This window comes from Falco biarmicus, chromosome 3 (genome assembly GCF_023638135.1).
Source record: "Falco biarmicus isolate bFalBia1 chromosome 3, bFalBia1.pri, whole genome shotgun sequence".
In the NCBI taxonomy this organism is placed as follows: domain Eukaryota; kingdom Metazoa; phylum Chordata; class Aves; order Falconiformes; family Falconidae; genus Falco; species Falco biarmicus.
The window spans coordinates 98998249-99142427 of record NC_079290.1 but is presented as its reverse complement, the minus strand read 5'-3'; the positions used below and the strand labels follow the sequence as shown (position 1 = coordinate 99142427).

At 44.4% G+C, this 144179-nt stretch overlaps 1 protein-coding gene across 3 annotated transcripts; it reads right to left on the bottom strand.

The window, feature by feature from the left end:
• Nucleotides 1-47882: 47882 nt before the first annotated feature.
• RNF144B (ring finger protein 144B) lies at nt 47883-143539 on the bottom strand. Of its 3 annotated transcripts, none has more exons than XM_056331705.1 (8): nt 143520-143539; nt 85157-85345; nt 73253-73357; nt 64943-65003; nt 58843-59047; nt 57514-57658; nt 55308-55397; nt 47883-55111 (listed from the first exon to the last, which is right to left on the bottom strand). In XM_056331705.1, the coding sequence occupies exons 2-8, from the start codon at nt 85319-85321 to the stop codon at nt 54971-54973; spliced, it is 912 nt and encodes a 303-aa protein (XP_056187680.1). In that variant the 5' UTR covers nt 85322-85345; nt 143520-143539; the 3' UTR covers nt 47883-54970. The 3 variants fall into 3 exon arrangements, with proteins under 3 accessions (XP_056187680.1, XP_056187678.1, XP_056187679.1); XM_056331703.1 differs by lacking the exon at nt 143520-143539 and adding an exon at nt 102403-102751; XM_056331704.1 differs by lacking the exon at nt 143520-143539 and adding an exon at nt 102279-102413.
• Nucleotides 143540-144179: the final 640 nt, after the last annotated feature.

Below are 144179 nucleotides of genomic sequence, written 5' to 3'. Positions count from 1 at the left end.
GTGATGACAGCGCCGCAGGTTTGAAAGCCCTTCTGGGCTTTTAACCACCACCACCCCTAGGTACGTGGGATGAGCATCACCCTCATTTCCCGCCCTCGTGGGCAGCCCCACTGACACGGCCCAGTGGGAGGAACTGTTGACCTCCCCAACACCAACACCACCATCGGCCAAGCAGCAGCTGGGCAGAGTGGGCGTCCTCAGTGCCACACACCTCCCTGGACCCCACCACACAGCCAGCCGGCAGGAGCTGCCACAACAGCAGCCAAAAAGAGCCTGCTAGGAGCTGCTCAGCATTGTACAAACCCTACCAGACCAGCAGCACTGGTGTAATTCATCCCCTCAGCCCAGGGACAAGCCAGGCAAGCAAGTGTCTCCATCCAGAATAAACATCTATGAGGCTTGGGTGACCACTCCCTTCAATCCTACATCCACCCAGCGTGCCCACAGGGAGGCTTCTTCAACCTGATGCCAAACCAGAGCATTATGACTTTGTTCCAGTAGTTTGGCACAATTTCAGGATTCTCCCTTGATCCCCCAAGCCTTGTATCAATGTAAACTTCCCGCTGGGACTGAGAAGTGGGTGAAACAAGGTTCTGCAGCTTTCCCTTTGCATCGCTGCTCAGATGTAAATTGTTACACAGCAGGCAAGGCAGGAGAGCGGGCAGCCCCACACTTGCCCCAGGGGTGAGCAGGCAGTGCCAGGCGCCCCAGCAAACCCTGTAACAGGTACCTGCCCTCCTAAAGGGAACAACCGTGTTAGAGGGCTTGCAGCTCGCCATCAGCAGGCACCAGCAAGGCGAGAGCTGGCAAGACCCCCTCCTCCTCCTCCAGCCTTCATGACGGCTCTTTTCCTCACTTTTCTGCAAATTGACCAGCTCTCCAACCACATCGCAAAAGTTTCCTCCCAGGTACCCTGTGTGACTGTCCTCTCACTCAGTGCCTAGAAGAAAGTGTAACCTGACGTGGCAGCAACATGAACCAGCCCAGAGCATTTCATCTCAGCACAGACAGCCTCAGCAGCACTGTTACACACGAAGCACACTCACCCACACGTCAACAGTCACTTGCAGGTGACTGCTGCTGGGATGGCTTAAAAGCAATTCCAGGTTCAAGCCAGCTATAGTATATATTAAAGCTTGGAGGTGGAGTTTTCCTTTCTCATCACTTCAGAACATGACAGCCTTTATTAGACCAGACTAAACGATGTGGACAGTAGTTTACACTGACCTCAGTCAGAGGTTGCTCATTCAGCGGTACTAGAGATGTCAAAATTCAGCCAAGCAGCCATTTCTCCAGGATGACCCAGTTGCTTCAACAGCAACAACCATTTGGTAATATACTCATTTTTCCTCTCTCTCCCCACTGGCCCAATCCCCACTCCCACCGCCCATTCCAATGTCACTGGAAAATAATAATTCTTTATCTATTAAATAAAACAAACGATAGATTTGACTCACCCTCTTAAATAAACAGGCTTGAGCAAAGCTTATTTCTTTGGAAAATTCTCCCACGTCCTCTATGTCCAACCCTATCCTGCTGATGTACAACTTGGATTTTAATTCCTTAACTAAAGTGTTTGGCTTCTGCATTCCACTCAGAAGTTTAAGTAGAGACCTCATTTTATCTACTCTTACAGCTGCTTTCTTACAATTACATTAGCTATCTATTTATTTTCCTGCTTGGGGGAAAAAAAATAGCCAAACCAGGCAACTCAGCCTTATGTCTCCTAAAGTATATATGCACTTTTCTATAAAGCTCTGCAAATTCTACAAAGCTTCATCCCCTTCTCCTCTTAATAAGACTCATTTTAAAGGGCTCCAATATTCCCAAGGAAATGGTTCCGCCTTCTCTTACTGCACCAAAAAACACATTTCAAACATAAACAAGCTAGCAGCAACCATATCTTTGTTTGGCAAATGGAGTAGTCTCATCACTTAGTCCTGTTCATAGCAACACACAAAGGAGTACTCTGTAGCCAGGGGTAATAGCTGATCCCATAATCTGGCACTAACACTTAGAAAGATTAATTACCCTATTAAGATCTTAGACACTACTAAGAAAATCTTTGTATAAACCTTTTAACTCACAACAAATGCAGCATATTTGGTGCCATCAGTTTGTTGCACAATAAAGGTTCTCACCCTCCCACACTTGTTCAGTTTTGTCTCTGTCTCCCATACTATATAAACACATGCACACGTGCTCACACACACAGCACTTCTTTTTTTTTCTTTTTTTTCTTTTTTTTTTCTTTTTTTTCTCCTGTTTTCCCGATACAAAGGAATAAAGTACAAGTGTGTTTGGAGCAGATAAAGTAAAAACTCCTTCTGTCCCCAAATTGGCTACCTCAGAGATTAAGCAGCAAGAGCAGACGCTCGCTGATTCAAAGGCTGCTGCTGTGTCAGAAACCAGAGGCACCTAAGCAGATTCAGGTTGTAATCCCTACACAAATTATGTATCCAAAAATATGAGGAGGGTGAAATTATTAAAGCACCTTATCAAAGACAACTTCCAAAGTACATCACTCCTGATTAGCACCATCAGATGCCAATGCAAAATAACTCGTCACCTTGGCACGGCCTCCCGCTTCCACCCTATCTCACCCTGTCCTTGGCCACATCGTCACCAGCAAGAAAAGCTGCAATGGTGTGAACAGGCTTAAATAAAGTGAACGTGAGTCATCCAGCAATGTTTCAGATCCCCATTCTTGCCCCGGCTATCCATAAGGCGATTGCACGTGATTGAAGCCTGGCACAAGAGAGAAAACGCGTGCTTCAGCCTGCGGGGAAGGGGCTGGGGGCTCTCCCTGCTGCGGCAAGTGGGAGGATGCAGGGAATAACGCTGTACCTGCACCCCGCTCCCCTTATTGACATCTGGGGGCTGAGGACCAGACTTTCCACTTGGGAAACATTTAGGCCGCAAGTCAAAGATGTGGTTTGATATTTCACAGTCCTTTTCTGAGGGAGCGCTTCCAAAAAGAGCATTGTAAAATCTTTGATGCTTCTGCCTCGCAAATTAAATGGTAGGAGCACCTCCTAGCCTAGATCCTAAACGCAACGGGCATCAGCAGTAACTTCAGATTGCCAACGAACTATCCATACTAGAAAGATCACATCTGCTTTGATGCAGACCCTCTGAATGCTTGTTGCCTGAGCTTACTATTTTGATTTCAAAATATATCTGAAGAAGCTGACCTTGAGAACATACCAGAAATTAAAAAAAAAATAAAAAATAACCCAACCAAAAACATTCTCATCCTAAAACATATTTTTCTTATTGCTCATCATAGCTTTTCCTGATAATTTCTGGGCCCAAGTTTTGTCAAGGATGACTTCATCTGCCAGCAGCTGGCACGGGTGGGTGAGTGGCCATCCGTATGGTACACAGGGAACATCCGACACAGCCATGGTCCTTCTCCGGGATTTGTCTGAATGGCTTTTGTTATTCACATCAGGCAACAGCCACACAAGTAGCTGCTGCTTTGCAAATCGGACCCCAACACCCAAGCAGGCTCACCACGACTGCAGTGCTTTCCCCTTGAACACCCTCAGCAGGGTACAGCCCAGCCTCGCTATGCCATCACGGCGTTCATATAAGCAGTAACGGCACTATTTGCACGAGCCTGTGCTGAGGATGACCCATTTCTTCCTCCCTGACATCTGGTAGGTTTTGCGCGACTCAGTGGCCAGGACCGAGCGCAGTAACTCTAATAATCTTCTGCTGCCGCATCCAGGTCCCTCTCAGTGCCTTATGGCCCGCACTGCTCCTGCCGCAGCGATTATGGCAACAGCAGTTGTGCTGTAATTAGGATCCTCCTGGGCCAGGCAATCTGAGCGAGCAGCGGCGGCCAGCTGCTTCACTGCCAGCCACATCTTTTTGGCACACCCTCCTTTCGGGCACTCATCCCCTCCTGGAACCCATCCTCTCTTCCTGACCGCTGGCAATGCTCGGGAAGGCTTTTGCTGAAGAAAATTGCCTCCTTTTCACTATCGCCCACCCTGCCCAATGCTGCAGCCAGCCGAGCCTTTCCCCAAGGATGGGTGAGCCTGACAACCCGACAGCCCTGTGTCCCATCCCACGGGGACCTGCTGCTGCTTCAGCCCTTCTGTGTCCTTTTTTACTGCCAGAAGCCACATTTTGTACATAGCGGATGCACACATTTCTTTTAGTATCAAAAGATAAAGTGGCGGGGGGAAGATATGTTCAATATTGCTCCAACCTGTCCTTTTCCCTTCCTGATAATGACCCAGTTACAAGTGTGACCACCTCCAAGTCACACATTAAGAAGCTCTTATTATGGTTTCGCCTTTCAATTTTTTCCAGAGCTAGAGTCCTGCACTATCCGTGCTTCCTTTCATTAAGGAATGAAGGAGAAAAAAAGAAAAAAAAGTAAAAAAATGTGGAGTTTTTTCGTTTCCTACTGCTACCAACAATATATAATAGCCTGTACTTAGAGAAATGAATAAACAAGCAGACCAATCACAGACCCACACACGTGCTTTTTCACTTTTGATTTCTTACTGTCTCTGTTTTTCTCTGGGCTTGAGAGACAGAAAAGCCATGGTCATGTTCATTCTTGGTCAGGTATGCTTCTTTTTTTACTATGATGATTTATTTTAGGGGATACCACCACCCTTGCCTGCAGTGCTATTCAGCACAGTGCTATGACCATGGCCATCATAAGAAAATCCAGAACAGAGAAGCGCCCTTGGTTTTCTGGCAGAGCCAGCAGCTCACTGCTGGCTCCTTCTGCTCACTCCTGCCTACCTTCTTGCAGGGAGAGATGGATGGTCCCCTCAGCCTGCGAAGCCTAAACCACCACAGCTAGGCAGTGACTCTCCAGTGCAGAAAGCTAACTAGTTTCCATAATCCCAAGTCTAGGGGTAACTGGTATAGAGCTACCAGGTTTCATGAAACAGGTTCTGAAAACACGAAAATCATTCTGTACTTCCCATGGGAGCAAGATGACTTTACAGCTATGTTCCTATTCCTAGGTTGAAACTGTCATCATCTTTCTCTTAAAAGAATTTCAAAATTACTATGCTTTCAAACAGAAAAGAAGTGCCTATGGTGCACTGCTTCAAGAATACTCTTAAGTTTCTATCACCATTTTCTTTTGTTAAGTTGGGTGTTTTTCTTCATTAAATTAGCTTTTTAAATACATATCTTAGAGTGAGAACAGCCTTCCCTTAAGCTGCATTTTTTGGAATGGTTCGATTTGTTTAGCCACACTGAACAGCCACATCACAGATTATGCTAGGAGACACACAAGACCTGGCAGGTGTTTTGAAGGAGAGTATATTTGTGGAGATAACGTGCATATTGCCCCTCTGTTCAGAAGGGTGCGAGCACATGGTTGTAGGCGTTAGGCACGTACCTTCACCCTGTGGCGCATGTCAAGTCCTCTCAGCCCTTCACCCATAATTTAGTTACCAGAAGGGTGGGATGTGGCGGCTTCACCGCTGCACCTCAATCCTCCTTTCCACAAAAATCACCCCAGGGAGAAGGGCCAGAACTTGCTGGCAGCCCCGGAGATGGCTGCAGCCTTCCTTGCTCCTGCTGTACGGCTCCTTCGGTGGGTACCAGGGGCTAGGCAGACCTCCCCGGGCACAGCTCCCAGACCCTGCACGCAGCCACCTACCAGGATGCATACACCCCCTGGTCTGGTCCCGTCGAAGGAGAACAGCCCCCCTGCCACAGTTTCACCTCTTCCTCCCAAAAAGATGCCAGGAGAGCATCTGCTGCCCTGCCCGGAGCGGGTGGGTGGTCAGGCTGGAGGAGCGCAGGGGGGTGACAATTCCGTGTAGTTTCCCTCCCTCTAGCGATGGAAACCGAGATTGCGGATCACTGGTGCTGAACGAGGACAAGAGGCTGTGGGGAAATCCCCCAAAAAAGTCGGGCATCTCGCCTTACGCTGGAGGAACGGGATGACCCCTCAGCCCAGCTCCCAGACCCCAGCACCAGGAGACCACCACGTCCCAGGCTGGCAGCTCAGTAGCCCAGTTGTCCCATCCCCACTCGCGGAGAAACCCTCTCTGCCAAGGCTGAGGGGCAGGACTCCCAGCTTCGACCCAAGAGGTGTCCTAGCACATTTCCTTGCACAGACAAGGACCAAACAGGATAAGCAGGAACCGCTCTGGCACTCTCACTGCATTTTGCCTGGGTTTAATGATGGAGGGGCTCATAAAAGAGCATGTGTCTTCGCAACACCGCTTGGCAAGGCTTTTCAAATATTTACAAAATGTATTTGGTATCCCCTGCTAATAATAGCCCAATAGGTCCCCAGATAGAGCACAAGAGACTGAGGCACTCTTGTTCTGGTTGCTATTTCGCAGCCTTGCTTCACAATGCTGAAAGACTTCTCAGTTCTTGTAAAAGGGTAAGAGACAGGGAAACAGATTGCAGAGGTTCCCGAGGCTGTTATTTTAGGAAACACTGCTTCATCGGTGGAATTGCATGCTTTCTCCAGCCAGAGTTGTGTGAGGTCTCTGGTCCTTCCTTACTTTCATTCAACTTGTTGAAACAGAGAATAAAAACCTGTAGAAGCAAGCTTGCTGCAAAGCGTTCTTGGGCTTGCGCCTCTGTAGAGAAAATTAATAATTTTGACCACACCACGTTTCTGATACTCGATGTCGAAACCAAAAAAAACCACAACTTCAGAACTCTCTGTCCTTGGCAATGAGCTGTAAGACTACAGCCCACCTATGCAATGGGCAAAGCCAGAGCCTCGCCCTTTGCTATAGGGTCAATCCTAAACCACCTGGGGCTACTCCAAGGAGATGAAAGCAAAGCCATGTTTATCTCTTATGCTCTGGGCTGACAAGAGAGCCAGACCTCGTTGTGAGTGCTTCCCGACAAGGACCTATGGGAGAAACCATGTTTCCCACACCCTTCCTTTGGTCTCTGTCACACACACGGTCCCCAGGGGCCTGACGTTCCCACTACAGTAGGAAAAGGAAGTCCACAGCATAAACCCTTTACGAAATCTTTGTGGGAACAGGGACAATGGAGAGGGGTTACTTTGTATTGCCCATTCTTGCAACAGCCCAAACGCAGTCCCTGTGCAGGGCTCCTATCCCGTTCTACATCCTCCCCACCAAAAAGCCACAGCCCTGGCCCCTCTCTGGGGACCACCCAGCATCACATCTGGAGGTCCAGAGCCAGCACCTCAGCTAAGATGAGGTCCAGGGACAGACTGGTGCAGATGGATGGGGATGGTCACTCCTGCCTTCACCACACTGATGCCCTTGGGGTGGCTGGGGACAAAGGATCAACAAAACCCAAACTCCTGCCCTGACAGAGGTGGTCAGCCGAGTTTTCATTCCTTGTATTCATCTGCTAACGTTGGAGAGGGCCCAGGCCTGCCTCAGCTGCGGGTCTTGCCTGGTGCAACCCAGCAGTTACAGCCTGCAAATGATATCCAGGTCTCAGCTGTATGTTTCCACTCTTTAAGCATCACTCAAGTCCCATTCAATCTCAGTTTGACTCCAACGTGCAATTAAATGCTGTCCTAAGTGGAAAGTGGTGAACTGGGCTCAGAAACACAGTTTTCCCAAAGTAAGTTTTAGGAGCAGCAAACTGAAGAGATTTGCTGCCATCAGGCACCACCACCAAAACCAACCCTTCTGGGGCAGCAGGCTGGCAAGCAAGCTGGTCCCAGATCGAGCTGGTAGGAGGAAGTTTCTCCTTCAATGCATGTGTTTTTTGGGTCTTTTTGCCCCTTTTTTGGGTGGTTTTTTTTTTCTCTCCCCCATTCTCCTCCCCCTTCACAGTGGAGGGGGAATGAAGAAGCAGGAGTCACCAGTTGTAATTTGGTGCCAGACGCATTAACAGCAGCACTCAGCAAGTGGTGAGGGTGCTCTGTGGGGCACATCTGGGGCTCCAGGAAATCTGGAGTGGGGCCAGCCCTAAAGGAGTCACATCTCCCTCCTGTTTTCAAGAGCATCACAACAGGCACACCAAGGACACAAACATATTTTGCATGAGCGTCTTGCAGAGGATGGCAATGCAGCCCAAGCAAGCAGATTTGATGCATGTGGACATACATGCCCTTCTCTCAAAGATTTATGCACAGTCTTCATATCAGGCTCTAAAACTGGTATCCCAAAAACCAAAACAATGCTTTGTTACTCACAGTGCCCCACACAGCACAGGCTTCAGGAATTGCACAGAAACCCCTTGTAGATGCGTTTGTTGTCCCCTGCACTGCAGTGCTGCCCTGACTGAGCAGCGCTGGTGGGACAGAAATGTGTCAACTGGAAAACCTCTGAAGTGAAATACTCAATAGCCATGGGTTTATACCCTTCCCCAGCGCACAGCAAATGGCACACCAGGGAGAGTGAGGAGATTCTTCTAAATAAATCTAAAATCTCCCCTTAGCAGCCAAAAGACATGTTAACATTGAAACAATGAAAAAGCAGCAAGGATGAGTCCGCCAGTTAAGAGAAGAGACATATAACTGCAGTGGGATTTCTAAGAATAGCTTCATTTCTCATCTCCCTCAAGAATTCCTGTGAAGAGCTGGAAACACGGGGGATGAAGCTGGGCACATATAGATGTCCCAAGGATGCACTGAGGGACATGCCAGGGCAGTTTCTCCAGGAACATTCACTGCAGATGGGTGTTGAGTGCATCCACATTAGTCCAAGGATGTACCTGCACACAGAGTTCAAGGGTGTGGAGCAGGGTTGCATGAGCAGAGGGATGTATAGGGAGGCCTGAAGGCTCATCCCATCCCCAGTCACCCCCATCCTTCCCACCTAGGCCAGCACTGGCAGCCCCACACGCAATGTAGGGTCAGCTCTGACCATCAGCACTGTTAGTGCTCATGTTGACCGAGCTGGGCTTTGCTGGATTTGATTCACAAGCAGTGACATGCCATAAGCCCTGTTCCACCACATCCTACAATGACAACTGCTTACCTGGGGGTGTTCATGGCTCAGCCAGGTGGGCAGGTTCCTCTGCTTAACCTTTTTCATCCAGTTGGTCACCCTCAGCCTCATCCTACATCCTGGACTCCCAAAAGCTTCTGCTGGCAGCCTTCACCAGCTGGAAAACCTCATCCACTGGCATCCCTTAGGACCCCTGAGACCTACAGTATTAACCAGGAACAAAGCCAAAAACCTGTGCAAAGGGTGCATGTCTGAATCCAAACTGTATATGCCTCTAAACCAGCCAAACTGGGTCTCCAAGGGCACCGCCACAAAGCAAACCTGCCTGTGGCATCACAGGCTGCAAACCCTCAAGACCATGCTGGACCCACCACACTTTGATTCCTCTCATCTGAGCCATCGACAGCCTGTAGCAGCACAGGGCCACGTGCTTTGGGGTGACTCAACTTTCTCCATTCCCAAATCTAAAAGAAAACCTTGGAAGAGTGAAGGAACAGCCACATGCTCCATTTCAGCTCAGCTCTTCTGGAGGCAACAAGCGCACACGAGTGTGAAAGCAAATGCACGAGGAAGATAGGAGCTGCAAAACATACATGAATGTGTGTGGCACCTATTTATTTGATCTACGATGGTCAAAGCATCACCCAACACCACCATCACAGCAGCGTTTGACAGACCAAAAGCCGCTCCTGGTTACTGGATACAGTAATTTTCTGCACAGATACTGCAATTTGTCCTTCAGAAAACTTCGCAGCCCTGTCATGAATCTCTATGATTTACAGTACCTGCTGCTAGCTGGAGCTCACAGATGGAGCGCCTGTACTCCAGACTGACAATACGCAGCCAGTAACGCTGAGTGGGGATGTGTCACCTCTATAAAGGTTGAAAATAGGACAAAAATATCAGAGAACAGAATAAACTTCTGGGAGAGGCTATTTTAGTCTTCTAATCTGAATACTCAGGCTTAATTTGGTATTTTACACTGAGCCAATTAGACACCCACAAACTGACACAGGACTGGTTTGCTGCTGATGAGTGTTCTGGGTTTGTAATTCTGCTGTCACTACACTTAGTCACTTGCTATTTCATGGTCAACTTACGGGTATCTTTCCAGGGTGGGAAGCAAGAAAGGGAACATAATATCTTCAAGAAATATTAATTAGGTTACTTGCCATTTTCAAACATCAGAATTTTGAGTTATGTATCAAAATTAAACGGTTACCTTAGTACGCTAGGGAAACAGTGTGGGGAGGGGAGGAAGGAAATCACGTACACACACACGCTTTCCTGGTTGTTAGAAATAAGGCAATGTTTTTGTTATAATAACATCAGATCATCTAGGGAAAAAAACCACCAAAAACCAAACAAGTTAGTGTTTGGTTAACTGTGCTAATTAACCAGCCATAATTAGCCATTCAGCAAGGGCATAGGGTGCTCGGCAAGAAAGACACAACTGGGTATCGGTGGGAGTCTCTGCCACAGCAGTGCTGCGAGCCAGCGCTTCTCTGCTTGTGGCACAGTTTGGAAGGGACTGCATTCCTGTCTGTCATGAGCAGATCACTTACAAAGTGATAAGAAACATTTCTAAAGGAATGATGAAAAGTGTCAAAACATTTTAAGCGTTAAAAGCAACAAAAGATTTGATTCTGAGTTTTCCTCCTCTGCCCAGCCAGAACTATTGTCATCAAGTATGCCTGGATCTTCTCATAAGAATATTAATTTTTTTTGTCTTTTTCTCCTCTCTACTAAATTTAAAAATAAACCTATCAGTTTTTAAAATAATCCTGTAAATTCCAGACCTATGACATGTTTAATCAAGGAAACTGAGCCATCCTAGCAGCCAAAGCAACTTCGAGCAGACTTGATGAAATACTTTAGGGGATGTGGGCGCTACAGACATTAAGTGATGAAAAGCCTTCAGCAGCCTCTCATAGGTGCTACAGACTTAAGAAGGATGCACAAGATGATCCACGCATGCCATGCCTCTGCCCACTTTACACACTGCACACCACAGAAGATGCTAGAACAATCGCTGGTCCTACATCACCAGTGTGACCCCAGCCATAGCTTACTTTTAGCATTAATAACCTGACCGGTGGCGGGGACATCCTCAGCCCAGGTGGCTCAGGCCGTACAGGGGGACACCATGCCTGCTTGGCACGGCTCTGACGGGTCATGCTGCGTGCACGGGGAGCTGCAGGGCTTGACTTCTGGCACAGCACATCAGCGTGCACTGGCACAGACACCACAACCACTCAGCAATTCCAGGTTAAAAGAGATAACTTAAAAGCATAAAGAATGGTCTGGATAGATAGACCTTTATTCTGGCTTTATCAGAAGACATTTAATAAGCAAAACTACCAAGCCTGCAACAACACCTCACAGCAGTTGACCTCCAGCTTTCTGGCAAACACTACCTTCCCACAGGTCAGAGATTTTCCCAGTTGAGAGCACGAACCAGCCAAGTCTGCCCTGTGACAAACCTGATGTTGCCTCAAGAGCACGTTGCTGAGCTCTCGCTGAGGAAGCAAGTGGTGCTAATGCCACAGCTGGCTCCTGGGGCACTCTGGTCCCACAGGAGTTTGGAGGGGCAGCAAACAGCCACAATCTGATGGGCTGAGGAGAAGGTTCAGGGCATGGGAGGGGTCTCAGCTAAAAGGGGTCTTAGAAGAACTCCACACCCTCCAGAAAGCTTAGAAGAGCATGATTTTCCTAGGAAAAGGGCAGATTTTTGGTGACCTATTTCCAAAATATAAGAACCAGAAGTGAATTGTGTCATAATTTTGTTACCCTTACACCTTTTAGCTCTCATTTCTCCTCACACACTGATAACTCCCATCTAATTTATTTAAAAAAAAAAAAAAAAAAAAGGCAGCCTTGGAGCTAGCATCACATACTTCCAAGACAGGCAGAAGCTTTTTTTCAGGAGACCCACAGATCAGTCAAACACGGGACTAGTCATTTTGTGGCTCCCGTCAGAAGCCTTCTTGCCCTGAAAGCCTCCATTGTGCTCCCGCGGGCAGCGGCCAATGCAGACCGCCAGCATCTGATGAACCCGAAAGGATCGGTGGCTGGAAGGGGAGAGGGGACGAGAAGGGTGACCCTCCTAAATAACTTTTTCAAAGTGAGTCATCCTTTCACTGACAGCATTAACATCTCTGCTCCTGCCAGCTGGGCAGCTGCTCCGACCCTCCAAGCAGTGAGGGAATGTTTTGTTTCAGAGACAGAGAAAGGGGGGCATGAGGGGTGGGGGGGACACACAACCCTTCCGCGTGTATGTGTAATTGCCGTATGATTTCAGCTATTTTGACCTAATAAGAGTTACTGCATTAGTCACCAGCCTTGGTACAAACAGATGGGTTTGCAAGAATTTAAAACAGAAGGGGAAGGAAAGAAGAGAGATGATGGATGCCACAGACCCTGGGGTAAAAGGGCATCCTGGCCACGGGAGGTGGGAGGGTCCCAGGCAGTCTGACCCCACTCCGAGCAGCAGACCCACAGCACCCCGGGCTCACTCCGACCCGTGGCTTTCCGTACACTAAGGCACCAGGATAGCTCATCCTTCCTCCAAACAACCAGCCTCAACAGTTCCACTTGAGCTGGAAAAGTTTCTCATGCAAAAGAAAAAGCACAGCTGATGTTGTACCGATGGTTTCTTTAAAAACCTCAGTATTTTTGTCACATTACAGGATCACAGCTTTCAGTGTAAAGCTGCAGCACGAGTCAGTAAGGCTTGCTTGGGGCACAAACTCCCTGGTTTTGCTCAGGGAACACACTTGGTGCCTGGCTGAGCAGAAAAGGCACAGCAAGGCATCACAGCAGCCTTCCTAGCCTCTGAAGGCCCTAGATTAACCAAACGTGAGCCTCAGGTCCACAGGGTCAAGCCCACCAACGCTAGGAAAGAAGATTCAGTGCTTCAGGAGTGCTCTTCCTGCAGCCAATATTTACTTTTCCAAACTGGAGGCAGCAGGCTTTGCATTCATGCACAGAAATATGGGCAGGTCTCTACTAAAAATACTTCTTCACCTTCCCCCTTTCCTCCTCCCTACAGCATGCCCCGCTTTCCCTCCAGAAGCTGCCTTTTTGCACAGGTCTCTGCTGACCCCCCTGCCAGTGGACACACACACACACACACACATCTTTCCCGTGCACATGCCTGGCTCCAGCAACAAACCACCACCCCACCAAAAAAAAACCAAAAACAAAACACCGAAAAAACAACAAAAAAAAAACCCCAAAATCAAAAAACCACAACAGTCTTTCCTACCCAAGAGCTCCATCCAACTCCACAGGAAAACTCCCACTGGCTTCCACCCTGGCATATCAATTCTCACACTCCTCCTGTGAAGCCACTAACTTTCCCCATGCCATCCTTCTATACCTCTACTCACTCTTGCCCTCAGCATCATTCATGCAACTGGTGCAAGCAAAGCAGCATCCCACATACCTGCCCCACAGCACTTACCACAGCCCAGCCAGAGCCGCTCCTGCCCAGGTCTGAAGGTGCGGCATGACAGCATGGAAGAGCGCTCAGTTAAAGCACAAGAGGCACGTGGATCACAACATCAACTGTTTGTGAGACACCTCTTCCCAAAAACGTGGGAGCTGGGCACGCTGACATCAGCCCTGAACATCGAGCCTGAGCTCCAGCGTATGAGGAAAGGGAGGGCAAAACTTCTCGCGCTGAATTAGATACAGGTCTGAACTTCGGTGACAGTATCCCCACTCAATGAAAACTTGTAGGGACCTGCCCGAGCACGTACATTTTCATTTTGAAATAAAAAGAACAAATTTGGGAACATAAAGGTTTTAAATTGTTGATTGGAAGATTTGCATGTAGGCAGAGTATTGTTTTCTTCTCCTGGCTCCCTGGGTAGCAAAACAGAAAAATTATGTGTAATTAAAATGGAAACAGTATCAATTAGCTGTGATTCTCTGAGCTGTGGAAAGAGTAAACCAATGAGGAAAAACTGTTCTTGTCCTCTGGCAGCCTCTTCACATCAAGATTATTCTGAAGATATCTTAAATCCACTTAAGCATAAACTATACGAACAAAATTTAAGAGAAATCTGTGCAGGTGGAGGGTTATTTACTAGCCAGTGTAATACTTGATCAAACATATTCTGAGGAATTAACTTGATTGCCAGTACTTGAGCTCATTTCATTAACATTACATCCTTGTCTTCCTTGAGTTATGCCCCTGACGTTCAAAGTCTAATCTAGAAAGGGCCAAGCTTATCTCCTACCTCCATAGAAAATGCCCTTCGCATCAACACTTTTAGATACCTGTAAAAAAGGACACACACAAGAACAACAAAAGTTAACAAGTTGCTGTATCCAGTCACACAAAATCAGGAGCTTAAAAACAATAAAGGTAGACTCCACAAAGATGTTGCCTTGAAGTTCCTTTAAGCAGAAAACATACTGTTGCACAATAACAATCGTAATTCTGACATGAGTGTTTTATTCCTCTTACAAAAAAAAAAAAAAAAAAAAAAAAAAAGACAAATAAATAAACCAACCGCAAAACACATTTTGGTTTTGATACAGACTTATTTTCTCCTTCAAGATATTGCCAAGTCAGAAATTGCATCAGTTAAGTCTATTAAGGCACTGTAAAAACAGCTCACTTGTCATTATTTGAGTAGTATGCTGAGTGCACAGATCAGCAAATATTAACATTCCTGGTTTATAGTAGTGTTTCATCTGAGGACACAGTTGGATCTGAACTTGGTGTAGACAGATACTTCCAACAGCTCCCTTTCATGAGAAGAACTGCCGACATGCTCAAAGCGAAGGAGATCATTTAACGCACTGTGGTGTAAATAATACATCCCAACCCAGCCATTCCCTAAAACACCACCAGCACATTGTGCTTCCACCTTCTTCATGCATATTCTTTGGCTCAGCACCAAAGGGGCAGAAGTACATACAGAAAATATTTGACAAAAAAAAAATTAAGTAAATAATAAATTTTTAAAAAGTCACAATAGCACTGAGTCACTATTTGAAGCCATTTCATAGCACCACGAGCCCTGTGAAATAAGGAAAACTTCTCATGACAGGGATGGGTTGGGTTGGGTTGCCGGGCATTTTTTCTTGATAGCTTGATGTTAACTTAAAATGATTTCTCGTGAACAAACAAACAGCAACTTGCATTCTCCAAAACCTCTGGACTAGCCTTCTGCTGCCAACCTGGGGAATTTTGGCAGTACCAAGAGCATCCCTCAGAGCTGAGAGGGACAGTAACTGCATGGTCAAGAGGAGCCTCTGCTCTGCACCAAGGTGAGCGCCATACCACATGTCCTGCTCGTTCTCCACCACCACGTGCCCCTGCTGGCCTTCCTCCAAGCAGGGAACATGTCACCTCCATACCACCTGCCAGCACCCCTTCAAACTATTTGTCAAGTAGTTATTTGTGAATAATTCTTTTAGTGCTGACACATTTTATAACTTGGCTGCAGATAATTAACAAATAAGGGAAAAAAAATACAATCGCGCAGTAGAATAACTCATTGCTAATTATTCTCTTAGGTCTAAGAGAGCTTCTGACCTTCTCAATACGTTTCTTTTAGTTAAATGAGTACAAACAGATGCTGACCTTCATCAGAACAGCACTGATATATTTCCTGAGGAAACACGAATGAGAACGTGAAGACACGACCAAACGTATCCCAGCCAGTCACACGTTAGTCATCAGGAGCATTTTCCAAAGTGCTTACTAGGTTCTGATGGTTTGTATTTCGGAGGGGGCTGAGGGGCACATCATACCTCTGACAACTCGAGTACAATGGTCTTGGGGTTGAACAACCGAAAAACCCAAGGACGTAAGACAAGTGGGTGTTTCAGCTCATTTCAGCCTTTGTTTTGCACATGTTTTTTGTCAAGACAGCTTCTGGACCATCCTTACTCATCATTTGCATCAAGTTTTAAACTAGGGACAGCAAGAACTTCGGGTTGGAAATGTGACACCACACATCACAATTTAATGAGGCCTCTAGGGCGATGCGCAAGGCAGCCGCCTTCCCCTGCGTGTACACACACACTCACACAGTGAATCAGAACTTGAGAGCATCTTGCAAAGCACCCCAGGGCTTTATTTAAAGGGGGGGGGGGGGGGAAGGTGTGATTTGTCAAAGACACTATAGCTCCCTGGAAGGAACGAGATAGTCTTTCCCGAGTATTTGTGCTCATGCAGACTTAGAGATCCTTGTCAGGAGTGGAAAATGGAATCATTCTGTTTTTTAATCCAAAAGCTAGTCATTTTAATGGCAAGATTTCTACAAAATCATTTTTCTTGACCTGAAAGAGTACACACATACAGCCTCCACCAGATGTGAAAAGCAGTTAAGTCAGTATAGATGCTCCATTCAAGGCCCTCCTGAACAGAAATGCCAGCAGTACATAAAGACGGGCATTCATAGCATCCTCTTAGAGCAACTTCAGCCATCCAGCTTGGACATTATTCACAAACTCAGAAACCCAGGTTTCCTCTGCAGCCCCTGGAGCGAGGGGACCGACTGAGCACAGCTTGGGCTACCTGTGCCAGGCAGGGGCGGCTGAGCGAGGACCACTGCTCCCCACCGAGCACTTTTTGAGACATAGTGAGTGCCCTGTGTGTGACAGAACCCCTGCCATCCCAAATGCTGGATGATGGGTTTCCTTTCCCAGTTAACAGGGCTACCATCAGGTGATTAGGTACCTTAGAGAACACAACGGAAAATAAAATGACCAAAGGTACCCTCTTACATGGCTGCTGAGGTGATGGAAGAATCAGAATTACAATGATAAACTTTGCCTTTTAATTAAGGAGGAACTGATGAAAAAACTCTGAGCACAAATCCAGGTCCCAGTTTCCTTCAAAGGCTTCTCAAACCTGTATGCACTCCTCTACTCACCTACTCATTTGTACGGACTCAAAATTAAAAAGCTGCAAACACTGAGTAACTTTAGTCTAGCACAAAATTCATTAATTACAGAAAAAAGAATAAGCATCACCTTTCCATTTGCACAGCCCCACCTCTCTGCGGGCTCTGCACGTGGGGTACGTACATAACCTACAGGAGCTGCCTGGTCTTTCCAAGCACAGGTAAACCACTATGGTACTTGTAGCACCTTGTTATGGAGGTTAGTACCCAATCCTACATTTTACACAGAATCTGATACGTGGAAAGTAAGGGCTTTAACATCGGATTTATACTCCATATGTGACACTTGCCCAAGTGTTGATAGGAATAGCAGTCTCACAGACCACTTTATCCTACCTGTGCTGGTGTGCTGCACATCACCCACAAAGAGCTGGTGTTGAACCTTTCAAAAGTTCATCCAAGAGCCTACATCACTGTGGGTACATCCTGAACAAAGCGTTGGAAGGGCTGGAGGCATTGCCAAACCCCACAGCCCTGAGATGGCTGGAAATTCAATAGCTGAGAAACAACTGGGAAAAATAATTCAACATCTGGATGGCTAGAAAAGGCAATTCATGTCCTATACTGCAAAGGAAGGCCACAAAGCCTAAAGGTCTTCACTGCTCAGCCCCATGCAGCATTTTGACTCTGGGCAGTATGTAATCAGGGTATGTATACATAATCAGTATGTAAACCCCATCTCCAGGGTACGGATCCCCCATCCAGAGCTCTGCCCCTAAGGACAGCTCTGCTGACCAGGACATTTCACAGGAAAAAAAGAAAAAAAAATTAAGGGGAAAAAAAAGAAGGGGAAAAAAAAAGCAGTAAACAAACAAGAAAACAAGTCCTACCAGTTCCCCAAGCAAGGAAAAACCCTTCCTGGCACACAGGAGTGAAACTTGAGATCTGTTCTGCAGCCTAAGCCCCAACAGGGATCACAGCACTGTCACCCCAGCAGAAGAAACCCTTCTTTAAGATCCACAGAAAGAGCAACAACTGAGGGGATCTTTGCACCAAGAAGTGAGCCCACACACCACCTTACTGTTAGAAGCAAGCTGCATGCTTTGGGTGGGTTTTTCCTCCTCTTTTTAAAGCTGCAAGTGAAGCTCTCCTCTGCTGGGCTGCTCCTCTCTTCACACTGTTCCAATACCTGGAACACCATCTCTTATCAAGATGAAACTCACAGAGCCAACAGGGACCTGCCATCAGTTCTGCCACAGTAAACTGTTCGGGAAAAGGTGTCTACCTCTTCCACATACAGATACTTTCATGCAGCGATCAAGTTATCCCTCGGTTTCTGATACACTGAATGCACTAGCCACTTTAGGTCTCATCTCATAAGCAGATTTTCCAGCACCCTTACCATTTTGCCAGCCTTCCCTTGGATTTTCTTTGTACACCAGCACTGATTGTACTAATAGTTCACAGACTTTCAACATGAGCTTGACAGTTATAAATAGAAGAAGAAAAAAAAAAAAAAAAGAAAAAAAACCCACCAGGGAATATCTAGAAGATACAAGGTTAATTTCCCTAAAGGCATAATATTTATATGACTGTTTACCACTTCTGACAACAAAGTCCCTCTTAGCATAGGTACCAATTGTAATCTACTGTTCTCAGGTTATTAGTCAGCATGTGTCTGGATCAGCACATCTAGCTGGAATGGGATGTAAAAGGAATTGCAGAGACAGAGAAGATCCTAGATCACCTCAACAGCACAAGTGAGCACAGCACAGCGTATTTTGAGTGCCAGCCAGTGAGACCACACTGAGTTGAACCACGGGAGGAAAGGCTTGGAAATACTAAGCAAAACTCAGTGTGACTTGTACCTCAGCAAGTAAAGCATTTAAACTCTCAAGCTAAAGATGGAAAGGGGAAAAACCACAGGAAAAAAAAAAAGTCTTCTACTGAAAAAAAAAAAAAGTTTTCAGAAAATTGCAGTTTCTTTTGCTCACAATTTTTAGTAAAACTAAGAAGACACTCTACTACTCCATTATCACAAACCTAAAAACAAATCCAAAACTCCACTAAAAGCAATCACCTACCCAAGGCTTTTCCCAAAACTATTCTGCTTCCCCTAGTTGCCATGCAGAAAAGCCACCCCACAACACGCAGCCAGCAGCAATTGAGCTCCCCTCACAAATACCTGTCTTGCCCACCACAGAGTTTTGTGATGCTAAAATCATTAGTTTACAAATGGAAACAGCTGCAGGACTGAGGGAGTGGCAGAACTAACATTCCTCCACCCTCTTTTCTCCTTGCTTTCATCTTAGCACTTGCCATGTGCTTCATCTTTTGAGACTATTCATTTTTCTTTGACTTTAGAACCACGCTTGCCTTTGTCACCTTTAATGCTCTGTTTGTCTATTTTGTATTGTTTACAGAGCCAGCTTAAGATGCCTTGGGAGAGAAATCTACATTCCACTTTCATCTCCACCTAAACATTATCTGTTATCCCTGAGGAAAGCAAATTCAACTTTTGCAGTAAGAGCAGAGAGAACATGGGAGGAAGGAGTTTGGAAGAAGCTGGGTCTGACCAAACCTCACTTGTTCGTGAGGTTTGGGAGTGCAAACAAGAAATAAGGTCTGTGCCTGTGGCGGAAGATGCAAGTGGGGACCTGTGAGTAACTGATGGGTTTGGAGCTGGAAAGAGATCCAGGGGCTATGAGGGTCAGGCTGGTAGTGGGATACTGCCTTTCTGGAAAGCTTGCCATTTCTCCAGCCTCTGTGACTCCTCTCCTTGCTCCCATCCCTTTTATTCCTCTCCTTGATAAAAGTTCAAGGGGTACTTCAAAGTACTGGAAATCTCCTTGCTGTCGACCCCCTCACATGCTCCCACCTCCTCATGGCAGTGGCCAAGAGCTGGGCAAGCACAAGCCAAGGATGGGCTTCTCGTCTGGCAGGGGCAAGGCAGGCAGCGCTGAAGGCACTTCTCACGGACCATGAAGTCTGTGCACGGAGCCTGGATGCTGCATCTGCGGCAGCGAGAGCCCTGCGGAGCCAGGGAGGGAGGAGGGCAGGTACGGCCAGGCATGGAAGGACTGACGGGGAAGCAGCCGCACATCGCATGCTGGGTTCTGCTCTCTATTAATAGGGCAGCAGCTTCCTGCTCCCACAAGAGTCAGAGATGCTTTGAAGTAAAATCAGCTTTTCCGGAGACCGATCAAAATAGAAATTCCAAGCTGCCTAAATCTGCAATGGAAATTTCAATCAACACCAAGTTTTTAAATAAAATTTGGACTCTATTCTGGTTCAAAATGAATTGATTAAAGAAAGCAGATACACAAATTAGTCTTTTGGTCAGCTTTTGCTCTACATTAGCTCCAGTAAAAAGTTCCTGTAAAATGAGCGTTAACTCCCAGAGGTCCCAAGCCCTCACTTGTCTCCAGATACTGTCGAAGATACCAGCCATCAGCCCAGAGGAAATAAAGAACCACTAGAATATTCGTACAGGTAGAGACCCCCTTCTCCAGCTCCGGAAACTCCCAGTTGGCAAAATTCAGCCTCCCAAAGAGTTAACGTTCCATGGGTCAATAAAGCATGATTGATTCATAGATAACGTGGCGCTGCCTTTGGGAGAGGGAAGAAGCCATCTCGAGAGAGACAAGCGAGGCAATTGTTTGCTTTCTCTGGTGTTCACAGAGTGCCCTGCGGTAACCCTCGTGCTCTGAAATACTCATATTGGTTATTTCGAAGTTGGGTGCAGAGCTGTGCTTTCCCATGGCTGCCACTAATGACTTGCAGCTGTTGCTAATCTGTGCCTCTGATTTCCTTTGATTACTATGTGTATTGATGCCTGTGGTAAATAGGCATCTGCCAGGTGCCAGCACAATCAGGGGGAAAATATAAAAAGTTCCCTGTTTCAAATTCAATGTGACATTGTGCTTGTCGAGAGGCAGCCGTTTAACTATTTAAGGGGAACAGTTTCCTGGGCTCTTTGCTGGCCTCCTGGCTATGGAGTTGATTCTCGTGCATTTTGGTGACAGCAATCCCCCAGCTCCCTCTCCCAGCCCCAGCTGTAGGAAATAGCCACAGGGAGAAGCTGGTGGCTACGGGAGCCGTCCCAGCTGTGTGACAGCCCACAACAAGTGACTTTGGCTCTGCTAGCCCGGCAAGGGCTCTCTGCCTCAACTCATTCCCCTCGCCCAGGCGCAGCACCCCCGAGCCATGCAGGGACCCCTGCTCCCACGCCAGGACCTGGGCTGGCCACTGCCCCTTGCTCCTCGCCACACGCTGCTCCTGCTTCTAACCGTGCTAAAGGCAGTGGGGCACCTCTGCCCCCATCCCAGGGGAAAACCAGCAGGGCAGAGGCTCCCCACAGCTCATTAGGAAAATGTCTGAATTGCCAGCAGCCAAGGCTAGCATTACATTTTCCCAGAAGGAAGCACAAGACCCCAGAAGGGTCTCACAAGAAGAAACGTCCCTGGAAGTCTCCCCAGCAGGCTGCTGTAGGTGACCTGTTACGAGCGCTCGTGTTTTGCCTCAGCCCCAGAGCCCCTCCAAATAATTTCTCAGGGTGTTTCTCATTCCCCCCCTGTCGCAGCAGCCAGCTGAAGATACCACACAGCTGCTCCTCGCTTCCATCCATCATCCTTCTTCCTGGTAGCAGGTAATTATTTCCAGCTGTTAATTACCCAAGACCATCACACCTGACCCATATTGTTTGCCTTTCATTTGCACCTCATGTGTGGAAAAGAAATAAATAAAGGAAAGCCTCAGAAAGGCAGCAGTTATGTGCTAATGCTAGAGAAAGGAGCAACCTGCCCTCTCAAAAGCTGCTTTTGTGGTTCCCTCCATGCGCGTGGGTTGCTCTTCACTTACGTGCCAGGTTGCATTTCAGGGGCAGCAATGAGCTGAAGGCTCAGGCCTCCTAGAGCATGCGTAGGTGTTCACAGCACCGGTGCATCTTTGCTTCCCTGTCTGCTCAGCTTGCTTCCCCGTGTGCTGAGAACTGCCCTGGGCTCAGGAGGGTGGGGAACCTGTGGAGCACAGCAAAGGAGACAAGCCCCTGCCTCACAGCGGTGCTGGAGGAGAGTCCCAGAGAGCCACATTTGCTGCAGGCAAAGTGTTTTGGTTTAGGTTTGTTCTACTCCCTATTAGAAAGGAGGGAGAGCTCAGCTTGGGAGAGGCTGGTGATGTTGCACCTGAAAAGTCAGAGGGTAAGTGACTCCAACAAGAGTTACATTCTCTGGAGCAGAGTTGTAGCTGTATGCTGATATTTCAGACTTCCTTCCCACTGGGAAAAGAAGGCTGAGAATTTAAGTCACGTATCCAAATAGGCATGCACAATTTCTATAGCTAGAGCAACTCACCTTAGCTACCAAAAAAATTAAGAGTCAACGGATACATATCATCCTGTTTGATATTATCATTGAAGTTTTGTGGAAAGCACTAGATCTAACCCCTTAGAGATCATTGGAAGAGGAAAGTTGAGCATACCTACACTCATAAAACAAGGCAAATAAGATGTCTTAGAAACCAAATTGCTCTCTGTTAAAAGGGATAGGGCTGAGCTCTGTTTCAAAGAGCTAGGATGATGGAGTTGGAGACAAGCTAATCCAGGTGCAGAAGGAGAAAAGCCCTTCATAGGTGTGCCACAGTGCACAGCCCATGGAAGGGGTGGAGAATGGGGTTTTAAGTTAGGGAGCACACTGCAGGGGACTGGGATTTTGAATAAAGACACAGCCTCATAGTTGTCTGAGTCCTATGAAGTTCTGGGTAACACAGCCTTGTCCCTGGGAGGTGCAATCTGACCACAGAAGCAGCTGAACTCTATATCAGCCTTTTCTTCTAGTGCAATAACCTTGAAGACCTCAACTTCTGGCTTTGGTCATCATGTCATATTTAGCGGATGTAGAAAAAGCTGACCAATTTTGGTAATTGTCACTCAACAAGTGAGATCAAAAAGTCCTGTAATGACTATGACGCACATCCAAAGAGTTTTCTTTAGCTTCAAGACTGGGTGACTTTGTGCCTGGGGTAACACCAACCCTCAAGGCTTCATCCAAGGAAGACCTTGTGCTCTTCCCCTTTAAATGGACAAGGACACTCCAGCCTTCCCCTGGGCTGTAAAACAAGTGCCTCCACATTCCCAGCTCGGGGAAGGAAAGATGGACATTGGCAAAAAGCAGCAGAGTGCAGTTGGTGGTGCTTCCCAGTTAGCATGCTTCAGCTCACTGCAGAAAGTCACATATCCTCCCTCGGATGCGGCTGGGGACTCAGGGGGGGCAGGAAGGTTTTGCATTTCACCACTGAAGCTCCCAGAGGTTTTGCCAAGTACTTACTAAGTTATTCAGAAGGAAAACAAGAACCCGGCTGGGCTTCTCCTTTGTTTCGGTCCTGCTCTGGGCACAAGCACCTGAGCTGGCAGCTGCATCTCTCTAATAGCACAAGGGAGAAGGGACATTCACACCGTCATCCCTGCTGGCATATCCTGTTTCTGTAAGCTCGCATCTTGTAACTAGCCTAAGCTAGTCAGCGCTGTGTTTTTCAAGGAGAAGTAAAACATCTGAACTTTGGCATCGAAACCATCCGTTGCCTAGAACGTAACTGAGCCCTCCAGCTCGTCTTTCATTACAGTGAGATTTCCCAGGAGAAAATGCTCAGAGGACTGACAGCAAGGAGTTTTCTTAGGATTTACAGTCTCAGAGACCTGCGTTCTGCGGCATAAAAAAACCACACCCACACCACCCATCCCACTAGAAAGCTATTCACAGCCCCAAACCACCTTTGCTGGGAGCGTACTCCTGTTCCCAGCCTCCCCCAGGCAGCAGGGGAGGAGGGTGCCCGAGGACCAGCTGCATCCCAGAGGCAGCAAGCAGGCTCTCCCAGGTATCCCTTTCCATGCAGCAGCAGGGAGCACAGAGGATGGATGGAGCCCAAGCTCCAGCCCCAAGCATGGTGCCGATGCCAAGGAGAGGTACCCTGCCCCGGGGAAGGCATGCAGGGTCACTCCTCACAACGGAAAAGTGGGGCCCAGACCCAGATGCAAAGTCTGCCCCTGCTTTCCTAAATGGATTGCATGGCTACACCCTGTCCCCCGAGCATCACTCCATCCCCCAGGCACGCCGGGGTCCCAGTGACAGCAACAGCCCCTTTTACAGCTGCAGGCTCCACAAAATAATGGAGTAGGGCAAGTGCCCGGCAGCAGATGGATGCGCTGCTCGGCTTGCCACTCTAATCTCTTCCCACCATACCTAGGAACAGTTATAAAGATAAAAGAGAGGCTGAAAACTGTTATTGTATCAAAGCAGATCTGTGGTATCCAGATTTTGTGTGGTTCTATTGTATTCTCCTGTGCTGGCTCTCTATTTTTAAAATCTAAGCTAGGAAAAATAAATTACTCTCGACCTGAGCATGAAAAAGAGTTTTCTTTCATATTGGCATCTTAACTTTATCTGATAATGAAACCCAAGTAATTTCCTTGAGTTTCAGCTGCAGCAAGTAATGAAACAGTGAAATCTTTCTTTGCTGATTAACAGTATTAGGCTTCTAGGGAACTGAAGCAATTCTCAGGTCTCAGGGAACATTAGAAATTTGCAGGTAATCCTAACCTCATCCGTGTCCCCTCTGCCTCCCCAGCTTCCATCTCCCTCAATACGTTAGGGCAGCAGCACTGCAGCAGAACATAACTTCCCAAATCATTAAATTGATTTAAATCTCTCGACGGGGCAGGTGGGGGGGTTATGGGACTTGTGTTCTTTTTTTCTGGGGTTTCAAATCCTCAAGAGACACAAGTTCAACATTTTCTTCATATCCAGGAGAGGAGGCTTGCTTGCCCTCCCTCGGTATTTTTGGCTGCCTCATCTCATCCAAAGTATGTGGAAAGTCAATGAGTCAATGAGAGGCTTTCGGTTTCATCCACACAAAAGCACATCTGCCTACAAGGCTATAGCTGTGTTCAGGCTGTCTTATGAATCCACATCATTTTTAATTACATAAACACCACATCTTCCCTTACAAGTTTTCAGATACATCAGCACATACTCCAAGCCTTGAGACTTCTGTTTCACAGCGATTATCTACCCACGGAAAGTGGCTCGGCTAATCTCTGGTTTTCTCTTTGCAGCCAGGAGACCACAGGCAAAAGTGCTCACATTTTGAAAAGAAGTAAGAAGTGTCATAACTGAGACCAAATATGACAACAACCCATAGCTGTGTTACAGAAATAATAATCTAGAGTCTTTGTAAAAAAGCTTTTTGGAAAATAGTTAGCAATTTTTGTGCCCTATTGGATATAAGCATCTGATTTGCAAAGGATGCTGAATATCTGTTCTCTGGCAATAAGACACCTCTGCAAGTTCCAGAGACTAGGCACCAAAAAAAAAAAGGCACCCCATAGTTTACCAACCACTTTTTCAGTCTTGAGCCGATAGTGTAAGATGATGAAGCTGCAAGAAAACTTCCAGAAGGTTTTGTTTTATTTCCAAATGCTACATCATCCTTGCTGATGCTTCTGGACCTGCTGTTCATGATGCCTGTGCAACCTATGGTAACAGAACGCAATGTTAGCTCTCCAGTCGGTGGCAACCACATGCCTGCCTACAACTGAAGTCAGTGTCACACACTCATGCATAAGCCTACTATTTGGGTATTAATTGAATAAGCTTTCAAAAATAGTTTAAGCAAATTATTTCCTGACACATTGCACATCTTGAGCTTTCCATTTGTGGCCTTTCATTCATAAGTGATCATCCACAGAGTGAAAAGAAGCACACTTCACTCTAATTAGGGAGGAGCTAATTATCCTCCATCAATTAGATCCTACAACACTTATCTGTAAACAGTTGCTGGAAAGGTACATTACAGATTAGTGACTGAAGACCTAATGAATAAGGAATAATGAGTTCCTCCCTGCACGAGATGGAGGGGATGTGCCCTCCCTCCTTGGAAAAGCACAGTGATGAGCTGTGAAGCTGACCACACATGCAGCAGGAGTACAACTCTTCGTACAGAAGAGTTTTCTAATTTTTACATGCAACGTGCAGCACGTGCTTCCCTGCCCTGGCTGTGCAGCTGCGCCGCATCCTTCTGCCCATTGCTGCTGTGGTTGTGCCAGCCCGGCAAACCCACCCAGGGCTGCAAAGCCTCTTGCCAGGAGAGGAGCTGTGGATGCTCCATGGCAAGCAGGGACTGTGCAAACACAGGGGCCTCAGACTCTCTCTTCTGGGTCTTCTCTGCCACTAGCACAGTGGGTTTCTTCTTGCTCCGTCTCAGGGCACATGGACACCAACAGACCTTGGCTGCATTTGCAAAACTTTTCACACACATACAACCCATCACCGTGTTTCCTCCTGTTCAGTTCTCTGAACTGTAAAGACACTCACCTCTTGGGCAGTGTTTTCCGAGCCTTACCTTGCCTTCTGAGCCCCGTTTTATTGCCATATTTTGCCTCTTTCCTAAATGTGGCTTCTGGAGCTGCATTTTCCTCCCCCAAGGGCTCAGCCCTGCTGAGCTGAAAGGTGTACTGCTCTCCCACCCCCTGCCAGGGTGAGCAGTGCCCTTGTTTTTAATGACAGTAACCATGCTACCAACAGCCTGAGGCCAGAGCAGAGCAAGCCCTATGCTACCTGAGGTCATATCATTATTTTTAGGCATACTATTTGGTCATGGACCAGTGAATTAGCAGCAAAACTGGATGTATGCATTGAGAAGAAACATCTGAAGGAGTCCACTAAAACTCCAGCAGTGTGGCAGAGGTCACTCCTCTCTGAGTAAAGATACTTACAGACCCAACAATCGGTCATTTTTTTCTGTACCATGCTTTGCTATTTGCTTATAAGATAGCTGCCAGAGTCTTACTCAACCCAAGATACGCCACATTTACAGCTCTCCTCTTACTCGTCTGGATGACTGCCACATCAGAGATGGGAATTAGACTGGTTCAACACAATTTGCTCATGACAAGCCCATGTTGGTTGGGGTTTTAATAACATTTTAAATCCTCTTTGTACTTATAAGGAGCGTGAAATAATTTGTTCAGGTATTTTTTCTATGCCTCAGCGTTAGGCAACCTGGTTGAACATTTTTCAGGCTCTCTTTTCCCCACCTTTTCACAGACAGGAATCATCCTGGTTTATCTGCAGACCTCTGAGATCTCTGAAGTTAATTTCTTCTTCACCTTATTCTGCTGATCTGGATAGGCTCAGCTTCTCTACATTTTAATTTATTTTGACCAGATACATTCTTCACACAACTGAAGTGAAGAAAATGTTGAATTTTCCAGCCCTTAAGCCTCATCTGCTGTTTGTACCTTTTTTCGTTAAATTAACAAAGGAATATTTCCTTCTGTCTATTTATGGAAAGGTGGCATTTTAGATTTTTTTTCTTAATTGGTTTTACATGCAATTTTTTTCAGATTGCGACCTGCCACGTTTATGTTGCTGTTGCAGCCACTGTCCGTTCCGAGTCCCTGTTTCTACCTGTCACATAAGTCCCTTTGATTTCCAGGTCTTGGCTCCTGGGGCAGCTGAATGCTGGTCTGCTGCTCAGTTTCCTCTTTCTTTCACATCGGGATAGCTTACCATTCCGCTTTTGTCAACGGTAGTTTCAGTAACTGACAGTTCATTTAGCTTCAGGATTATCTTCCCAGAAGACACACATTTACCTGTTTCCCAGGCTTGCTGACATCTGCTTTTTGAAGTTCATTACCCTTTTTCTGCTCCTTTCACCCCTTTCTTTCCTCAGAACAGCGAATCTGTTGTTTCATGGTTGCTTTCACTCAAATTGCCTTCAACCTCTGGTTTATCTCCATCCGTTCCTCCCTTGCAGAGTCAAACCCTAAAACAGACACTGTTCTGAGATGTTTGGTGTTACACACCCTGAGCTTGGATTGACAGGGAAGATGAATAGATGTGCCTGGAAGCGATGTGCTGGTGTTTAGGCACCAAGGTGCCTCTCTTACCCTCTCTCCAATGGGAGAAACACATTAGGGTATAGTAAAACCAAACCCTGGTTTCCTTTAAAAATTATGAACTCTCTCGGTATTTAGTTTAAAATATCAGGAAGTACATAGCCTACAGATCAATAAATTATATCGGTCAATCAAAAATCCTATAAGTGTCCTGTGAAACTTTTTCTTGCCCACATCAAACAAAAGTCTAACTCTGAAGCCTTTGAAAAGTTAGGAAAATAAGTTATTCCTGAGGAATCGTTGTCTGAGGTTGCATAGAAGCAAAATAGAGTAAAATATAAATATAAATTATAAAAAAGGCAAACAGCTCAGAACTCGAAACCCCAGAGAATGCCCTGCGAGTAGCTGCCCTCTCCTGTTAGTTCAGGCATCTCCACAAGCCATCACAACAGCACAGAAAGACAAATACTTCCCAAGAGGGAGATGGACCCTGTGCCAGGCGTTACACCAAGCAGGTTTTGAGTGGGACGAGATGCCAGAAAGCCAAGGCATGACCTGGCTGGGAGAGGAGCAGCAGTGGAATGGCCAGGCAACCCCAACCCATTCCTCCAGCATACGGAGTCATTACATACACCAGCATTGCTCCCAATTGTAACCACGCACCCAGGAATGGGCAGAATGGGGAGGCGGACCATTCCATGCACACACACCCCAGATGCACGGAAGCTTCAGGGTGGTGTTTGAGGAAGGAGTGTATGACAGAGCACTGATTGTTTTCTGGAAACATAGAAAAGACTGATTTTAGAAAGCAACAGAGGAAACTGAAAGAAAATCTGTTGCTTCTGTACATAGCAATCTGTTCGTAGTGCTCAGCGTGAGGTCTCTGCTGGAGTAGAGTCTCCAGTTTTGGGCATCACACTTTGAGGAAGATAAGGACTAATAGGAAAGTATTTAACAGAGAGCCACAGGAGCAATCGGAGGTCCCAAAGGGATTGCTTATGAGAAAAATCAGGCTAAACAATGCCAATTGATTCAGAGGACCGAGAACTGAGAGAAGCAATGGGAAGAGTTTAAGACGGAAAAGATTTTTATCCAAGAAAATCTGGTTTTCATACTGAAGACAAGGAACAGATGTCCTGCAGCACCACGTTGGTGAGAGGAAAAAAATCAGGTTAAACAACAGGAATGGGATTAGTCTGATTAAACACAGTTGTCTACACTGTAGGCATCTTCAGCTGAAGAAGTCAACATCAGTGAAGGTGAGGGTGAAATTCATTTTGCCCTCAATAGATGACTGCAGACAAATTCAGCTCTGCTGAACACGGAGCCTAGAAGTCCGTCAAACACCGCAGCAGCCAAGACTGCTGGGTCAGAAGAACAAGTGAGAAGTTGGCAACAATGACTCCCAGCGTTCTAATGAGGGCAGCTGGCACAGGAGCAGCCAGCCAAGGCGAAGTGGTGGGAGCTTCACCCCGTCTGAGGGCAGCCAGGCAAGCCTGCATCAGCAAAGGTTTCAGAGAAGCCAGGGGGAGCAGATGACCCTGGTGAGGTCCTGCTACATTGCAACCAAGATCCGGGGCTGGCGACTCAAGCGGCAGACCTGTGTTCTCTCCCCAGTACAACACAGCTGCGCCGCTCCTTGGAAAAGCGGCTTGCGTTTGTTCATCGTTGGTGGTCGCCGCAGTGGAATTGCTGTTCCGTGCAAAACACGGATGGCTTTGCCAAGGATGGAGCAACCTATATCCATCACTTTCAGTGTACCAAGCATCCCTTAACACTACCCCAAGCAAGCAGCAACTCACAATGCCGGCAGCAGTCGCAACATCAAGTTGCAATAAAGGTTGTGAGCCCAGGTTGCACTGCAAGAAGCGGAGCAGGGGCCGGAGCGGATGGCATCCGTGCAGCCAGGGAGGTGGGCACCGGCACTGGCTTACAGGCCTTGTGAGCAGGATTGTCTGATACAGCCTCAGCTGGCAGTGCTGCGGGATGGGCGGGCTTGGTCTGCTCTGTGCGGAGAAACGGCAATGGGGAAACAGCAAGAAATGGGGGGCAAACAAGCAAGAGAAAGAGAAACAACCAAGAAACAAGCAAGAGAAAGAGAAACAAGCAATAGAAAGAGAAACAAGCAAGAAACATGCAATAGAAAGAGAAACAAGCAATAGAAAGAGAAACAAGCAATAGAAAAACAAGCAAAAAAAAAAAAGCAGAAAAAAAGTGAAAGCAAAAAAAAGCAAAAGCAAAAAAAAGCAAAGGAAAGAAGTGAGACAAAAAAGCTAAAGAGAGGGGGAAAAGAAGCTTTCTCTTTGGTCTCCTGTGGAAGCAAAATGTATGTGAAGGTAAAGCCCAGCTACAGCTCTGCACCTCCGCCAGCTGCTGCTGCAGGCAACTGTGCCAAAGTTCCAGCCTTGGCTCCCGGCAGCCCCCGCCCCAGCACTGAGGGCTGGTGAGAGACCGGCAGGAGGGACGCCCGGAGGAGAGGGCGATGCAGCCTGGTTTCACAGAGGCGGTTTCGTTCCAGCCAGAGAGCAGCATGGTGACAATGGCCCATGCGACGGGCACAGCTGGGGGCTCCTGGGACTCGCATCCCACTGTGCACCAGGCAGAAGTGTAACAGGACTCAAAATACGTTCACACCAAAAAAATTCCTACATGTCAATATGCAGTTGAAGGCAGCATTTATCAAGCATCTTAGTAGTAAATTAATATAAATAAACTTAATTCATCAAGAGTATTTATATACTTAATAAAATATGTACAGTATTTAGCTATAATATGACCAAGTAAAATAAGGCTTCAATGAGAATCTGTTTTAAGGGATGTCATTCACTCTGCAAAACAGGGAGACATAGAATACAGGCATTTTATCAACCAGCCCTGAGCTGCCTGCCCAGGCAGATCCCGCAGACACCAAATCCCACTCTAAGCGAGCCATTCCGAGTAGGAACCAGGTAATCCTGAATAAACGGATGCTCCAAGCCTCTGGTCAACTCGAGCCAAGTCGCTGTTGCAGATCAAATCCGCAACACTGAGGTTAGCTCTGCCGTTCCCATGTTTGGTCCCATTGGCACAGCTGAATGGCAGCGAGGCCAAAAGACGAATTTTTGCTCAAGACTCCCAGCCCACCCACGCACCTGGGTCCATGCAATTCTGAGCCGCTGCTGCAGAGCCCCTCTGCTGCCATGGCTGCGGAAGAGCCAGGATGGTACCCACCGGCCACTCACACCACCGGCCACGCCACTTCTGCAAGCATCCACGGTTTGGAGGAGGTTGAAGAAACGTCCAGTTTCTGATTTGATGGGTTATCTAAATGTTAAAGTCAGAAACATTTTTAATCCACCCATGGTTAAAATCTGGGTTTGCCAAAGCCGTCCCCTGGGCAGGGCCAGCTCCTTTCCCAACTAGCCAGCTTGGCAGCGCTCTGGCAGTGCCCAGAGGTGCAGCTCCCTTTGGGCACAAAGCAAAGGACTCTAGCTAATGCTGCTGAGATGGTTAGGGCTGGTTAGGATTACCCTGTCAGGAATTTCTCCCTCTTTACCTGCTGCAAGAACTACTGGACAAAGCTGGTGCAAGCCATCATTGCTTTCTACCTCAAGGGCACTGGAAAAAAATGAGGCTTTCAAGGGCAAAATCATTCTCATTTGTATGAAAGCAAGCATGCCTTCAGACCCGTAAAGCCTCAGGGAAGACTGACAAAATATCATCATCCAGGTAGAAGCACTGATTATTTTAAAATACCTGTACGGCGTCATGACCCAGCGAAGAAAAGCCAGTCCCTTTCCAACAAGTGGAACAGAAAAGCAAATCTGTGGGGACGCAGCTGCCGGTGCCTCTGGCTGCTCCTCTCACCCCAGGAATGCTCCAGCTGGGAATAAATGGATCACAAAGGTAACAACCAACATGATCGCATCTGTTTTCTTCCTGTATGTATCCACCACGAGAGGTCATGGATATCTCCTCCTCCGGAGAAGGTTGCCCTCAAGTTAAACCCCGGCAGCTGAACACAGCAAAAAATTACATACTTTGAAATCAAACCCTCTGCTTGAGGAGCTCCAGCACCAGTGACTGAGAAGAGACAACGGGCAAAAACTTTAAGCCTGTGATTTTTCCTTTCTTAGCATCTCAGCCTGGGGTCTTCAGGTTTGATACAAAAACTTCAGCAATCTCACTTAGGGTTTTTTGTCCAACTTGTATCTTCTAGCATCCTTTCCAGACAAAGCCAGGCTATTATTATTTTTTTAATCCACTCATTTAATTCAAGCAATGTCAGAGCATTCTAATTTACACACATATACCCAAACTCCAGAGGACACGCACAGCTTTTGGCCTGCCATGCAAGTTAAAGCCAAGCATTCTTTTCAGGTATTTTTGGTGAATTTTACATGGAATTTTGAATTCCAGGTTTTGGTCATGATGCAGCTGGCTGTGAAGTTGATCTGAACGTTTGCCACGTACATGGTTCCTAGCGTGAGGAAAGGCTGCGAATGGGAGTTTGTACATAAAATAATTGCTCTCTTTTTGCCTCCACCTCAGATGGGCCTTCACTGGAGTCAGCTTCTGGTTTGAATTTTTGGGATCATTGAAACCAGTTGGTAATTTTGGTGTCCTCAGACATATCGAGGGGAAGAGGGGATAGAGGGCAAGAACTTGAGTGTGACCTCTGCTAGGGTCTGCTCCCCATCCCTTCTTCCAGCAAAAGGCAACAAGTAACACAGAACAGCTCTGGAAATGTAAAACCCCCGAATCCTTTGTTAGTTGCAAGGAAGATATTGCAAACATTGGGGTTTGATATCACCAACAGCTGAGACTTATTGTCTAGTAAGTCTGGGGTATGTGCCACTGCTCTTGCTATGCCCTGACCCCAATTACTTATGGTTTTGTTATGCCATGATATGGGGGAAGACATTATGTCTGGATTTGGCAACTGCAAATGACAGAGAATTCACCATGTTGCCCAAGCAAACTGTTCCAAGAGTTTAACACACACCTTGTTACAAATTGTGTCTGTTTTCTAGTCTGAACATGCAGCACGGGTGTGCAACAGCAAGGGTTTTGGATGATGCTCCATGAAAAATAGTCTTTTCCACTCCTAACATGCCATTATTAAACCCGTTGGGTGGTACACACCCAGGCTCTGGTATTTGTGGGCTACATTTCTCCAAACAATCTCACTGGGACAAGTGAAATTGTAAAATTCTTCCTACACAGCAACTCGTGGTCTCCAAGCATGACCCGTGACAGTTCCATTGATGCAGAGAATACACTCCTCTAGCCTACAGCCCCCAAAACAGCACACTGCTCCAGAATTAAAACCCAGGTGTGGTATGCTCAGATGTTTCACAAAGCTGCCCTCCTGATGGGAGCAGCAAAGGAATGACTTGCTGGCCATCAGGAGCTGGCCGGGTCCAGCAGCAGTTCTGCTGCCACCACCCTGCACCCTCCACAGCCACCCCACACACAACCACCAGCCCAAAAGCTTGCAGGAACATCTCTCATGCTTCCTACTGGGGAAAAATCAGGGGTTCATCAAACCCAGGTAGGCTTTGTTGGTTGTACTGTGCCACAGTATGTGGCAGGGAAGGAAAAGGTCAGCCTGTGTGCATGTAGCGGGGTGGAAATGCCACATGCCTCACCATGCAGCAGGGTGGAAAGCCATTCACCTTTGGAAGCACGTTGCTCTTTGGAGAGCACTCTGCTTTTTGTGCACCTTTCACCATCTGAGTCCTCTGCACACCTTCAGGAGCTTTTTGGCTTTGTCTCTGTCCAATATTGTACCTCCCCAGTGCTTGAAGAGCATAGCAAACCTAGCAGAACAAAAGACAGATTCCCCTTCAGAGGGGGGAAGCATTCCACCACCATCTCCTCATGAGCCTGGCTGATCCATGAGCAGTCCCGATTCACCACTCCCATCCTCACCCAAGCGGGCTCCCAGGTCCCCTAGGTCACACACACGTCACCTTCGTGTGTCCAGAGAAACCTCCAGACTCCAATGAAGGGGACCATCATCTCCAATTCCCTGGCAACATTCTTGAAAACATGATAGATGGATAAACAGTCACCACCTTTTGAAGACCATTGCACTTTTGTTCTCTTTTTAACAAGAGATCATTAACCTTGTTTTAAAAATACACAGGTTGGAGGGCAGTAGTTGGAGTGTTATATATATTCCTGTTTGGCTACACGCACTGCCCTTGGTGCCAGCAGTTTACACCCTATCAAGGATTTAAGCTCTTCTGGGATTATGGCAAGGTTTTGACGATGGCTGAAAGGAAGGGTCACTCCAAGTAATTACTACAGCTGCCCCCAAGGACACAAGCAGCAGAAATGATTTATCACCATTGGCACCGCAGCTCCCTGAGGTGCCAGGGAACAAGAAAGACTGAAGCAATGGTAAATGGGATACCTGCAGCATTTCTAGGCATCCTGCTCCCAGCAGCTAAAGCCCTTGCAGTTGGGCTCCCTCCCTGCAAAGCTTTGGGTGGAAGGATGTCACAGAGAGAAGGGGTACAAGGAGAAGTCACTTCGTAATACCCGGTTTCCATCACTGCTCTTGCAAGCCGCTGGCTGGAGGCAGAGGGGAGAAGCCTGCAAGGTGGTAACAGGGTGTGCAGAGACACAGGAGACAGGTTTGCAGACCCATAATATATTTGTACTGGGATGAACAGGCCACAGCAGCAGCACACACGAAGAAGCTCCAGATAAATTTCCAAAAAATGATTCCAAGGTAAAAGTATTCTCTTCACCGTGTTATTATCTCAGAAGTAGCAGTAATCGGACTCCCAAGTTTGAAGGTGAAATCTTGGCCTAATCAGAATCTATAGGAACTTCTCCCTTTGGTTTCAGTAGAAAATCATTATAGAAGCTGGAGAAGAGTCCAGTTTTGAAAGTTAAGATGAATTGCCATCCTGTTAATTTCCTAGAGCTGGGAGGGCCAAGAAATCTCTGAACCCAATTACCCATCTCAAACGATGGATCGACGTCCTATTGCCTTGTGATGTCCTCCCTACACCTCTCCATAGAAAAATTGAAAGTCATAATCTTATGGGTCACGGCCCATCATTACTAGGTGAGCCTGAAGCACTTGAAAGTTCAGAAATAAAGGTCCTTTTCCCTTTTTACTGAGACCACTCCCGTTTCCTCAGGGAAGGTTGTCCTGGGGGCTCCTTGCCATGTCCACAGCAATGCACCAGAGGGGAAAAAAGGCCGCTCTAATCTACTCTCTACTTCGGGAAATAACCTTACTCAATGACATATATGCTTCGTGACTAATTAGCCACCGAAATCTTACAGTGCCAGAGCTTCCCACCGTTTGCTTGCAGGAGCTACAGAAAGCAGAAGGACCACGATGTGTCAGGGTTATGTCCCTGCTGGTTGAACTTTGCAAGTTTAGCGGCTCCGGTTGCAGTCCGGCACTACAACCAAGCTTTTTTTTTTTTTTTTTTTTTTGACATTTTTAGTTGCCCTGACAGTCACTAGATGGCAGCAAGGACCTACACTTGGCAGCCTGGTGGGCCCCTTGTTGCCTGGGGGTCTTCAGCTCCCCCCGGCCTTCGGACAGGGTCAGCCCCTGGGCTGGGAGCCCACCTGCCCCAGGGGCACTAATCCCTTTTACTCGGGAAACCTGTCCCCTGGGGTACAGCTTGCTGCCCACCGTAGTCCAGCACCTTTCACCTCCAACAGCATCCTTCATGCCTGCTAAAAATCAAATAGATTGAGCCCCAAACCTTGCCAAGTTTCACAGCGCAGGCCAGTGCTGCCTCTCCAACTCGTCGGAGGGCTCTGTCCATTTCCAGATTCTCTCTCTGCCCCTTTTATCCCCCTGCCCCACATCACTTCTTGCTTTCCCAACAGTGAATGCTGTACATCCAAGTGGTGGAAAGGGATCTGTCAGAAGAGCCTTCAGACACCCACATCTCCAGCCCATCCCAAACCAGGACATACTTCCTCAGAGCATCTTTCTGCTGCCAGCTCCTGCTTTCTTTAGTAGATGCTTTCTCAGGCTGCATGTAGAAACAGCAGGGGTCATACTCACTCGGTGTAAGACAGCAAAGTGCTCCTTGATGGGCTCTTGCAAACCTTCCTGTTACTGGCCACGTCTCCTTGGTGTTGCTTCCCCAAGCCGGGACCTTTCCAAAGCTCTTCAGCCTCCTCTGGCCCCAGCCATGACCCGCTTCCTTCATCTCTTCTCCTCCAGCGGGGCTGTTTTCTCCCAAGGATAATTTTGGGCAGCCTTGAAGCAGGTAGTCCCCCGTGAACTCACTCCTCCTTCACCTCAAAGGCCTCCATTTCTTTCACCATCCTCTCTTTCACTTTGTTTTCTAATAGAACCACCTCTTTCCCTTTATGTACCCACACTGATTTGCATAACAGAATTGCCCCCTGCCCCCCGGCTCACTGCCCTGATGCCCTTCTCCCCTGCCTGATGGAGGGACGGCAAGAGGAGAGAGCACAACTGGGATAACCCATTGGGTTTGTTTCATTCCTTTTTCAGTATTCGCTTACAAGCCACAGACACCTTTTGTCACCCTCCCAGCCACGCATCACTTCCCCATGTGACATCCCATGACAGCTCTTCCCAAGGGGCAGGAGGGTCACTGCGGTGTGAGAGCTTCTCTGTACATCCTACATCCCACCTGCGCCAGCACGCTGGGTGCCTCCCATCCCGGGGAGGGGAATAGCAACACGGAGCAGGCTGTTTAAAACTTGGACAATGAGCTCAGATTCTTCCGTGGCACAAGAACCAGGAGCAAGGCGGCTGCTCACAGGTTTGCTTTCCCCAGCTTTATTGGCTACGTACCGGCACCCACCTGGGTAGCCCTTTGAACTGTGCACCCTTCATGAGCCTCTTGGAGCAATGACAGCCACCGGCTACATTCAGAGATTATTATAAGGGCCCTTCAAGCACTGCCCAGGAGAAGCTGAGGAGATTGTACTGGGGTACAGCATCATCTGTCACACTCCATTTTTAAGCTCGTCCTTTAGGCAAATGACAGTATTGAGGTGAATCCTTGGTGTACAACAGCACAGCGCTGATATAGTGTAATAGTAATAATAATAATCTCAAAAATAATAATAATAGTGAAAGTTCCCCTACAGACAAGTGTCTGAAGTATTTCAGAGCCATCCTTTATGTTCATGCCAAATGATGTAAAACACGTGTTCCCTGCATTCACTTCTGCAATTGCCTGCCTCTTCGTGAAGGTCCCCAAACCTGCCAGCACCAGCCTTGAGCCTCTTCTGCATTCGGCCACAGAAAGTAAACAGAAACACAGAAACCAGTTATTCCTCCAGTCTCATATCCGTAATACCCGCCGTGCAAATCCCTTACCGGCAGTAGGGGAGATGATGGACATCTCTTACTGGAGGAGATCTGATGGACAGCCAAAGCTCAAGTTACACTTCCCCTTTGACATCAGATGTCTTTAGCAACATGTGCACCTAAATCCTTTTTTTGTGCCCTCTCCTCACCCCAACACCCAGCTCCTGACACTCAGACCAGAGCAGCCTACACACGAGGGAACCTCACAGCTCCGCTCCCCTCCGCAGCCTGCTCTGCCCCAGGTGCTGGGGCAGGAGCCAGCATCTCCACCAGCAGCCTTCTGCAGCTGGGACTGGGCTGTCAGTGGGGAGGTTCAGCATCTCTCAGCTGGAGCCCCAGTCCCATGGCAGGTGGTGAGTGTGGGAGAACTGGCAGTGCCGCCAGCAGGCTGGAATACTCCAAGGTTGTTTTGCCAGACCTGTACTTTATACCTTCAAGCTGCACAGGCTTGGCCAGCTAACCCAGCCCCCCGCTCCCCTCTTTGCTAATGCTGCAGGCCCCTTTCTTCACTGCATTGGGTTTCTAAGGACGAGAGGTGTGGGGGAATATAGTAAAGTGAAAATGAAGTGGAAAAGGGAGTGTTTTCATACTGTCTACGTGTGCTTCTCCCTCCTCATTAAGGTCACTGCCCCCCTCTCTGGTAAAGCTGCTCCTTCAAAACCCACCCTGGGGCCTGTGGTGGCTCACCCAGCCCCAGCTGGTCTGCTGTTGTACCTCCCACCGCTATTTTCAGATGAACCTGTTCAGCAGAGCCCCGTTTCCCTCGGAGGCTGTCCTTTCACTCACCTGACCTCTCCCCAGCATTTAACCCACCCTGCTGCAGCAGACCCCACTGACCCCTGCCCGGTGTGTGCCTGCAGCATCCCACCTCCAAGCATCCCGAGCTTTCCTGCCCTACCCAACACAGCCCCAGGGAGCCTGGGCAGCAGCAGGGAGTCAGTGGCTTTTCCAGACCTTTCAGAGCCCGTGCCAAAAAGAAAGTTAACCTTTTTGCAGGAAAAGGCTAGCTCTGCTTTCCGGTGCCCACCCAGAGATAGAGGTATTGGTTTTCTAAAAGGGAAAGTACTGGCTGCCTTCCTCAGCTCTCTAGCAGCTGCCGGGAAGGTCAATCCCAAGCCCCTTGTCACAGAGGCTGATTCTCCAGTTACAGAGCACTCATCCAGATCTGGCTGTAAACTGGTACTTGACTAACCCAGGGGTTAGTCATCTGCTTTGTCCCACAGGGAAGGCAGCTGCCTGGCAGAGGGTCCAGAGCATCAGCGACCCCCTTCACCCTCCCCCCGGCACTGCCTTGGGTCATGCCTGCAGAAAGCAGCAAAGTCCCCAGAGAGCCTCAAAGTACACAGGGGAAAGCCAGGTTATTTCCAGACTTGGAAAGGTTCCCTTCCTGCAAGTAATAGTGAAAGTTCCCTTACAGAGACATGTCTGAAGTACTTCAGAGACATCCTCTAACTTAGTGAAAAGCAAGGACCTCTGCTTTGCTCCCACAGAGCCTGACATCACAAAGTGCATAGCAGTCCATGGTGAACCCCCTAACTCAGTTAATGGGAAGTTGCATCATCCCAGAAATTTAAACTATGTTTGGACAGGCATTAAGGCTTTTGGGAAATGTAAGGACCTCTGAGGAAATATGAGCAAATTTGGCCGGCGGATTGCCCACTGCAGCACAGCCTGGGAAGGCAGCAGGGGTTGCACTCAGCCAAGCACAGCTCAGCTGAAATTAAATTATTAATTAATGCAAATCAGCATTTAACCTCCCCCTCACTGCAAGGGGGGGAATTGCTGTGGCTGAATCCATTTAAGGCCAAACCTCACTAGTTTATTCTATTTCTATTCCCATTTCTTGCTAAAGGTCAGGTAACAGACAGCTGGACACCACCCGGCAGCCTGCACAGCCCCATGCCCTCCTGCGCCTCTCTTCCCAGACGTGTGGAGCCGGCGCTTGGTGAGCCAGAAGCTATGGAGTGCCCCATTAGCTAAGCGGCAAGCCCAGGCTCAGGCATGCTTCAAATCCCTCCGTAACCCATGTGAGACCCTTGTGTTCACCGCAGACAGCCCTCAGACACAGCTAAGTGCATGACTGTGGTAGGACTGCACCTCTGAGAAAGCATGTTCTACTGTCTGGAGCAGGGACACAGCTCTGTCTGGTGTCTCAGCTTCACCCTTCCTTGACACCATGCATGAGAGGTTTTGGGGAAGTGGGGGAAGAGAACAGGGAGGGACAAGAACATTAATGCAGCTTTCCATGATCCTTGAAGGATTCACAACGAGGATGCTCAAGTCAGGTGCCTACAAGGCTTACATGGCAGAAGGCGCTCAGTGACCAGGACCCTGCTCAGCAGGGTCAGCTCAGGGAAGCAGTGCCCACCTGAAGCCTCCATACAGGCTCTAAAATAATCTTGTGAAGACACCGGAGAAGGGAAAAAAGATTAGATGCTGACGTCCAAGATGTCAACACAGGGCTCAGTCCCACCCCTGTGCTGGATCCACAGAGCAAGAGGGAAAGGCCCATCCCGCCTGGCATCTGGGGACATCCTGTGACAGCAGGGCAGAAGGGTCCCCACATGCCACCCCCCTGGGGGTAGCTGTGCCTATCTAGTGCCCTGCAGAGCCTGCACCAACACCCAGCTCAGCAAGACGTCCAGTCCTCCATGGGGTCATAGTGCCACGATGTCTATCACCTGCCAGTCCCTGAGCTACCGCTTCGGGACACCCACCTCTCAGACACTCAACCACCTCCAAAGTCGAGTCACCTCCAGTTCCAGATAAAGCCTGTCAGTGTGCCCGGACCAACTATTTCCCAGCAGAGACTGGGCAACATTCAAGGAAAAACAGCTAAATCACTTTGTGAAATCAGCTTGCCACAATCCCGCATTGGGTTTGTTTGCCTTCGAGTCAGACAATTATTACAGCCTGCTTTTTGTTTCCTGGCCCCTATTCCATCTGTCCACCCGTGTAATCCCTCCTTTACAAGTTGCTTCCATGCCGTGATGTAGGCAGGACTTCAGAGCAAGGAGCGCAGCCAGCAATCGATCCCTCTCGCTCTGCAGCATTTCTGGCAGCAGCACCGCTTCCCGGGAACGGGGATGATGTAGCACAACCTGTGATAACACCGTGGTGGTGGGTATGACAGGCTAGGAGATGCTTTAGAAGCACAAGACAAATCTCTCTGACACTCATCACCATGTCCCTCTTGCTCCCCTTCTCCCTTCCCACACTCACTTTCTCCCCTGCACAAAGTCACGGGTGAGCAGTTGCTGATCCGGTGCTGCTGCTGCTCCTCTCCTGCACATCGTACACCCTGTGCTCCTCAGGGGTGCAGACAGGGTGGTGGGCTGGGTCTCCCCTCAGCGCTATCTGCATTTGACCTTCCATATTACCAGCTAATAACAGATGCATCAAATGATGCCCATGGATTTACCGTGGGTGTGCAGCAGTAAACAGCATCGTCCTACAGCTGATGCTGTATTTGGGTTTAGTTTATACTCTCTCGTTCCCAGCTTGGATTTGTACATCTTCTCCCCATTGTTTTCCCAAAACACAGTGTTTAAGTCAAAAAAAAAAAAAAAAAAAAAAAAACAAAACCAAAAAACCACCAGCAAATGGTTTCTAGTTAAACCCTGTTTAAAAATAAATGGTATCTTTCCTTTTAGTACATTAGCATCCATTTTTTAAAACATATCCTGGGGAGGAAGCTATGATACATCTGCTGCTTGATGTAACCTACAGGACATAAAGGAGTCTCTCCGTCCCCTGCCCAGGCAGGCCATGGGGATGCCGCAGCCAGCAACAGCACAGGCAGCCCCACATCAGGCCTTACAGGAACCTTTGGATGGGCTAAATCCAGTAACAGGAGACAGAGGGCACAACTTCAGCCAAAACCATTCTGTCATTTTAAAGAATGAGTCAGGGCAGGGAGGGGGGGAAACATTATTTGCAAAAAACAGAATAACTTCATCTTCCCCCAGCAAAGCAATGACCTTTGTAGCCCCAGCACCTTATCATCTCTGCCCTTCTCCAGGCCTTGGACGGCCGCCACATATTTTAGTTTCACATAAACTGATGCATGATCATTTCTGGGAAGAAACTGGTCACCTCAGGTGTTCTGAGATCACCACACAAATAAATAGCTAGATAATGACAATTACATAAAGTGATACTCTATATGATTGTATAATGAGGGCTTGTGAGTGGTGGGGTTTATAACACCTCCTCCACTACAGAAGCCATAAGTAATCCCAGTCGACACTGCTAATCCCGCCCGCGTGAGCTCAGTTTAAAGACTGTTACAGTCACGGGCTGACACAAAACCCAGGGTCCGAGAGGGACTTGCCTTCCCGGAGGGGTGGACAGGGGATTCACAGCGTACTGTGCTGCTCCTGCACAAACCAGTGCAGGGCTGGGGCCATACATACCTGGTAGGGAGGTAGGATGGGGCACATACTTCCCTACAGGGCACCATCACAGCCTGGGCTGGAGAAGCCCCCATGCTACTGCTGCGCCCCCCCGTCCCCGCAGCCTGCACAGCCTCTAGGGTCTGCTGGAGCTCCTCGGGAGCGAAGGTGCTGATTGTTCAGATAGCAAAGCCATCACTAGCCTTTCTTTGGAAGGCTCGGGCACCCCCTTGGGTGGCATCAGCTGTAGATGAGGCTGATGGAGGGCGATAGGCAGGCAGGCTCACCAGCCTCCATGGCCACCGCCACACAGCGCTCCTCTCCTGCGGAGCTGCTGTCCCACAGGAGTTGATCCACAGGCACAAACTTGGCGCAGGGCAGGGACACACACACACACGTAACACCAGGCACAACCGCAGCCCCAGGCCTGAGGCCATCCAAACCCCAGCTGCAGCTGGGAAGGGTGACCACAATACTCAAAAGGATTACCAGACACCAGAAGCTTAGAATTAGGATTTTGCTTTTGATTAACTAAAAAGCACATGCTTAGCTCTTGCTGAGTTACCCCCTGTTGTTTACATACATGCTCTCTTTTTTTTGAATTCTTTTTATTGTTCCCATATGCCTCAGCTCTGGCAGCTGAACTGAGTCATCTTAACAAAATTAACATAGAAATAACAGCCTTACATATTACTCCCATGATTTTTTTTCCCCCCACACATGCATCTGCCTTTCCCTACTTTGAATGTGTTTTTCTTTCTTCCCTCTCTGCAGTCAGGTTTGTGTTTTCTACAACATTCATCCCTCCTGGGTTTCCACGGGACTTTGGAGGGCTCAGAAAAAGGGCTTTGCCCCACCAGGAGCTGCTGGGAAGCGGGACAGACACCGGGGTAACAGCAGTCAGGTCTCCCCCACTAGCCCTCAGACCTCCCTCCTCTTCCAGCCCCCACCTGGACATGCTCCTTGTAAAGGATCTTCCACATGCCCTGTTCAGACCTCCAGCTGGAGCCCAGGACATTGGGAAAAGCTGCCACAACCATGTTCATACCATTGTGTTCAAGCATCTTCTGAAGCACTGCAGCCTGAGACCCTTCCCACCACCTCTTGTCTTCAGCAGGGTCACCTCTCCCAGCCACCTCCACCCCAGCACGCCCAGGAGCAGCGTGGATGGCACCAGCTGTGCAGCACCAATGGCAGGCAGGTGCCAGCAGCAAGGAGCTGGCTGTCCGTAATTGCTCCTTGCAGATGCCACGGCATCATGGAAGCTGGGCACAGCATCCCACAATACCACCAATGCAGGAGCATAAGCACGTTTCCAACATGAGTGTCAGGGGCTGGGTCACCTCCACCCTGGTGGGAAGGGAGCCAGTCCTCAGTTTCGCTCCGAACTGGTCTCATTTTAAGCACAATGGTAGTTTTGCTGGCTCATCTAGATGTGGTCAGGTCTTTACTGAAAGAAGTTGCTTCTTCAACGGAGGGGAGTGAAAGGAGCAAATCCATAACAAATTCATAAAAATTTCAGAACAAGAGGAGTGAATTCCTCTTGCTGCAGGAGGCCCCTCTCCGAGCTCCATACAAGTGATGGACTGGTCCCAGACCAGCTCCAGCACAGCCGCACAGCCCTGCCAAGGTGGCACCTTCACCCCTCGCTCGGTGCTCAGGCAGGGCAGTCTGCTGGAGCAGCTGGACCACAGGATTAACACGCTGAACCACAACAGACTTCATTTTTGGCTAGCGTGACGGCTCCCCATCCACAAACAGAACAGGTTGTCCTCAGCAGGCACCAACAAGAGCATCTCAGCCACTCCTGCCAGGGGTGCACCACAGCAAAGGTGCTCCCCACCAAGCAGAGATGAGGTTTTAAGCTGTCGTGGAAGCACAGGGGAAGAAAAAAGCCAAAACACACCAAACCCCTCCATCCCCCCGAAAGAAACACACACATCCATCCCAAGGTGCAACGGTAGAAGAAAAGACTAGATAAAAGCGTTGAGGTCACTGGAGCCTGGATGCCAGTTAGACACCCTGCACTTCAAAGCATCTTGGCCTGGAGTCCCCAGCACCTCGGCTGTCCCCCCCCCCAGGCCAGCTCAGCACCACTGCTGCGCCCCCAAACAGCCCAGCCGCAGGGCAGGCACGGCGTGAGCACTGTGCCGCTCAACCGGAGAGAACAGGCAGAAAGAAAACCCACAAGCAAAACCTGTACAAGGGACCCGACATGAGTGAAGTTACTGACCCGCTTAATTAAAAAAAAATAAATAAATTACGGTAACATGGGCTATCAGTCATCTTCATAAATAGAATTAGTACAATGGTCATATTTACCAGGTGAACTTTAATCAGGACACTTTAACTAGTGAGCATCTTTTCTTGCAAAAGCTACACATGATACAGACTGAAGCCTCGGATTAGAGAGGATAACGCTTATTACTGCAGGAAATATTACACAGTTGCTGTGAAAGCGAAGGAGAAAAATTTTCTACAGCCACCCCAAGCCTGCACCCTGCCCATCAGAGTCCTCCTGCGGCCAGGCGCCCCCCGCTACACACCAGGGAGGCATGGGGTGTGTGAAGACGGCACAGCTCAGAGGCAGGAGAGGTCAGTGTAAAACCCAGCCAACCTACCCCTGCCAGAAACGCTCTGCTGGTTCCTGGACCACCGAGAGGGACCTGGGTCTGGCCATGGCCCAGAGCATCCATCTTACCACTTAAACCCAGGCTGCTGCCTCCCTGGTCATACCAGAACTCGTGAGTGACACAGACTGGAGGACCCAGGGCCCGTCACATTTTAGTTGTTTGTATTCCCAGCCTCCTTTCATAGTTTCCTTTCTGTTCTGGTTATGTTTTAAAATGGCACCAGCCCACTGTCGTGCCACTGGCACTGTAACCCTACGTACTTCAGCTTGCTTTGGTAGCGGATGCTCTGCAAGGCTTCTCTAGCTGAAAGACCACCAGGAACAACATCCCTCCCAGGCAACAGCTAAACATCAGCAAAACTAAATACAACGCACCAAAAACCAGATGCATTCCCCGTTCCTGGCAGAGCTGAGGGCAGAGTGAGGGCTTAGCAAAAGCTCAACCCCCCAAGGAAGCAGGTATCAAGGCAAGTCTTTGCTTGATCTTTCACATCATATATCTCACTGCCTGCTCTGCCTGGCGTTCCCAGGGAGACCAGGAGGGAAAGACTCCAAATCAGAACAGATACAGTTAAAAAAAAACTTAAAGCTTTCTCAAGAGACATCCAGCTGAGCTAGCCCCAAGGTCCTGAACTCTATATCTCCTCTACTATCTAGAGTGCTGCTCCTGGGCACCCTCACAGGATGCTCCCTAGAGTCCTGTCCCTAAGACCTGACCCACAGACCCCCATCTTGGACCCAATCAAGCAATGAGATGCTCAGACACACTCACATGGGGAAATCCAAGGGCTCCCAAGGGAGCTTCCCCACTAGCTGTGGCATCCAGGATGTGGAGCAGCTGCTAGAGGCAGCAGGCACCTCCTGCCTCTCACAACAAGCAGTAACACAAACTACCGCAGGCACATGCACTCACCTGGGCTTACATTCAATTCCTTAGCCAAGACCCAGGGGAGATCAATTACTCACTAATTGGCCAGTCCTCCAGGCTTTCTCAAAGCCTGAAGTTCAGACAGCGGCACGGATCTCAAGAAGGCAAGACAGCAAAATTACCAACTGTGCCTGCTAATGGGTTGCGCTAATAAGAGGTCAGCATTGCAAAGGGGGTTTTGTTTCTTTGCTATGTGGCACTACTAAGGAAAAAGGCCAGGGGTTCTCTAGCTTGGAGGCCTCATTCTAGCCCTTCTGTGGAAACTTTCTGTAGCCTTTGTTTAAGTCAGAGGTCCTACAGCTTTTGCTTTTTGGATAAGACACAGGCACATCTTTGGGCAGGTGCAGATACTGGGCTGCTGTGCACAAGCTCTGCCACTGAGCAGCTATTCCAGCATCCCTGCTGAATTTTAAAGTGCCCCTGTTGCTAGGTGCACTACTTGCTCGCCCTGCTAAAGCTCAGGTTAGATGATGAGAAAGGATTTCTTTTTTATATTGAATCTCACAGTACAGATTTGCAGCCCTGAGTTTGCCTGTTGGGCGTCCATGATGCTCAGTGCGGCACTCGCTGCATAGGTGGGAACAAGCCAGGCTCTGGGCTGAGCAGCTCAGCCTGAGAGGCCCCACGTGAGAAGTAACCCGTGGTACCAAATGAAAAGCTTTTTCTCTGAAAATTGTGATTGGGGGGGTGGGGGGGTGGTGTTTTGTTTGGTTAGATGGGTTGTTTTTTTAATTCTGGGATATCCCTGGAAAGCTCCGTAGAAAGATAAGGCTTTTTGTTATAACTTTCAGTGATTTCTGGTTTCTAAAAACTAAAAGGTTTTCAGATGGGAAGAGCTGTAGAGCTTGGAAGAAAAAGGAGCTGCCGTGCAGGCACCAGGCCTTGGAAAATGTACTTGCAAGGGCATCCTTCCCAGAGGCCGTCAACACCTACAGAGGACGGAACATCCCCAGGAGGAGTCACGGGCCCCATGGAGAAGTGTGACAGTGATGGTTGGGTGGGCAGCGTCACCCACGGGGTCACCACAGAGCAAAAATGTCAACCCACTTGCTGGAAGAGTGGAGGAGGTGTTTTGCGAGGGTGATGTGGGTCATGTTTGTCAAAGTGGAAGGATGGATCAGGCTGAGGGCAGCGTCTGGGGCAGCCCTGCGCAGAAGGGGGGGTGGGCAGGTGGCTCTTCTAGACACACAGGTTAAAAAGGTAAATGACATAGTTTGTAATCTTAAAAAACAAGGAGTTTAAAGTTTGGTTACAAAAAACTCTGAAATAAAAGGCTGGAGAAGAAAACTAGTCTTCATGACCAGTATGGGAACTGGGGGGAAAATTGCACGTTGAAGCTGGGACCAAATCAAATTTGAAGCCACTGACTCTTTCTTTTTTTCCTTTTTTTCTTTTTTTTTTTTTTTCTTCCCTTTTTCAGAACTGGTCAGAAGATGTTGTTTGAGTTGACAGGATTAGTGGCAAGTGCCAGTTCTTCAACAAACATTAAGCAAGTGAACTGAGGGTGGTGATTAGTTCCTATTCCTGCTGAAGGACAAGTGTGGGTGGAAGATGATGCAACCACACAGGAGTCGTGGGGCCTCTGGACTTTCCCCTCTGCTGGAAATTGCTCGGACTCCTCTGATCTGGAATTTTTAAAAAAATGGAGAGAAATTCAGAAACATCAAATTTTTCTTGGAAAACCTTTCTTGGGATTTTTCTTCAAAGTTGCCAGGTGAGGAGCTGGCAGTTCGCTGTCTGCCAGGTGGGGAGCCGGGCAGTTTGCCCGCCGCGGGCAGCTGGCAGGCTGGCAGGGCACCAGGCACGTCGGCTGCCAGCAGCTGGTGCCCGTCACCAGTTTGACAGAATTGACACATTCCCACTGCCAAGCTGGTTCCTCGGGCATCGGCAAGATCTTCTGAAGGAAAAGTGCCATGCTGGAAACTTACTTTCAGTCTGCTGCAATACGTCACCTACGTTACCATGTGGATATGATGCGTTGCCACAATGTTCAGAGAACAAGACCGGAGCCTTGGCTGCAAAAAAAATCGATAAAATAACTGTGTTTGAGTGCTGAGGTTATTCCACTTAATGTACTCTGAGCAAACTGGTGGCGGGAAAAGAAAAAAAAAAGTACAGGCATGACCAAGAATTTGAACTCTAGGTGAAAATGGTGACATTCTCCTCAACCCGCATCTCAAACCAAATCCTCAGAGGCAAGAATCTCATGACCTTCCAGATAATCTATTAAAATAGAATAGATAAATCTATGAAAAGCCCCACAGATGGCACGCTGGGTTTTCAAGGATCTGTCACCTGGGCAGAAAATCCTACCTTACTTAATAGTAAACATCACCTTAATCTGTGATGCTCAAAAACCCAGGTGTGATTGTGTCTTATGAGCACTTTAGGATGTGGGTGTGTGAGAAAACAAAGGAGCATGTATCTCTGAAATTGCATGGCAGGGCATAGCGTTTCATTGTGTCCTTAAGCAGCGCAGAGCAGGGAGCCCGATTCTGCTGCAAGGACAGGCAGGCTGGAGGAAGCAAGGGAAGAGCAAGGGGTTCCGAAGCAGCAGGCTGCTCTTCACACAGCACCCCGCATGTGCAGCCTGGGGTGGCTCTGGCACCTCCTGGTACGCCCCAGGTCGTGGTCTCCACCAAACTGCACAGATTTATAGCAACCCTGCAACCCACCTACAGAGAGCAAAGACCACCGCTGCTGCGATGCCCGCATGCTGCTGCAGCAGCACTCAGGAGCTAATCCAGAGCCTGCCCCAGTCTCTTGAAAATTATTTTAATGTCATTTATTGTTGAGAAAGTAAATAAGAGTCAAGATTCTGATCCCGCTTCTTCTATCCTCTTTTGTCATCAAAATTCCCATTAAGCATCCCAAACATGTTTGAATTCTTCCCATAAATTTTCTATATTCATCTTTTTTTCTTTTTAAAGGCAGCTAAGAATTAAAACAAAACGAGACAATGTCTTTACACTAATTTTTTAATGTTACACATACTGCACCTTATAACATTAGAAGAAAAAAAACCCCAACGTAAAACTTAAAGACAGAAAATAAATATATTTTTTACGAATATATGCAGAGAGAGTGCAAAAAACTGCATCTCTAAAATGTTTAAATGCTGAATCGTACAACAAAAAAATTTACAAAAGCACTTATTTCTTTATACGTGTCAGCTCTCCTCTTATAAACACAAAAATATTTTAACAAATCTTACAAAGATCAAAGCCTTTTGCCCTCCACCAGGAGAAAAGTGGTGAAGAAAGTGTATTACCTGGAGGAAAAGAAGAAGAAAAAAACGCCCAAACCACAGATAAACAAAATGTAAGCCTAAACAGGTACCAGGGAAACAACATCTGGATGCTGGGGAGGGATGTACCCCTGTGCGCCGCAGCGCGGGAGATGAGCCCCCCGAAGAAGGGCTGGCCCTGGGGGATGGAACGCGGCTGCTGCCCAGATGAAGCTGCTCTTTGCTGTACCACTTGCCCCACATGGCACCAAAGTGCCCTCTCTCCTGCTCCTTTCAAGCCACGGCTTTTTTTCAGACAAATGCATCCGAAAGCAGCATTGGTCCAGCCAGAAGACCCTAAATTGAGCAGAGGTGGGAGCGCTGCGCACAGCCTGGCTCGACCCAGCGCCTCTACCTGCAGCGCGAAGCCAGGACCTGCCCCAGGTGGGGAAGAACAGGGGTCCGCACCGGCCGCCAGGTCACACCAGTGCCAGGCACGGACACTTCCAAGGACATGTATTTAAAATACACAAGGCGACCCTTGGTGCCGGCGGTGCCAGCGCAGCGTGGTGCGGGACAGTTCCGCTGCTCCTGGCTCACCAGACTTGCTGACGGGGCAAAGTGACAGCTCAGAGCAGCTGAGCTCCACGTACCTCTGAACTGGGGGCTCTTTGAAACTGAAACAGGCCGGTAGCAGAGACAGGAAAACAAAAGGAAGAGATTTGCTGTGGAATTTGGGTTGTTTGGGGACTGGGCGGGTAGCTGTGCAAAGGGCCAGCTTGCCATAGGGCTCCTGATGAAACTCTGGGATATGCTTGTACACGGTGAGACAGCCCAGCACCACACATGCCACACAACTGGTGGCACTCAGGAAGCTGCCTGGATGAGTCTCTTGTGCACAGCATCCATGGCACAGGCCCAGCAAGCTGTAACGCTCAGGCACCTTCCTGAAATTTAAGCAACTCCCTGCACACGTCCCACAGCATCACACATTAACCAGCCTGGGATCTCCCGGCACACGGCCACCAGAAGCTGCTGCTTCTGTTCGAACATCCAGAAGGCACAAGCAAATGACTGAAGTCCTTAATTTTTCAGCCAAGAGAAGAGAAAGCCTCTTGGGCAGAAGGGGGAAGAATGAGGTGTCCTCTAAAAAGCTGGTGGACCTTGTCAACCAGTATCATCTTGTATAGCCCAAACTGTGATGGACAGTGGTGCTGGTAAGAAACTACCTTTCCCAGCAACAGAAATTGGCTTGATTCAGGGAACTAACTTGAGAGATGGTAACAAAACCTCTGATATAACTAAAAGATAGCGGTAAACATTTCCTGTGGACTGCGCTGAATTAGAGGAATTTACCTTGCAAGGAACACCACGACCTTCTCTGCAGGAAGCAGAAGAGGAAAGGCTTCCAGTATGAATGCAACTAAGATAAAACTATCATTTGATAAAAGGCAACAATACTTCAAAATTAGTATTTTATAATTCTTAATTATAAATTATATATGGATTGTATAAATTATAATAATAAATTATAAAACCACATTGGTTCTGAGAAACTGGAGTGTAGTGAAAGAAAACAGACCTTTGGGCTTCCTGTTCAGCAAAACCATTCAGCTCTCACTTCATGACTTTACTAACTAGAGGACAAATAAAAATTAGACTAAAGTTTTCCACAACCTTAGCAGTAAGTTCAGTTTCCAGCAGACTGCAGAAGAATTAACTCTCACTATTCCCGGAGAGGTAAATTTTCACATCTTTATTGCCAGCCACATAAATTAGGGTCTGATCCCACACAATCATGTGTGAGAGACATCTTACAACTGTTTTATAACTATCATAGTCTGTTCAACTGTTTCAGTGTATTTTTAAAATTATTTTACAGTATAAGTACACCCTAGAAAGCCTCCAGGGGGTTTGAATCCCTAAAATACAAAGCCATACAAGAGAAGGGGTTTTGTATTTATGTAATAAAAATATGCATATAGGATGGTTTGGGGTTTTTTTTCCCCAGCACATTTCCAATAAAGTCTGCTCAGCAACAGAAGCATCTCTCCTGTGAAGCTCAAAAGCTGTAGGGCTCCTTTACCTGCAAGCTCTAACAAAGCAGTCCTTATTTAGGTCTTCCAAAACACCTTCTTAAATCTGAATGAGTTTTTCTAAACAAGCCAAGCCTGGAATTTCTATCTTTGGTCATTTATCTCAGCATCAAATTTCTTATTAACAGCTGGGAGAAAACGGGAAGATTTTTTTATCCTCATACAAAGAAATCTACTAATTTTGCTCCAAGAATCTTTGGCCTGAGATAGAGGATGAAAAACATGATCATCAAAAGAATTTGTTTGAGGAAGGCGAGGGTGACTGGGAGAAGGAGAGTGCAGTGCTAAACAGATTTCAGATTTTGAAAGCAGCAGGTACTACAGCACAACCACCTGCTGTGGCACCCAAGAACAGAGCAGCCAGGAGTTGATTTCATTGTCCTGTTGTGGAAATGCAGTTGATTTCTGTCCACTTGCAGATCTTCAAGCAAATATGAAGATAATACCCAGTTTCTCTCGGTTCATTCAAGTAAAAATTATGTACATTTTAAACTTATCTTTGGATTTTATGCTATGTTACTGGACAGACAACAGTACATACCATTTAGCATCATTAAAGCACTGTAGAAACATTAATTACTGTTACCCCTCATGCCCTTCTTTGGGGTAAGCAACTCTATGCACCAATAATAAATCATCAATTACTGAACAGCAGCATTGACCATCTCCCGTAGTTCTAGAATAAATACTGCAGGGAAGTACTTATGCTATAGCATGACAAGTATTTTTATTAACAGGTGGTTTGGGGAGCAGGTACCATCACCCTCATTTTAACACAAGGACAAGAGATGCTGAGTGGGATCTCAGCTGTATTTGATGCAGCTCCAGTGACTGCTGGGAAATTACAGTGAGATATGTGGCCATGGAGGTTTGCGGCTGGCTGCAGTAAAAATCCGGATTTCTAGCACTGGTCTCTAATTTTGGGATCTGATAAATACCTAGAGCCCAGTTTTCAGAAGGGATGAATGCCCCTGGTTCAGAGGGAATAGAGTGGCTGCCCCTTGTGTTCTCCAAGAGAGAAGTCTGTGGACACCATCAATGTAATGTTAATTGCCTAAAATCCCCAAGACCTCTCTCAGTGGTTAAAGGCCCCAGGGCAAACTGGCGATGGAGCCAGGGTGGGTGCTGTGCCACAGACCCCGGCTCCGGTGGGTACCCTGCCCTGCCACCGCCCTGAGCTCTCCCTGGGTGAGAGTACGGGTACCCGCACACCAGCCACCTGCGACAGGGGGAAGGAGAGATGCTACAGCCAGCAAAGCCTGGTACCGACATGCACCACTTCACACAGATGATGTTCAAGAGGGTGGATTTACAGCTACATTGATTGAGAAGAGTCACAAGTAATCCAAGGCCTGGTTTTGTTTCTTTCGCCATAATTTCTGTTAGTATTATTAGTCACGCTTGCAATGAATCTCTGACAATGTAACTTTAATTCTTCTTAAAAAAAGTTAAAAAAAAAAAAAAAGAAAGAAAAAAAACCCAACAAAACTTGACATTGTAAAAAGGTTCCTGCTTAAAACAGTTCTCTGGAAACTCTGTATTATCAGTTGGTGGAACAAAGCTGCCTTCTGGAAAACAAGGCAGCAGGGCCCTGCTGCTCCCAGCACCTCAGCGCAGGCACAGCTCTGCTCGGCTGTCAGCCCATCCTCACGGGCCGGGCGGTCAGGGTCTGATTAAAGCACATGCTCAAGTAACCCCACGCAACAAAAGGCCAGAGTACACGGTGCACTGGACACAGCCTTTTAAAGGAAATGATCTTTGTAAGGCTTCTAAGTTCTAAAGTATTCTAAGGCTTCTTTCTAGGTCAGTTTGTTGCATCCCCACAGCCAAAGGAAGGTGTCCCTGTAGCTCATGCTCTCCTTACCCAGCTTGTGTGCAAAGACCTCCAGCTACAGCCTGGCCACTGCCACCAGCCTGCGTACAGGCTCCTTACATGACTGGCACTCTGGCTGTCACATTGTGCTAACACTTGCATACTGAATTTCTTTTGATACCCACCCCAGGCACCAAAACTGGCATCAGCAATAAAATGTGCCCATGGAAAAGGCACACCTTCCTTCTGCTCTGTAGGAATTAGCCTTTGGAAGGAGTCACCCTGCACTTAAAGTGAGGAGTTAAAAATAAATGGGATACTGTCGTTTTCCCAAACTTTACAGCTACGCATGTTTGCCATGTTTTTATAAAATATCATCTTTCAAACCATTTAAACAAATTCCCACTCTACAGAGAGTTCTGCATTAACTTTGGACAACATTTAAAGAACGGGAAAAGGTCAAATTTGTATTACATTTCAAATGGTGACATCGTGTCCATCACTGTATTCTGGGCAAGACAACTGCCTTCAGTTGCATTTTTTTAACAGAGGCAAGAACTTGGCAGTTTCATTAACACAGCAGTATAAATGGAAAAAAACCATGAGACACCTTCATCCCATTGGGCATTTTAGCAAAAACGGGCTGAGGGAAAGAGGGAGAGGACAAGGAGAGAAACCGAACTAGCAAAGGGTGTATCAGACATAGGTAAGACCACAAAACATAAAAAACTCGCAAATTTTAACATGCCAAGGATATTGGTACATTGCAATGCTGGTTATGGTTAGAGAGACTGTACAGCTCCCTCTTTTTGTCCTTGAGGCTTTGTTAAAGTAAGACCCTCAACTTCAAGTTCATAAATAAAATGGAAATGACAGTAGTGCCATAAAAACAGGTAGAAAAATAGTGCAAAGCCAAGGGCTGGACACTTTAATCTGTCACAAGTACCCCCAAGCACTACCATTAGTGCTCTTAAAGAAAACATGTAAGGAAAACATTCTCTATTTATTATAAACGGCAGTTGCCTGCATTGCACTCTGTATTTATAATGTACTGACTACCTTTCTGCTTCCCTTCAAAGCTGTGGATGGAGAATAAATACAGCCTTTCACACTGGTGAGCACTGCCTGCCCTCCAGTCATGACTGGTAGAGAAGTCAGACAGTATTTATAAAAGAAATCAATTAACAAGTAAAACAGACAATATCATTTAAGGCCTTTGTCCCTGCTAGTCTGCTCAACAGACTACACTTTCTTAAAATAAGAACATCTACCACCTCTGTTACAGTAACCAGACAGCAAAGTTAAACAAAACCCCCCAAAAAAAGGTCACAGTTAACGGCTGCCAAGAATGCAAAACACAACAGCAAAGATGCTGCTCGCTGCGCTCCTGGTGCCTCGCACTGTGCACGGTGGGCAGGCTGGCCGTGGGCGAGCCCAACGCGATGCTCAGGCTGAGCATCTCACCGAAACCTCGCAGCCCTTAGCAAAAGGGTTTGGAATTACAACTGATTACATAGTGCAAACTCGTATCAGTTCCCACAGATAAAAAATGCACAGATGGGAGTCCAGAACAAAAGCCACCACCAGACAGGGTTGTGAGGAGCACCAGCCATTAGGGAAATAAACTCCGGGGAGCAAAGTCTGATCTCAGCTCCTCCTGAGTGAGCCTGGAGTAAACTCCAGCTCTTCAGGGAGGTTTCAGGGAACTTGTACAGGTGTAACTGATACCAGGGGCTGAACCAGTTTGGTGGTGAGGCACCAAATGAAAATGAAGCATTCATTAAATGACAGCCTTTCAGATTTGGAGTAACTATAAATTATTCGTAACAGAGTTTGTTAACCTTGAGTGGGACAGAATAAATACCCATCGATGGATGGAGCTTACATTTACACGGCATTTCTCAAGTATTCCCTTCAGCAGGTCCATAAGGTTTTTAACGGGGGGTTTGGCTTAGCCTGATGAGACTTTTTCTTGCTGCCACCCCATTTAAACTGTTGAAAAAATATACTGACTGCCTAGAAAATAAATTGTGCATATGTATTCGGTATATCCACACCCATGCGGCCACTCTATATATGCACAACCAAGACGCCAATACTGTGCACCAAATAGGAACTGTACCATGGGCTTTCTGGAAAGATCAGCTTTGTGGTGAGTTTGCTACACCCATGTTACTGACAAAAGGCATGCCCAATGGCAGGGAAATATGCATACTCTTCATATTTCAAGGTAGATATGTCACACTTAATCTGGAAAAAAATCAGCTTTCTCAAGGTAGCCCTCTCTTAGTTCGAAATAGTTTTGTCGGTTTTCACTTCTGTAATTGAGATCAACAGCATAAATCCATTTAATTTCAACGCTGAAAGAAATGCCATGGCAGCCAATTGACAGGAAACTGTCAGATATATTTTCTTAACAGCTTGTTACCTTTAACAGGACACAAGCTAGCTGACGGAAGGACTTAATCAGGCTTTTCACTCTCCATCTTCTACAAAATACCCAAAATGTTCTGAGAAATCGGAGTGCCACCGAGAACCAGCGGAAAGCATGGCAGTAATGACTGGCTCTGCACAGGCAGAGTAATACTGCAGGATCGAGTCATCCCTGGCTGATGGAAGATGGTAAAATTCCAACAGTCTCAAAAGGTGGCTCATATTTAAGGGTATGAACTACTGAATGGTGTCTTGTTTTCCTTTTAGAAAGCAAACCTACACCATACATACTGCACAATAATCTAGGCTTTTCCCACAGTGGGACTTGTTAGTGATAGAGTAGCCTGTAAAGAATAGGCACTTATCCCAAGAATTGGCAAAAAAAGGGAGTATTATTTGGTAGGTATGGCACCAAAATACAACCATTGTGCTTTCTCACATACATATGCTGTACAGATGGAGGCTCAAACAGACACAGAGTTTTAGGTTGTTGGTGGGCTGTGTTTTTTCTTTTTGCTTCGGCAGGATTTGCAAATGCAGCAGATGATGCACGGAGATGCCACGAGCAGCAAGGGAGAGGTCACCAATGCGATGATACCCAGTCCAACGAGGATCCCCACAACCTGAAAGACATGGTAGTCAAAAACAGGTATTTAGCTAATTGGTAAAATAAAATGTGTGTCTTTATGTAGAAGCACAGCACAGGTCACAAAAACCAGTTGAAAATATGAAAATAATCATCCTGGTCCTTCACTGAAGGGTAAAATCTCATTGCTTCATGCATGTGTGAGAGCTCTGCTCAGCTGACTAGAAACGCACCTGTGTTCTGTTCCACATCACTGAAGCCCGCGAGTGGCCCAGCTTGTTTCTGCAAGGGCCTCTGTCGTAATGTCGTAGGAAGATATCATTCTGAAAAACAAAAGGAGAAGCTGCAAGAGCAGGTTACAGCAACTGCAGGGAGAGGTTCAAGACAGGACTGGAAATACAACCTTCCTTACACTGCTTTACAATTACCAGCTGCCAGCAGACAAGTTCATCTGTCTTCCAAATCATAACTTAGAGAAGCTGCTTGCAGTTTCAAGAAGTGTGGTGTGTTCAGGACCTGAGCCATTGCATAGCATCTTTCCTCCCCCACTTCTAAAAAGCACAAGCATATGCACTGCACCTATTGCACAAGTACCCAGTCTGTAATTTGGCGACAATAAAGGGGCCTGTAAACAACAGATACTTCTGACAACTAGCAGTATGAGGGATCATCTTCCTGAGATACTTCCACCTTCTGTTCTCCTGCTGTCCCTACACTTCAGTGTAATTGTTTACCCCTATGCAAAAATGAACACAAATTGGATTTCTCACACCAAATGGGACATTTTACACCCACTCTGCATAACAGGTAAAAGTCCTCTATGCAGACAGTCTATAAATATGAAGCAGGGGTGATTTCTTAACCACAGTATAAGCAAAGTTTGAAATCCCAGAATACCGATGTATTGGACTTTTTGCATGGGCACAAGTCATAATTCTAGCATGTGAACAAAGCCTTTAGGCAGAGTCAAAGTCCTGGATGAGACTAACTTTTTTAACAGGGTTCTTGCTTTTTTATCTTTAACTAACTTTTTCATCTCTAACTGAGATACCTAAAAAAAATTAGACTTGTAGTAATTTTCTTCCTAGGCTTAACAGGAACATTGAAAAAGTAGTTCCAATTTTACAAGTAGTTTAAAATTTAAAAAGTGTTTCCTTTCTCTTTTCCCATTAATACTTACTACATTATCTTTTTTTTTTTCAGAAGATGACTAACTCCCTGCATTACCCTTCCCTAGCCAGCTGTGCTGCAACCTGATGCTGCTTTCTTCTTCATTTTTCTGCCCCGCTCTTTGGCTCCGCAGGTATTAACTTCACCTAAACCTGCAGCTTCTGTAACCCTGTAGTTTTTTTAGAAAAACTACGTTTGAATCATGCAACTACATTTTTTTTTTTCTTCCTCCTGTTAAACTGATACAAACTTGATAAGGGCACATCCACAGTGTCTGTGAGAATCCGACTGTTTTCCAGTTCAGCCCAGGGTTAAGCAGTCACTGCGTACTGGATGTACTCTGGGGCAAGCTGCAAGGCTCACGTTGAAAAAGCATGCTCATACATGGAATGGGGCAGAGCACTAAGCGAAACCTTTCTAGCATGCTGAGAAAAGGAAGGATGAAGAATGAGGAAATCTTATTGTTCGCTGGCTACGAAGTACAAAAAAGAAGAAAAGCCATGCAATATCTAGCATTTTATTTCAAGTGCTGGCAAAGTCCTTTTCGCACTCCCACAGTTACTAATGATGACTGCACCAAAGAAGGAAGCTGCCATATACATGAGCACATTGCTTCATGTAATCTGAACCTAATCCTGCCAGGAAACTCAAAGTCTGCACGAGCTGAGACTAGTTGGTATCCCCTAAGAAATAACCAGCCACCTGCACCTTCGTAATCCATGTTCATAATCCAACATTTTTATCCTCAAGCCTACTAAGCGACCATTTTCCCTAGCAAACACGGCACTACAGACAGACTAGTGAAGGAGACCTAATCCGTATGAGCTCTTAACGCACCCTACCGTGAAACACCCCCCCTCCCCCAGTACCATACCATTTTTTGGACAGGCTGTGACCTTTGCAGTCAGAGCAGGTGGAAGACACTGATTTCCCTGGCTGTCAACCAAACTATCTTTAGCTGCTGCACTGGAAGAGGGAATCAGAGAAAGGTAGTGCTGGAACAGACCTCCAGAAAGCCACCAGTCTGTCTCATTTCCCTCAAAGAACTAGCACAGGACCCACAGACATGGCTACGACCCTTTATGGAAAAAAGGGTATCAATATAAATAAAAGCACTGGATAAACAAGAAGAAAGAAATTAAGTTAGAAGCTGAATTGAGCCAAGCCACTCACTAGGACATCAATGAATTGATGAAGAGCTCATACAGGGCCTCAGACTAACCCCAGCCCTGTTACCCTTTATCTAGGTGATTTTTCTGCAGCACTTACATCCAAGTTCTGTAGACAGTACCAGCAAAACGTGTGTTTGCAGTTCTTGCACATCATCTGAGCACAGCCCTCATTTCGCTCAATATAGACCCGACAAACTGGGCACTGCTTAATTGGCGCCTCCATCTCTGTTCCAATAAGTGATCTAGAAGAGTAAGGAAATATTAAAGTGAAATGTGAATGCAATTACTGCTGATATTCAGGTCCACTGCCTGATGTATACTTTGCTGATTTTCCAGAGCATCTAATCTTGCTGTCTTGATGCACTCAATGTGTAAATTTTGTAATATTCAATACAATAAAGTACATCTGCTACCAGGTGTAAGATTATCGGTATCACATAGGAGTAAAACTCCATTCCCTTGATCTTTTATGCTACATAAACCCAACACTCACTACACCCACAAATTTATCTCCTATAGCACTAAAAATGAGCTCTTGGTAAGACAGCTTACACAATTCATTTAACAGGACTGGATTATGCAATTCATAATACTTGTCCTTGCCTGAACAAAATAGCCTTAAACTCCAGCAAAGCCAAAGATCAAACCTGGAGAAGAAAAATTATAGCAAGAGCTCTTTAGCAACTCCTATTCAATGAAGTCTCTAGCAAGCAGAAGGCTTAGATTTTAAGTCTTTCACTTCTTGCAAAAAAATGATAGAAAACTTTCAACACACATGACTGAATGCAATCTGATTCTGAAAACAAAGTTGGATGGCCAGAGACATGACATAATTTAAATACAGAATTGCTTTCTTTCTGCAGATTAACGCCTTACTCAACCTTATCTGTCGGTTGTTTACACCTATGCAAAATGAACATAAATCAGATTTCTCACACCAAATGGGACATTTTACACCCACTCTGCATAACAGGTAAAAGTCCTCTATGCAGAGAGTCTATAAATATTAAGCAGGGGTGATTTCTTAACCACAGCATAAGCAAAGTTTGAGATCCCAGAATACCGGTGTATTGGACTTTTTGCATGGGCACAAGTCATAATTCTAGCATATGAACAAAGCCTTTAGGCAGAGTCAAAGTCCTGGAGGGCTACACCTTTCAGAAGTGTCAGTGGCAACCCAAGCTTGAGAAGGACACAAAGAGTATTAAGTATTAAAAAATAAAATGTATCATTTAAAATAATAATTAGACCGGTATTTAGGTATCTTATTATATTTAGGAAACACCAGGGGAGATGGGACAGTGCCAGAGATGCATCTAAGGAGCTAGAGGGAAGCCGTTCCAAGAAACTGATGTGAGGCACAGAGCTAGCACCCCACGCCAGAAAGAACCAAAAGCCACGTGGCCTCCGTGGGTTCCCCTCTTACCTCTGCTCGGTCGGTACGGGAGTAGTTTGGATTTCCTGGCACAGGCGCTGCGGGTGCCATGCCTCCTTGCAAGCGGAGCAGAACGTCAGGCAGCAAGCTGGGCACTCTACCGGCACCGGCGCTCCCGACTCGCTCGGTGCCACGCGGCACACCGTTTGGCAGTTGGCTGCAGGGCACCATGTTCTCTGGGGGTCCAAGTGGACTTCTGAAACATAACAGAGAGAGAAACACAACTGTTTATAGAGTCACCTTCTCATTCCAGTGACACGTGTCTAGGTACACATGACCCGACTCTGCACGTGGGTGGGGAAATTAGAGCTTTCTGCACCCACACTCATGGGCAGTCGAGCCTCCTCCTCCTCTTTAGGCAGGTCTGCAGTTGCACCCTGCTAAGGCAGCTGCACTGGAAGCATCACAAGAATGGCAATTACCTATATACAGGACGTATTCTTTGCCTTTATGGGGAGGTACAAAAAATGAACATAACTGCTGCTTGCTGAGAAGCACGTGTGTTTTGTGACATTAGGCCATTCCACGTCTTTCACATGTGCAAGCCATGCAGTATCTTTCATGGAAATAGCAGAAGGACTGTTGTTAAATTAATATCTAGTCACTTTCCATGCTTTATTTCCTCCCCTCTATCTACATACTCCAATTAATACTCACTTTATTGTATGACCACTATTTGTCAAGTATCAGATTACAACAATAGTCAAGGTGAAGTTTCAGGGTGGAGACATCGAGTTACACAGAAATCACCACATGGCAGAGCATGATAAATATTCTTTCTCTCGCTCCCCAACCTTTATTCAAGGAATTTGGACGTGGACCAGCAACCCAGCTGAAGCACGTTCACTGCCAGGGGTGCCCATGGTGTGCACGCTTTGTGCCACTCAAGCCTATGGGCCTTCAACAGTCCCACCCTGCAGAGCCTCCCTCCGCAGCAAAGGGCTGCCGTGCCCGCAGGAGCTACCTGCCTCTCCTCCTGCCCTGGGAGCCCTCTGGTACCACCACTGACAACAGACAGATGGAGGGGATATCTCAGAAACAGGTAGAACCCCTTGACTCTGAGACGTCAAAAGCCATTGCAATGTACCCTCCAGCAGATAAAAGACTGTCCCACTTGAAACAAAAGGTTTCACAAGGGCTGCAGACGTGTTCTCTGGCAAATTTTGCTGAAGCAGTTGAAGGCACTTCCTCCTCCACACACTGCCCTGTCTGCACTGCTCCTCTACAGGAGCCTGCTGGCAGCCCACAGTGAAGGGGGCTGCTGGATGAGTATCTAGCAGATGCTCCAGTCCGCATGAAAAACAGTGATACCTGTGTCCAGGTACCCAGAAACTAGAAACTGCACAACTAGAAATGTGTTCCAAGCAGTAAAACTCTGCCCCCAGCTTTCAAGCATTTAGATAAGACAGGCACAAACACCTGGGGAGAAAGACACTCCACGAACCTCACAACCTAGCATGCACTAGAAACCCAGCTCGTTTCCAACATGCTAAACCTCTCTGTTCACCTTGAAAACTTCCAGTTGGTTTAAAGCTGTCCCTCCCTCCCGGTTGTCCTGGACACTGCCAGTGAGGAACCACGTAAGGACGATCATCCTCTCTGCTGGCTGCAGGACACACAGGTACACAATTTTAAGTCTGTGTGAGGGTGCTCTGACAGATGTGGAGAATTTCTACATGCACGGCAAAGGTTGTCATCTATAATTTAGGCACTGCCAGCAAAATGCCTGTACCATCTATCTCCAGCCATGTCATGGATCTAGTTGCAGTCTTTCCTCTTGCTCTCTTACACGTGCTTCCTTTGCCCCCCAAAACAAACAAACATTTTGCTTTCTACTGAATGAAAGCCAGAACAAAATACTTTGCAGCTTCATTTGTGGGAAGAAAAGAAAGACATGGATGGGCAGTACCAGCCATTTTACATTTTTATACACTTCTAAAAGGTAGTGTTCTGACTGAGAAATCATTATTCCTGTAGCTTCCCTTGGTGTCTCTTTAAAAGAAACTCTGGACTAAGTAAGACCATGGTCCAGTACCAGCTGTTGCATTTAAGTCTTCACACGGTAGGTTCTATATGCTTTCTGTTGATAAAGAGAAGTGAAAATGAGATGAAGTGCAGTTCCTGCAGACAGCTGCTTAACACACTCAACTCTGGAAACCTGAATTCTCCTATCCTGTTTTGGGGTGGAAGACAGGATGTCTGGTTTTGACATCATTGGGAGGAGGGAGTTGGGTTGTAAATCTTATTGGGTTTTGTAAATGCGTTGCAGCAAGATGTAATGCATGAGATGAAACTCCCTCCTCTTCCACTTCGTCCATCTTACAAAGAACCTACAGATGGTGTTTTGCAATCCGTGCTGTCTCATACTGTTTGGTTTACCATGGAGTACAAGTGAAACCAGAAAAAACTAAAAAAAGGAGCAGCCAAAAAAAGGAAAGAGGCTATCATATTGCTCTGACAAGCTGCTCCACTTTTTTTTTTTTTTTTTTTTTTTTTGGTTAGGGCCATTTGTCTCCTGCGCCTTTCCCTTGTTTCCCAGAGCCAGTTCAGCCACCCTTGCTCCGCCGTCAGGAAAGCCTTCCCAAACACTGCCAGTACCAGGCAGGGATCTGGGCAGCTTTCACAAAACATGCAAGCAAGCAGGTGGAATGTGCGAGACAGATGGGGGAAACCCAGCACCTTGGAGAAAGGATAAGTTATGGCTCAGGAGAGGTATGAAAGGATGAGCCTATGCCTTTCACAGAATATTAGGAACACCTCCTTTTAAAATGGATTACTTTTCAGGCAGGCATAAAATGGAGGTTCTCACCATCTACCACTTGGTCTATTGGGCAACTGTCACAGAAATAGAAATACAATGCATGTGTCCTAGCCACATCCTATTCCTCTATTTCATTACTTCTGATGACCATGTCAACCCCATCCTAACCAGAGACAGAGCGATTGCTGTTCCTTCTATTACAATGTGCTGAATGGAAGCTCTGTGGCTAGGTCCTGACTGGATGCAGAGAAGTTAGATATATAAGCAAGATTGGGTTTAAGCCTGAAACATTTGCATTCTAAGAACACAAAACCTGCAAAAGAACAGCGTATTTTCAGAGCATTCCATATTAAACTGAGTGTCTATAGATACTGAGTGTCTATAGATACACAATTGTACGCCAGTTACTTCTCACTACTTTTTCACCTAGTATTATTTATCCATTTTTTTTACAAAGCCAAGGAAATGGAAAGGAAAGCTATTTTAGTAAAATAGCTAGCACAGATGGGGGGGGGGGGGCAGGTTGTGGGGAAAACAGCTTTTGGATGTGTAAGTCCTTCTTTGGGTTTTCAAAATTTTCCTCAAAATTCACCTCACGATGGAAAAAGTCTGGAAAGGTGAGAAGCACTGACTTTGCCAGTCACTTGAAGACTGGTCAGCAAAGACTACAGAGCAAGAACAAGTCTTTCAGGTTACCCAAGCAGCTGGTTATTTATTTCTAGCATTTCTAGTAAAGCCAAGCGTGTGCTGAAGCAAGGAGCCCATATCTTCACAGAACAAAGCTGAGAGAGGAAGGGTCTAAGCCCAGGAAGCTGAAGGGTTTGGATGAAGAGCTTTGTTGAGCTGAGCAAAAGTCAGGAAGGACACCCTGGTTCCTGCCCGTTTTAGTGGAGGAGAGGGCAGAGCTAGGCAGTAGCAGCCTGGATTTTCCACCGCACTTGACTGCTGGGGGTCCCTGGGCAGATCCCAGGTCAGAATTCGGCCCCAGCAGGTGCCACCAGCAAGGTTTATTACTCATTTCAGAAAAACGCTGTCAGGCCAGCATTGGTGTTGGGCAGGGCAGGCAGGCTCTGCCAGGGTAGGGTCACATCTCAGAAGACGGCTTCGGGCCAGCAGAAGCTGATAAGCCAAGTCCAACGGATGAGTCCATAAAGGTCAGCCCTGGGGGCTGTGCTAAATCCAGGAAAAGCAAAAGGTCTTGGCTGGGGCTGGGATTAGTGCTGGTGTCCAGGTCAGAGCTTTAGTTAGAAGGAATCGTTGTCCCCAGGCATCAGTAAGCTGGATTTAATGGTGGGCCCAGTAGGCAAGGCCAAAAGGCTATGCTTAAACCGCCGCTTGGGTGCCAGTTTTACTCATCATAAAGGAGAAAGGACAGACCTTAGAAACTTAATGGAGTTAATGGTGGAGGAGGATCAGTCAGACTTAGGTAAGAAAGAAAAGGGAGGGAGGATTTAAAAAAATAGGTAAATTTCAGGCTTCTGTGTGTGGGAGGCAGTATTAAAAAAAAAAAAAGGAGATGTAACAGGGAGTTGGACAAAAGATCAGGAGTTCAGCCTTGGCTAGTTATAGAGGAAGAGATACCAGGAAATCATTAGTTTCACAGTCTTCAGTTGAAAAAAGGTTTTACACAAAACAGACTAATGTATTGCAAGAATGTCTCTCTTTTTTAACCCTTTAATATGGTGATTTAACAATCTCTGATTTCCACTGTCTAGGGCTGTAGACAAGCCACTGCTTGGCTTTTGAGCAGGAGCGACTTCCTAAGGATAAACAGGAAGAAGGGAAAATAGGAGATAGAAATAAAAAATGAAAGCAGGATTTGGGATTATTTTTTTAATGTATTTTGCCTGAGTGCCTGCAAATCATAGTTACAATCTACACCTGCCCATGAACTTGGGGCATACGTGGGTATCGTCATTTTGCAGGTTTTGTACTTTGTGGTCACTCACTGCGACTCATGCCAGAGGAGACTCTGTAAAAAAACCCATATATTCTTCTATCTGACCATCTTTTCAAGTGCGTTACTGTGCCTAACTTCTGTGAATTTCTGCATTTTCATACACATTCCCAATCCATACGCATCTAAGCATGTATGCAAAGCAGGAACACAAATACAGGCTTTCAAGGAAAGTTTGAAAACAGGCAGTCAGGGCAGATCAGCCCTAGATACTTTACCCTGCAAACTACCACGGAGTAACTTCTTTGAAAAACGCTGTAACTTCCAGGTGAGACTTTCAAGTTGGTGTCAGTCTTTCAAACCAGCATGGGACTGTGGATAACTGGCTAGCTGAAAAGGGTCACATAGACATAGTCCAGCTGGCTGGACAAAAATGCACATCGCTCTCAGCTTATCTGAAGTAAAGCAAAATACACTGTCTTTGGCTGTCCTTGTTACACAGTAAGAGGAAGATTTCGGTGGGAAAAGAATGTTGCAGGTGGGAACAGAAAACTACAGAAGAGAAACTAGGGGCGGGCTTGGTATTTAGGCAACTAACCAATAATGAGCTTAACTTTTGTAATATGTATGAGCTAATTATAAGAAGGCATAAAAGGTGACTGTAAGAGACAATAAACGAAGTCTGCTGATCACTCATATTGAGCGACTGTGTCTTCCCTCCGTCGCAACATGGGACCTCATCTTTCTGACTAGCACCTTTCTTCTTCAACTTCAGCAAAGAACCGTCTCCTGAAGCACAAGGCTGACCTCTGGCATAGGAAAGCTTGGCCCCAGTAAGACCTTCAGTTTCAAACTTATTTACAAATAGCCCTTACTCAGTAACAAGGGGTCCGATTACCACTCAGGAAAAAACAAATATACTAGATGAATACTCATGAGGCTTCTACATAAGAAAAGCCCTCCTGCAGGAATGTTTGTAAAAATCCTCATCACACTGCAGGGTCTGTCTCCCCCAGAAGTTCTGAAGAACCCTGAGGATGTACGAAAGGACCATGTGTGCCCTGCACCAGCCTCTAGCACCTTGTTTAGTTCTACCAGTACAACCACCCCCCAAGGACCCAGAGTGAGCATGCTGCGGGAAGAACGATGGAGCCTCAGGCAATGCAATCTGAAAGTGCTGCCCACAAGCCTGAGGAAAACCATGGTATTTCAGTAAGATGCCACTCTGTTGACTCTGCTAGACTGAAATAATTTCCAATCTGTCTATGGAGCACAGTCAGACGTAGTGATTGCTCTTAAACTATTTCAAAATGAAGACATCTTCTCTGTCTCTTCCTTAACTCACCCAACAGTCTTTGTCTTTGCAGCATGTAATACTGCTGCCTCCACTGAGACTTTAAAAAGGAAGGTAATAGAAATCAAAAGGTTTGTACCTCGCTCAAACTTCAGCCTCTTGTATAATTGAAACTGGTCAACAGGCACCAAACAGGCAATCTGAAATGAGAAACAAACACACAGAAAGAGCATTAGAAACACCGACTTGAAAAAATTTAATAAGCATAAGTTCTACATGCCTGCCCTTCTCAGCTGGCTCTCAAATCCATCTTCTTTTCCTACTTGGAAAACACCACTGTGTGCCTCTGTACCTTGATTTCCTTCTCCAAAACTTACAGTTCTTGACCTCTCCTATTTCAGCCACACAGCCCACATCTTTCCTACCATGCACAGGAAAGCCTTCTCTATGGATTCTGTATTTACTACAGGCTTCTCAGTTTTCCTTCATGTTGGTTTAATGTAACGAAGGGTGACGGCTTGCCAGCCTTGGAGACTGCAGCGTGTTGTTCATGCACAATACTGCTCACTCAGATGAATGGTTCCTCATTCATGTCTCCCAGTTTTAATGGCAGGGGTCACTTAGCTCTCAGGAATTGAAAAGCTAGTCTGGTTTCCATTTTTTATCCACTTCATGGGTTTTGAGCTGAGACAGTTAACGCCACTGCTGTTGGAATTTGCCTTAGACATGCTCCAGCCCACTGGGAACTGGACTGAAGTTAACAAATCTAGTTGGCATAGACAAACAGCCTTTGTTATACATTTTACACATTATCATAATTAAACTAGCAGTCTACAAGGCTAAATGCTCTAATCTCCAATTAACAGAAAACAGAAAACCAAGTACCCTATTTAAAACTAATAAGCAAACCTGCATACAGGGTAAGGAGAGGTTCAAAAGAAACTTCAGGAGCCACATGTTTGTTGGACTCAGAATCTGAGATCATTCTCTTTCCCTGATCCATTCGTAATATTGCACCAGCACTGAAAATGTCATTCTCTTTTATTGAAAATAAACATAGACTTATACTAAGACTTGATCATTTGAAGTACGGCGGAACAGTGTAGAACTGACTACTTCAAAGTGAAGGGCGCTCAACCCTCACATCCAGGATCCCACCCCAGCCCTTCAGATTACTGTAAAAGCAAAGTTTTGCCCTCTGTGAAGTGGACGCTGGCCCTTGCTGTACTTCTGGGTTGTGGGACACAGCACCCATGAGAAGAAATACGAAGCCAAAAATATTCAATATATATTCAGTATCACGCTGTGAATATATTTGCTTTTGTAGATGGGAAAAAGAAAAGAATACATCCGTTTGTATATTATAAAATATGAAATTGCTTCATTAAGATCTGCATTCACTTGGAAATAAAATTGCATTTTGAAGCAAATATCTGGATCATTTATTTGACCTAAATCAATATCATACAAAAAATAATTGAACAGACATCAAGATTTCAGTGTTCAAAGATTCTTAAAAGACTTATAGTTGAAGAAATCAAAGGATTTAATATCAAAATGAGAAACACCAAAAAATCTTTACCAAGCATGTTGTTAGTCTAGTAAGTCAGCCCTGGATGTAAGTACTGTGCTCATTCAGTTTCTGAAGTCAGGGTGTAAACTATTTTTAATATGAAAGTATTTGCATGGCTAAACGATGTTACATTAATATGGCCATAAGATGGAGAGAGCTTCCTGGGAACCTCTTCACCTGTTCATCAGAAGTCAGCCGAAACACTCTTGGAAAACAAATAGTAACTTAATCCAACAGGGAAAAAAGAGTGAAGTTCAGCAGCTTCAGCAAAGAATGAAGCCAACCAACAAAGCCATATACAGCCCACAAGAGACATCGTTTCAGTATTGCCCACTCCTCCCCAGGGCAGCTTCAAATCTAAATAGACTTTGGAAAACAAGAGTCATCTGCTTTTCTCTAGCTGGATGAGCACTGGCAACTACTTTAAATTTTCCTTCATTACAACTAAATTAAAACAGCGAGTCTCAATGCTGTAAGAGCCACTTGAATTAATTGTTTAGTTGTCTGGGGTCTTTCTGTGCTTGCTTTTCCTTTTAACAAACAGTTTTTCAAGAGCAGTTCTATTGAGCCCAGAATTTCCCATGTATTAAAACTCGGCCTTTTTGATTACAGTGGGAGCTGAGTTAGGAGTTTTATTGCAGATTTCAATAGGAAGCAGAGCCAGGGCTGAAAGCTTCCCTCTCTCCTACTGAAAACCTGGTCTTACCATGCCAGCCTTCCCCATGGGTCTCACCCAGCCCCACTCCTCTTCCTACGTACCCTCGTCACAGCTCAGCTGCCCCCTCCCTCCACGCAGCTCCAAGCGTCGAACCCATACAGCCCATCCCCTCTGCCACTGACTCCTCCAGGCTTGGAAAGACCAGCTCCTGGTAGGACCCACACGGAGGTCAACCTGAGGGGTGCTGAGCCGAAGCCTCCCACAGATTTAGGATCTTTAGGCACGAGCAAAGGAATGCACAACCTGCTGCTGCCTGAATTCACTGCCACATCAAAACTGTCCGTGCAAACTCAATGGAAAAAAAATGAAACGCGAGTATCAGATCGCTCCCCCCGCCCAGAACAGCAAATCCTTTCCTCCGTGAACTTTTAATCTCATTTAGGTTTAATTGAGGACAGCTGTTAGCATGGTAAGGGGATTAGGTGTTTTATCTCCTCCTACTTGGCATCAGTCTCAGCGTTCATCTTCAGACAACTTGCCCAGCCGCAGCCGGGAGCCCACCCAGAGCACCTCTCCTGCCCAGCCGCACACCCCGCCGGGTGGGATGAGGATGGAGATCTGCAGAGGGAGCAAACCAGCCACCCGGCAGAGGGCAAACAGCCAAACGAGAGAGGCCATGAGCATGTCAGAAAGCAGACTTCCCTTATTCTAGCTATGAAAGCATTCAGTGCAGCGAGAAATGCCACAGGACAAGTTTTGGTTGTTTTGGTTTTTTTTTAACACTGGGTTAAGGTTACAATAAAAACCTAAGAAGATAATGAGAGGCAAGGGCTTTCTCCTGAAAAGATGTTGACTTGAGACTTACCAGACTGCTGCAAGTTGAATAAGTTTTCTGGGTTTCTATACCTTGTAAGCAATAGCTGCAGTTGCAATACTCTTGTTATAGAGCACAAATCGCGCAAGACCTCTTGCTAAGAACTGCAGCTTTCACCCAAAGTAAAAATATCCATGGAAAAGAAGCAAAGTTTTGAAGGGTCACTACCACAAAAGGCTCCAGGTGGATCCTTGCCAAGTGCCCAACAAAGCTGCCCGGCGTGGTATGATAACCGGGAGCTCTGTTACTGTGCGAGACAAAAGAGCAAAGGAAGCAAAAATGAAAGAGTTTGAAATAATTGGGTTCAGTTTACACAGGGGCAGACTGTTCCCTGCTGCCCAGGCAGAGCAGTAACCAGGAGCCAAGGCAGAACAACTCCCCTGTTTTTAAACCCTGGCTACCACAGTGGAAAGGGAAAATCACTACTCCACCTATTCTCAGGCTTTCAAGAGAGATGCAAGGAGGCAATCAAGAAAACTGAATAGATCTTACTTCCTTTCACACCCATATGAATCAAACCTCGGTAATGCCGGGGCAGTTCACCAGGACAAGGGCTTCTCCCTTCCTCGCTTTGCAGATACGCAGCAGGTGCAGATCCTGCACTGGTTGTTTGCAAAAGGGCTGCATTGCCCACCTCTGCGCAGGTCCCACTCCCAGAGGTGTCGTCCAGTTTTGCAAGGACTGAAAAATAGTTTTAACTTGGGCTGTGTTTGCTTTTGAAAGAGGTATAGGAGTTCAGCCTCTTTATTGTTAGAAATGACACCCACACTTTTCTTCACCAGCTACCATGCTCATTAGACTCATCATGAAATATTAAATTATTAATTTTCTCCTTTAAGAAGCTCTTCTCTTATTTAGTGACAAATAAAACCAAAATTAAGTCTCTCTCTTTTGCTCCCCTTGGATTTATTTAAAAATGAGTAAAGAAGAAGATGAAAAATTTTATTGTTGACTCTGAAAAAGATAGGTCAGCCTGCAACATTTTCTCACCTTCCTCCTCATTTTACCCTTTCAATCACCCCTATCAAAATGTAAACCAATTTTGAAATTAAAAATAAAACCAGTACTTTAAACCAACTCCCAATGGGATTTCTGTTCAGCTACGTATGGAATACAATGCAATTAAGAATTCTAAGATTTGGGTCACTGTCCCATTTCAGCATCGCTTTACAAAGTGCTGACGACCCTGTCAGGTTAGCACTGGTGTGGGTGATGGATTTACACAGACAGAGGGGCAGTAAGAGAATCTGCGCTGCCTGCAGAGGGGTAATTCTTGCCAAACGTAAAAGGCAAAAGGAGAGCCCAAATCAGTACCTCCTTTACTGCCTGTTGCATGGTTTTAACCCAAATCAATGGATCATTGGCATCAATGTTACAAGCTTCAAAACAATACAGGACTCAGAAATAGAAAAGCATGATCCCCTAGATGTAATCCAAGCGAGCATTGCATTAGAAACCCCTGTGCACAGCCGAGACTGACCCCAATTCATAGCTTACACTGGTGATTGGATTTGCACCAAGCAAAACCATTTCAAACCATGATAAATTACCCCTTTTTTAGATCAGGGGTATGAATTGGTCCAATTAAATCAATGCAGCAAATTCCCAAGAGAGACAGGAATATTCTAGATAGAAGAAGTCTGCACAGTCAAACAGAACTGCATTAACGTAAGATGTTCCTGCTACCTTCTGCCTCCAGGAAGGAATCCAAATCATCTTTGTTTATTGTACTATTAGAGCATGAAAGGATAACATCTTGTTTAACAAGATTGCTTTTTAACTTTCCTTTATTTCTGTGTAGCCAGCTATTTGAAACTGAGTCTGTAGCCAAAACCATTGCCTTCCCACCACCAACACCCATTTATTTCTGCTTAGCAGCAGCTATACTACAAGCAGCTCCTATCTTGATGTAACAGGTCAAGATATGACCTAGGGTCGCACTTGATTTCAAGCACTCTAGTGGAACAATTCCTTCTGTTTGAATGTACTATTTGTCAAAACAAAAAACCTACTGGGAAACATACCAGTTTCAACTAGATTTTGTTAAAGTAAAACAAAAAAACAAATCAACAACAAAACCAAACAGAAGGGTTTCAGAAAACACATTTTCAAAGTACTAAAGAGTTCAATTGTCTAGTTCAAATGACTTTCATTTTTAATTTTTTTAAACATAAACCCTGGAACATTTTCTTCTGAGGCCCAGAGGGACACAAAGAACAAAAGTAAAGCCTTCACTCCCGGCTTCTCCTGTACGCTGTGAATAAGCAGTTTACTCCCTGAACACTGATGAAACATTCAACTGTTTCAGAAAGACACATTCCTACTGTTCACACTTGCTCATTTCTCCATGAGCCATACAAGAAGAAAATCTATTACCTGTTTAAAATGTTCACCAGTTTTTGTCCCCCTCCACCTTCCAAAAGCAGCACAAGGAGCACATGTCTCAGAATCAAGGCAAGGGCTGTGAAAAGCTCAGCAATTTAGTACCAAGCTAGATAAACTCTGAAGAATTTTACTGAGAAAACAGACTTAATTCACAATGAAGACAAACAGGTCACTGGAAAGCACTGAAGAAATGTTACGCGCCTTGAACAAGGATCTTGAGTGAGGGAAGCAGAGGAATCTTCATAGTGCATTAGTGTTAGAAATTGCCTATAAGCTTTGTTAGTAAGTGTTCAGGTACCTTATTGAAGAGGGCTCAATCCAAAATGCACTGACGTCAATGGAAAGGCTTTCCTTTACTTCAAATTGTGCCTAGATTCCCCTTATCTCCCTTGTGCAGGCTAGGGCAAAAGGCATTTTAAAAGCAAACAAAACAACCACGTTCGCTTACATAATTAGACAGAATCTAACCCAAAGTATAGGAACCAATTTAACACCACGTCCATGAGAAAGACAGTTTGAACTGCTGATTTTTTCTGCAAACTGTAAAGGTACCTGGTAAACATCAGTCACTGCAGTCTGAAATGGACATGACATGAAAAATACACTTTTTCAAAACCCTGATGCTAACCCAGGGGTGGGGAAAAAGACCAATCCCCCCAACCCACCCCCCCAATATAGGCAACACGTCATTCCTCATGGACTGTCTTGGTGAGGAACCTTTTCCTGCCAGAAGCCAGAGACCACCCAGACCCTCCAGAGATGAGAAAGCTCAAACTTTTATACCAGGAGCTCCAAACTGTGTAATGAATAAGCCATAATTCTAAATAGTACTTCCATGCCAAACAATAGCCATATTTAGGCACATTCTCCGCTATCTGAATAGGGTTCTTTTTTTTAAGTAATCGCTTTTAAAGGCCACATTTTCATATGGAACAGCCTTTACAGAGAAGAAAACAGAATCCAGAGTGCTCATACATGATATGTAGGTTACATGCTAATTTTTCAGATTATCAACAGAGACAGTCTATTCTTTCTATTGTTCCTGGGGGGTTATTGGGTTTTCTTCCTTAAAAAAAAAAATAGGTATTTGGTAAAATACATAAACAGTTCATTTTCACTAGGTTGGAGGGCCTGTTTGCTTTTCAAGCGGAAGGTCTGTATTTCAAGCGCATTGCTGAAAGGGAGTGTCAGAACATTCATTCATCCATGGGACACTAATGCACATTTGGGCTGTTTAGTCATTCTGCCTTCAGCCCAAAAAACACCCAAGGATTAAGCTAATCATCCATTAATATGTGCCCTGGAGTGTCCTGCTTTAATAAGGGGAAATATGTCTCTATAATTCCTATAGCATCATAACCCTAGCTTAACGGAGCAGATTTCTCACTACCATTTGTTAATTTTCTTTTAAAAATGCATTTGCAATAAAAGTTAGTTGCCTTCACTCTGGAGCAATGGGTGTGAGGGACATTCCTACACCCTCTCTGTATCTATGCAGAAGGAAGGAAGGGGAACAGTTGGCTACTTTCCACAATAGCTAGACTCAGCCAAAGAAAAGCTTCACCACATGCCTGCTGCAACTCCCAGGCCCTGATCCAGCCAAGCAGGGCATTTCAAATGTATGCTGCAGAAGAGATGCTGAATTTTCGGGGGAGAAAGAGGCATTTTTAGTATTGGGAATTGCATTGCCACTGATCACTTCTGAATAGGATTATATACTTCTACCACAGTAACGTCTTCTGTATACATAGGGCTCCAGGGAACCCAGAAGATAAGCTGCTTTTCTCCATTTCAGAGATGGAGATCTGATTCTCCTTGATTTTGTCCCTGCAAACAAATGCAGAGAGAATGCCCAAAACCAGCCAAAACCCCTAAAGCACCTTTTTATCCTCGTTTGGTTTTTTTTTCCTGCTTGTGTTCCTAGGCCCAGCATGGGTCTACCTGGCTCACAAAGCAAGCAAGCAAGAACCGCCGCAGGGCAGCATCAGATGTGCCCACAGTTTTCCATCACCTTCTAGATGCACAGAACAGCTGGCCCTTACGAGGGTTCCAGCCACACTGCCAACAGCTCTTCCCCATGCCATGGGGTGGATGCTAAAGCCCAATTCAGAAACTTTACACCAGCCCTAAGTCAGGCAGGAGGCTGCTCGAGCATCGCTGGGAGGCCACCAGGCAGCCTGGCAGGGGCCACCTACAGCCCCCTTGAATGCTGTTGTCCCAAGCAATGCAAGAAGGTCTGAGGAGCACGGTTTCCCTCCAGTTTCTCTGCTTCCAACATTCAAACTTCACCTTCCAGTTACTCTGGGAGATCGTGCACATGCCAGATGTGCCAACAGCTCTGCCTAAACCTTATTTAGCTTCTGAGCTCTCCAGCTCTCCCGTATCTGCCTTGGGAATGAAGACACTTTTCCTGTCTCTTAAGACCTACTTCCACCCAGTGCTGTGCATATACCTTTCTTTCCATATAACTATACGAGTCTTGCCTGCTGGACTGCAAATCATTTGTTGTAGCCTAAAACAAACATACACAAAGAGACTCTGGCCTCGCATACCATCAGTCTGAGCTTTTGCTCTTGAGTTGAGAGGCACAAAGATTTCAGGTTTTGCCGTCAAATCAAATCTGATTTAACTGACAGTGCTAATGGAGGCTCAGCAATTCTGGGATACAGGGTATTCTGGTTAAGTCACCTGCATGAGTAATTCAGAGGTTGTCTGGATGCCAAGTAAGCCTTTCCTCAAGGCACAGAGAGAGGGGGAAAGGAGCAAAACCCTTGAAAAACATGTTTGTTTATAGCTCCTCTTGTCAGTCAGGCTTCTTGCCAAAAGCTCATTAAATGTAATTAAAGGGAGGAAAAATGTATGATCACATTTATTATGTAGATAAAGAAGTTTAGGGGAGTTTATGTAAAAAAAAAAAAAAAAAAGAGAGAGAGAGAAAGAAAGAAAAACATGTTGATACCTCTGCTTCTTGGAGGGTCCCATGGTTCAAGCATACCATGTCTGGGCACGTGATAGGAGAACCACAACCTTCTTGAATTGCCAGCTGCATGTACTGTTTTAGACACTAGAAATAAGTAAAGAAAAGAGAGAAAAAAAAGTTATAGCCCACATGCTGGTAACACACAGATGCTAGAGATGCTGCACAGCTACCACCTCCGCTGCCTTAATTGGCTGTCCTGAAGATCCAGCACACAGAAAACATCAATTATTATAAGTGTGAGCACTACCAGTCATTACACTGGAAAGAATGCAACAAAGAACAATTAATTATGCATGACTTCATCTGCCGAGCATTGCGCTTACCCAAGTCAGCAAGTCAGACCTTTCAGCGCTAACAACCCCTACGCTCTGCTAAACTGGGATTGGAGGCTTTAGCGGGGGGAGTACCTCTCATCCTAATTAAACAGGCTTCACTCTTTTGTCCTTCCTCCTGTGTTCTTCATTCAGACTCTTAGCCAGCAGCCTCCATCGTAGGAGACCTCATTTACAAGAAAGAGACTACTGTTCTCAGCTGCAAAAAAGGGGAAGGGGGTTTATAACCCAGTTAGGCAGTTTTATAACACTAGAAGATGTGCAGCTATCCGTTCTTCCCTCCCCCCAAGCTCTGCCCCCACCCACCCCCAGATCAGGTAATTTCCATGGTTTACCATGATCTATCATCAGCCTGTAGTCTATCGAGCAGGAGTTCAAATCCATTCCCAGCATGGAGGCTGCCTTATGAACGTTTCCAAATTGCTCCATTACACAAAAATGACTGCCCTCCCCCCTCCAAGGAAAATATCCCTCTGTTCTCCCCACATCTTACTGGGCAAACCAGTTTCAAATATATTCAGCTTGCCTTTTTGACACATATTATGGAATCTTCAATAAAATCATGGCACAAAACTGGTGCAATGGACCAAAGAACAGTACTTGAACTGTCTCTCCAAACTGCACACCTAAGTGAGCGAGTCACTTCTAAATCAAAAACAAGCAAGTCTCCTCAAAATAGTGACAAAGCTTACAGTAAATTGCAAATCACTGTTGACAAAATAACAAAACATGGACTTCTGGCAGATTCTGGTATCAGCTTGCATAGCTCATTGTAAATAAAACCCAACATATTTTACAAGCAGCAGGACTAATTCAGCTTTGTTCCCTACAGATTTGTATTTTATGCCCATGTGATAAACCTCCTGTCCTCCTCCTCAGTACTGCTGGCTTCTGCCCTTACTGCCCCATCAGATTTCAAGAAATATATCAAAGTGTAAGGTCTCTGAGACCTCTGTGTGTCTGCCAACTTTCAGAACAGGCACTGAGTTCAAAAGCTGCTAGGTGGGTTGTGCGGAAACCCCAGCCTTCCAGAGCATCAGCTCTGGGACAGCCCCGGGCCGCTCCACAAACAGTTTTTCCAGTACTTACAGGCATTTAACATTCAAGTCTGTGTTAGTTTGGACTGTTCTGAGAAGGCCTTGCATATTGTGCTCAGATTAAAGAGATTTCCTCATTTGTATTTTTACTGGAAAACTGGTACCCTCTTAAATGTCAGGATAATTAGGACTTTTACAAATGGAAATGAGGTTTCCTTTTTATTCTGCCTGTCTCTCCACTGAAATGTCCACATCCACAAGTTTTGGTTAATTCTGACGAACTGTACAGAGGTATTAGTTCAAGCAAGTACAATCAGCTTAACTTTGTGGCATTTTAAATGAGCTTACTCTTGATCTGTAAATATTTGAAGCATATTCATTTAGAAGAACATAGGGGTATAACCTAAACGGTAAAGCTTTAAATATCTAGCTCATTAAGCACTAATGGGTTCAGATTCAGCATGCACCCCTATAAGAAAGCAGCAGAGGAGGCTGTAAGGAATTGATGGTGCAAGTAGCATGTGGGAGGTGAGAGAGATACTCACAGGTGAAGAGCAGAACAGAAATCATGTCAGTAACCAAAGGCAGTATTAGCTCCCTAGAGAATATGAGCCCAGATTTAACCAAGGAGCTATTCTTTTATTATTCAACAGCAGTCTCAGTGCCCTGTCCCATCTCTTCACCCAACTCCCTCAAAGGCATCTAGGCACAGTGCTTATAAAAGGTCAGTTTAACCACCAGGTCAGTTCCCCACTAGCACACACAGCCCCACAGCGCAGAAGCAGAAGCAGGTACACAACCACGGTGACTCCTGGGAGCTGGTACCCGACAGACAGGCTGCTGGGGCCCTGACCGCATCTGCTGCCACCATGGGCAGCGGCAGCAGCTGACACAGAGAAAGCCAAAAAAAGAGTCCCCAGAGCCCAGGGTGGCTCCCTGTGCCGTTGCTGATACGGATGGAGACTGTGGGTGACCTGCCCCTGCAGCCCTGCAGTCATTAAGCAGCTAGCATTGCCCACATGCTTCAGATTGTATCCCAGGAGAAATGGGCTGTCAAGTGCTCACTCTCTGCACAAATTTCCTCTCTGGTTTGTGCCTCCACCATGAACGATGTGAACAAAAAATTCTGCCCCGAGGCCCTTCCCCAAAGCCTGTCTGTGCTGCAGTGTGTTGGCTGCACTTCTTAGGATACGTGGGCAGCGATGCTCCAGCAGAGCCTCCTTACATCTCACTCCCTCCTCTCATGGGGGACCTGATTACTTTCTGGATCAAATCTCAGGACAGTGTTTGGGAAAGGGGTAATGTTTCCCTCCCACTAAAGTATTTATTTTTCCTTAATTCCTCAGCAAGTATGGAAGAGTGACCTTTTACTTTCGCTAAGATCCTGGCTTCTGTCTCCTCTGTGGTGCTGCCCGATATTTAGTAATTTTTTTGACAGCATCTTACAGTGGATTTGTATTCTGGGGGCAGCTCAGGTCAGCCGGTTACAGACGGAGGACAAAGCCTCAGAAGTTACTGCAGCTCTAGCAGCAGCCCAGAGGCTTGTTCTTAATTTAGACTTCCAGGACAGAAGCTCAGAGCACTGACAATTACCCTTCCGTGCAAGGATGGGCATGAAGCTCTTAAGGAGCTTCAATCCACAGTATGGATTTTGCAATCAGTTGCAATACGCAGTATCTAAATCATTAGGGGTACCAGGCCAGGAGAACAGAGGTTTCTGAGGGTTGCTAATGCATCTGCATTCTCTTCTTCTAGCTCACTGCCTGGTCGTAGGTGAGGATAGGTGAGCAACTGGAGCCTTTTGCAATACTTTTAGAGGGTGCTGTGCTTTCCGAGAGTGACTTGGAGAGATTTTATAGTAAGTCTGTGCAGTGCCATGGCTCTTCAAATGTTTCAGAGAAGCTCTCCCTGTTAAATAGATTTTATAAGTATTCAATCTGTTGCCTTGATTTTCTGCACTTGGAGAAGGTGCTGTGGGTGCAGTTCATGAAGCTGATGGAAGGACTTAAGGGTGCTGGGAAACTCAAAGGAAGCATTTATCACTGAAGAATTAAACTTTTTACCTAAGTCTGTATATGAATGAAGACATAAACTTCTTGTTCCCTCTTTCACAAGTTAGCAGCAAAGAAGAGAGTGGAAACCCACCAAAATTTTAAAATATGCCTTCACTTTAACAGTAAGACTGTTTTTACAGGGGTTTTACTATTATTTACAGCTCATCTACTAATTTAGCTACTTGAGAAGCAGCAAACAAAAGTAGCTGAAAAGATGTACAAGCTGCAAATGTGATGAAAAGAGGATTCAGTGTCTGTATAATGAATCATGACTGACCTTCTCAGCAGCATGTCCTCCCACGCTACGGAAAATATATTATGCAGACATAAAATGTTAAGACTTTTCCTGTGTTTTGCCTATAAAATTCAGCAGTATCTCGGGAAAACTGCACACACTACACGGGCTACTTAATTGCTCTACAAAGTGAAGGTAAGGTCAAGATATTCAGCCTTCTGTGGTATTAAGAGTTTCTTGAAAGGATCTTAATCTTAACATCCAAGAAATCACGTGGTCTCAACACCCTTGGGCTATGCTCCCCCACCAATTTCCCACCGTGCCATGACTTACAAGCATACAGTTATAAGCAAGTCGGTGGCTGAGGCTGCACTACAGGACCTGTGGCTTATAATGACAGTCACACCATCGCCTTGCTCTCCATAGCCAGAACAAGTCATCAGCAGTGACCTTCCTACCAGCACAGCGAGTTTTCCACCAACACATCCCATCGTCAAGGCAGAGCGGTTGAGGCAGACTGAAAATCTACTGAGGTCTTGCTGAACGGGTTTGAATCCTGCTGACCACAGATGAAATTGGAGGTTTGGCTCCATTACGTTCACCCCTCCAATAAAAGGTAGGCACCAACACGAAGAATTTTAACTTCCATAGCGGCAAGCGTACCCTAATCAGTTACGTTCAGTTTACTCGTATTTTCCCCACTGAGCAACCATACCATGTACATATCTGTATTCTGGGATACATAACAAAATCCTGATGCAATCAAGCAAGGGGGATCAATTAAAATGTGATAATGTCACTCCACCAGCAAAACTCAGTACACCTAACAGAAGGTTTTGGTGCAGATCTAACCTTGCCAAGCGTGTTTTGCTCCTGCTGGACTTCTGTTGGCTTCAGTGGAATGAGTGCTACAGGTAATCTTTTCTCTGCCCAAGATTCGTAATGTATAATGACACCCTTTTCAAACAATTGCTGTCTAAGCATTCTGGGGCAACATTTTTTTTTGCCTTTTATGCTGGTTTTGCCTTTCAGGCCATCAGCTTCCTCTATTCGATAAAATAAGCTCAATATCCATTTAGCCACTTGACGAAGTGCCACTGATGAGTATCTAGTAACTTAAGGCCTGTAAAGTACCTGGAACAAATTATCATGCAACATACATGCATATTTTTTTTTATCTTGCAGGACTTGTAAAAAAGATTACGATTTAGGCCAATATTTATATATGCCCCAAGTACATATTCCTCTCCTAAAGCTAAGGCTTTGTTGAAAGTGTATGCTGTAATACAAGGGAAAAATCTTTTACAAAGCACTAAAACGCCCAATCCAGGAAGGCACAAACAAATAACATAAAAAATTTCTTCTCCAGTAATAAGCACTTCCTCTAATCTTTGAAAGGGTTTTCTATGGTCAGCTACAAGCCCCAGGAATAGAAAACCCTGTTCATTTATTGAATTCATGGATTCTTCATTTCACCGCTTCTCCTACATGCTGTTCTAAATGCAACTTTCCCCCCCCCCCCCAAAGTATACTGTACAGAGGGAATTTTTAATGTACTGCCGCCCCCCCCCCCAAAAAAAAAAAAAATCTGTTTGGCAATGTATTTAATCTGCAAAGGAACCACAACAGTTGTGCATTTTAACATAAGAACAAGTTCAAAGTGTAACTTCAGTGTTAGGTTGCTGGGCAATGATGCGACAAAGGTGCTACATCCCTCTCACTGTGAAATTTTATGTTTCTACTCAAAGCTATTTTCAGCTAATCTCTGTGCCAGAGACAAAAGATGGATCTCAATCATTCCTACACATTGCTTTTTCAGGTACCTCGAATGTTCCATTACCTTGCTTGTCTCCCATTTAGAGCAGCTTTTTAGCTCACTAAATGCAGGCTCATCGGTTTGGATGCAAAAGCATAAAAGGAAACCACATATGTGGTGCGACAAAATCAAACAGGTAGTTTTATTAACACGGAGGGATGGCTAGGAAGAAGAAAGAAACAGAAAACACTGGCTTGTTTTCCTGTCAAATGCTACAGGTATTGCTGTTGGCCACTGTGCAGCAGCTGATACAGGATAAGGGTCTTTAATTAAATTGCAGACAGGGAAAAAAAATTGGTCTACAGTATTTCATAACCAGTATTAGAGCATGATCTACATTAAGCATGAAAATGCACTAAATGATCAAAGGCTTCTTGCCAAAACCAGAAGGTCTTTCCTTCTAATGTATAATTTGAAGGCAAATTCAGTTTCAGAAAAATTAAGAAAGCCACAGGTTTCCATCTTAAAATCTGCAAGACTGATTTAAAATGTTAACTCTCTCTTCCCTATTTGTCCGCAAAACTGTTTTGTTTGGGTTTGGTGTTTTTCTTTTGCCTTAGCTTTTTCAAACTCAAAATTTGGGGAACAAAAAAAAAAACCCACCACAACTACGGAGAGAAAACATAACTTTTCAGTTGGCATTTCAGAGTGCCTTATGATTCAGAACAGACCAACAGAAAGGCATTTAGTTTTGTTTCAGTTCTGGGCACTGTTTGTGTACTTTTTATTCAGTAAGATATAACTTTCATTATTTTCTCATAATTTACAAATGTTACTTGTTCTTCAGTGCATACACATGACAATGGAATAAGTTATGTAGTATTATTGACTTTGGTGAGACAGTTCACGTCAGAACTCTAAATTTAACCATCTGATCCCTTCAATATTTAATATTTAATCATTTGTGTACTCAAATAAATACATAAGCCCCCCCTACAAAAACAGTACTCAGAGTGTTTATGACAGGTCTACATAACGTTTAGTAACATGTTGATCATTGCATGACATCTGCACTTCTGCATGTTCAGTCTCTCAAATGGGCTAGTTGCCTTCAATGTATGGTAATCGAACTCCCGGAATCTCGCAAGTATTTCTCAACTGGTCTTCTAATTTGGTAAATCAAGTCTACTGGGAATGAGCTTGGAGATATCTGCACTTCACTGTGAAAAAAATGGGAGACTTTCTTAGTTTTAGTAAGTAAACAAAAAACTTACCATTTTTGCTTGGTGTTTTCTCTTGGTCATGACGATGTGCTTTTCAGTGGTGTTATTCCTCCCCTTCTACTGAGCTATGATGTGCCTGGATGTCATTTGAGGCTAAAGGGGCATTTTTTCACTTTCAAATTCATATACATTTGCCTATTTAGCAGGCATCTCATGTTCTTTGTCATTTGCCTCTTGTCTTTGATATACTCAGTCTCTCTGCTCTCAGGCTTTCCTGCCCATGCTTGCTGCTGCTGCTGCTGATCCTTCCCATCACTTTGTCCCCAGTTGTCCAGTGTTCCCCTGCACAAGCGATCTGAAGCTTCACAGCACTAAGGACAAAATCCCAATATTTAGCCTCCTGAAGGAGGCAGGGCAACACACAGCTGCTCTTAAAAAGATTAAGGAAAGCAGAGGGGCCCTAAAGTGTCCAGCTGGTGAACTGCAGCAGAGAATCTCCTCTTTCTGGAAGGGTTTCCCCTTCCCCTCTAGCAAAAGTAGCCAGCAGCAGCACACAAGCCCCTCTCTCAGAGGCTGCAGCATCCCAAGGCACTGACTCGCCAGGCAGGCAGCTGCCCAGGGCATCCAGCTGTCAACAGCAGCAAAAAAAGCCTTTTTTATCCACATCTAGCTGTGTGTGACAGCAAGGTCAGGGCTACAGCAGAAAATCTTGCTCTCCCAAACACCTTTGGATCACCTTCCACTTGTAGGATAGCCAAGGCAGCACAGAAGCTACCTGGGCTTCTATTCGACATTGCACATTGACTTCTCCTTCACATGGGATGAAGTTTAATTCCATTTAGACTGCACTGGGTGCACCAAAATAGCAAACAGGTGGGTCACTGTGATATTTGTTTTGCATGTTTTGTAACGTAGTTACTTCACACACTTCCCCAGAAGTACAACACCCAACAAAGAATTTGCTTGGAAAAGAAAAAAAGAAGGGTGAATCATGCTAATTCTGCACAAACATGTGCTGACAACACAGGACAACACACGTGAAAGTATCTTCTGTTTTCAGAGTTTGTTATATGTTGTCTTAGGCATCTTAAACCCTGTTCCAGTAAATAACACACAAGATGGATGTAAGCTGCTGCTTGATGTAAATAGCATGCCATTTATTGCTTACCTAGCTCTCATCAGGACTCTGAAATGCTCAGGAGGGGGAAAAAGAGGAAAGACAAAACCAAACACAACCGGCGTGTGGGGATGAAGCTGACACCAACTTTTTTACCGACTCCAAAACAATGTTTCCCCTAACAGTACCCCAATGGTTCCTTTCTGTCATGACTGCCACCAGTGCAATCTTACCAGGTCTGGTAGAATCTCACCTCCATGGCTGCTTACAGGCTGCAGCCTCACTCCAAGTCCCCCACAGGGGCTTTGGTATTCCCAGTATTACTGCTAGCCCTGCACCCCTCACTGCTTCCACAGGGTGGTTTATGCTGTGCCAGCCACCAGGGCACTGCTAGGGAGAGGAAGCGAGGTGCACGCGATCACACCACCCACCAGCTCTCCCAGCTGTTCTCCCAGGTTCAGTTAAGTTTTGAAAACATGGGAGTCTCCAAGACGGATACATTCCAGCCAGTCTAATGAGTGCCAAAGCCTGGGCAATGCCTGTGCCCTGTCAGAAGGCAAGAGCAGGGAGATCAGCCCACCCATTTCTGGCACTACCCTGCCAGAGTGCTCCTGCATCTTGCCTGAGTGTGGCACTGCTGGAGCTATCTGGGGGGAGGGAGAGAAGAGCAAAGGATACAAACATGGGGAAATTGACTAGAAGTCACTGTAATATTCAAAATGTAATTTTGTGAGTGCATCAATCAGGCTGTAGCTAATATTAGTTTGCTTTGGACCCAGATGTAAGTGCCCTGAAATAGTGTATTTTGTTACACTGTGATGGTGTAGCCAGGCACTGTGTATAATTGTTTCGTGTACGTATGTGAGTGATGTGACCACCACAGCGGCAAAAAACTGTGTAGTTGCACATGGGCACAGGCAAGGAAGAAAAAACTTGCAAGACAAGGTAAGCCAACACAAGGGATTGCAGGTAGGAAGAACACCCCACCAAATAAGTAAGGAGGATGACTGGCAAGGCAAAAAGCAAGATAAGCAGCATCAGAACAGATGAGACCCCCTCTCCTTTTGGGAATGGGGCAAGCAGCATAAACCCATGCAGCTTAAGCAATATATATATATACACATATATTGGTAAATGTATACATGTAAGAGTGTGCACCACAGCATGGCACTACACAAAGGTATTATAGGTATTGGAAATTAACTGAGTAATATAAAGTGCAGTCCTCTCAAACTTTTGCAGACAAAGCATACCTCACATCCCTGCCGAACCCTCTTCAGAGATCAGTCTTTCATTCAAGACCAATATAGTCCGGAGACAATGAAACCAAGCCACCAGGTGCACTACAGCCATTTCAAAGTCTTGGGATGTGTCAACGTGTGCTTTATCTCACACTTCAGTGCAGTCTTATGCCAAGTGCAACAAACGCTGAGAAATAAAAGGCTGATGCCTCTTCAGGCCTGACTTGGCTACCAAGTACGATGGCAAGTGTGTTCTGCAGACCATCTGCTTTTTCTTCTTTGAACAGAGTAAAAATGTTTACAGCTATTTGAAAAACTCCTGTCTTACTAGCAACATTCCACCACAACGCAAACATACAGCTTCTTCAACAGCTCACTTGGTTTGGCTAGAATACAGCTTTTACGAGGTATAATGTTTATTACAAGAGTTTCTAAGCTGAAAAAAATAGCTAAACACAATTCTAACTTATTTAAATTCCTTGGTTTAACAGGCTACAAGTGAAAAGAAGCTTGCCCCTGTAGATGCTACATAGTAAAAATTTCCAATTATTTCCACAGCCAAAAATGCTGTAATGAAAAACAATCATAGATGCAGAATCGTCATTACAGTTAGAAAAAAAAGAGAGAAGAGACCTCACATGTAACAGAAGAAAAAAGTAGCAAAACTAAGTTTCGCCTTAGAGCTGAACCTATTATATCCATGTTAAGCCCTTTTCTATTTTAAATTTAATACTACTCTTGGATATATATAATTAAGCTTAGTGACAGAAAATAAAAATAAGCCATACAAGCTGAAAGCACTGCTAGTTGAAAAAGTGATACGGGCTCGATCCCATAGCTCGCAGTTGACATTCTTACCCCAATATCTGCCTTGTAAAGGTATCTAGATGCCCTGGCGTGGGTGGGAGGAAATTTAGGGCATTGCATACCAGCATAGCTACTGCAGGCTGTGCCCCAGCAATGCCCCACGCAAGCTGCAGCATGGAGACACTCCATGGCAAGGTGCTTCTGACACTGCTCTTCGGAGGCTGCCCAAAGGTGCAACTCATGTGGCCCCCCAGAAACTGCTCTGGATTTAAGGCAGAAAATTATATAGGCAGGTAAAAAGTTTCCCAAGTCCCCCCTTTGTTACAGGGGGCAAGATCTACACATCTCTGTTGCATCAGCTGAGACACGTCCATCAGGAGGATGTTCAGACACAGGCAACAACAGCCAGACAAAGGGCAGACAAGGAGCATAAGCACAGTCGAGATCTGTTATGCCCACTGAAATAAACAGAGCGTGTCTAAAGGCTTCTCCCAACTGCATTTGGCACTCACTCATGGCTGGCTCTTGGTTTAGACAAAGTCAGCAAAGTTTGCACAGATGCCGGCCAACTCTGACTGTACTCCTGCCTTCGCTGGCACGGCACAGCAGAGCCAGGCTCAGGGTGGATGCTCTGCCTGCTGCCGGCCAGGTAAGGGGTGGCAGCTGCAGCCCCAACAGGGGACGGGGGACAGCAACATCCCCAGCCACCAGTGACCCCTCCCTGTGGCCAGTGCTCCGGAGGAGCAGCGAGCCCAGCTCTGCCTGGCCCAGTCCTCCCTTCCCCAGGAGCCACAGGGTTATGCTGCCCAGCTAACACTGACGTTCATGTGCCATTAATGATACTAAGTTGTAGACACCGAATTCTTGGAGAAGAGTGGCACCACTGTAAAGGTGTCAAGTTCTCAGATTTCTTTTTTTGTGGTTTTTGTTTTGTTGTTGTTGGTTGTTTTTTTTTTAATTTAAAGCAGTAGCTTCATACCTACCTGTTAGGTATGTTCTTTTAAAACTTTTGTTGCAAACTAAAATACGGACATGTTTTGTGAAAGTCAGTATGGAAAACAAACTTTCTGAAATTCAGGTTGAAAATGCATAAATCCATCTCATCCTAGTTTCTTGAAACACACAGCTACATTTTAATTTTTATCCCATTTAAGCTACCTTGAATTCAGAGTAAGTGAAGATACTCTCAAGCTGGCTTTACAAATATCAGATTTCTTCCATGAGTTCAAAAAATCAAGGCAAAACTTAAACGTGCTTGCTTGATGCTTATCTACAATCTGTTGTTAAAAAATAAAACCAAGTACATTTATTCTGGAGTTAAAAAAACCCACATCCTTCCAGTAGCTTCTGACCTGTTTCCAAAATCCATTAGTCAGGTACATCAAAGTCGCTATTGCCAGAGAAACTAGGTCCATTTTCCCATGCTGACAAAGAGACTAGAAGAGTACTAATATCTGTAGGGCTTTTATCAGCTCGCTCAACTTCTGCCTTTATCACTTCCACCGGTTTTATTTGATCTGAATCGGCAGGACAGAAAGTCCTCACTGGCCACTACAGACAACGCATGACCTGGGCGACATCTCTGCAGCACAGACTGCAGATGCAAAGGTTCAATAGGGCAAGGTTCGTTTTTGTTTAGGTTTTCTGATTGCCCTTAAAAATCACATACAAGACTTAAAAGGTCTCTGGGTGATCAGAAAATAAGGGGGAAACAAAACCTCACAGTTATCTTGTGATGCTTCAAGATTTTGCTTCAGAAAAAAATAAATGCTGCAATTGCATATACACTGTGTATGTTCTCTGACAATCCTAAAATGCATCTTTTTTTCCCATTTACTATTCGGAGTTATTATTATTTGCTATGGGAATGTCTGTTAGAGGTATGAATTATCAAGAACAGAATGACAGAGAAGTCTTTTAAATAAGGTAAGACAGACTAACGCCAAATGCTTGTTACGGATGGATCCTCTATCAGCATGGATAATACATGCTCCTTGTATGGGACAAGCAATTCCATCTCACAGTTCTGTCTACCTCCCATGACCCTGCTCCTGTTACATAAAGGTGCTGCTAGATCTTACCGATGTACAAAAGATGCAGCTGCATTCCTGAAGAGTAGTCATCTTATCCAGGGAATATTCACAGAGACATAGCTTGCAAGTGAGCAGGGGCTCCAGAGCTAACTCTCCAGCTTCTGACTCGTCAGCTGTCATGGTGTGAGGACAAGCCTTCCCAGCAGAGCCCATTCACTCGCTAATGGTCCACTCAGCCTGAAAAGAGAAATCAACAGCTGAAACATCCCCACAAGCCATGTGGTCACTTCTCATTAACCTGAGAATTTACATCTCAGATCCATAAAAGCACCTGCACACCCAAACGTACTACTTTGGCATCTTGGTGCTAGTCTCACGCTTCAGGCCATTCAAAATCCAAAAAGAAGGTGTCTGAGAGCCCACCTTTCCAAAAGGCCTGAACTGGGTTGGGTTCTCAGAGAACATTCACCTTGCTGGCACAAAGCACCTCAGGCAGGCCACTTATCATCAAATTAAAAAAAAAACCCAACCAACAAACCAAACCCAAAAAAACAAACCAAAAACTCACACAGGTGAGATCACCTATGTTATATGCAACAGTATAGGGGTCAGAGCCCTCACCAAAGACCTAGAAGGAAGCAGGAATCTGATTTGGGACAATAAATTCGTAATTAAAAAAATAAACTGCATTCATATGTACATATTTATATACATATATATATATATATATATCGCTTGGCCTTTTTGAATGAGTTTCAGAGTCACACCCCTCCCATCCCTATGGGACCCTTCAGCCTTCATTGCACCCACACCATCTTAATGGGTGTCCCCAACCCCAGCTGCCATTCCGGCTGGTGGCTCGGGAGCTCTGCTGGGCAGTGCAAGGCAAGAGCAAGCACAGATTCCCCCTTCCTAGGCAAGCACTTCAAACGTTTAGCCTGTAACATGGGGGGTGGGTACCACGAACTCCACCTTCTCCACGAGCTCTCACTGAGACCGCGAGCCGGCGGTCCATCGCAAGAGGGATGGCGAAGACACCCAAACCCAGGATTTCAGATTGCATGTCCTACTTCATACAAGGCTGCAGCTTAAATCCAAAAGAGTAAGAGTCATGTGCAGTCCTCTTTTCTGCATTGCCTTGATGATGCTGGCGAGCTGCCTGCTCAGATCTATAGCTTTTGTGCATCCTGCTTCCTGACATCCAGCTCTTCTATCTATTTCATAGGGCTCTCAGGCATCTAACTGAGGTTTGTGAACCATGAACCAAGTGCACTAGCACTTTGACAAGGAGATGCTCAGAATAGCCATGCTTCCACCACACATTATGTCACAGCAGTGCTTGGGGAAGAAATTTCTATCCTTTGAGAAGCAACAAATGGAAATAACATGCTCACACATAATGTTTTCTGACCTAAGTATTCAAAACCACTACACCATAACCATAAAAAAATGTCAAGACCCTCATTCTTACACAGTAACACTGAAAGAGAAAATAAGGAGAATATCCTCATGCTTAAATGGAAACAACAGAAAGCAAATTCGCAGATTTTTAAATCTCAAAATAGACAGCGGGGTTTGGCACAGCATTTAAGGCACAGGAAAATCTATTCCCATCTCCAGGAAACTTGGCCCAGCTTCCACAGACTTGCTTCTGAACACACTCAACTGGTGGCAAGACGACCTTTACATCCATTTCTTACAAGCAGAGACATGGTGTCCAGCTGCACACAGCTGCCTGCCGCAGCGCCAAGAGTGCAGCTCTACTAAATCTGAAAAGCTGCAGCACAAATGGAGGCTGCATGAACACAAAAACAATCAAGACCCATCCGTGCGCCTGCCAGATCTGAGATCTCAGAAGGCAAACGGGAGACTCGAGCCCTTTGGTTCACTTCTGCTTGCCTCCCCCGCAGTCCTGAGCATCCTGGTGGCAGGGCTGTCAGGTCACATTTGGCAGCATGTCACTGCTGCTGTTCTGCGGCTCCCGCAGCCGCCAGGCCAGCTGCAGCACATCAGAGCCTACGTGACCTGCCATCGTGCAATACCTGCTGAATCCCTCCCCAGAGGGAGAAGCAGTGGTGCTCATGGAGCTTGAGGGGTCAGCGCACGTCAAACCTCACCCCACAGCCCCCACCTTTCAACCTGACGTGCAGCTAAGCCCCATCCCCAGGCGAGCCCTGTGAGCCTCATGCCCTGCAGGAAGACCTTTTCTCTTCAAAAGCCATGAAACCACAACAAAACAGGGTGGGAGAGCACACCTACCCCTTTTTAATTTTTACACTTTGCAGTTTCCTAGCCTAGCCAGACAGAGAAGCCATCAGATATGTCCTCTGGGATGTCTTTCCTTTAAACATACAGTTTTAGAGATACAAGAGTCATAGCCAAGATTCTGGAAACGAAATTCCCAGCCACGAATCCTGAGCAAACTCTCTCTTCAATGGCTTCCTATCATTAGTTCAAAACATATGCCGTGCCTGCATTACTCCTGGTGCGGTCCTGGCCTGCTACCATGATGCCCCCCACAATTTGCTCCGTACGGCTGCAAAGCTGGAGCTGCAGCATGGCCAGCAGCTTGGGAGGCAGCCTGCCTCTGAGTCAGGGACTGCAACACTCCTCTGTAATTACTGCAACGGGGAAGTGGGAGGAACAGTGACTCACTGGAAACGCTATGGCAGATCAAGAACTACCTGTTACTTAAAAATACATGCTAGACGTTATCTCAGTATTTAGAAGAAGAGTAGCACATTTACTGAGGCATGCTTTTCAATCGCAGCTGCATCTGTTCAGGGAAGCTTCTCACCCCCACTGCACAGATCTGAAATTTCTTCATTTGCATGGTAAACAGCAGCAACGTGAAGAGGTAGGATGCACAAAGGAACAGGTAGGGATATTTAAGGATGCTGGAACAGATACAAAATGCACACAGCTGTTTCCAAAGTCAGGGGGTTTATAACCAAAAGGGTTATGACCCTGCAATGCTTTTATTATGGCAGCAGTTTAGGGTTTAGGGCTCAGGGCTAATTTTATATGGCCTAAATCTGGCACTCCACGTAACAGCAAGTTTGCCACAGTAGAGTAGGCTCCTGACACACCGCCCTGCCCTAGTAGCTACCAGGTGCCACAGTGCAATGGCTGTGGGGACTTGTTACGATATCCCAGGCACCCTTGTCCCTGGAGACTGTAGGTTAGATTCAGTTTTTCTCCCTGTACCCCCCTGCCCCCCCTCTTCCACCTCGCACAGGATGCCAGAGCGGGGCTGAGGTTCTCCCTAAAACAGGCAGAGCACCCCGTGAGAACGCCCAGCAGACAACCCCAAGCAAACCTGGCAGACCAGAGGATCCAGCCCCGACACAGCCCAGGCTGGCTCACCTCACCGCAGCCTCATTAACCCCGGTGGGATTCACCCAACGAAGCAAATAGGATTGGAGCCTCGGAGGCAGCTGCCTGCACAGCCCCTGAAGGAGATACCATGGCTGCCTCCATGCCCCTCAGAGACCAGCTTGTCCAAAAGCTGTCCTCCAGGTCAGGCTGGCACAGGCAAAGCCATCCTGCTAGTACCTGCAAGCCTGCCTGGCGAAGAGAGAGCAGGTGCATGGCCTGTTTGACCTGCTCCTTTTGCCAGAGTGACCCATCCAGCTGGTCTCTGCTTCTGCCCACCAGAATTGTGACTTCTGCTACTTCCGTCAAGGGGAGCAGGCAGGGCAAAGAGTTAATGGTTACGGAGAAGAGTGGCTCCTTCCAATGGCAGCTGGGCTCTGAACAGAAATCAGGTCAGATAGTGGAAACGATGGGGAGGAGAAAGACATGTGTCTCCCTCCGGTTCTCACACTCTACTCCTTCTCCTAGTACTTCAGGATGCATTGTCCTCTCCCAAGCTCTCCAACCATCTCCTCAACTTTACTACCTTGGCAGAACTGACTTTTCCACACTCTGCAGAGAAGCCATGAAGCCCCACCTGAGTTGCTCCAAATTTTTATGGTCTTCATTTTGCTAGGCTTAGTCCCACGGACTGTCATTAGTTTATTATATATCCACCAGTTCTCTTTACAGTGGATTAAAATTCCTACTGTAATTACAAGTGAGTTGCCAATGGTTTAGGTTGAAAACAAAACACTTTGCACGTATGTGTCATGCAGGGGAAGATGGAGTCACTGAAGAATGAGTGGGGGACAAAGAGGAAAAGATCATTCCATATGTGGTTATATTAATAAAAGTCACCTGAAATAAAACTGAATTGAAAGTCTTTGAAAAGAAACAGACCCTCATATAAATAAAATACATTTCTAAGCACTAAGATCGTCCCTTTCATGCCCACAAACACAAATGACCCATTTAGGTGAGATTCCTAAATAAAGCAAGAAATGTATCACTAAGACTGGAATACAGCACCCAACTCCTCACAGAAACCTCCACTGAAAGCAACACAGGCTCCATGAGATGCCGAGGAATAAGGATAAACACATCTCAAGGACACTCTAACCTGGAGGAACATATTAAGCTAAATTCTGTGCCAGTGTACATCAGTAGCAAGGAAGGGTCAAACTGGCCCCAGTCTGTTTTACACGCTTCTACCAGCCACGTACATGCAGACCCACACACAGATCACAGCCCTTTCACGTTGCACAGAATTTCCAGGGAAGGGGATGTATTTCCTCAAATTGTATGCTACCCACCTTGTAAGGAAGAACTGTTGGGAACTATAGAATCATTTAGGTTGGAAAAGACCTTTAAGATCATCGAGTCCAACCGTAAATCTTGATTTGTTTATCCTAACGAAATTGCAATTAGAAATTCCCACCATGATCCACGTATGAGGATGAAAGGGATGCCTGTTGTCTAGATTAACTAACAAGAGTTTAAACGGCCCCTTGCCGAAGGGTTAAACTAACAGGTACAAAAAGAAAAACCTTAAATTTAGGTCCTCCCTGGCTCTGACACTAGCGGTGTTGATGCCGTAGGATAAGGCAGGACCAGAAACTCTGAAGGAATGTGCGCGAGCCCTGTGGGGTCAGCCCTGGGAGGGCACAAACTGCACAGCCACCAGGAGCACAGCTTGCTGAGCGCTCAGATCTGCCAGTCTTCCCGTTTCATTCATCTGCCTGCGGACACTTTTGCTTTGCCTCGGGGAGGTGCCAAATCTTGGTGCTTTCAAGTAGCACTGAAATGCCTCAACACAATCCATAAGCAAAGCAGAAGGAGAAAGGGCTCCGGGGGGTGGGAAGGGTGAGGACAAGCAGAAACTCTAGCATGAAAGCAGTGGAGATTTTGAGCGGAATATGAAACACAAAACAAAAGCACTGGAGGAAGGAGTACAGAACTTGTCTGCCTTCAGGGCCTCCTGACACCACCGTGTCTGGTGTCTAGCTTTGACAACAACTTCCTAACAGCAGGTATCTGCTGTGCCTGCTCCTAGACAGGTGCCCATTGCAGATCTTGACATTAGCCTCCTGAAGTGGAAACTATTAACTCCCTGAAGTGGGAGTGAGAGAGCAGCTGGGTGGGCATCTGGCAGCCAGCCAAAGTCAAGCTACCACAGCTCCATAGAGGTGTGAAAAATTGATGCAACCTAGGGCCAAAACCTGCCCTCTGAGCATGCATTGTAAGGTATCATCCTTGTTACAATCACACAAAGGCTCACTTGAGTCTGCCCAGCTGCCTCAAACCAAGATTACTAGGCTCAAAGAACAAAAGTTACTCTGTGTATGTGACAGAGCAAACAAGCCAGGCAGTCTCCTGAGCTGCAACATCAGAAGGACATTGTCTGTGTGTCTGCAATCAAGTCACTGTACTTGGTTAAAAAAAAATAAAAATATCTGTCTGAATGTGACTTTCACCACTTAGAAACATCACATAAAATCAGGAAAGCCTTCTGCACTGAAGCTGGAGGAGAATGAATGGAGCATATTCAACACCATAAGTCATCCTTTCATTTTTCACACGCTGCATCCAACAGCAACAAGAGAGTTCTTGGAGAAGCTACTTCAAGCCTTGTGTTTACAAACAATTCTTCTGAAGTTAGTGGAGCTGTATGCTTTTAGCTGAATTTAGAGTTTAAAGGAAGTCAAGAAATGTACAAACACGAGACACACTGCTCCAGGAAATGTTAATGGAATAAAAAGGGTCCTTTATGTGGTTTTCCCTGTGAGCTGGTGTGTGCCTGAGCCCACCCTGTGGTCCCCCCTACCCCAGAACCCCCAAGGCTTGCCATAAGCCAGCACCAGGCACAGACTTGCATACACGTGGTGGGATTGTAAAGAAGCTGGGGTTAGGCTTAAGGTCATGTGTGGGTCTAACACACAACACAGCACTCACCCATTTTACAAAAGCCATTTCAGTACCAAAACGAACTCACAGCACCTGTGTGTTAAGCTCCTATTTAGTGTAGCAGGTATTCACTGCACTTTCCTGAAGAAACATTTGCAAGCACTGTAATTGTTTCTCATGCCCTAGAGATTTTTAAAGTACTCCACCCATTGTGAAATTACTTCAATGCCACATAAAAACCTGTTTTGACATTGTTCAGCTCAGGATTCTGTTGTTTCCTGTAACTAAGGCTCCCCCCTTACAAAATAAAGTGGAAAAAGAAAACTACCTGACAAATACAAGTGTTCAAAACCAATGCTGAAAATCAGGCCCATGGAGAAAAATAGTAATTATAGAAAGATTTTAAAAATATAACAGAGTGGTATTAAGATAACAGGGTCAGATCGTAGAAGATATAAACTGAGCTATGAAATGCAGACATGTGAGGACAGCTTCAAGAAACCCACACTTCCATTAACTTCAGCAAAAGCCCATCATCGCCAGTTTTGGTTACAAGTCCTTAGCTGTCCCAACTCTTTGAAGGCAATGTTATTGAAAATTCACTTCTAAGGCAGCTTTTTTAAACTCAGCAGCTCTATACAAAGAATTAGTCGAATGAAGCACACTAGTACTTCTGTGGTCAACAGACTAACCACTAAACCACTATGCATCCATTTTTCCTTCTTTAATATGCACTGCCTACACAGAGCCACCTATCCTGTCCATACAGCGCTACTTATCAAGCAGTGATTCAGTAAGACTGTAAAACATATGATTAAAGCTCCAATTCAGGAAAGCCTTCATCTTCGAGAAGGACATTTAATCATATGTCTAAGTGCTCCTGTGTATCAAAGCCTGAATATTTTGCTTTATTGCAATGAGATTATTATCAAGTTAAACAAGGGCTTAAAATTTTCTGAAACCGTGGTGTCACAAAAGCAACCAGATCCATGAATAGAAGGTCTAATTTTAAATACATTTCTAATATATTCAGAATTACTGTATTACATCTGTGCCTTAATACAGCAAGCACTTGATTACATTCATGTACAAGGAAACCCCATTTCTGGATTACCATAATATACTATCAAGCTGAAGTATTAGAGAGAATAATACTAGTTCAGTATCTGTTCTGTTTGAGCATGGCTTAAGAAAAGTCAGATGTATAATATTTCATGACAGCTTTCTGCACTGTAAAATTTTTATTTTAAGAAAACTTGTTTCAAGAACAAGCAGCCTAAGTAAACGTGCTGTCTGGTACATGAGAACACACCGAAGGCAATTTCTCTCACTTGTTTTCATTGGAATGCCTGGGGAAAAAAAAAAAAAAAAAAAAAGAGCCCTTGAGCTGCTGTTCAAGAAGCACTGGCTGTATGAAGTATTTTCATATCATGTTAGCAACCAAAAAATAAATATATCGAATACTTTGAAAGGAATGTAGTGGGTGGGAAGCCTCTTGCATACAAAAAAAGTAAGGGACAGACTGCACTAATTAATATCACCCAGCTTCCTGACAGGCATTTTTATAGCAGCACTTTAGGACGCCTAAAACTCACTGAACAGGTTCCCAAATTTCACATGCACCCAGTAATTTCAAATCATTCTAATCAATCAAAATATCATTAGGGCACAGGTAAATGGGTCCCCACAAATCTTTGACAGTTCACTTGTTGGGTAACATCTCTACTGTACTGTAATACTGTGAGGTGTGAATAACTTGGAGATTTTAGAACACCAGTTCTTCATGGTAACTTCTGGCAACCCTACATCAATATGTCCTCAGGGAGGTTTTTTGCATAAAAAGCATGGATATTAACTGAATATAACAGACAGCTTGCTTTTTTTTTTTTTTCCCCAAAACAGATGTGACACTTTTGCAATTGTGGGAATCCTTTATGTTTTTCCTTGCAATACTGTTTTAGAATAAGCAAGGGGAACAAAAAAAAAGTGGGCTTTCCCCTCTTCCATTCCTAAAAAGCAGCGGAGTCCAAGAAAAGGAAATCTAATAGCTAATGGTGAAATAAATGCTGCTACTCCTAGCTCAACAGGCAGCTAGGAAAAGCGCTTTCTCATCACTTAAAGATGAAAACGTAAAAGACTGAAAAAAAATAATGCAGCCTGTTTAGTAAACTGAAACACATGATCAAAACATGGTCTTCATCTCTTTTCAGTACTGACAGAAGCCACATAATGGCAATATTCATTGCATCCATGAGGATGGGAGTAAGCTCTTCTGCATGGAAAGACGTCAGACCATCACACTGCAGAAGTGTGCAATATGCATATGCAGAAGTGTGCACCTTTGCTCAGCTCTGCTGGAACTGTGCTTGAACTAGGACACAGCAAAGTTCAGTGTACAGCTCTGTCAACACTGGCAGGCTGGAATGCCATAGCTCCCTGCACCAGACCTGCTGGATGTGAGTGCTGGGCAAGCCTGCGGGCATCCAGTTTGGGATGCCCCAGCTGTATCAAACTTAGCATCCCTGAGCAGCGTGATGGTGAGGCAGCAGGCTACGGCGATACGCCTGGTCCTGCAAGCTGTCAGTACCGGGATTCCCCTGAAGTTTTATGTTCATCCTCCTGGCACTCACAGAGGTAAAGATCAGCATGAAATGCAGTGAAACAGGCAAAGTATGGCCAGACAACAGAACTTGCATATTTTGGCATCAAACATGTCCAAGTGTTTCCATTGAAATAACAAAATTATACCAAGTGCAATTCCAATCATTGGTTACCAGATCTAAGATTAGACTCTAAAGCTTATCTAAATAACATCCTTTATTCTTAATGACACTGTACTTGTCACTGCCAAGCTACAAGGATTTTCCCACCCAAACTAGTCTGGTACGCTTTTAACTTCCTGTTAACAATAGGTAATATACCACTATTAAATAAAAACACACTCTTTGTGACATTCATGATAAAAGCAAATGATAGGTCTTCCTTTCGGACCACGTGAAGGCTTTCGGTAACTAGCAGTTATTAAGTTAAAAGGAATTGAGTTTTTGGGAGGTCAGATGGGTTGGTAACTTGGCTAGCTGTCTCAGCTGAAACAGGAATAGGAAGTCAGATGTAACGATTTGCCTTTGACACAGAAAAAATGTTTATTTTTGTTAATCAGATAACAAAACCTTGGGATAAGTTAACTCCTTGAGCTGGAATGTTTACAGTTTAGACAGGGCATGTTCAGAAATATTTGTGACATTGGCCTGTTCTGACACCAAGGATTTCTACAAGGTATTTGTAAATATGCATTGTTAAAATGAAAGCAATGAAACTTTATTTGACAGAGAGACCAACTGAATCTGTTTGTTCATAATATGTACTCTTCTAACAAGAAACTGGGCTGTCAGCCTCCTCTGGCTGGAGATGGCTCCTTTCTCAGAGCAGCCAAAGCTGTGGCTGGAGCAAGCAGCAGCGTCCCGACAGCAAGGCAAGCAGGTCAAGGCAAGTGGAGACGTGACAAAGCCTGGCCTCGCAAGGGACAGCAAGAAACTTCTTCAGGCCAAGGGACGCGTGCAGAGCTTGCCAAAAGCCTGAGGAGAACTCAGCTGACCAAAGCAATGAAATTGATCCTCCACTGAATTCTGCAAAAACACCATATACTAGAAAAATTCACTGAACACCATCTATTGAAAACAATCAACACATATGTAGGTATTTATTTTTAGAAGGGATGATCTGAGAAGCATTTTCTTCAGTGCTTGCAATAGGATACCTTTAACACATCTGTCATTCCAAGAAAACTTCAAACTTGTAGGATTATGGTCTTAGAGTTGTTGTTCACTACAAGCATCGAAAAGCACTTTCACACAACCTTAGATTTACATCAAAAGGAATCAAAGAATAAGTTAATTTCCCTTTTATAACAATTTTTGTGTGACTGCTTAGTGAATAAAACTAGTAAGTATCATGTTTTAATTTGCCCCTATCTAATCTTACAGTCAAATATGCTGCCCATTATTACAGAATAAACACACTGTTCAAGGTAACCAAGATAAAACAGGTAAAATATGGAAAACTGCCCTTGATCCAAATATGTCCCAATGACTTAGAAAGGTGGGGGGATACATTGCCCACTGGTAACTTCCAAGTCTTAGTTACAATGACATTCAGTGAACCGAAGACTGAGTCAAATCTAAAGATTAGACCTTGGGGAACTCACTATCACTAATACCAGCATTTTCCATTATGAAAGCAATGTGAATAGCTACTGACTATACTGGAGCTTGACAAGAAACAATAGTCGCTAAGAAGCACTGGCAGAGGTTTGGACCCGGACGTGAGCAGGTTGTTTTGAAACTAAACACATGCATTTACTGAAGTAACTACCATTGCTTCCCACGAGTGGTTATTAAACTAATCAGGCTGTATCCCTAAACCACTCCTCTGCTAGTTTCCGGAACGAGTCCCACCAAAGCCAGCTGCAACCGGAGATGAGGAAAGGCCAGAGCACTGAACGAGTCCCAGCTCTGACCAGATCTGCAGAGGTGAAAAAGAGAAATAAACTCCAGTAACAGCCCCCAGACCGAGCTTCTCTCTGCTTGTCTTCTCAATATCCACGTTTGCTCTCCCTCTCTTCCAGCCCACACACGAGAAGAGCAACGAGCCCAGCATGCTGGGAGACAGCTCCCGGGAGGAGTTCTGCTGCAGGTGATTCCCTGCACGCTGCCTGCTGCCCCAGCACGGAGAAGACCCATGGTGCCCACCCCATCAATCAGGGCATAAATATGGGGCGTCTGTAATCTCTGACGGGCTTCACCTCTACACCACTGAACAGAAGTTGCTAACTATGCTGGAATAACAATAATAGATTTGACTACAATTAGTCCTGACTAACAGCTACAGATTTTAAAATCGCCTATATATTCCCACTTTAATAAATAAATGTTTTTAACAGAGCATGATTTGTTTTGCTCTGTATCTTATTAACTATATAAAACAAATACAACATTTTCTTAATCTTGATTCAACAAGCTTTGCAGCAGCTTGGCTGACGACACTATCACACAACACAATGTTGTCTCATTGCTGCCCTGCCCTCTCCCACCTGACTTTCCACACCCACCTTCACCCTCTGTGTTCTAGGCTCCAAGCTCTCCCAGGAAGATTTTTGCCTGTGCAGTGTCAAGCACAGGGAACACAGATTCTCAGGGGCTTGCTGCAACTACTTAGAAATCCAGATGCTACTACAAGACATAAAACAAACCAGAAGCATACATCAAATGCAGTTAGAGGTTTGCATCCATCATTCCTTCACCTCAATTCCAAATTTCAACTTTCACTACAGAAATAGCTTCAAAGGAGGATAGCAACCTGTAAACATATAGGATTTCGGCCTCAAGTGCCTTAGTATCTGTTAAGAGCTTGCTAGTCCCTACATGATCTTAGCCATGAAGTCAAAGCCCTGCCAATGGGAGTATTTCCAATAGCTCCAATGGACTTGCTTATGTGTGCTAAGATAAGCAACCAGGAGCAGGTGGAAGAAGCTGCCCCACCTCTCAAACACTCAGAAAAATTAGCATCTAGAACACAGGAACTCATAGACTTATTATACTATAGGGTGACAACCTTGTAGAAACCTTTCTAAAGATATCTTTCTGCTAACTGGTCTTTTAATTATGACCACGACAGCTAATGCTTCTCAAACAGGCATTCTGTCCTCATTGTTAAGAATTAGGAGAAGGAGCTATGGCAAGAATCCAACTCCTTCTCTACTCCTCTCCCCACAACTGCATGTTTCCTTCATTTGTTGGCCCAATCCTCCCAAAATGCGGGAAGCTAAGTCAACAAGGGGGTTGAAACTGGTCAAGTCATGTACACTGCTTGGGTATTTGCAATAAAAACACTGACCAATCCAAAAAACACATGTCCTTAAAGTAGTATCAGCTAAACTATATATATATATCTATATATAGAGATAGAGATATATGTGTCTTTTACTTCACTCCAGGCAAAGGCCATGATTGCCTTTCCCACAAATCCTCCCCAGAGACTGCGATGGAGGCTCCTCACCACTGAACCCATCAGTGCAACTGTGAAGAGGTCAGGTGGGTGCAGGATTGCATCCTCTCCATTGTGCAGAACTTCAGCAGGCAAGTTATTGCTGGCCCCGTGGATGTTATCTTAGCCCTGTAACGGGTAAACCCCACAGCGAAGGGTTCCAGGATCAGTGGTTAGCTAAGAGTCTGCTGCTGTGAAAAAGCTTCAGGTGAGTGCAATGGTAAATAGCCCACAGGATCAGCTAGTTTTCCCCACTGACTACATCTCTGTAACCTTCTTTTTTTTTTGACGGGGGGGAAGACCAGCTTGTTTTCCCTCTTCATCTCCCCACCTCCACCCATCAGAATGCTTCCAAAATTAAGCACAGGCAGAACACATGAACTTTCCCATCTACTGCTCAGACATAACCAGTGTCAGCCTGCACGTCCTGGAATTTTCTTTGCATGCAAATGATTATCCTATATACTAGCTGTCATGAGATGTGGTTTTCCTTCTATGTACACAGGGGTTTAGAGCACGAGATTTTGAATGATTTGCGGCTACATATACATGAGCAAGGAATTTGCCCCTAAGCCACAGCACCATACAGTACATAAAAGCCTAAGGAGAGGTAGCTTTGAAGGACCTGTTTCAGTCCCTGAACACAGAGATGCAGCTCTTCTGTTGGAATGGTGTTTCCTTTTGCAAACATATAGAGAGCAGAAACATTTTCAGATCTGCACACTTACTCGCTGGCAGCCTGAAAATACAGTAGTTTGTATAACCAAACATGAATATCAAAGCTTCTGTCAGACACCCAGGCAGTGTCCACTCTTCGAGCAATGACTCACATCTTGTATTTTCACTCCTCTCCTCATTATTACAACAAAATGAAAGGCAGAAAAGCTTGCAACAGAAACAAATACTGACATTCTCAATTAAAGGGGAGAAACACAAGCATGACAGTAAAATGGTATTTTTGCCTTCTAGTAAAAGGTAATTCTGTACTGTTTGTCTCCCAATCGGCATCTCTCGTGTCTCCTTCAGACAAAAAGCATGCAGAACAATTCCCCATGACATCTGTGGCTGCAACAGGCTCTGGGGAAGCTCCATGCAGGGGATGTGTTCTAGCACGCATGAAACCACACACACAAGCTGGACTTTTCCACAGCAACATGCCGGCTGCAGTTTTCATGAACAGCATGTCTTGACTTCACCATCTTCACTGGTAACAGCTCCAGACCAACACCAAAAAATATACTTTCTCAAGTCCCAGCTCTGGTAGCCCCACTCTGACTCACCCAATTGCCCTTATTTATGGTCTTTGAAGTCTGTCAGATACAGAATTTCTTGGTAGGTTTTATATAAACACAATTTAAACAAACAGTCCCTTGACTACAGCATGTCTGGGACTGCCCTACTTCAGAGAGGCTATCCACCCTGTAGCAGGAGCCAGATTCATATGTCCCAAATCGCTGGGCTTGCAGCACCAAGGACTTTGGGGCTCCAGGGATACCGACCCACGCAGGGACACGAGACACTGGGAAGCTTGTAGGTCCTGCAGTCGAGTAGCATAACCTCCACCAAAGTCAAAACTGTACTTGCAGATGCCAAGGTCATTCAAAGAATCAGGTAAACTAATGGCATTTCTAATTGGGGATTACGGATTTTCCCTTGGAGGTTGAGCAGATTCCCCTTGAAATACAGTAAAAAACTACCTAAGTCTTGGGCAACCCCCAACACTTTTTCTTTATTATAATAGAATAAGAGGAACCAGAAATGGGGAACACATGTATCATTGCATGCAAGTATCAACACATACAAAGAAATCCAGGACACTGCACCAACAAAATGTTTTTTCTGTAGCTACGTTTTTATTTGAAAATGTGTTTGCAATGCAGTTAGCCTAGTCATGCTCTCAAGCCCAGAAATTTCTGCTCGGCACCTCTGCTCCTCCCTGGAAAACGAGGAGTTGGAAAAGTCCCACTTCAGCAGGAAGTGAAGGATGAGGTCCTTTGTAATTTGAGATACTATCTTTTTTTTTAATGAGTTTTTAGTATCTGCTAGCAATGATCTACTTGATGAATGCAATACCCACTCAGTTCCCACTGAGCCGAAACCATTTACAAGAGACACAGAGGAAGATTACTGAACACTATTTTCTTACTGATCAGCACAAAGTTATTTGGCACAAGCATCTCTGTAAATATTTGTCCAAGGCTGGGTAAATTTGCAGGGTGCGATGGCCCTCAGACCTGCACTTCTCTCTATCAAGTCAGAAGGCTCATAGCCTAGCACTGGAGCTCAGCTGTGCTTCGGCAGAAACACAGAATCCCGGAGCCTGACTTTAGTGTCATTCCTACCTTTCCCCTTTGGATCTGTTCTTTTTCATTTTCTTCCATGTTCCCCTCCACAAACAAAAAGTAGATTAATTTTGAGGTGGAATGAATGTGAGGTTATTCCTGGCTGTTGGGTAATGAAGAGAATTTGTCAAGTGCATTACACAGGGCTGGGCTTTGGCATGGGGAAGCCAGAGGGAGAGGAGGGAATTGCACCCACCTCCTGGCAAGCAGGCAGAGGAAGAGGACAGATGCAGAACCTCGTGAAGTCAAAGGCAATGTCTGCTTTGGTATGTGCAAGGAGGTCCAATGGACTCAGTTTAGAGCGACACTGGCAGCCTGCCACCGTATCCGTGTTTTGTTCACATCTGCCTGTGACATCCATGGGCCCAGAGCTGTAATTACGGTCTCAGATGTCACAGTACTACTAGCCCAGGAGATATTTATGGATCTGATACGTACAATCTATAGGCACTGTGTAGTTTCAGACACACTCTAGAAAGCTCCCCACTCCAGATGAGGGACAGCAAGCCTACAGCAGTTTTTTTGAGCTACACATCAAAGCAATACACTCCACAAGATCTCACATTAAAAGTCACTGACAGATCTGGACAGGGTGGATTGCAGGCACAGGGCTCAGACTTATACCATAGATATTATCAGAGGCATACTAATGAACTGGGAACCGGGTTAAGTATTAGCGCTGCATGTTTTCCTGTAAAGTGACTTGCAGCTTCTTATAGTTGCATTTTAAACTTAAGATGGTAATAGGGACAAGGACGTACTTCCCTCCTCCACCAGAAGGGAAAGGCCAGATGATCATTTCCACGCTGTTTATTTCCACAAAGGTTACGAAGCATTTAAAGAATACAGTGTATTCCAAGAACCTAGCTAGAGAGAAACAGCTCCACATTGTTTGCTATTTGTATTATTAACTTTTCCTCCAAAGTATACTACCACATAAACAAAATCCCCAAAATGTCACCATCTGTGGGAAAGAGGACTGTAACTGTCAGCGAGGAGCATGCAGGATATAGTTCAGCACGGGGAACAGAAACTATACCAGGTTGCCAATGCTATTCCTGCATGTAATGCAGGGAGGTTTCTGTGTCCTTGTGTGAGCAGACAGGACGTTGTGTTAAATGCCCCCATCGGACAGGAAGATGCATGAGAGAAAAGTCTGATTCTCATCATACTGGCTCGGCTCTGGAATAGCTCGAGTTTATCTTCAAGGAATACCTCTCACTTGACCACAGCTTTAGACTCCGCAAACACACACTTCTCAATCCATAACCTAAAGCATTACTTTCAGCAGCCTAACTGCAGCCGTCCCCTTATCAATATGCTGTATTTTTCCCAGCGTAGCTTATGTTCACTGAGGGAAGGGTTTCAGCCCCTTCCATGCTATGACAACCCATACACCCACTCACATACAGGCATATGCAAGTCCTAAACAGGACAAGAATCAGTCAATATATTTGTTTTGGAAAATATTTAAGGACAGGATTTTGAAACTTCTGTTTCCATAAATATTGGTATCCCAAACCCAGCACCTGCCCTTAACCGAGACCACTTGCCCTTCAGGCTGAGAGTAGCCGAACATACCGTGCTGCTGTGCCTGCTCACAGTCAGCTGGAAAGCTGCATGGGGGCATTTTAGTCACGGTCTGTATCTCTGCTAAAATTTACTTGTTAAAAGCATTCAGCGTCTATTTACCAAGAGGATGGGAGGTCACCCTGCGATGCTTCCTTAACTTTAGTCATCCTAAATATTTTACTACTTACAGTGCTCTCTGAAGGAAGACATTTGATGTTGTCATATACAGTTAGGAAGCAGGGTGCCTTTGTATTACAGAAAATACAGAGCTTTATAATAAACCAGACAGAAACATCTTCATTACCAAAGCAGCTTTGTGCTGAGAAAGCCTTACACTGAGAAAGCAGTGCAAACATACCAGTAAATGCCATTTTCTGTTCTTAGTGTAAGAAAATTTAAAAATGCAAACTAGAAAACAAAGGTATTTTGTATTTAGCATGTGCTTACACAAACCACATAACCCTAAATCCTGAATATACTACAAGTGTACATTAACACTTCCAGTACAGATCAGCGTATTTTTCCTCCCCAATAACAGCTGTATGAGACTCTGGCAGAAGAAATGCCTTTAAACCAGGAGGAAATCTCTACATCTTAAACTCGGGCTCCCTCCAGCTTAATCAAATATGTTTTCAGTATGAACGGAGTCCTTGTATTTAAACTAAAACACATACGTGACTGACAGTATGCCATCTTAGCAAGGGCTTTCCACACAGGTATGTCCCAATACTGCAGCATTTTCAGACACTTCACAGAGATATTTCCTTAAAAGTTACACTGACAAAAGTAATTTCACCCTTTTGGGAAGTACATGATGTCTATTTAATTTTCTGTGCCTTTAACAGCTGGGACTCCGAGATTTCCTTTTGCCTCAGCTCTAAGCACTACACTGTGATTTTTAGTCAAACCACAAATAACATTTACTTTAGTTCTTTAACCATTCCAGTTCTTACCTTCTTTTTAGCTAAGCCTTTTCTGCTTCCTCCCATTAGAGGCAAATGCTGGCTTTACTGTTGCTTTCAGGATATCCTTTGCTTTTAAGGAAAAAAACAGGCAGAAAGCTGTATTCTGACATACCTTGCAAGGAGAGCAGCATTCGCTGCCAGCGGTGTGACTTTCCGGTGGCTGCACTCGGACTCCAGAACCACTATGTCACAAACCCCTGAAGCTCGCAACCAGGAGCCGAGGCAGATTGCTCTCGCACGCCCTTCCTCTTCTCCGGCTATCTGACAGCTGCACACTTTTTAGGACTGCAGCAGGACTTGTCTCCCAGCCCCTCTGCCACTCGGATAAATCATCCCCTCCCTGCTATTAAGAGCACGCTGCCATTATATCTTAAAAGCACGCCACAGCTTGCATGCCGTAGCTGTGGGAAAGCTGCATTTATTTATACAGGAAGCTTGAGCACAGCACTTCCTACTTCCCAGCCCAGTCTCAATTCAGCTGCAGGTGATTACTTAAACCCTGTCAGCTCCAGCCAATGCAGACCCTCTCTTCTTCTTTAGGTATCTGTGCTGCTTTTCATCCTAGCTCCTATCTGAGCCCTGGCAAGATAAAACTGAAAGAGACATGGCATTAGATGCAACACTCTTAAAAACCCTCCCAATTGCCATTTAACCTGGTTTAGGATAGCAGTTCAGCAGCTGCCCTGGCGGCAGATGATGTCTGAAACATTGCTGCCTTCTGCTTACCTCCACGTGTCAAAAATGCCACCTAAAAGAAAAGTGATTTCTTCATGTTGGAGGGAAAGGGAGCAAAAAATCTAAACTCACAAGTAAAGTATCAGTGTAATTTCAAATCAGAGTGCTTAATGATAATGGTGCTCGGCTTATTCTGCCCATACTAACTTTTGCCTCTTCAAGCTGGGCTTGTGTGTAAGAGGGGCTGGAAATTCTGCAGTTCTGTACTCCAAACCTACAGATGTGATTCACACCAGCCAAGCAGCAGGAGGAGACACCACTGTGCCACATGACACCAAACCCTCCAGAACTTTTCATGCTGTAGGAAATGTACAACACCCAGAGATACAAAGTAAAGATACACCAGAGTGCAGCGGGTGCAGAAAAACAGACGGAGAAACAACTATAGATGCTAGTCTCTGATTTTCTCTTTATGATGAATTACGTTCACTTAGTATTTCATGCAATTATTGTTGGCATTTTGCTTTCAGTACTTTTCTGAGAAGACTGATGTATAGGCATTTCTTCCCAGGTGTACAGAAGGTCACAGCTGAGCTTTTAGCTATTTTCAGACAATTATACTACATCAGATTAACTTAAGGAAAGGGCAGAAAGCTCGTGCAACTTTAATTCAGCCTCCTTGCACCCAGGCATTAGAGCTTTGTTTGAGTTATCATCACATACTCTTTTTCCTCTCCGAATAAGTACAGACCTTACCGATCTATTTGACACTGGGTGTTATATATAATTTTGTATTTGGGGAGGGAGGGAACAATCACCAGAATAAATATAGCCATGCCAACATGTGGAATCTTGTTGATCCCCACAGTATTTATTCATCAATAGGATTACAAAAGGCTTAGGCAACCTAGAGCCATGTCGCAGATATTGCCACTTGAGCTAGTACAGCATTCCCGAGCAGTAGCAGACATTTATCCTTAACAGTGACCAACCCTAGACAGTAAATACCCAAGAAACACCTGGGGCTCAGAGCTATTTTTCAGGCTGCAAAGCAGTAGTGAAAAAGTGGAATTCTGCGTCAAACTTCACGACTAGAAAAGGAGTCTGCTTCAGGGGTTAGATTCTTGTCCTGCGTCCTGTCCTAGTACCAAACAGCTTAAGCCTCTATCACTGTCTTTTCACTACATCCCCTCTCCTCTCCCTCCCTCTGTTCCAGCTCCTGCATTTTCTTCCTGCAACTGCTACTTTTGCTACTCTGTCTCCACCACACAGGTACTTGTTAGGCCACAGATGACGTGCAGCAAGAAAAATCTTCCTGCTCTCGGCTCCTGTGCTCAGCATTACAGCACTTGAACAACAAAAGTACAATTATCTCAAGGAGGGGAATGGTGAGAGAGGGAGGAAGAAGGAAACCAAGTCATCATGCAGATGTAGGGAAAATGGCAGGGCAGTAGGTCCAGAAGTAGAGCAGGGCAGCTGCCAGTAGCAAAGTAGCAAAAGTAGCATCTGGTTTGGTACTTACTCCTTGCTGGCACAATAAAACAAAAACAAGCTTCACTGCGGTAGCCTCCACCAGTCAAGAGAAACAACTGCAAATAAAGGCTAATCATCTTTCCTTCAGATAAATGATGAGGCCAGCTTATATCTAGGGGGGCTGTTCTTTTGAACTAAGAAAACTAGATTAGTCCATTAAAATGCAGATAAATTCTGGAAACTTCAGCTGCAAACATCGCATGTTATTTTTATCCAGTTTCCTACTATGCATCTCTATACGTGAAAGTTATAATGTAACTGCACAAACGTGCAAAACTGCTTACAGCAAATTCATTTCCCTTAAACGACACAAAATTGGTAAGAAACACCATGTATTTAATTTTCTGGAAAATGTTAATGTGATGAGATGTGCTCATTCCAAGCACTCCACTTCTAGAGTATCAAATCCTGAACTGTGGTCCCTGGGTTTACGTGCAGGACGATTACTTACCGATGCTCTGTGAACAGCTGGCTATTCCCCTGTTTCTGTCTTCGCTTCTGTATTTCCCTCTACTTCTGTGCTTATCCAGGATCTCCACAGCAAAGAGGAGCTGAAGGTGACGTGGCACTGTGCAAGAACTCGGACTATAAGGACTCGAGATGATCAATACTGATGATTCTTTTCATTGCCATCACCAAAAGGCATGAGCTGGACTGTTACCAGCTCTTCTGTCAAAATGATTTCTCTTCCAGCTATACCTCAAGCCCAGGTACTCCATAGTTTGACAGAAGCACACTTCTTAGCAAGCTAACTTTGTGAAATGTTATGAGTCATGCTAAAATTCCTACCCAGCTGAAATCCCTAAATCTCTTAACCCCGTTTGATTGATTTCCTTTTTGAGCCAACAAATACATAAAAAATACAAGTTCAGAATGTCACACAATGCCAGTCAAGGCGCAAGATAAGTCCTCTCCATTTGCTTTCTTCTTCGATAACAGTGAAATAAAGCACAAAACTGAGAAGGTCCAATTAATTTTTTGGACACTCTTAACTGAAGCTTTTATAACTCCAGGGCTGGGGAAATGGCTGAGCCTCTGAGATGATACATGCCAAAATGCAACATCACCATGAATTTTTAGTTGAGTTACCAGCCAGAGTAAAAATAAAGGCTGGCATAGTTAATTACTAATGTTGCTGTGTCATCCCTGCAGCTACTTGAAATACTTACAAAATGACTAAGCCACTCAGGCATTAACTAAAATTACTAATTAATTTATGACATAGGTGGGTAAAAAAGTAATAGTATGACCACTGGAAAGATCTCTCACATCCCACAAACAAAATACTATTAACAGCAAGTGAAAACACTGAGAGTACAACTAAGCATCACTATAATTCTACATAAAGAACTCAGATTAGCTTCTGAGGAGCAAGAGAAATTTTGACTACCCTGATTCACAGTTTTTAACTAATAAAAGAAAAATACATGCTGAAAAATAATTGCTATCCATAGGTGTAAAATAAACACAAGTTTTTAAATAAATAAACAAGCTTTCTAAAACCAGAGGCTAAGAAAAATCTGTCTTTATCCACTTCACACACAAACTATCCATTTTCCTATGCACAAAAAAAAAAATATATGCAAGAGAAATGGTTTTACAAGAAAAATAGATACTAATGTGTAACATAACCAATGCTGAAAACAAAAAAGGAAGGGTCTTCGCACCGTGAGCATATATATATTATCTGAAGTTGCAAGTATGACACCCCTGATGTCATGGGCTAAGAATAGTTTTCTTCAATGGGAACTATTTTAAAGGGGGAGTTACACCATCAAAAGTAATTTGTGGTACCTACCTAAACCTAATGTTTTAAAAAAGAAATCTATTCAGTATAAGTATTTATATAATCACACAACACTAGAACAGATGTCAGTGCAAAGAATACAGAGCTATGTAATATTTTGCACGCAGGCAAGCTTTACTCAGAATAGCTACAAGAAAATCAGGATCACATCTTTTCCTGTTTAAATAATCCTATTGTTCTACAATTCTGACTTGGTATGCAAGTCACTCACTGACAAACCAGGCTTGAAATCTTCATTATTGCCTTTAGCTAAAACACAGTAAAACATTATTATAAGGTGTTTTGCACTGGAGTGAAATAAATCAAGTTAAATTATTTTGAAAGAATAGTAGGTACAAATCTAAAGAGCTTTTTATTCTACAGTAAAAAATTGAGTGGGATGGCACACTGTCTACTGAACATTTATCATCATTATGATCTCAAAACGCGTGGATTAGTCTCAGACACAAAGAAAAGTGGTAGGTGAGTTACACTCATCCTGCTCTATGAACAAGGCAAAATGCAATATTCATTAAAATTCATTGGCATCGCAGACCATCTCCAAACAAAACATGATCATGTGGCTTCCATAAAGCTCTGTATTTCTTCTCTATAGGCATTTTTTCCTGTGTTTATATTTTGAAGTACTTCCCGACACACTGGAAACTAACACTTGGTATTTGATCCATGCAGAACAGTACCGGAGGTAAAAAAAACACGCAGCCTCACCAGAAAACGGTGAGAAGACAGCCTGCTACCCTGGTGGGGTAGCTGCATTCGGGGTACTTCAAAACTTCAGCTTAAAGATCAAGGCTGATGGCTTTGACAGTACGTTACTGGAGTTGCAGAGCAACTTGTCTCCTTGGGACCTGGAAGCATTAAAAGAAAGTATATTTGCCCCCAGAGGAAACCCCGCCGGTGGCAGAGCTCTGTCGGTAATGCTGCCAGGAGCAGGCGTTTTGCCACCAGCAGCTGAACAGCTCTGCGACAGCCCTACAGAGATTTTTAACTTCTGCCAGCTCCTGCCTGTGCGCTAAGTGTGCAAAGAAGCAGCCTGCAAAAAGAAAACCAGCTGAGTTGACAAGAGTCTGCCATAAATAAAATGCTGATGAACCACCACTGAACAGCAGACATCCAGCCCCGCGGCGGCCAGCGCAACACCCTCAGCCTACGGCCCATCCTCAGCCCCCTCTGCACGCAGGCGCAGGGAAGAGGCAGGTTACTGTCACCGTCCCCTTGACCCTCTCCTGGGACATGAGATGTGCCAGTCAACAGTTGGCAAAGCAGTCGCATCCCTCCCCACACGCACCGTGAGCGCGGACACAAACCCTCCAGATGGCAAGAAGAGGTGGCACGTCAGTGATGTGACGGCACTGCTCCTGCTGACACGGCAGCAGAGAACATGGGACATCTCTTGGGCCACCTGCTGCAGGTGGGTCCAGTTCCCAGCTGGACAGCACACACAGCTTCCCCCAAACCAGCACCACCTCATGAGCTGCCAGATAAAAATAAAATAAAACCAAACAGCAGGCCTTGCTCCCACGTTCACATGTAACACACACCGATGCGGAGTTGCTCAGTTCTTCTAACTGGTGAGAATTTCTAGCTGCAAAAAGAGTAATTTACAAAGCAGCATCAAGGGGGCCATACTACATACACATGAAAGAGGAGTCACTGGAGTTGTCCTCTTCTCCTGCTCTCTCTTAAAGGAAGCATATATTTTTAATAAGAGTATATAGAGACTGTATAGGAAAAACTTAAGGCCTGGTTAAATTTATTTTCCATTAACTGCTCATAGCTAGCTTCAGAGCCTGGCACAGCCTTTCAGTTATGCACGGATTTTTTTCTTCCTTTTGACTGCATGCCCAAAGTGACACAATCTGTTGACTTTTAACCAAGTGTTTTGGTCATGTACCTAGAACTGCAGTGATTTCAGACATCAGAATCACCATCAATTTAAAAACTGTGAGAGAAAAACCAGCCTGGCAGCCAACACAGGAAGCTTCCTCTGTAACAGAGGAGGTCACCAACCTGTCCTTGTCATGAGAAAAAAATGTGCATGCTGGTTTCACTTCTCCATTTCTACTGCTTCTTCTGTCTGGCCTCAAAGCTCTTAACTGCCCTTTTTTGGAAATATTAAGAGACAGGTTTATTCCTTCTAGCCCAAGCCAGTCTCCTAGTGCTAGCTTTGTCTGGTGAAGCTCTACCTACAGGCTTAGAAGACAGCTAGAATGGGGGATGGGGGGGCTTAATAATACATTTCAGTCCAGACTGTTCTAACTACACCTTCTGGAGTCAGGGATCGGCAGGTCAGAGATGAGAGAGAGCGGAGCCACCTAGTTTTATGGCTATGAAAGCCAATGACAGGACCTAGGGTTTGGTTTAGCAGTGGACTTGGCAGTGTTGGGTTAACAGTTGGACTCAGTGATATTAAAGGTTTTTTCCAACTTCCATGATTCTGTGACTCCCGCAGACATATGACAGGCAGGACCAAGGTGTGGAGCTAAAGCATACCTTTGGTTCCTACCTTTACTTTAGTATTTAGGTATGGCACAGGCTTACCCTTTGACTAACTTAGGGTGAAAAATGGTTTCCAAGTTATGAAGGGCTACTCCAATGGACTGGCTATGGAGAGAAATGCTGGAACTGAAACACACCCACACAGGAAAACCAAGAACTTGTCCCTTGTCCCTCTCTCCCAGCATCACGCTCCTTAATCAACTGCCAAAGAGGGTTCCCCACATCTTTATAGTCTCTTTTCGCTATCCTAGTTTACAATTCACCCATTTATAGTGAGACCAGATGTGAAAAGTTTTGTCTGGATCCACTTTTCTCCCTATGGAATTTAATCATGTAGTTAGATAACTTCACCTAATGAAATTTTTAAGGATTTCAGCCTCTCGGTGTGCCACAGTAGGGCTGTCTGAGCGAACCTATCTTCTCCCTGCTGTTTTAGCCTGGACATCTTTGTAACAGCAGCATCCAACAAGGACACAAAACCATTTCCCAGATGAGAAGTGCCAACATCTTAAAACACAGCAAAAAACCTGTTTGCTGGCAGTCATTTTACCATATCACAGCTGTAGTAACAAAATCCAGGATTGCTCCACGTTCAGGTCCCTTGCTAGGATAGTGATAAAACTTTTTTCTCCTCCCCTGCTCAGAGTGGAGAAGACAGCAATTACAATAATCTCCTTGAAAGGACATTTTTGACATGCACCACCTAGCAAGAGGTTGTTAAATTCAACAATCCCAAAAGCAGCATAGTAGGAACTGAAAAGCTGCAAGTGACATAAGGGTTTTTTCAATTGCACTGAAATAATACGGGGGGGGGGGTGGGGGGGGTGGGGGGGTGGAGGTGGTAATATTATGTTGTTAATTTTTGTCTGTTACATTCAAGTGCCAGGTAAGTTTATTAAAAATATGTGCTTTTTACCTATTTTAAAAGTCTTTTAGAAGACTAGATATACCCATTTAGGCAGAGAGAATCTCTAGGAAAAGAAATGGGAGTTTTACGAGACTGAGCAGGGGCAGAAGGGCAATAGGCATACCAAAATCTTTGCTTTTCCAAACACTGCTAAAATCCAAGCAAACAGTGTTTTCTGCTTCACTACTATCTGTGATCATTGAAGAAATTACAAGTGAACTCATCTTTTTGTTAAGCATTTTCATCTGTGAAAACCCACTGGCTCTGTTTAATTCCCCTATATTTGTCAGAAAGAAATTTAAACAGATTTTAGTATATCCTCCAACTTTTTATTTTATACATATAGATGTGTTTCCTGGGATGTGACAAAACAAACTAGTTGGTGGCAAAATTTATCAATAAATTTGTTCCCACAGAGAATCACTTTGCATTGTACCATATAAACAAAGCTTTGAAGCGTGAACTCTGAATCTGTACAGATTCCATGAGTTCTGTCCTTCTGGGATCACGATATGTGAATTAAAGGTGAAGAAGAAAACACGCTCAGTGAACTCTGCCTACGAGTAAATAACTATATTTCTCCTTACACTATCCTTAGGACAACTGTCTACGATTGCAATTTACAAATCTGGGGAAAAGCAATTTCCCAAGTCACAGGGAGTGGAAATGCCACATTGTGGAAGAAGAAAAAGAGGCTTTAGACAAGAGTAGAAACAACTGGCCTGCTTGCATGGAAAAAGTCCTGACATCCCTCTCACTTCCCATATGACCAAAGTTAGGTCAGCTCCCGCCTGCAGCAGGCAGATGGGAAGACACTTCCAGGATCTTGAAGTCTGCCAAGGAGGTACGAGAGACCATGAAGTTTAAGGAGGAACAGGGGCCCGAGGCAGGAAAACCTTCTGACTCTCTTGAATATGAAATTAACAACATGAAAAGAATGAGCATAACACTTTCCTGCTTTTGGTTCATGCATAGAGTACATTTGCAACACTGAAAAAAAAGGCAAATGAAAAGGAGGAAAAATCATACACACAGAATATTTCTAACATTGCATGAAAAACAAAAAAGGAAAAGATATTTTAATTTCGCTGATTGATCTTTTTTTCCATTCTAACACCAGCTCTTAAAATAACCTTTTAGCTTTGTATAACTTCATAGCTTTTTGAGCAATATAACCAGAAAGAAGGCAGCATCTCCCAGTAGCCTCGCAGAGAGCAAACTGAGTGGCAGAATGCAGACGTGCAGCATCTCCAGCAGCCCTGTTGGTGATCACAAACATCTCAGCAGTCTCCGGGTGTCCCAGGGAGCAAGCTGCCACAGGCGTCAGCTGCAAAAGTGGCAGGAAGCACCTCTCTGGGCTGACGAAACTGGAACAAATATGCTGCTTCCTACTGAGCAAACCTCAGAGAAATTATCCAGCCCAACTTCGTAAAAACCAAGAAGTTCCACGTGAGATCCTTTTGAAATATGGTGATCATCAGAATAAGCCATGGATCAGAGGGTTTACAATAACAGCTTCTTGTCTTTGGGTTAAAAAAAGATCACATCATTATGTGATATGTAGCACCCAAACTTTATACATGGAAACAGAATTTGGACAGCAGGAGAAGAGGACTTATTTCCATTATGGTTTATTTCCGATCATCTGGATTAAGCATTTGAAGTTTCTTGCAGTTCTGTTTAACTGTTTTTTTAGGAATAGTACCTTCTCTCCCCCCAGGCAAAATGACAGGAAGCATGAATCAAGACTGTTTAAAACCGAAAATAACAACTTCCTTTGTCCTTTTTGATAACATTTTTGGTTTTGTGACCTGAGTGGATATTTGTGTGTGTGTGACGACTGTGGGAAATCTTTTTCCAGTGAGTCACTATTTTGATGCAAAATTTTACATAAAGCCAACAGTTGATCTTTTGTGTCATTTCTTCTGTTGTCAGTGGGATTAGGAGGAAGCTGAAAAACATGTAGGAAGAATAAATAAAATTAATGTTTTACAGGAAATTAGATGGATGTTCTGCTGCAGTTAATTTCCACTGACCACAGCAGAGTATGGCATGAATGCAGATAATGATGGTGAAGAAAAAATTCCAAGAATCAGCTTTAGCTCTCTTGACCATCCATTCAGAAAACACAGAAGTTACTTTAGCTTCCTTCAACTGGCAACAAGTGCACAATAAATCTTTTGTCATTTAGTGATAACCCAAATGTGCAGCACTCCGCATACCATGATGTTTTGAGTTTGGATACTATTACGGGCTAAGAGGACCATCCATCACTCTGTCCAGACCACCCAAACCATGTTACTGACCCTGTATCAAGGTTTAAGATCCCCTCATGTCAGCCTGTCCACAGACGGACAACCAAGACCTCTGCTGTCTCTGTACCATTCGCTGCCAAACAAATTTATTTTTTCAACTGAAATTTCTATAGGAAGATTACAAAAAGCTGATGAATTTAAAATAATGAAGAGTTTGACTGCTGTACAAGTAAGTGTTTCCAGGCAGGTTACTGAAAAAATGTCAATGAGAAAATTACTTTCCTCATTCAGAAGGTACTGTGAACTATGGCTTGCCTCAGGAATGAAGATTTACTATTTAGGTACATTTTACGCACCAAACTTGCACGTTAAGGAACAGGTGAGCAGCAAAGCTAACAAAACCTGGTTTCCAAGGATTTGTGTGCCTTAACACAAAAAACAATAACCCCCACCTCCCTGAGAACGGTTACAACACAAGTTACAACTTGCATTGCCCCACACGCATGCTGATTAGTGAGCCTCATAAACCATGCTGGTTTTCCAACTGGATGCTACCAGAAAATGTGCAACAGCGGAGCACTGCCTGCCTTTTTACATCAATGGCTCAAAAAGTTGTCAAGCTAGTGTCATCTACGTGAGATCTATTTCCCTAAGAAATTCGGTTAAGCAGAAGTCTTAGCTCAAACCTTTAAGGATTAGACTGATCATTCACAAAATCATAGCAAAAGTCACTGTACTCTACCAGATAACTTTTCAGACTTGTAACCAAGTACAACATTTATGTTTTGTGGTTTCATTATACACAGTAAGAAGCAAAGAGGAAACGCTTTCATTTGACGGTCTGGTTTTGACCAAGGGAAACCAACTTCAGGACTTCTGCAAAAGCCTTTCCACCTCCTTAACAAAAAACACCTGCAGCACAGATGCAAAAATTAGATTTTTTTTCTAGGCTTTGCCACAAATATCCTCTGACCTTGGAAAAGTGCATTAATTTTATTATCTGTAACACCACAAAAAAAACCCACAACTTACTTGTGCTCCAGGTGTCTTGTATACTTTGCTACAGACTGTGAAGTGTCTTGCATTTCCAGGCTAGAGGGATGCAAGCACAATGCAGAGAAACATAAGTGTTCAACAGGGAAATCTGAAGTGAATTACTAGAATGCAAAGTTAGTCACTACAAAAAAAAGTTTTCTAGTGAACATCACTGATCTGATGAACTGGATTTTATTTGTTTGGATGATAATATAAATTAGCATTCAAACACTATGAAGTGTTTACACGTGGCGTATTTCAAACAATCTTTCCTTAGCTAAGGTAGAATAGATAAATGCCATACACACTCTAACCACTTGAATACTGGATGTTAATACAAAATGAATATACTAAGCGACTGCACAGGAGCCATGAGAACACAAGAGGCCACGGACACCTCTCATTTTTTAATCCCTCCCTGAGTTCTTCCTTCCAACCTCCCACCACCTTCCCTTTGACTCCTCAACAAGACGTACGTGGCGTACATTATCTCAGCCACACAAAGACTTTGCAAGGCAGTGCCTAAAACCTCCTGACTATCCTTACGCTACCTGTCTGAGAACTGGCTAAATCTACTCTAAAAGTCTAAATGTTTTCACCTTTTCTTCAGAGTAGTTATTTCACTCAGTCAGCAAAATCCCAAATATCCCACTGTGAATATAGCAGTAGTTTATGAATTTTTGTATCTGTAGAAATACATAACATGCTCCAGTGTGTTTTTCCTGGTTTTGCCTTAAAGGTTTTCTTTGTGAAATGTGTTGAACCAGCAGTTTTTCTGTTACTATATACATCTGAGTTCCTGTTTTACTGGAAATGTAACAGGCACAACCATGACATTTTTATGCTTGTCATTAATGTGTGCATAGGATTATCAGAAGAAAACTCCTTTAGGTAACACCTGTTTGACAATTCCTAACTGCTAACATTTCTACTATTGTAATGCAAGTAATGACAAGAGGCTGCATTTTGTGAGACTATGAGCTAAATTAAAACATAACGATACCAGGCTACTTATCTTACAGATTTTCTGTACCCTACGTCAAACTGTGGCCAGCCTGCAAGACATCACCCAAACATGCAGCAAGCTGCACATCAGGCAGAGCCCACAGCCCAAGTTGCAATCAGAGGGAACAAGGAAGAGTTGTCAAACAACAAGAGAATTCAGGCAGGCAAAGTGTGACTGGAAGAAGGTACAAGCTACCTTTGTACACCACAAAATGATTCAGAATATTTGACATTTCTTCCCCAGCCTCCTTCTCATCAAGAAAATAAATAACTGCAATTCTTGACCAATATTAACTGGTCATCATCGTTGGCTAGCCACTGGTAGAAGTCATAGAGGAAGCAAAGAAGCTAAAGGGAGAGATGTTTCCCTTATGAATAATAAGGCAAAGTGCTTTTTTCTACGGAAGGGATCACATAAAAGATGGTAACAACATGAGCAAAGCTGATACCGTTGGCAGAAGACAAGGGAGCAGCAGTGAGTTGTGGGGGACCTGGAAAGCAGGGAGGAAAAGGTGCAGCCCTCCGTGCTGGAGGGCTATGGGGGGGCACCCAGCACAAGCCGCAGGCCAGCACAGGAGCCCAGCAGCCACAGCCACCACCGCAGGGCTGCTGACGGTAACACCTAATGCCTGTGAAACACTAACAACCAAAACCACACATTTCCTTTCACTGTTTCCAGAGCTGCTCATTTTGTGATGTAAGAAAAAAAAAAAAAAAAAAAAGAAACAAAAGAACTTTTTCAAGCAGATTTTATGAATTGGGCAGAATGCTTTTCCAGACCCGAGAGCCACATGAAACACTTCAGCATCAGTTGATCTCAAACATTTTTCAGTCACCTTACCTTATCACAAAGATGACTGCTCCTGCATGGCATTAACTGAAACATAATTACTGAGGGATTTTTTTCCCCTGCTTTTCACCTTTTCTGAGTTCAGCCACCAACCCCTTCCCCACCTGCCCTCTCCCCCTCAAAAATCCTTACAAATTCAGAAAGGTCTGTGAAGAACCTGTTTTGGTAGTTCTATTGTAGTAAACATCTAGTAGGATGCTCCAGTTGCTTAATCATGACAGATATTGCCAACACCTCTCTGCGGAGGTGTGTCTGGCAGGGTTTGGGGTTTGCCATGGAGCCTTCCTCCACAAGGTGAGCCACCTTACTAAAAGGAGCCATTTTGCTGACAGTCACAACAGAGAGGAACTTGTCCTGGCATTTGTAATTGGAGCTTTAGTGACTGATTGTCCCTAAAAACGTTATGAAGAAAACTATTCTAGGAGGGATTAGCTCTTGGTTAGGAGCTAGAAGCCTAGGAGAGTGTTTAAATGCCATGAAATCAAGCAGTGCTCCACAGACTGACTGTTCTGGAAGAACAGCTCTGTGGATCAGCTTCCCGAAACACAGCTACAGCAGGATGCAGAGCCAGGCTCCAGAAAGCTCCTGCCTTGTCGCTGGGGGTGGCAGTGGCTGGGCAGATGGGTTACGGATGCCCTGGCTCAGCCCCCTTGCAGAGTCACACAAAGCTTCACCTTTCCTCAGATACAAAGTCCCAACCCTGCTGACACAGTCAGCAAGGGATCAGCTACCCTGGTCTTTGGCTAGACACGTTTCTCCTTTTCAAAGTCCATTCGAGCCACTTAACTGTCATGGACGCTGCCTTTATCAAGCCTGCTTTCAAGCAAGTGGCAGATTCTCAATACTACCTGGCAGAGCAACTGAAACCTGACATGTGCAGAAGGGTACTCCACTCTCCCGAAGTTCAGATCTTCCCCTAAGCATTGCCTTGCCTCATTTTGAGACGGTTGGAAAGCTTTTTGCTTTCGAGAAATGTCACAGGCACCACAGCTCCTCCTCCATTTCCACCTCCAAGTAAGAACAATTTATCTGTTTTCCCAGCCAGCCCCAACTGAATGAGCTCTCCTCCTCTTTTTTTTTGTTCCCCCAGTCCCTTCCCACCATACTGACACCCACTACAAGAATACCACCAGCAGCAGGTCGGTCCATTTGTGCTCCCCACAGCCCTTCAGCCTTGTCTGTCCTGGGCTGTGCTACATCTGTACATTTCCTCCCAGGAAAACTGCCCCACGTTGGATAAAACTACAGCAAGACCAGCAACAGCTCACAGCAGGGTCTAGCCCAAAAGTCCAAAGGATCACACAGCACGTTACTGACGTTTGGAGTATCAGACAACCTTTAGTCAAGTACATATACCACGTTCTGTGATCATACAGTTGCATTATTTGTCTTAATATCATGTGCAAAACAAATCTGATGGCTGCTAACGAGCTTTTTAGCTTTTGTAAAGGCAAAATCTCTAATGCATGTTAGCGCTGTGGGATTTTCCAATAGGTTTTCCAAGGGGAAAAAAAAGGTAATAAAGAGCCCTCTGCTCATTACCAATCTCCTTCAAAAAGCTGCTGAGCAAAATGCTAAATGAACATACTAAGGTCACCTGAAAACCAGCTCTGACCAGTTATTCCGTGGCTCATCAAGAACAAAATATATAGAGAATACTTTAAAACACTGTTCATATTTAATATTTACCTTAACTTAAAAGGGGAATAGTCAATAAAATAGGAGACTACCTACTTAAAGGTACCATAGTAAAGAACCAGAAAACATTAAACAGTACAAATGAAGAGCTGTTATGATAACTGGATAGTGTCTGGCATCAGAAGACTGAAGAAATACACACGATGGTGTAAAAGGGGTACAATGTCTGAAAAGATGCGCAGTTGGGACCAGCTACCAAAGGGTTTAACACATCATCTCTTCAGACTCCACCAAACAGATTCATGAGGACCTTCGTTACCTGACATCAGACAGATGCCGCCGGAGGAGGAAGCTACTGGTGTTCCCAACTGCTCACTTGCAGGATAAATGCTTTTGAGATCCAGACCACCAAACTACAGTTTACCTTTCTTTTCTTTTTTTTTCGCTACACCAATTGTAGCTTGCTCACCAAGCCTCATTCACCCCTCCTTCTGCCTTCCTTTTATTTTGCTTCCTCTCTTCCCCTGTATTACCATGTGCAGTATAATGCTGTTAAATGACTACATTTGTGAATGTTAGAGAAAAATAACCTTTTGAATTCATTTGGTGGGAACCAGCAGAGGAGTTGCATTCAAGGACCAAAGATGACTCCCTCCATCCCCTCTGAAACTGTGGCTCTTCACAAGCGCATACCAGGCTTGATTTTGAAATTCCCTTTTAATGCAACTACATACTAGTCTCAATTTTAAAGTTCCCTTTCAGTAAAACTACCACCTGTGCTTTCTTTTAAACTATTGTGAAGAAATATGAACCCAGAAAGCTATATTTTTATATCAATATTCTAGAGGCATTTAAAAGGGAATATAGCTTTGCCCTCATTTTTTAATCTGTCAATAGAAAGCTTTAACTAAATTACAGTAATACTATTCAGTTGAATTTAGTTTGTTGTACAGCAAACATATGTGAGCTATAAATCTCAAGAAACAAAAAAAATCTATTTAGCTGTAGGCACTTTTATATCAACAGTGGGCTTAGGTATGCTTTCAGTATTTTGTCTATTTGATGCTAATGCCAATGGATTATGCAGATTAGATATGCCTACCAGTGCAGCTCCCTGATAAATTACAGGCTTTCTATTCACAGCAGGTCCTCAATAATTCCATTTTCTGTGCTACATGAAAATATAACTTTGGAACAAAATAAAGGACTCGGTCATTGAGCCATTCTCTGAAAGTTTTGTGATTTGTATCTTAAGAATACAATGATACGTTGAAGCATGGCTATCTTTCTGTACATCAACCTGCAAGCAGCAGGACTAATGAAGCCTTGTTTTCTATTAAATTATGTCCTACATTTAGCACCCACAGTGTAACACAGTCCCTGAGCCCACCAGAGCAACACAGCTGTATTCCCTAAGCTCTCACACAGCAGTCATTACTCACACAGTACCTGAACTTCTCCATCACACACAGAGCTCTCTCCTTCCAAGTGTCCTCCCACAGCATTACTCCACCACCTCCTCTTCACATCTTCCCGCTTCCTGGAGTCATCACCCTCCCTCTGCCACCCAGCTCCTGCCAGCCTAGCGCTATGGCTCCACTGATGGGTGACCAGCGGCAGCTGAACAAAATTAATCAGACCCGTGCTCTGCCTCCTCTGGTCAGACATAAACCACTCTAAGCTGGATAGTGAGTCCCAACATCATTAGAGGGAGGAAGGACAGACAAAGAAATAGATAAGGTGATTGCACACACACTGTATTTGCTTCAGAAGGTAAACATCTAGTCTCTTCCAAAGGCTATTGGGATGTTGTTTGGTGGTTTTCAGGAAACACATCTGCATGACAGAGTTATCAGAAAACTGACCTTTAAAAAATATCCTGGTATCATTATTTTTCATTGCACTTCTGCTTTTGGAAGCATATTTACACAGTTAACTCAAAAGAGAGAATATAACCAGTAAGTCTGGTGCTAGGTTTTATGCATGTTATTGAAGCCCTGAAGAAGCCATCTATAAATATTAGTGCTGCTGCCTCAGGCTGAGGTCCTCTGCCCTATCTTCCACCTACAGAAATGCCTTAGCATGACAGAACAGGATACACTGTGCAATTCCTTAAAAAAAAAAAAGATGGGTTTGTGGCAAGTTTTCCAGTTTCTTCTAGCCATGAGAGATCAGGGTGGTATCAGCAAGAGGTTTAACATGGTTTTGGCTGCTGTGTTATGAGAGAGAGCTCAATAGCAGTCAAATAGTTTTTGCATTTGTACTTGTAAACTGTGTCATGAAGCCTAAAGCAAAATTTTCTCTGAGGAGGAAACACACAATCCAAAAAAGTATGGACTTTTGGCAAAGCCAACATGGATAGTTGGGAGAGAGCCTACAGGTTTCAGCCTGTCTTTGGGAATCTTTGAACAGGCTGCCACTTGAAAATTAAGTAAAAGGCAGGAGTGGAAAACTGGGGTGTCCTGGTTTCGGCTGGGATGGAGTTTATTTTCTCCCTAGTAGCTGGTATCAACGCTGTGTTTTGGATTTAGTATGAGAATAATGCTGGTAACACGCTGATGGTTTGGTCGTTGCTGAGTAGTGCTTACCCGAAGTCAAGGGCTTTGCAGGTTCCCATGCTCTGCAGGTGAGCAGGAGCACAAGAGCCGGAGGGAGCAGAGCCAGGGCAGCTGCCCTGACCTAGACAAAGGGATATCCCATCCCATAGAGTGCCCTGACCTAGACAAAGGGATATCCCATACCATAGAGCGCCCTGACCTAGACAAAGGGATATCCCATCCCATAGAGCGCCCTGACCTAGACAAAGGGATATCCCATCCCATAGAGCGCCCTGACCTAGACAAAGGGATATCCCATACCATAGAGCGTCATGCTCAGTATATAAACTGGGGGGAGTTGGCTGGGAGGGGCCGATCGTTGCTCGGGGACTGGCTGGGCATCAGTCAGCGGGTAGTGAGCAACTGTATTGTGCATCACTTGGGTTTCTTGAGTTTTATTCCTCTCTCCCCCCCTTTTCATTACTATAATCATTATTATTATTATTATTATTACTGTTATTACTATTATATTCTACTTTATTTCAATTATTAAACTGTTCTTATCTCAACCCATGAGTGTTACCTTTTTCCTGTTCTCCTCCCCATTCCACTGGGGGGTTGGTGTGAGCATGGGGGGGGGGGGGGGGGGGGGGGGCATGTGGTACTTAGTTGCCAGCTGGGGTTAAACCATGACATGGGGACACAGTCATGCTGGGTTTAGAGAGCATGCCTGTATGCTTTGCTTTGGACTACAGGTTATTTTTTTACCACCATCCACATAAAATTTCCCACTTCCAGCTGAACTACTTAGCTGAAAACTGGGAGTCATTAGCTTTAAATAATGGATAGATATATCCATCATAAAAAATTATATAGCTGTGATTATAGTGGCCAACACCCACTCTCTTAGATTATCAATAAGCTGCATTTCTATGGAAAGGATCAGCACTAATTACTGTTGCTTATATGCTTATGTGAAATCTGTGGATTTCATAAACTTAATCGAAACCACAGATCTCTTCAAGTATTTCCACCCCTACTGGTATACAAAGCAACAGGAACTGGTTCTGGGACGTTACCACCAGTTTCTACTGGCAGAAGTGAGGGCCTAACATGAACTTTCTTCCCTTCCCTTTCTTTCATCCCCTCTGTACAATCCATGAAACACATTACCTTTTCCTCTAGAAAAAGCCATGCCTTTGAAGGACAATATTAATATAACTTGCTCTAAAAGAAAAGAAGCATGAAGGCAAATAATACTGTACACAAAAGAGGATCCCCGTCATTTGTCAAGATCACCAGCTGAATTTCTTTCATGTGAAAGGCAAAGCCTCTGAATGTGCTTTCAATTTTTGGTTTGTTGTTGATGATTAAGCTTGATTTTTTTTTATTTACAAAATGTCAAAATGATAAGTTTAATTATTTTTTCAAAACATTTTTAACAGAAATGTTGTTGAATGTTCCTTGTCTACAACCAGGTTTTGTTTCAGAATTTATGTAATGCAGAACAAAAATACTTTCCTTCAGAGTCCTACATCAATCTTAATGATAACTAACAGTAGTAGTTCATCATTTATCCTCAGACGAGTTAGCATTTTAGAATTACTTGACTGTTCTAAACGTAAGCCTTTATCTTCTAATAATGCGAAATACATTAATCTTTCCTGACTCTATTTGGCACAATTTAGCTTCCTTCTGAAATGTTGCAATTCTTGGCAATTATTTGAATCTTCCTCTGAGACCTAGAACTGCAAAAGCTAAAAATATCAAAACATGCTATTTCAGGTAGGAAGTATATATATTAATTCACACTAGCAAGAACTGAATAGAGTTAACAAATGAGCTCAAGCTTTCCAAAATCACAATATTTTGTATTCAAACAAAGCCTAGTCAAATAGAACTAACCATGACACAGAAGACTGAAATAATTTTTAAATACATTATGTTCTTGTCACCAAGCATTCAGTCTGTTCAGCTTAGTGCCAGCACAGGCTCTCCTTAAATCCTAGACTGCATTCATGGGATAAACTGCCGATTATATCAAAGGAACCTTCTCCTTGCCAAAGGATTTGATACCTGGCTGGCATTTTCACTAGCCAAGTGTGTTTTGCAAGCTTTATGAACCATGCTGCAGCCTATGCTATTTTGGTTCCATGATAGCTAGCAGCAGCAGCTGAGACAGATCCAAGCCTGTCATTTTCTAATCCAAGTCACCACATGCATCGTGCTTCATCAGTGATGAAAAGCAGAAATATAGCAGCCAGACATGCCTTAGGCTAAATAGTGTCTTTAGCCATATAGTGTCCAGAAGACATTTTAATGAAGTCTAATGTGCATAGCTTTAACTCGATTTGAATGCAGCAAACTGCACTACACATACACACTCAACACAGACCATGCATTCATCCTCAAAGAAAACTGAAATTACTTTGATTTTGGTAATTGTCAGGTATAACTTCAGCAGTGTTTAGGGAAATACAGCTGTGCTGTCCTCCATGGAATCACTTCAAGGTTCCTCAGCAAGACAACCAAAACTAAATGTTACTGCACTGAGGATGAGGAGAAACTTAAGCAATTTTGCCCTCATCCCTGGGCCAGCAATATACAATTTTTAACAGCAGCAGAGCAGGGCAATAGGTGGGGTGGAGGTTCAAGTAGGGTGGTAAAGTTTTTGGACTGCAGGGGAGTAAGGGTGAGGACATGAAAGAGGTCCCAAATATCCCTAGGGAGTAGGCACCAGCAAGGAGTTACAGGGTTCTGAGTGGGGGAGAAGGTTTAGGAGCAGTCAGGGATGATTTGGGCCCATAGCAGGGTTTCTTTTCCATCTTCTCCCCAAACTCCCACCCCCCTCCTCCCAGACTGACCTCGGTACAGGGACCACTCTGCCTATCGCTTCTCTGCTCTGTATCCTCTTTCCCCATCTCTCTCCCTGTCAGGCAAAGCACCCTAATTCCCTCCTCCCATTACCCTTTGATACCTTTCTCCACACATTCCTTTTCTGCCACTTCCCTCAGAAGCTTCTGGCATGTAAGGACAACAATGTGAGCTCGATGTGACTTGGAGAAGAGAGAATTATAAAAGGGACCAACAATGTTCTTTCCCTGCTCTCTTTGCAGGCTGTTCTGGTCAGTTAACACTTCCAATCATCATCAGCTGGAATTTTCCCTGATTAGTTTAATTCTTCCCTGTAAATTCATAGCCTCCTTTTGGATAATGGATATTTTGAGTCACCAGGTCTCGGGAATCTGAAAGAAAAGCCAAATGGAAATAACTCTTTCCAATCTTGAAACAATTCAAATAGATCTCTTACTCTTGTGCCCAATACACCATTACATTTCTTTACTTCCAAAAATTCCACTTGGAGGGTGAATGTTATGTGCAGAACAACCACACCAAGGGCTAAAAATAAGTTGCATATACCTGTGACTGAAACAGTACAGCAAGGCCAGAAAAATCCAAGAAAATGGGGAGTGATTGACAGCCAAAGAAAGTTTCTCAAGTAAAATTACTCTGCTGCTGACAATATTACTTAACACAGGAAAACTTCCACTGGTTTCTAGGACATTGGTCCCACAAATGAACTCTCTCTCAACCTGTCTTTCAAGTCTCATCTCCTTCTTCAACAATTGGCTTGCCATAGGGAAAAAAATGCCCTTCATTTTTCTAAACAAGCAACCTATACATTGTTCTCCACACACTTCCTGAAACGAGTGTGTACATTTATGTGTATGTAAAATCTTTAAATTTCAAAGCACAGTTATATTAATTTTAGAGCAGAATTTCAGGCTTCCCTCTGATAATATAAAATTATGCTGCCTAGAGTGATGTACATTCAGTACTATAATAACTAATTCAATTTGTGTAATGTCTCTCCTTTTCTCTAATGTCAATTATCTTCTACAACACCACAGTGTAATTGCAAAACACTAGAACAAATTATGCACAAGAACCACTTCACAAGGAAAAATCAGGAGGATGCATGAAAAAAATATATGATTACAAAGACGGGGTAAACTGAGACAATGAGATCACTGTTCCCCTACAGCTTATAGAGTGGTCCTATTTTAGGTTTTTTTCCCATCAACACAGAGCAGGTTTTGCAGCTTTCCCCCGCCCCCACCCAAAACAGGTATCAGTTAACACTGGAATAAACACACTGGGTCCAAATTTCAGTCAGTGTAAGATCACAAAGTCTTTCCAGGCTGCACTAGAATTTCATGCCAGCTCAGAATAATTCTCGACATCCACAACATGTAATGTTTGACCCTTTTTTGAAAAGCAAGTATAAAGCAATTGAAAAACACTTCCAAACAAGCATAGCTACATTTTACATTCACCTCTGCAACAGTGATTATGTATAGTACAATGCAATGCAGATCCAGGCCTCACAATATACAAGGGCTACTATAAATTAACGACCATGTAATGAAAGAAATTGAAAGGTGGACAGACAAGCATAAAGAAATATAAACCATGTAGTTATCTTAAAATAAACCACTTGGAACAGGAATGTGAAAAAAATCATGACTGCTAATCAGAAAAACCTATAAAAACTCCAACCAGTTAGCTAACTACAGATAGAGGCCCGCTTCTCAAAAACTCAAATACACATTACAAAACAACCAGCTATACTGCTCGTCTTTCAAAGACATCGATTCATTTTTTCTTGAAAAGGAAAGCCTTACAGTATTCTAATGAAAACAGTGGGTCTGATTGTTTAATTCAAGATAACAAAACGCCTCAAACTCGTCCTCAATGATAACCGTGACCTTGTATTATTTTGCATTAGTCTAAAGAGCCCTCTAGTGTTCACCTACCGCAGGTATAATAAATTATTTCAAATGACTAAGGAACTTCCTCGCAAATCCCTACCTATTAGCTCTATCAAACACCTCTAGCTAGTGGAAAGAAAGCCCATTTTAGGCGCTGGGTGATACATTTGCATGAGGAAAATAATTTAAATTCCACAGTTAAAACTGTTTAACAGGAGAATATTTCTATATTACTTTCTGTATAATTTTAAAGGACTAGGGTTTAAACAACATTTCAGCCAACCATTATTTGTATAGATGTATTGATACATATTCATTGATATATATTTATTTACACATAGAAGAAGAGCCTTCAGTCTTCAGAATGAACTAGCTCTGCATTCAGTCATTGCTGCTGAAAGTCAGTGACTAATGGGCCATGCTGCAATCCTCTCCAAAGAGGTATTTTTCTATAGAGGTTCTGTTCAGTTTTTGAAGGACCACCCCATTCCAGTTTAAGCAATGAATTGCAAAAACCTTCAGACCATGTTGTGGAAAAAAGGCAGTATTAGTTTAAGATTTCTTACTCATTCACATGCCCCACTCCCTCACTGGGTCAACAAAACTGCCTGTGGAGATAAGCTATGAAGCACCCCACGACATGCCCCAGCACTACCACAGCGTACAGAGAGACTGTGCCTTTGAGTTCCCTGTCCATCATTCAAGAAAATATTTTAACCCATTGCTCCAGAGCTGCAAGACAGAGATGTGTGCCGTCTGTAAAACAACACAAAACATTCCTACCTTTTGTCCATAGGGAGTCTACTGATGGACACATGCCATGCGTACCTGTACAGTGACATATACTCTGGACACAAAGAAAGAACAATCTCAGATATATACCTCATCACAGCAGTGCCTTAAGTTGGGTAATAATAATCGGCATCATCTATCCTTGTTGCATCTCCGCACCAAAGACATACTTCCTGAAGAATGGTGTTACCGATCATTCAGACACCCTGAAATATACTGAACCTTCTACATGAGCTATTTTCCTCATTATAAGTCTCTCTCTGGTGGATATTCTGTCTTAGTTACTGAACATCTAGATCCTCCTGCTCTTGCTTGCTGCCACAGATGCTGCCCATGGGGCCACCGGAACCAGGGCATTTTCCTGCAGGAAATCGACAACCTGTCAGATCAGGCCCAAAATCTATCACATGGCCACCCTAGGGCTGGTGCTGGCACAAAGCAGTAGGCAGAACTCATGGGATGGAGAAAGGGCATAATCATCTCATCTGGTGGCACACTGTCCCACAGGCTCCACTAGGTGTCCTGACATCTGATCATGGCTCCTCTCCTTGCCTTGCACCAGCACAGATAATATACAAGTCCCTGCTGCTGTTTCTCATGAACTGGCACTTCTAGGTCCTCATTTCTCTCTGGACAGCTAGAAACATCTTAAAATACAAATGAAAGGCTCTCCAAGCTCCATCTGTGTCCCCACCCTAGTGACACCTACCTGGCCCATCCCTGGAAACACTCAAGATCAGGTTGGATGGGGATCTGAGCAGCCTGATCTAGTTGAAGATGTCCCTGCTCACTGGGGGGGTGGGTACGTGTTGGACTAAACGACCTTTAAAGGTCCCTTCCAACCTAAACTCTTCTATGATTCTGCACTTTCAAGCCACAAAATAGCAGTTTTAAACACTGTACAGCTCCACCAACAGGGAATGCTTCATTCTCACCTTCCGTATCAGCTTTGAAAGCAAGCTTGAGATCTAGCTGACAATGCAATTCAGCTGATTTGCAGTGAATACAGGTATTGAACTTCTAAATGGAGTGTCTTCAAGCCCTCTTACAGCTTCTCCATTGCTTCCTCTGCTTTAATAGTCAAGCTTCTAGTCTGACTCAAGACTGGGCCAGTAGAGGTCTTGGCTTTGGAAACAGCTCAAGAGAGTCTTAGGACAGGACTTTTTCCAAAACCACACATCTGCTGCATACAGTGATCACCTCAGTCATCCCAGATATCCTGGACCACACCAAACAGTATCAACTATTTGGAAGGTTCAGACTAACGAGTTAAAAACAAGTATTTATGTTGCGAGGAAGGTGCCTTGTGGGATGGCACAGACAAGAGCTTGCAGATCATTAATAGGGACTCTCTTAGACATGACCCAATTGCCTCTTTAAGGAGGGCAAGCCAGAGGATGAACAAAGTAAAGAATGGATAGGATGAGACCAACTGCTTGCAAACCCAAGAGTAACAGATACCTCTTCCCTGTCTCTTTAGCTCTCTCTCCCCCCCAGCCATGAAACACCCGTCCCAAGGTGCTACGTGTGGAAGAGTTTACGATGGTGGACCTTTGGGATACCTGGTACCCCATACAAGCAGGAGAGGCTAGGCAGGCTTGTACTGTATCTTTTTTTTTTTTCTTTTTTTTTTTTTCCCCAAGACTGACGCAGAAGCAGCAGCATGTCACCAAAGGGCACTAAGCTGAGGAGGTGGCCCAGTTTTCCAGAAGCATTCAATCCTCAAAGTTTTTCTGAGAGAACTGATGGGTCCAGGGAAACATGTTATGTAAATGGACACCTAAGAACAGTTATCAGAAAATCTTGACCTAAAGCTTTTAGCTTTCTGAACAAGTCCTGCCCCTTAAGCTCTACACTTAATTTCCTCTCTGGAATGGCCTTGGTTCTTGTGATGGAAGACTGCATCCAGGCTTTGTCTGAGGTCAAGAAAGGTGCAGTGCCTATCTGAACATGAAACAGTCCACAACCCTACAGAGACATAGTCTCCATGATGAAAATGTAAGACAGCTGCCCCTTCATTGCCTTTGCATGGATTAACAAGCCTTCCTGTAAGTGGGCTCCCAAGAATTAGACAGCGCAGGGTGAGTATAGCTTTCCATAGATAAAGCAGTCTCATTTGAACCGCTCTGCAATCTCCAATACCTTGAGTTCATGTTCCTAAAAATGTTTATCATTGCAGTACTTGTTACTGAATCTTCCAGTCCACACCAATAACAAGCACTATGGATTTCCCAGTGAAGGGTGGTTACAGCTATCACAGAATGATTACCATTCACCTTTTTAAGGGGAAACTGGTTCTCATCCAAGCAGCTGTAATGTGAGAACAAAATGTGAGTAAAAAATTGTAACTAACTTCCTTTTCTTATCCTAAGGTCAGCAAGCTACTGTTGATTACACCTCGAAACTCTGTTTCATTGACTGTAGTCATGATCCAGACACGAAAGAAAAATACATTCTCTGCACTTAGCATTTAAGAAACTACTTGTGTACTTACATGCCCAAGAATTCTTATTTACACTGCCCAACCAGTATCGTGTGAAATTCCATAGCCACACTCTTCAGGCACCTTTCAAAAACCCAAACAAACAAATGAAAAAAGGAAGAAAAAAAAAAACCCAAACAAACACACACACAAAAAAACCAATCCCATCCACACACACAGAATTTATCTGAAGATCTATCTATCTTGTGTTTACAGAAGCAGAGACGGAGCCTTTGACCTTGACAAAGGCAAAGGGTTGGATTAACACTGCCACTATTGGAGACATGAAACTTTCTCAGATTATGAGTTTACTCCATCTCTTAGAATTCTCCTAGACCCCATTATGCATTCAAAATTGTCCAATACATGGCACCTTTAACACCTGTAACAGGAGCATGGAATGTATGTGCCTAGAAGGTAATGCAACAGCCATGTCAAAACCTCTATGTTCTTTAAGCTACAAAAGCAGAACTTGTATGAACCAAGTGGTTACACTGGTACTTCCACAGTTTAATTAGCTTTGATGCAGCTCTTTAAGGTGAATTTAACTAAGATTCTCAACCATTTTTTCCTGTAGGATACTTGTTCTCAGCAAGCCAGGCAATTCCTTATCTACACCACAGCTTTTTCCTCAGGGAGATAATGCAATAAACACCAACATATTTTGACATTTTGTTCCTTCTTCCTTCATAATTCATAGTAGCTTTTTATATCCACTGCATGGATAAAGAACAAGAAATGTAACCCTGCGGTGAAATAAAAGCAAATATATTAAATACTTGTACAAATAATATTACGTTTCTAGAACTTTTTGATTTTTCTTTTTGTGCAAAAGTTTTGAGATTAAAGCTTGATAGCAAAGACATCCCTTCTGACAAGACTGGTATTCACCCTCAAGATGTGCGAGACTGTCATTCCAGAATCCCTTTAGATTTGCTGCAGGCTAATGATATATTATGTACAATCAGAAACACTGCTAAAATAAGGGGATTAGGAAGCATAACATAAGCCTTTGTCTGAGCTCTATTAAGCAAGTTAGACATAAGAAAAGCCATTTAGTAACTACTTACTCACTATTCCATTAGGAAGGATATAGAATACGTGACATGGTCTTAACTCCCACATGTTTATTTACAGGATTCTTACTTCAGGGATTTGAAAGGATATTTTTGTGCTGCAGTTACTCTACAGACAAAAAGATGAATTATGTTAAATATGGAATGAAAATGTCAGTTTGCTGACTTCAGTTATAGAGCATTTGTACGAAAGCTTTAGAACTGTTTAGAACTTCCTAGCATTAGCACAAGTTGGTTATCTAAATGTAAATTAAATTTATGTTTCCCATCAGTATCAACAAAATTATCAAGGGATAATAAGCAAAAGGAAAATACATAAAAACATGTAGAGATTTTAAGTCTACAAAATTACTCTACTGAGGTCATTAACCACAAGGCCAAAGCACATATGATTTTATGAAGAACAGTACCAAAGAAGAAAACCTTGTTTTCCCAAAGGAAATTCACTGCTACTTTACTATTATTATATTTTTCCATGTAAATTAGAGTTACATTCTCAATGTCCTGTTACGATTTCCCTCTTCCTGTAACCTCTATTAGAAAATGAAAAAGCAGCATGAAAGCAAGCAGACTGACACTAGAACATATTCATTATGCTGCTCTGACACAGGGGACCAGATTGGTTTATTATATTAACGATAATACAGATTAATTTTAAAGAACCCTACTGGTCCTACTTCACAGAGACTATAGATGCCAGAAGAATATTTTGTTAAAACAAGCAATAAATTCCAAGGTCAGGAATGAACTGAGCATGCCGTTATTTGACAGGAACATTTTCAAATACTTCCCATGACTCAAAATCATGTTTGACAGTTGCTATCAAGTCAACTGTCAAAAACACAAGGTTTCATTTTCACCCTGACATAGTCCAAAACTATCAACTAGACTAACCCCTGAGAAAGACACAGTATTATGTACTCAATTTGTTCAATATTCTTTCCTTTCCTCCTTAAAAAGAAGGTCAAGGTGAGGAAAACCACATGCACTACAGATGCCTGTTGAGAGGGGACTCTGCAGAGGGCAACTCAGGTAAGCAAGCATGTTTTCTTCATCTGAAAACCATAACACAAATACGGATCTTCTGCAAATGCTTTAAAGAGAACTGTTACTCTGTAGTTACATAGGTTACAAGTACTTCTGCCTTTAATTTACAAGATGGAATAATGGACCGGAATAATTTACAAGATGTGACTTCATACTTACTATTTCATACACCAACCTTTGATTAACAACCTATTTTTCTTTTCCACTTCTCAAGAGAGATTTCAGGAAGCAACACATTTTCCTTCCGCAATCAAAGAGGTTTATGCATTTCCTAAGATTTTACACCAATCTCTCCAAATGTCCCTAAAACTTACATGCCAAAAGAGGAGAAGATTTAAATACCTGCCCAAGATTCTTTCAACTCATTTCAGGTGAAGTAAAAGTCAGACATTAAGAATTTGATGACTCTTTCACATGAAGTCAAGTCTTTTTATAAGATCAGTTGTGAACTGAACTCCCAGTTGAAATTGAAGCTACTTCAAATTCTGTGCAACACAGACCAATGCAGGGAGCTGCTCCACCACGGCAGTATGTGCTCCTGCCATTATCCTGCCTGGCAAAACCAGTTTGTAGCCCTGGTACACACTGTTCACTTCTAGTTACGTAGGCTTTAAAGATAGTGGCCACTAGTTCTTCACAGATCTCATACAGGAAACTGGTGGGATGATACAGAATTAAGAGTGGTGTAAGTGACATGAAAATTCAGCATTTCAGAGCAGATAATAATAGCAGACCACTGGAAAACTGGCAGCCAAAATCTCGGACCTCCAGGGGCAGATGGAATGCCCACCTCCAAGCAGTGGCTGCTTTCCTGGTCCAGCGGTGCTGCTCTGAGCACACATCCAGGGGCTGCCTGCCACTCCTTATAGACTTCAGACAAGTGCAATTTTAATTCCTCACATTTAGAGTGTTGTCCCTCATGGCAATATATGACATGAAAACAATATTTGGCACAGAAAACTCTAAATAACATTATGAAGCCTGATTTTTTTCAGTTATTAACCACACTTTGCTATCTATACTTGTCCTTCCTACAAAAATACACTCAAACCTTTATGTTCATGCCTTCAAAGCATGCATTTACCAACAATGACACAATAAAAAAGAAAAACATGATCTAGAACTCAAAGCTCCATATATTAAAATCAGTAAGTCTTCTCTTTTAAGAAAAACATCCATGGGAGAGCAATAGGATTTGGGAAATTTTAAAAGTGTTCTTTATAATACTCCCAATATACATTTAACTATTTGCTCAAAGTTTAATTAAAAAGGAAAATAAAGCACTTACTCTGGAAAGTTGTCCAGCTCCACAGTGCTTCACACTCTACTTTAATATTTCTGACTAACATGGCATGGAGTTTCCTTTGATCAGGTCCCTTTTCACTGTACCCTGGCTGAGACCCCTCAGCTTCTGGTAACAACCATACACTGAGAAAAACTAGTGTTTGTTTCACCTTCGTTACGTCCTGGTTTCGGCTGGGATGGAGTTTATTTTCTCCCTAGTAGCTGGTATCAACACTGTGTTTTGGATTTAGTATGAGAATAATGCTGGTAACACGCTGATGGTTTGGTTGTTGCCGAGTAGTGCTTACCCGAAGTCAAGGGCTTTGCAGGTTCCCATGCTCTGCAGGTGAGCAGGAGCACAAGAGCCGGAGGGAGCAGAGCCAGGGCAGCTGCCCTGACCTAGACAAAGGGATATCCCATCCCACAGAGTGCCCTGACCTAGACAAAGGGATATCCCATCCCACAGAGTGTCGTGCTCAGTATATAAACTGGGCGGAGTTGGCTGGGAGGGGCTGATCATTGCTCAGGGACTGGCTGGCTGGCTGGGCATCGGTCAGCGGGTGGTGAGCAATTGTATTGTGCATCACTTGTTTTTTCTTTAGGTTTTATTTCTCTCTTTTTCCCTTTCATTACTATCACTATTATACTTTACAGTAAACTCTTCTTAACTCGTGAGTGTTACCTTTTTCCAGTTCTCCTCCCCATCCCACCAGGAGGGAAGTAAGCAAGTGGTTGTGTAGTATTTAGTTGCCAGGTGGGCTTAAACCATGACACAGTAATGCAAAAATATGATACTAACAAGAGCTACAAAAGAAAAGGATATTGGCTCTTCCTATACTAATACTAGTACATTGAATCACAGAATGGTTTTGGTTGCAAGAGACCTTAAAGTTCATCTAGTTCCCACCCCCCTGCCCTGGGCAGGGACACCTGCACCAGCCCAGGCTGCTCCCAGCCCCATCCAGCCTGGCCCTGAGCCCTGCCAGGGATGGGGCACCCACAGCTGCTCTGGGCAGCCTGGGCCAGTGTCTCACCACCCTCACAGTAAGGAATTTCTTCCTGTTATTTAACCTGTGTCTACCCTCTTTCAGTTTAATGCCATTCCCCCTTGGTCCTGTCACCCACTCTGTAACAGAGTGTCTCCCCATCCTTCATGTAGGCTCTCTTTAGGTACTGGCAGGCTGCTATAAGCTCTCTCTGAAGCCTCCTCTTCTTGAGACTAAACCACCCCAACTCTCTCAGCCTGTCTTCATAAAGGAGGTGCTCCAGCCCCCTGATGATCTTCATGGCCCTCCTCTGGACCTGCTCAAGCAGGTCCATCTCTTGCTTACGCTGGGGGCCCCAGAGCTTGATGCAGTACTCCAGGCAGGGTCTCGTGATAGCAGAGGAGAGGGGCAGAATCACTTTGCTCAGCCTGCTGGCCACACTTCTTTTGATGCAGCCCAGGATGCAATTGGCCTTCTGGGCTGCAAGTACAGATTGCTGGCTCATACTCGGTTTTTCATCCACCAATAGCCCCAAGTCCTTCCCCAGAGGGGTGCTCTCAATCCACTCATTGCCCAGCCTGTACCATGTTTGGGATTGCTCAAATCCAGGTACAGAACCTTGTACTTGGCCATGTTGAACTTCATCATGCTTCCACGGACCTACCTCTCTGGCCTGTCGAGGTCCCGCTTGATGGCATCCCTTCCCTCTAGGGAACCAACCACACCACTCGGCTTGGTACCATCTGCAAACTGCTGAGGGTGCACCCAAGTACAAGTAGTAGTCCTAAATTCAAAATAATTTTAGTGGCCAAATAATTCACTGTTTTCTCAGAACATTTTCCCCTTTCCCTAGTTGTTAATGTTATCAACATTGTCTGAGTTGAGCTTAACAGCTTCATACTGCAAGCTCTTCTGTCAGAGAGCCAAGGGGACAGAATGGATAACAAAACAGCAAATGATAAATCACTGCTTAGCGGCACAAACCCAGGAGATGGACACAGAGAGGCAGGAGCTCAGTAAATCTGAAGACACCAATATTCTGGATGAGGGGGGCCCGCGGGGGCCATAAATTCCCTCCTGCCACCCCAAGGGTATCACCACATGCAGGCTTTTGGTCACTCTGCACACTGTACCAGCCCACCTGCTTCCTGCAAGCTGCGCTTTAATTCATTCCTGTGCACCCTCATACACTAGTGGGATCTCTTGAGCTGATAGAAAACCAGAGGATCATCACAGCTCCCTTAATTCCTAGGCAGCAACTCAGGACAAAGTAGCACACGTACTTGTCTTCTGAGGACAAGCAACCAGGATACAAACCACACGAGAGGACTAAGAAGTAACAAGCATGTATGTAATCACTGCTGAAGGGCACACTATAACTTTTTTCAATGCCTGCCTTTTACAGCTTTTGGAAATTAACACACTCAGGGAATCTAAGTCATATACACATACGTGTATTCAAATGTCAGAACAACTAAGTATGAGCTCCAATTTTTAGGAGACATTTTTAATAGCAAAATTAATTACAGTTCTAATATGCCCACTTTTACTATGTCAAAATCTAATGGTTCATTCACTAAATAAAGTGTAGATCTATTATTCATACTACTTTACAATTGCTTTTCAGCCCACAGTCAACTAATATCTGTGGATACTGCAAAATCCCATGATTAAGACTGACTTTATAGACACAGAAAAAAGAAATATTTCATAACAGAGCTAAAACCCCAGAAGTATTCAAAAGAAAAGATTCAAAGACACTATTTTATTAATGACAAATTATTTCTGATTTTTACATTTTCCCTTTGTGTCAAAGAAAACTTGTTGATTCAAAGGCAAATAATTAGAACTGTGAGGAAAGAAAGCATCACTGAACTGGAACTTTACTCATACTGTAATTTATTATTTTCAATTTTTAGATGTGATGCAATATAACGTCTCCAGCATCTTCCAATATGGTGCAACTGTGGGCTTCCCCTGAGCAAAGAGCTCCTGTTTGCTTCCTTCCCCTCACCCCTCCCTTCCTTAGCTGCCTCTCCACCAGATCCAACAACTGTGCAGCCACAAAATAAGACAGTCCAGCAAGCTCATCTGACAGAAAACTTAGTCTTCTGCCAGCCTCCAAAAAACAACGGTTTTCCATCAGACCAGTTTACTGAACTTCTCTTGCCCCAGGAGCAGAGGAAGTGTATGAATCAGTACAGAAACATAACAGCAATCCAATTCTTTTTGTGGGAGCTGCAGTTGTACCAGACAGCATCACATCCAGCTACACGCTCAGGGCATAGCTCTAAGCCAGAACTGACCTAATTTTATGTTGCCCTCCAAAAAGAAAAGATGGACCCGACTTCCCACTTGTGCCAGAATAGCACTGGTGTAGGCAGATGACCTGCAAGGTCTGGGAGCTGATCAGAGCCTTAATCCTACAATGACAAAAAAACCCACAATCCCTTTCCAACTGGACCATGTTGGTTACCCACTTAATCATGCCATTAACAAATGCTAGCAGTAGCACAAACAAGGGGGGACACGTGTGAATAGGTGTGCAGGGGGAGAACGGGGACATCCCCTCCCACAGAAGCACAGGCTGAGACTTCATTGCCAAACCAAGGAGGTAAGGAAGGAGAGGATCTCCATCTCGTGAGGCGAGTGGGCACAGACCAGCGCATTCGACCCACACCAGTCCCCATTGCCGTGGGTGAACACCCCAGCAGATGTGAAATTTCCTTGTGTTTTAGTAGGGTTTATGGTGTCTGCATCCTTCCACTCTGCAATATTCTTATTATTCTTCTTCTGACAGTTTAATGAATGACCTAGCAGAGTGGTCCCACTAAAGCAGCACTTCTGCAGTAAAGAAACAGGACTGCTCTTCCTAGTCCGTTACTGTTTACTAAATAAAACCAATCATTTTTCTTTTTCTTCCCATCTTCATCTTATTGTACACTGGAAGTATCTGGAAATCTATTGCCACAGGAATGTACACTAACTGTATACGCAGTGTCCGTGCCTTCACTCTCTCCTCATCAGCTATAAACAAATATCAGTTAATTCACTTTTAAAATAACATATACATTTGCATGTTAAAATATCCTGAAGTAGAATTTTCTTCACTTTTTCAAGTGTATGTGAAAATGTCAATTGGCACAAACAAATATCTACAAGCTTACACATTATACAATATCTGCCAGAATAAAATGCAACACAGAAAAGCGAAATGGGCCAGTTCTCAGCTCTACAAAGACAGAGGCAGAATGCAAGCAGGGGAAAAAAAACCTCTATTAAAAAAAAAATAAAATTTTAAAGTGCTAATACACTGTAAGGATGAAACATTCCATTTACATGAGCAAAAGACTTAATATAAATTATTACAAGTCTATGAATAACACTTATACTACCGTTGACAGAAGAACCCCAGGCACAAACCCAGGTATTCTCAGAAGAAAGCTGAAATTAACACCCAGTAGCACTTCCAAAAAAGCCGTTTCCAACTGCTCTTAACTCTTTGAATTAATTTTCAAGACTGTTTTTCTGAGGTCAGGAGCAGAGCCCATGCCAAAGAATGTGATCTGTTCTGTTAGTCAAAAGGGAGTATTTAGTTTGGGAAGCATCAGGAATTTTTAAAGGGTCATATTTTTGGACTTTTTGCAGGTTACTACCAGGAAAATTCCAGATTATTGGGAATAAATTACAGGAGAAAAAAAGTGATGTGTAACTACCAAAAGGTTATAAGGGAGTTTAATATGCATTACTACACACCAAGTCTGAAAAGCAGTCAAGTGTTCCTAGCCAGAACCATATAAATGAGAAAGATTCCGTATGTTCATCCAAATCAATCTGTACAGAACTTAATCATAATTCCAGAGAAGGAAGAGCACCTTATCCCACCAGTAACTGCATTCAAAATTTCCTCTTGCATACAGTTTCTGCAGGATGGCCTCACTGCAGGAGTATCTTTGGCGTCAGGGATGTCCACAACATGAGAAGCAGACTTTTGTACTGCTGGAAGAGCGTGGAAAGATATTCAATGATACATGGCCACACATAAATGAAAAAGGACTCTTACAGTTTATCTGCACAAAGAAGCTACTCTGTACTGAAGGTATGAATTTACAGTGCAAATTAAAGCGCTCTGTAACTCCTTCCACATGCAATGAGTTGAACACTCCAGGATAATGAACTACTTCACATTCAACCAGAATATTCAATAATACCCAAAACAGGCGCATGTGGAGCAACAGGTGTTGGGTACATCCTGCCTTATTCCACAGCAGCTTCTCTTGGAAGGCACACCCTCAGTATCAGAAAAATAGAAACTTAAAAAAAAAAAAAAAGAAAAAAATCTAAATAGTTTAACTTAACACCTTCACTTTCCACAGATTTCCAGAAAAGAACACACTCCCACTTCACAGTTTGTAGACAGAAAGTTCATTTACACAGACGCTCATGCTACTGACACAAGTCCTGCCAAACCCTGCAACTGAAGATGTTTGGGAACACCAAAGATGTTACCCCTTTTTGCTGCCAGCCTCACCTCCTGCCAAAGATGGCCATTGCTGCAGCACAGTAAGCAATCTGTGCCTCATAACTCCCCAGTTAGAGGCCACTGTCCTTGCTTTCGACGTACCATTTGTTAACTACCCCAGCAGCACAGCAAGCATACATGCTGTTCTGCTACTCCATCCAGCAGCCTGAGGAGGAGCAGAGCAGAGAATTAGACATTTGAACTTCATCCATCACCCTACCAAAGCTTAGCAGGGTTTATTAGCCATAACCTTCAGGAAGATTAATTTGAATAAGTTTTTAAAATGTATTAGGTAAATCATAGATAGTTTAAAAGTGACTGTAAAATGCTTTTGTTTAATTTAGTTTAGAAGTCTGCTAAACAAATGGCAGTCCCTTCCAAATAAAAGTATCCATAACAGATTTTAATGTGATTTCATTAATACAGTTTTGACATTAGCTCCAATTAATATTCCAGGATGTCCATGCAGTTAATTTGGGATATTTTTTTCTGAATGTTCCTATGTATGCAAGCCCAGAGGCAGCTATTCATTTTTTTCTGAGGCACAAAATGCAGTGAAGACAGAGGGCTGTGTTTAGCACTGGGCAGGAAGGTAGCTGTGAAGAAGTGTGAAGTGAAAGCATTTCAAGCAAGTATTTTTGTAAGGCCCTCACAAAAATGACAAAAATGGTTCTGTTGCTTAGCTCATTTTTCAGCTGAATTACTTAGTCAGATGGAAAGCTAAGGTATGTGACCTTCTGTGCCAAGTAAGGTCACTTTTTCTTTTTTTTTTAAAGTAGAGTTTAGAAATAGAAACTACTCTGAAAAGACAAGCAAAACTTCTGGTGAAAACTCAAGGTGAACACATTTTCTAAAGGATAACTGTGCAGACGTAACCTAACAGGCTCAGATTTCTGAGAAGAAACATAGATTATACCACCCCAACTGATCATTCTGATGCGTACTGCAGGCCAAATTCTTCCTTGGCAAGTTACCTCAAGCACACCAGAAAAAAAAATTGCACACTTCCACCTTTTTAAGGAGCAATAGACATAACGAAATTCCTACTCTGATGAGAGCCATGGCGTTTGTTTTTAATAAGTCTTAGCTTCTATAGTTAATGCTAGATCCTGCTTTACTTTTCAGTATTTGTATTCCCTCCCAGCAAAGCCCAGAGTGGATTAGACAGAGGCTTAATCTTACAAACTGAACTGACATTTCTGTGTCAGAAGTGACAGACAGAAACTCTCTGCAGTTGAATCACTCAACCCACATACTCCCCCAGCCAGCTGCGGCAGTGGGATACATCAGGTCGCAATTCCTGTGGGCGAGAAGACTTCTTCACAGAGTAGCTTCATTCAGGACTCCTTTAAAACAGTGGAAGGCCTTTAGCAGGCTTTCTCTTGTACCCAATTTTCATCAAAATTAAGTAAATTTTTAATGTTTAGGACACGTTTACTTTCCATGACCAAATCAATTTTTACGGAACACGCAGATCTAATAATATCGCAATTACAATTTTCTATAAAGCTTTCAAACTTCTTACAGAGATATCAGCTGTGTCACATTAATAAAGTCTACAATGCTGCACACAACTCTAGAAACCTTTAGGTATGTGAATATTCCGTGTTTATTTGGGTAGGCAAATCAGGTAACCACTCTCATAGGTATTTATAGCATTGGGATTTCAGGACCTTTTCCTGAGAGGTAAGAGGCAACCACATCCAACTTCACAGAGTATTCAGGTTACAGAGCTCATGTGTGGTCAGGGATCTTATAATCAATGCTGCAATCCACCACCAAAAAGTCTAATTCTCATCAATTATAAAAGCTGCTTTACACAATGGGTATAAGTATTTCTCTTAAGGCCTAACTCAGCATTCAGGGAAGCCTCACCCCACCAAAGGTAGCGGCGTATGTGTGAATTCATCCCAATTCGCAGCAGTTTAAAAGCACAGCAGTACAAGCCTCACGACATGATAGCAAGCAGGGTTCAAGTTTTTCAAAAAACAAATGGCATAAAGTAACTAAGAATAAACTCGAAACAGACACCAGATTTTTAAAAACATTTGTTCAATCTTTTATTTCCAAAGTAATTAAACACTCAATAAGAAATGGCTAGGCTAAAACTGCCGAATGATATAGTTGTGTTTATACAACTGCAGCCTCTTTCCACAGCTACATTTCAAACAGGAGAAATATATAATTGATTTGGGTTTTGTTTTTTTAAATCAAAGCCAGGCTAAGGATTTTCCCATAAGCTTTCCAGGAAAGTCAACCTCTGGACTAAAACTAAACAGAAAAAATTCAGCAGGAGACTATTTCATTAAGTTAGGACTACGCAAAGGCAACATTCAGACAGAAGACGATGGTGCAAATTCTTACGTAACTTTCCATTTAGCAGGCTACTACAGGCTACCAGCTATTATAACAAGAACGTAACATAACCATTTATTTCAAAAACACTCAACTGAATTCAAGGCACAGCTGTTACATTGTGTACTCCCTACTTCTGTCTGATCTTCATATATTAATCTCCAGTATCAGGAACAAATTATTAAAAAGCACGAGAATGTGTTCTGTTCCACAAAAACACTTTTGTCCACACAACTATGCATGTTTTATTCCAAAAAGCAGTAGATAATTTCATAGAATCACAGCATTTTGCCAAGTTTTAATTTTGGCAAAAATATTAACTGTCAAGAGTTTCAGTTTATTTATAAAATAATTACTTGGAGAAGCTAGGATATTTATTTTGAAATTTCATATGCTGCATCACCTTCTTGTAAGCTAAAGTAGTACAACAAATACCTGCAACAACAAAGCTTCTGTAACCAGGAAAAGAGTTTGGGGTGTCTTGTGAAATTATTTTTATAAAAGCTGCAAAGAGTAACACCTGAAACATTCCAGAAACTTTTGCAGAATATGAACAGACCCAAGACCTATTTTACCAATTCTTAAATCCTTTAAAATTATTGGGAGTAATACATCTCTCTGCGTATACTGGATCATTAACCAAATGTAAGTGAAGCAGTTGTTCAACACAAACCTATAAAAGCATCATCTTAACCAACATATCAAAAAAATACCAGCTTTAAAGTTAATTTTGCATTTCAAGGTCTTCCTTAGAACCTGCTTACAATGTACCTAAAAGCTGGAGTGAGGATAGAGGAGACATCAGATCTGTGGATACTTTACACTCACTAAGACCTCTTTGCCCTGACAATAGGGCAACTACAGTAACAGTTGTTTCATTCGTTTTTACCTGAAATCCTGAGAAGTACAAACACTCTGAGTTCTAAAGTTGCTTTCAGAAATTGAAGCAAGTAATTTTGTCACAATTTTCATGCCAGAAAAACACACATAATAAAACATGTTCGCAAACACAGAAAAGAATGTTTGGAAGTGAAAAGTCATCAATGACATAGCTTATACTGGATATATGTTTGTACAACACATGTTTTTTTTCTGTCCTTCACCTGTCTGCCACCAATCACAACCTGGTGTTTCACCTTAACACCAGGTGTAAAGCATAGTGAGGCTGCTGCTCCACAGGCAGCAAAACCACTGAAGGAGACAATCACCTGTCAGTGATTAAAGGTCCTGTGGGACGTACAGTTTGATCAGTTTACTCTGTTCTTTCCTACTGACTTTGAGGAAAGATGTGGTAAATTTCCAATTTTTTCCCACTGTCCAGGCAGTATGGATGGGAATCAGTAGATGTGTAGTCTATTTGCAGTTCTGCTATTAAATGCTATTCATACTATGTTACTCCTCATAAAATGAAAGAGACAGACAACAAAATAACTCACAGAATGATTTTACCTGAGCAGCCACCCCAAATTTGGCTTCTTGGAGGTTGTTTCACTTAAAAAGACCAACTGGTAAAGTCCAGTATTCTATTAATAGAAATTCATTTATTTACGTCATATGTATATGGGACAGAAGAGGATGGGATAGAGGAAAAGGTGAGACAACAAAAAAAAAAGGTTTCCAACTAGTTTATGAGCTCTTCTATCACCAAGTATTTACACTGTTACATATGTAATCGAGGGATGAATATTAAGTAGCTAGCCTGTGAATTTTCTGAAAAAGCTCAACTACCCACAGATGCATGTGGGTAGCGATGTGATGCTATTCCTGGAATGCCTATTTGTAATGTACATGTTTCAGAAATGGTATCACTCATCCTCAGGCAATTCAGTATTCAAATTCTGCCTTCTGTGACACCCTTGCAGTAATTCTGACTTGTACGGGGATTGCTGTACCGAAGTATTTTACAGAGCAATCTAATTTTTAGGATTACATTCAAGTAAAATAGCATCTTGACACTATCTGCAAAATAAATACAATAACTAAAGTACTAACTTCCATATAAGTGGATACTCTCATGTCTGGATATTTTGACCAGGAAGGCTTAGCCCAACTTTATAGGAATTACTTAAAATTCCACTAAACATTTTGAGAACTTATATAGCTTCCGTTCACTAGCTATCACAGAGTGTTTCATTTTTTTTGAGCAAGCATCAGCATATCCCTCTAATTATTTTCTTCATATTATACCTACAAAAACCAGGTACAGAAACCTTCACTAATTTTTCTTTGATGACACAGGAGGTGACTATTAAATTCATACACACAGGGCTGGAAACTTGTCTTCTAGTTTCACAGGTGAAAAGTCCTTCCACTTACTCAAAGATGAAAATTTAAGCAATATTTGGTAAGACACACTTAAATCTTGAGCAAATGTTTTCTAAAATCCATCAACATGTAAATACACTACTTTGTACTAGGAAGATTTCAGAATCTATTTCTGTTATGGTCATGAGAAAAAGACTGAAATATGATGTTTAAAGGAGCAATAAAATCTACAACTACAAGCTTCTCTCCTGTACAGAAAACTAACAAGTTGAGCAGCTGCTCAAGATCAGCAGGTTTAAATCAGTGTCTTCCTCCACAAAGAACGGGCGATGTCCTGGGAGTAAAATTATGGACAACTGCAATTCTACAGAACCGACTGCAGCCTTCCCAGTAAACATCCAGCCACTTTCCCTTTTGCATGGCAGCATCTCTGATCACTCTATGCCACCATCTCTGTTCCTTTAGACCATATCAAGGCAATGAATGCTCCTGAATTTCATTCCTGCTTGTTGGGCACAATATCATCCACCTAATGTTTTAACATGAGGAATTTTCTCTTACCTACTGTAATTCCTGCAAGCCAGGCTGCTTTATCTGGTAATTACCAAGGCACACTCTTTATTTTAACCTCTTGTAAGGAAGCAATTTTTATCACAATGTCCACAGCTGCTATTCAGGAATGATTAGTTTCAGGGCTTTCAAACCTTTCCACATCATTTGAATGCACTATACAATGGCACATTTCAAAATTGTGGGCTTCTTCAGCCAGCTACATCCATTGGAAGAAGTGGTGAATGATTCAGTCTTCTCAGCCTAAATGTACTCTCCCTTTTACACTTTTCCTTAATTGTTTCTGCATATGGACACCCTCTTGGAATTATGTAATGCATGTATGTCAGCACAAATCTATCATGCTCCAAACTTTAAACGAGAGGCATCAATTGAATCTTACTTGGAAAAATGATACATGAAAAAGCAGCACGGTGAAGAAATGTAGTGACAGAATTCATTACTAAAAAAACTTTTAAACTTTGTATAACATTTAGATTAGGCTGCAGAGACTTCAGAATATTTACCTTAACTTTCCCCTTCACATGACCAACAGTTCTTTGAGTCTTGCATTCAAAGTTAGGCCTCAAACCATGTATTTTCTCCAAAATAAGAGCACTGCTATCAAAAGTGATAGTTGAAGCATTACCAATTCTGTTTCCACTTAAAACTATTGCGATAGTATTTAAGTAAGTTTTTGCCAATTGATTTCTATTCACTAATATTTAGACATCAAATTTCTGCATAATAAAAAATATGAGGCATTTTCCTTTTACAGACTTTTATAATTTAAAATGTGTCTTTCTAGGTTCTTACACTGCAAGCAAACTTCAGCTAAATGCCCCCTAAGATGCATTAACATAGAACAGGCCCAAACCAAGAACTTGACATAAAATAGTAAATCTTCTGTCCCATGCTAAACCCCTGCAGCTCTCTGCAGACCTCAGCTCTCCTTGGGGGTCCTAGACCATGGTGGAGCCCACCTCACACTGAGAGGAAGTTAGATGCAAAAATCTATGAAGCCTCTGAGGTCCAGCCACCAGAGAGGAAAATACAAGCTTCCTATATTTAAGCTGTCTCTATTTCAGAATGTCATTACTGGAATTCCTTATGACTTTTTTTAACTTTAAAAGTCCTTCTCATCCTGACTTCACAATGTTATTTATGTGTGTACACATAAAAGTTTCCCTAAAGCTTTCAGTTCTGTCGTATCAGAATTTCCACTAAAAAGGTCATCAGAACTGAATGCTTATTGCTTTTAGCCACACAAAACAGCGCTGTGGTTTCTTGCCTCTACTAAAAACATGTATTACATCTATATTTCCAGTTCTGTAAGTTCTATTAAAGAGGACAATCAGTTAAATTGTGCATTATCCAATTCATATACAGACTCTGTATTAAAAGCCTGACTTGAGCTGACAAAGTCACAAAATATAAGAGAAGTTACTGAACAAATTCAGTATCCAATTACAGTCAGGTAAACTATAGCAACAGCTCTGAAACAAATACTGTTACCGTGGTGTAAAGTCTGAAGTAACTGGGAGCAGAACCTAACCACCTGGCATTTTCTCACTTCACCAAACCTAAAGCCCTGGAAGGGTCAACAATGAGTAACTATGTAATTCGTGAGGAGAAATGACTAGAAAACCAGGATACAGAGGTGAAATAAGGATAAATGCTTTTCTTCCATGCTGAATTTTCTGGATTTTGTTAGTCTAAGCCAGGCCATGGGTATTGCTTTAATACGCCATGAATATTTTCAGTATGAAATTCCATTCATTTAAAAATAAGACATGATTCATACAGAATTCACAAGGCAGGCCCTGGAATTTTAAGTAGCTTGGATGTAACAGGCAGATGTCTAAACCCTTAAACAACTTTAGCTGGAATTTCTTTTTCTAGATAATAAATGTAATTGTTTTAACTATGGACTGCGACTACTTGGAGACTTTCATGTTTGTTTCTATATCTAGTTTATGTTACTTCAGAAAAAATACTAAGGGCTCAAATCTGAAAAGTGCAAATTTTGTTCACAGAAGTAGTCTCTTCACGGCTTAGCTTTTCTAGGGTTGTACTTGCACCTCACACATGGAAAAGCATACCTAGAGAAAAGGTATGAGAAAAATACCTCAAAACACCCACAAACATTACAGAAAGTACATGTTTAAATGAATGATATCTCAAAAAATTAAAACCTTAATTAGGCTTCAGAACATCACTTATAAGCATGCAAAATTAACCCCTCACTGACTACCTTTGCCACACTATCCTGGAGCAAACCGTCGAGCAAACCTGCAATCACAAGCTCCCAGAGCCGCGTAGAACCGCAGGAAAACTCCAAACCTGGGGAAAACTCACCTCTTTTGCTGAAGGTAACGCACGGAACACTCATACCCCGGGGCAGCACTGGCCTGCCTGGCTTCGGGCTAGGAGAGAAGCGGGCTCAGCTCCCGCCCTCCCTTTTGCAGGTGCCCGTCGGCGCTCAGGGACAGCCCCGGGCCGCCCGGGAAAACGCGAGGCGACAGCGCCGGGAGCGTGGCGCTCCCGCTGCCGGACCTCGGCGGCCGCTCGGGGCAACCCCCGCCCGCCGTTCCCTACCTTTGCCCCTCGCCGTGCTCAGCCAGGCGGCGGCCTGCCCCGGGATGCGGCGCGGGTGGGACAGCGGGAACGGCAGACGGGCGGACGGGGCTGCCGCTCTCCTCCCCTCGCCTCGCACCGGCCTCCTGGCCGAGGAGCCCGCGGCCAGTGCCCGCAGCGCGCCGAGCGACCGGCGGCCCCGGGCAGAGCCGGGGGCAGGGGGGGCCCGGGCGGCCGAGGCCGCGCCCGGGGCGAGTGAGCGACCGCTGCCGCCCACAGCCGCGAATTCCCGTTACATCTCCCGAGCAGGATCGGGGCAGTCCCACAGCCACCGGGCGGCGGGGGGCGGCAAGGAATCTCGGTCTGGGAAGAGCCTCTTGCCTTCTGGAAAATGTCAAGTTATGTCGACCAGGTCACCTTAAATTATTAGAAAGCTGCAAG

Bases quoted from the DNA above. Each gene is read 5' to 3' on its own strand.
- RNF144B (XM_056331705.1), bottom strand. From the start codon at position 85,321: ATGGGCTCTGCTGGGAAGGCTTGTCCTCACACCATGACAGCTGACGAG. The intron at 57,659-58,842 runs GTAAGAGGGGAA...TTACTCTTCTAG, and splicing joins CCCGTACCGACCGAGCAGAG to ATCACTTATTGGAACAGAGA. The intron at 55,398-57,513 runs GTAAGTGCTGCA...TTTGTTTTTCAG, and splicing joins ACTGTCTACAGAACTTGGAT to AATGATATCTTCCTACGACA.